The sequence below is a fragment of the Catharus ustulatus genome, chromosome 13 (assembly GCF_009819885.2).
Source record: "Catharus ustulatus isolate bCatUst1 chromosome 13, bCatUst1.pri.v2, whole genome shotgun sequence".
NCBI classification, from domain to species: Eukaryota; Metazoa; Chordata; class Aves; order Passeriformes; family Turdidae; genus Catharus; species Catharus ustulatus.
The window spans coordinates 3158826-3303004 of NC_046233.1; the positions used below are offsets into that span (position 1 = coordinate 3158826).

A 144179-nucleotide genomic window follows, 5' to 3' on the forward strand; every position below is an offset into this window, starting at 1 on the left:
AGACTTTTTCTTCCCCCACCCAGCAGTAACTGAGGTGCTCCTTCCTTGCAGCCTTTGGAACCTCCTGCCAGATCTTCCCTTGGGTAAAATGCGACAAAAAATACTGCACTAGGTAAAATAGCAGATAATGGATGATTTCCCTTCACCTTTTAACACCAGGATCACTGGTTTCTTATTCATTCATCACCACCATGGTCTGTCTTGTGCCATGCCAAGCACACAGGTGCTGGGGGGACAGGGCCCCCTTTAATAGAGCAGATTCTCTGGTGTTGGCTCTACAATTTAACTGCACAACAGGGCTGGGCTCATCCCCTGGCATGGATTTCCTGAGGCTGTCCATTAGGTGTGCTCCTCTGGGGACATTTTCCAGTTTATTTTCACCTGAGAGGAACCAGCAATGGGAGAGTTTTCCACGATGGGAAGTGATGGATCCAGAGGTGATGGGGGATTCAGTGTGGTGAGTGCAGAAGGGAGCTCCTGGCTTACACAGTGGTGCAAACGTGGGATTCAGGTCACCATAGCACTGCACTGCCCTTTTCCACCCCTCTCCCCCTTTTCCATACCTTCTCCTTTCCAATTTAGACATCTCTGTTGGGGCAGCGTCCTTCCTTGACTTGCTGCTGTGGCCACTCACCAAAATATCCCTCTGAGGGATCTGAAGAGCAACCAAGGCTCTTGGGCATGAACTTCTCAAACTTCCACATGAGCACAGCTGGAGAGGACCCCAAAAAATCCCGATTGCCACGGCCTCCTGCAAGCACCCAGTGATTCCTCCCAAAGGCCAAGCCCATTCCCTCTTCTCCTGCCTTCCAAGAGCAGTTTGAGGGAAAAGCCAAGCAGCTGTGCTTACAGGATCTCACAGAGATCCCCAAGAGCTGATAATCAGGTTTGACAGTCATGTCATAATTGTTAACAATGGTACTGGAGACACGCCAGCAACCTCACACTCTGCTGCTGCTTCCCTGGCTGAGAGGAATTGCTCCACGAGTGCGAGGCTGAAAACCAAATTTGACATCAAGGGATGTTTCATTGAGAGGATATATAAATACTGGATTGTATTGTTGCCAGATTACACAGCAGCCTCGAAGGGCAAAGTAATGAAAGAGAAGAGGCTGCAGTGACACCACATTAATATTTGGTATTTCTGCTCTCTGCTCTCACAGTTATCATGTTGTTTAGGCGTTTAGGAACCCATGGAGAGCCTGGTGCAGGTTTGGGAGAGCCAGCAGTGATGGATTCACGTTGGCTGGTGGGACCTCACCCCCAAAAAGCTCTGCTCTTCTCTGCTCCTGATACACAGCACCGAGAAAAGTTTTCCAAAAGTGTGATTTGGAGCTCCTTGTGCTCCTTCCTGCACAGCCATCTGTCCTGGTTAACATGCACCCAATAATGTACCTGCCAGAATAAATCACAGCAAATGATACTTTTCCATGTGGGTGTCACAAATTTCAGAGCTCAGGGTTCTGGGATTGTTTCAGGCCAATGGAGGGGACCGGCTCCTTGTGAAATTTGTTGACCCTCAGACAGCTATAACTCCTAGCAACCTTCACTGTGAAAGGAATCAAAATACAAATCAACACCATAAAAAGTGACACATGAGAACGATGTCCTTTCTGCCTGTGTTTGCAATTCCTTCTCAATGGCTCTATTAGAACTGGGATCAGCAAACCCATGCAGATCTCTGCACGAGCTGTTAATGATTATAGACTGTTGTTTACCTTATCAGGGAATCTGTCAATAGGCCTAGTTAATGAGTTGGGTTTTTTCCTTGTCATGGGCATTTTATTTAACAGTTTATTAACTCCAGATCCAATTCACTGGAGGTCTTGGCAGAATTCTAGAAGATATATTATGCATATGCTCGTGCTTTCTTCTCTATTTAGACAATTTCTGGTCCAGAATTATTACATCAATTTCCCAGCACTGCAGATACAACTCTGACCACTCCAATTATCTGCTCCACACTACAGCAGCCATAACTTCCAGCCATCATAAAGAAGTTTATTAATTTAGCTCCAGCTGAGTGCCAACCATTCCACTGCAGTGCAACAGGAAGGAACCTTGCCCTGTTCATCTCTTGGCTCTTATGAAAGGACTTTATAAAATTTGCAAGGATGAACAGTGGCTCCAGTGCAGAATCTGCAGGGAAGCTTCCCTAAATCCCTGCAAGAACAAAACAAGGGAAGGGAAGGGAAGGGAAGGGAAGGGAAGGGAAGGGAAGGGAAGGGAAGGGAAGGGAAGGGAAGGGAAGGGAAGGGAAGGGAAGGGAAGGGAAGGGAAGGGAAGGGAAGGGAAGGGAAGGGAAGGGAAGGGAAGGGAAGGGAAGGGAAGGGAAGGGAAGGGAAGGGAAGGGAAGGGAAGGGAAGGGAAGGGAAGGGAAGGGAAGGGAAGGGAAGGGAAGGGAAGGGAAGGGAAGGGAAGGGAAGGGAAGGGAAGGGAAGGGAAGGGAAGGGAAGGGAAGGACAGCTCTCGTAGGGCTGTCAGCCAGGCTGTAACTCCTGGCTGGGTGTGACCTCCAGCATGATCCTCACTCTGCATCCTTCACATGACAGGAAAATTCCCAGGGACATCCCCAGCCAGAGGAAATTGGTCTGGGATGCAAAGGGATTGCTTTGCCTGCAGAAAGAATGCTATTTCTCAATGATAGGAATAGATTCTGTACTTCCCAAGGTACTGAAGCAAAACAAAATTCCCTGAGCTCATGGCAAGGCCAGGTGCTGCAGCAAACCCAGCTACTGAAGCTGAGCACGTTTTGCAGGTGAGCTTCTGCTGTCTCTTTGAAAATGTTAGCTGTCATGGGCATGATGGTACAATTCCAGCCATCTCCTGTCTTCTTGAATTGCAGCTGGTCAGATAGCTGTAACCCCAAACTCAGAGCTGTCTCTGAATTACAGAAACCAGCTGCCAGAACTGGCAGCCTAAATGCCATCAGTGCATCAGCCAAGGGTAAATGCCAAGGGAAAGCAGGGCCAGGCAGGAGCACCACACCAGGGCAGAGCTTTGGGGATCTCTGTGCCTCCTGAACACACCCCAGGCAGGGTGCAGAGCCCAGGACAGGGAGCTGGGACTAACTGGGAGCAGCTTTGGTTTCCTTGGCTGCTTTGAGAAGTCACACACGGACCCCTGACAGTGGAACACAGGACCAAAATCTCTGATTAGATGATTAGATTTTCTGCTGAATGGGAGGGGGGAGGAAAAAAAAAAAAAAAAAGAAAGAAAAAAAAAAAAAAAAAAGGCAATTCCTGTGCAGTGCTCCCAGAAGAGCCAGAAGTGACCTTGCAGAGCCTGGCCCCTGCCCAGGGTGGAGGCCACACTCCATTTCACAGGAATATCAAACACGTTTGGCAGCCAGGTCTTTTTCTGGACTGAGAGTGAGCTGCTGCACTTCATGGATGGTTACTAGAGCAGAGGTCTGGGGTTATGAAAGAGCAAAGAGAGATTCCTGATCTTTAGGCAAGGCAAAATGAGAATGGAGGAAAACAGAGCTTTCCTCAGGTGTAATAAGGAACAAATGTGAAGCAACTGTTTGAAAATTGCTTTGAAACCACTTAAGTCAACGAGAGGTTTGATTTCCCACTCATTCCAGTAAGCTTTTAATCAGGCCAATAAAGGGGAGACAGAAACAGACTGGAGGAAATTAGGGAGGTGTAATCAAAACACGTGTATCCATTTGGAAATGGGACATAAAATGGACTTTTCCTTTACACCATGTTTAATGCTCATGCTTCTGAAGATATTTATTTAGAAAAACAATCAGATTCTCGTTGGCAGACAACATAATAATCTAATAAGTTTTGTAGACTTATATGGAATGGCAGCTATAAAAGACACCACCTATAAATTAAGGTTCAAAAGGTGAGACAGAAGCAGAATATTAAATAACAGCACCTTTCCCTAAGTTGAGTTAACTGTTCCAGCAAAATTTATTGCCAATCTGGCTACAACATCTGCAGAACCAAAGGAATTGTTAGAGAAAAATGAAACTTGTCTTTCTGCCAAAGTTTGGAGAGGCTTAAACAGAAATTAATATCCATAAGAAATCCTGGAACATTTTTGAAAAATTATCTGCCTGGCAATTCCTGCTGCTTTTCAGAGAAATAAAAGCGTTTTAAAAGGCATCTTTCACAGCACAAACTTGCTCCACAGAAATGATGGTGCTTTGATACAACTGCTTTCAAATGTCGTCCCTGTGGTAAGGTAAATTTATGCTAATCACTCTTATTTCTATCAACACAAATCTGATGCATTCTCTGCACAAACAGACACCAGGCTCTGGTGTCCTCACAGAAGGTGGCACATGTTGGTGCTGGATGTGAGGGATGTGGATGACAGTGCAGGAGCCCATCTGCACGAGCAGGTTCAAGGTGACACTTGAGGACAGGGCTCTCCTCTGGGTCATAAATCCTCTCTCTGCTGTGTGTGCTGGAGGAGAGCTGCCAGAGCAGCTGAGATGGGCTGCAAAGGCCTGAAAACTAATCAACACTCGCCCATTTTTGCCTATAAAATATCCAGCTGCTTATAGTTAAACATGCTAATGGCCCTTCCTTTCAAATTCTGGAATTCTCCAGTTCCTTTTAATTGCTAGATTGTAAGAGATTAATGGCACCAAGAATTCAGTCACTTGATGACATGCTGCCTCTCTTTTTATCACTGAAATCTGATGCCTACAGCCTCTATTTGTGATAATAGACCATGGAAAAGAAGATGATCTATGCTGTTGAATGTTTAAATCTGAATTCTCTCTCCTCTGAGGGCACCTCTCAGAGAACTGGGCTCTCTGGGCTGTTCCTCATTAGCAGGAGGCACAGGTTGCTGAGGGAGATGCCCAAATTCCTGGCTCTGGGTGCAATGCCAGCACTGCCTGCACTTTTGGAAAATCTGGGTTTAAAATGGCAAGGCCAGAGAAGAGCATCAGTTACAGCAGAGCAGCCTTTGGTACAAACTGAGATCCCAGTGCTGGGCAAGGGCAGGGGCTGAAATGCTGAATTAATCACCTAGAGGAATAAATTTGGGTTAACCAGCAATTGGTGGAGGACCAGAAAGCAGGATTAAATCAGCTCATGGATGGCAAAGGAGCAGAATTTGGATAGCATGAACTTCTCCAACACACAGAGTACTCTTCACTCCTGTCCAACCAAACTGGGAGAAATTCTTTCACAGCACTTAAGGATCGTCAGGACTGCGAACAATGATTTCTGTTCATAATGCTTTGGTTGTTATGACACCTTCTGGCTGTGGATTTCAGATAATTACAGTAATTACTTTATCCACAGCATCTTCAGCTCTGGTAAAGGCACCACCATCCCATTATTCATTATCACTTTGCACAGGTCAAGTTTGAGTTCCCCTGTGCCCACAAGGATCAACACGTTTGGATTTTTCTTCCCAGCAGAGCATCAGGGGTAGATCCAAGGTGCTTCTTGGTTCTGGGATTTCAAACTTGCACGGTCCTCATGTGTAAATAAGTCCCTCATGCATATTTGATTGCTGCCTTGGGTGGCAATATCCCTGCCTTTAATGTATGTGCACATTGTGCAGTTGCTGTGGGAACTGTAACTTTGAGGTTTCACAATTTAAAAAACAAAACAGAAAGAATGTATTTATAGCCTTTATTTATTTGGCTTATGAATCAACATGTTAATATTGATGCAATGGAAGTAGAAAAGAAAACAAACTTCTCAACAGAAAGCACAACATCAAACACTGATCTGTTTGTTTTTCTCTTCTGCAAAGTTCCCATACCAGCAAAATCGCAGCAGAAAGGGGAAGAATTGTAAAGCAATTCAAAAGAGGAGAAAGCAAGCTGCAGAGAGGTGAGCAGATGAATTGAGCTCTTAGAGACGAAGTTTTACCAGCCACAGATGACACCGTGCCTGAAGGTGCTGTGACACAGCCCAGGATTTGTCACCTCCAGTGCCCCCAGCAGCCTGGGAGCTGAGCCAGGTGAGTGCCCCAGGTGCTCAGGGGATCACAGCACTGCTTTCCACAGCCCTCCCTGAGCCCTGCCTGCTCACAGCATGGGGATCCAGGTTTGCCTGTAGGTTTGGGCAGTTCTGAGCTGCCCCAGGAGCTGTCACAGCCCAGCACTGCCCTCGCTGACCAGGGCTGTCCAGTGCTGCTGTGCTGCTCCAGCTGCTCAAATCACACCCATGCTGTGAGGAAATAGAAAAGTGCCCTCCCAGAGCTCTGTGGGGTGGGGCTGTTCTCTCTGTCTGGGACTGGGAGATGCTCCTGTGGTGAAGTCACAAGAATGAAGAACCGTGGTTAATTTACCACACCAGGGAATTTCAGGGCAGGATCCAGCTCTGGATCCCTCTCTATCCAGGTCTCCCTCTCCACTTCAGCACTTCCCTCTCAGATGTCCTTTACCTGCATTCCCACCATGGGAGTTATGGCCACAGAAAATGCCTGATGGCAACAGAAAGTGGAAGGAAAGGAAAATCTTGCACTCTTGTTCACAGAGAGATTGTGCCAGACAGGAGCTGGGCAGAGGAGTGGGGAAGCAGCTCTAGTGTGTGCATGAAGTGGAAGGAATATCTCTGATTGACCCACGTGTAACCCTGGGCACTCTGGCTGATTGTTGTAACCAATTAATGAGTTGGAGTGCACTTAGTGAAGCCCCAACTGCCCCATGCAGCAAAGACTGAACTGGTCTGAACAGCTGCCTGAAGGTCAAAACTTTGATTACCAGGCTCAGGGGTCGAGATGATCGTGGCAAAAGAATTGGTTTTCTTCTCTGAGACACTCCTGTGATACATAAACAACTATTCTGCTTTCCACTGATTCAGCAAAGTCACAAACTAGATTCCTAACTTAGAATATTAAGGGTTTTTTTTTGTCCAGACAAAGGTTCTGCCATAAAGCTAAATATGTTTGAAATGCTCACCAGTTCAAAGCAACAGTCACACCTGAGACACGAATATTCACTTCTACTGTGACAGAGTTCAGCACAGAGAAGTTGGCAGAATTGTGTTGTAACACAAGTCTGTCCTCTGCTTTCCTGTGTGATTACAGCTCATTTGGGCACTGCAGTTTTCTCTGGCAATGAAGCCCTTAATAGCAGCCTGAGATTTCTGAAGGCTGACCTGTGCAATTTGTACCCACCTCATCTCCAGATGCAGGTCCTTATGAATAAAGCCACTTAGAGGGGACATTATAACTTAATTCTGTGATTTATGATTTGGATTCTGCTGGTAAACAAACTCCTTCCACTGCAGGGGGACAATGCTGGAGCCAAAGAAAGGGGCAGGAGTACACAGGAGTACACTGGCCCCTCCATCTGCTGATTATTAAGTTTTCTAGGATGTAATTTTTTTTTTTTCTTCTCTGATCTGTGTGGCCTGGTATCTATTTAATCTGCAGCCTGTAACTGCATTTTCCAAAAGGTGAAAAATGAGGGATCTGATGCATTCCTACAGGCTGGAGGAGGATGTGGAGCTGCCTCCCAGCACAGGCTGCTCCCCCAGCCAGGGCAGACACGAGCATCATCGCCACTGTGCTGAATGGATTTCATATCATGGCACAAATGGGTCAATTAGGATTGCAATTAGCATCCCTGACTAATCCTGCCCCTGCTGGGAAGTGGCAGCATGTGAGTTCCTCACCAAAGGGGATGCTTTTGTTTCTCTGTTGTTCCATTTAATGCCAGTTGACAGCTGCACCAGTGGGGGATAGGACAGAAAATCAAGATTTCTTTTAAATGGGAGGTGAAGAGTTGATTAGAAGGGTTTCAGCAGGTTTTGATTCTCCTGTATTACATGAAATTCTATATTCAAATTCACATTATGCATCAACTCCTACAGGTTTTCTTTAAAATGAATGAAGCTCCAAAGTTGCTCTGAAGTTCATAAAGGACTTTGTCACACAGCTTTGTTCTCATGGTGTCTGACAGCACAGCTCTTAAAAGTCTCATAAAAATGAAATTATTCTTAACTGTGTGTAAACACACCCTCCCCACCATCAGATTCTTCTATGGCAAGGCCTTTTTGTACTCTCTTAACAGTGTAAACAGATTTTTTATTTTAAAAAAATAATATCTGTAAGCAATTCATGTGCTAAGATTTAATGATGAAAATAATAGAGTCTTCAAATGTGACTAAAACATAATTTAAAAAAAAAAAGAAAAAAACAAGGAACTACAAAAAGTTGATTTGGGCACTGTGTTTTGGTACAACATCCAGAAAAAAAAGATTTCTTTCTCTTTTTTCATTATTTTCTTTATGCCAGTAGAGGGCACAACTGTTTAAATCACATTTATTTCATACACAGTGGGCCATAATAGAGGCAATTTAAAAATTCATAGGGAAAAAAACCCCATCTATTTCCAATAATGAAAATTTTGTGGCATTTTCCTGTATTATCCAGGAACTTCTAATAGCAAAAGAATGTTATTTAAATGATTTTGCATTCCACAACTGCAAGAGTGTTGGAGTTTCTGTCGAGTTCACAATCAGAAAGCAAATTTTTGGGCAATGGGATTAAGAGAAGGAAAGATAATGAGATGGAAGTGCATGAATAGAATAAAACCAGTGCTAATTTATACCCAAACCCTCATTAATTTGCTGCTTTTAAATAATAGGAGTTGGAATGTTTGTGACTTTTTTAATCAAATTTTATACAAAAACTTGGTAAACTTTGTGTAGAAATCACCTCTGCAATGGGAAACAAAATCTTGGGGTAATTTTTCATTGTATTATTCCACCTGACATCCACATCAAGGGAATTAGAGAGGCTTGGGATAAACCATGGGAAATGACAAACCAGCAGTTCTACTTTTCATGCACAGCTTAGGATCCTTTCATCCCAGAGTTTATTTCTGGAAAGGCTTTGAAAAATCCTCAAGTCAATAGATTAATAGCTTACCTGGAATTGTAAAGGAAAAATTAATTAACAGAAAGAGCATCCAGTGGGACAAAGTTTAATAAAACACAGAAAAAAAACAGTAACTTGTTTTCTTCCACTTTCTGGCCAACATCTCGAAATTTTTGGAGCCAGCTCTGTACAGGGTTTCAGTGAGTGGAAAACCTGATATTGGATTGATTCTATTGCTGAAATTAGAGATGTTATCTCCCAGCCAACCAGCACTCTGCTGTCAAGGAAAGTTTGACAGAATTATTGAAGAAGGTGGAAAACTGCCAGCCATGGATGGAATTGGTGTTTGGGAGAGAAGGATCAACAGCAGGGACTGGGAAAATAATACATTGTCCATTTGAATTCTCTCAGAATATTCCTTTTATTTTAACATTCTCCAAGTGTTTTAAAGTCTGCTTTCAATGTGTTAAGGTTCACAAGTGCCCTCACGCTGAGCTGCAGGAACATTCTGGCTGGAGGTCACTGACTTGCTGTTTTCCTTATTTTTCCTGCTCAAAGACATTTGCACAGGGTCATTTGTATTCATTACTGATGCAGAGTTTTCCCATCAGGCTATTTATAGATCTCAAAATTATTAATATTTGATTTAGGGAAGTATTCTTAAGCTGGGCAGGAATTAAGGTGTGTGTTTTCATGGAGACAAATGTAAATAGTGGCAGAAATACTTCACTAAATCCAGCTCCTGGGGCTCTTTTTTGCCTTGTTTGTCTCTCAGGTAGGCTGGTTTTCATTTTGTTTCTTTCCAGGTCACTGTTATTTATGCTCCTTGTTTTATCTGGCTGCATCTGATCCTGCTGGCAAAGGATTAAATGCATTTACCTTTTCTTCCCCTCAGACATGTTTGGGATGCCTGAGCTAACTCATGAATGAAACTGCATAATGCTGAAGCCTGAACTTACTTTATTATATTAGCATTTAAAGTGTCAGATGGTTTTTAAAGTTCTACAGAATTACTCCTTGGCTGCATGGAAGGTGCTGAGTAAGAAATGGATGAAGGGATGAAGACAATTCCTGGTGTTTGGCTGCCATGAATTCCTCAGCTAGGAGGGAAAAGACCAAAATCTAAAATATTGTCCCATTACAGAAACCACTTTAAAAATAAGAGTTAAGTAGAATGAAAAATCCCTGTGAGGCTGAGAAGGGAAGGAGGAGGAGCTGCTGTTTCCTCCTCTCCCCCTTGGCATGACAGTGCCAGTGATCACATTTCTGAGCATTTTCAAGATTATTTCTCTGCTAGTCAAATATTTACCAACCATATTTTATTATCAGTGACTACCTATGCTTTGGTTTCTCTTTTCACCCCCTGAACAGCAAATTCTGAGTAGTTTTTTGGATTCATTTATCCTCTGTGGGCTCACCTCCTCAAAAGTCAGTTTGAGCCCAGGAGAAGTAATTTCTCCTCCAGAGTGAGCCTCCTGCCCTGTGAGAGCTCCTCAACACTCCAAACAAAATACCTCATTTCTTTAATAAACTGAGCTTTTGGTGGAATTAAAACCTCTCATTTAGAAAATGTTCCATATTTAGCCAACCTGAATAGTACATCAGGCAATTTGTTGGAACAAAGGATGGCAGGGGTGGTGGGAATAGAATTTTGTGTTTAATTGGATTTGATTAGGAAAGTTACACAGCCCATCACTCAGCTTCCAGGATAGCCATAAAATGTCTTTGCCTTGCACTGAATTGCTGGCCAGGCCTCCAGGCATCAGGCTGCTTCCTGCTGAACACTTCAGCTCAAGGTTGCCAGTTAATGGGTAATGATAAGAACTGATCCCTTGCATTTTAATGGATGTGACAAAATCAGGCAGAAGTACTGCAGAAATAACTTGAAATATAGGGGAGTGATTGTGTTTTAATGCCTGGTAGCTGCAGCTGTTCAAATTACTGTTAATGCTATTAAAATGAGCAGCTATTAATACACAAATATTTCAACGACACACAAAAGCAGAGTCAAAAAAACCAACCCTGAAATAATGACAAAACTTAAATAGCCTGTTGATTGGAATTAGCCTTCAATCACTTCTTTCTGATGGGCAAATGCTGCACATCTGACAGCACCACTCTCCTTGCTCTCCTTCCCAGAGTTCATAGACTGCTTTAATGCCTCCATCTACCTATATGTGAAATCATTTCCTCATTTTAATTTTCCTTCTCTGTGATTTCAAGATATTGTATATCAGTTTGCACTTGACCTGCCTATTATCATTTTCATTCTGTGTGATGCTCTCCAGCACAATTGCAGTAATCCCCTTTCTTTACTGGGTTTTGGAGCAGCCACCTGCTGCAGCTCCTGCCTGCATGAAGGACATTTGCATCCCCAGATCACCACTGGGGTTGTGACAGAGGTGTAAACCCTTAAATGCACACACACTCTGCCAGGGCAAACTGAGGCTTCCAGTGCTGCACTTTCATCCAGCCACAGAATGAATTTCCTTAATACAGACAGGGCTTCTCATTAAGCCTCCCCCTTCTGGCCCTTCCCTCCTGCTGCTCCCAACACCAGTTGCACTCTCCATTTATTAGCACCAGCAGCAGCTCCTGGAGGCAATGAAATGGGAATTTTAAGATGCTTGGTGATTTAATCAGTTGGGTTCAATGCCAAAAGTGTTACCATCAAATTCAGTGAAATTGAACCAGAGCTGTGCTGGCTGCCTCTGAGAACAGAATTATTTTGAGGTAGCATCTCCCAGACGTGTGGAGAGCAGGGTGGGGACAAAATCCAGCTGGCCATGGGCACCAGGAGCATGGCTGATGGTGGGGTCAGTGCTGGTGACCATGGAGCAGGCAGGGCAGTGATCCTGTGGCACCACCACGCCAAGGAATCTCCCCTTGGCTTGTGACACAGATATTCAAAAAACCCAAAAAACCCAGGTTTTACAGCTGACCTTGAAAGAAATGCACAATCTCTGTGCCTGCAGATCAAGGCCTCAGATTAGTTGGTGTCAGTGTCAGCTCAAGGAGGGAAGCATCACTTAAAAATTAGGAAGATTAAATAGACATTAAGCACTTCTCTTTAAATAAGAATCACATAAGTACAACTGGAAAAAGTTGATTTTCTACTCATTTAACTGCATCCAAAGCTTCCTATATTTTGTCCAGGTATTTTTGCCACTGACACTATTATGCTTGAAAGTGTGATTGGAAAAGGTGGGCTGCTCTAACCCTTACACCTAGAAGGACTGAAAGAAAAATGTTCAACAGGTTTTAAATTTATTTTTAATGTTCTGCTTTCTAGTGGCTGTTTCAGTTAATTGATAGTGATTGTCAATGGTAAGACCAGACTAATGAGCCCCATTGGAAAGATCCCACTTTGGCAATGTCCTAGAGATGGTTTACAAACCTAGTTCAGCTTAAGCTTGAGGTGAGTTTCCACTAGCCAGTGGTAAGAGAAACCTTCTAAAGCTAAAGCAGCTGGTAGAAAAGCACTGATTGATTTTTTTTTTTTTTCTGGAGGAATTTATGGTGTATCTGAGTCTGCTTGTTACTGGTGGCAAAATTCCCATCTAAAATTTGAAAAACAAGCAGGACACAAAAGTTAAACGGGCAATCCATGTGGTGAAAACATCAACGTGGAAAAATTGCTTGGAAGTGGACACAGCAACTAAAGCAGAGAACAGTGAGAGGGTGAGGTTTATAGGAACAAGAAATCAGCTGGTAGTTTAGGTCTACACTAGCTGCCATCAGGATGGACAGGGTTAAGCCAGGCCTTCAAAACAAATTATTAATAGGGAAGTTTAAATATGATCTTCATGTACCTGCTTACACCTGTGCAGGGCTTTTTTCTCACTTTGATCCTTAGGAAGCATTAATTAGACAACACCAGAGTGGAAGCATTGCTGTTCTTCACATGTAATTTCAGAGAGCTGTCGACAGTGATGTCTGAATGACAAGTGGGAATGAAAAAAAAAAACATCATTAGCTGGAAGGAGCATGGGGCTGGCAATTCAGTTGTTATCATTGAATGTGAATTTTGCAGTGGGTTCAGAAGCCCCAGGTGGCAGAAGGGCAGCACAAGCTCAGGGGCTGTGTGAAAACCTTCCAGGTAACCTCAGAGATTCAGTGTCTGCAAATTGCTCCCCTTCAGTAAGTGTGTGGTGACACTGCAGCTTTGCTGTGTTTTCTGAAATGAATACAGGGAAAGCACTTACAGACCCACTATTTCTGCATGCCTGGGTTGCTGGAAAATAAGTGAGGGGAAGAGTGGGTTTTGTCCTTTTTAACTTGTCATCTTAAAGATTAGAGTCATCTTTTCAACTTCACAAAGTGCCTCTCTGACAAACTTAAAATAAAAGCATCTTTTATGTGGCCTAACTTGATACCTGTGATAGGAATTTGAAGTCCTTAACTGAAATTGAAAAAATATATTGGTTGGCCAAAGGAGTCCAAAGATGGGGCTGGGCTGGAGGTGACAAAGGTGACAGGCAAGGTAAGCTGCAGGATGCATTTTCCAAATTTGAACAGCCCCTGTGGTTGGTCAAGCATAAAAATACAGACTATCCTTCTCACACTGGCCTTGCAGAGCTAAAGCTGATATTTCCATGTGCAGAGCTGTGCCACAGGTCCCTGACCTTGTCAGCTCTCATAAGACTCATAAGGGTGTTGTGAATATGTGACCAGCAGAGCTCTGAGGAAGCCAAATCTGTTTTTGGGGTTTGATCCTGCCCTGTGCTCAGCCACTGCCCCACAGAGGAGTTCACAGTGCTCTGCCTGAGCTGGAGCTTGCTGGGGAGCTAAGGCTTGAGCCCAGTCCTAGCTAAGGCTTTGTGCAAAAAATAACTGAGAAATTAGTGTTATCTTCCAGGCAAAAGCCCAAAGTGGAGTTTCAGAGATGTGGAGTTATCAGACTGTGCTACATCAGCTCCAAAGAGGCTGAGAGCACCTTCCTGCTCCGTGCCAGGGCTGAGCTGGACCTTGCTGGTACCAATCTCAGTGCCCAGCTCATGGGAACTCATTAAATCCCTGTAATTCTATCATCTCTACGAGTCCTATTTGATCACACTCTGCCAATTAAAAATGCATCTTGTTTTCCTGACATAATTTATTTTTTGACATCCCTTCCTCAGACCAGTGCCACTTTTCATTAAAGAAGTGGCTGTGCTTCTGTGCTGGACATTTCTTAATTATAGACTTGCACATGCATGGAAAAGTAAAAAATCTCTTCAGGTCAGAGCTCCTACACCAAGTCTGGGTCAACAGATGCTGTGTCAAGTCTTTGCTATCTCCAGAGATGTCATTGTTTCTCAGCCTGCACATTTCAATAATTCATGACACTTCTGGACAGAAAGGGAAACGGAGGTGGCAGTGTCTTAAATCTTATTTGCTGAAGAAGCAAATTGTTTTCCTCACGTCCTTCTTCCTTATGCCGTGACAGCAAAGCATCACCACCCTGTCCAGAGCTCCTCTGCACAAAAGGACAGCCAGCAAGTCCTTTCTCCCTTCTGGGAAGGTCCCAGCACAGGAGGGAGCTGGAGCTGCTGCAGAGAGCCCAGAGGAGGCTCCAGGGTGAGCAGAGGATGGAGCAGCTCTGCTGGGAGGAAAGGCTGGCACAGCTGGCATTGTTCACCTGCACAGGAGAAGCTTTGGGCTGAGCTCAGGGTGGCCTGGAAAGGGACACAGGAAAGATGGAGAGAGAGAATTGAGAAGGGATGGAGGGACAGGACACAGGGAATGGCTTCAAACTGACAGAGAGTGGGTTTGGATGGGATTTTGGGCAGGAATTGTTCCTTGGCAGGGTGGGCAGGGCTGTGGCTGCCCCTGGATCCCTGGAATACCCAAGACCAGGTTGGACATTGGGGCTGGAGCACCTGGGACAGTGGGAGGTGTCCCTGCCATGGATGGGTGGCACTGGATGGGCTTTAAGGTCCCTTTTCATCCCAAACCATTCCGTGGTGCTGTGATTGACTCATCACTCCTGGCAAAATTCGACTCCAACTTTGGCACAGGGAGCTAATGCACACTTTATTATTATAACACATTCACTGTGCTTTGGGATGCTGAAAGATTAATACAGGTTTCAGGAAATTTAGTACTACCTGCTACAGGAAAGAAAAGGGGGAAAAAAGGACTTAAAGGAATTCTGCTCAGCCTTAATTACACCACACATCTCTAACGCCGTGATCAGCCGGAGCCAGATCCAATAAAAGCTCCATCCAGCCCCCTACTGAACCTGACTCTTTCCCTGGGCTGTCAGCCCAGCAGAGAGATGGAGTTTTGATTTAAGCCATGGCACTCAACTTTCCGCACACAGCAGCGCATCCACCCCGGGAGCGGGCGGGAGCAGCGCGGCTCTGCGGGAGCGGAGCATCCCCGGCGGGCAGGGCTGGGGGCGAGGGGCTGGGCAGGGCTGGGCAGGGCTGGGAGGGCTGGGAGGGCTGGGCAGGGCTGGGCAGGGCAGGACAGGGCAGGGCAGGGCTGTACCGGGCTGGGCAGGGCTGGGCTGGGCTGGGCTGGGCTGGGAGGGCTGGGCTGGGCTGTACCGGGCTGTACCGAGCTGGGCAGGGCTGGGCAGGGCTGGGCAGGGCTGGGCAGGGCTGGGCAGGGCTGTACCGGGCTGGGCAGGGCTGGGCAGGGCTGGGCAGGGCTGTACCGGGCTGTACCGAGCTGGGCAGGGCTGGGCAGGGCTGTACCGGGCTGGGCAGGGCTGGGCAGGGCTGGGCAGGGCTGGGCAGGGCTGGGCAGGTCTGGACCGGGCTGGGAGGGCTGTACAGCCCCGGAGCTGTGAGGAGCGGTGGGCGGGAGATCGCGCCGAGCCCGCCCCGCCGCCGGGAGCGCGGCCAGCGCCGCTCCAGAAGAGGCGCCGGGAGCCGCAGGATCACAGCGCTGGCTCCGCGGGGATCGGCAGCGCTGCGGCGGCTGGGGAGGCTCGGCTGCAGGTGGGCAACTTCGGGCAACAAAGTTGGGCAGCGGCTGAGAGGAGAGCGCCGAGCCCCCCGCATCCCTCGGGGGATGGAGCGGGGCAGCCGGGCTGGGGAGCGGGGATGCAGAGGATGGAACCGAGCTGGGGAAACACGGAGGATGGAGCCGGGCTGTGGGGACACGGAGGATGGAGCGGGGCTGGGGGGACACGGAGGATGGAGCCGGGCTGTGGGGACACGGAGGATGGAGCCGGGCTGTGGGGACACGGAGGATGGAGCCGGGCTGGGGCAGCGGGAGGGTCCGTGCCGGATTCGGGGATGCAGCGCTGCTCCGTGTCGCTGCCCGCCTGGGTGATGCTCGCTGGTGGCATGTGCCAGGCTCCTCTCCTGCCTGCAGGAGCTGCTGTGCCCCCACTCCCCCTGTCCGGGAGCCCGGGGCTCCCCCGAGCGCTGGGGATGCGGTGCCGGAGCTGCTGCGGTCGGAGCGTTCACACGGGGTTCGGGCTTTTTACCCCCCAGAATTGCTCTGAGTCCGGAGTTGCTCATGTTGCAAAGCTGGGCAGCTCTGGCTTTGATTTTAATGAGCTGCTGATGGTGTGAAATGCGAGAGGGCACGTTCGGAGCTCGCCCCAGCTCCGGTGGCGATCCGGAGTGTTGGTTATTCAACCTCGCCAGCGAACGCTCCTGGAAAAGCTTTTCCCTTCTCCTCTCGAATGAGAATTTGGCTCTTTCCGCACGTCCCCCGGCTTTGCCCGAGTCCTGGCGATCGCGGAACTTTGCCGTGAGCCCGGACAGAGCAGGGCGAGCTGGCCACCAAGTGCCGGCGGTGGCTCGGTGCTCGGCACAGCCCGGCTCGGCACAGCCCGGCTCGGCACAGCCCGACTCGGCACAGCCCTGCTCGGCACAGCCCGGCTCGGCACAGCCCTGCTCGGCACAGCCCGGCTCGGCACAGCCCGGCTCGGTACAGCCCTGCTCGGCACAGCCCGGCTCGGCACAGCCCGGCTCGGCACAGCCCTGCTCGGCACAGCCCGGCTCGGCACGGCCCGGCTCGGCACAGCCCTGCTCCGCTCCCTGCAGCAGCCTCAGCCGCTCTGCTGCTCCTTCTCGAACCCTCCTCTCCCGCAACTTCATGGCTCATACCGTGGGTGCGAGCTGCCGGTGTCCCCAGCACGGGGATTTGCCAATTCAGTGGCTGTGATGAACCCAAATCCATCGTTTTGTCGGGGAGGGAGATCAGCGCGTTCCTCCTGATGGGGATCGTTCAAGCAATAGCCTTGGGTGCGAACGGGGTGCTCAGGATAACCTTAGTGGTGCCATTGACACACGCACAGAATCAATACTGATGTATCAATACTGATAGCTGTCCTCATCCTGCGTGCTTTACACGAGGGGAAAGAATCTCAGTGTTTTTATTGCGAGTGCAAAAATCAAAACCAAGACCTTAAGAAGGACAAGAAACTCTCCAAAGTATTCACTGCTCTGTTTTGCAAGAGAAACTTGAATTCTAGTTTCAGCTGCATGCCAGGCTCACTCAGTGATGCATTTTTTAAATGTTAAATGGGAAATTATGAACAAAATACTGAAATCAGGAGTGGAAATCACTGAACTTGTAAGCACTGAAAGTGTGTTACTACCCCATGTGGAATTGTTCCAGAAAGTTGTTTATTATGCAAGAGACTTCCCATAGTAATCTGGCAGATGTATTTCTGAAAGCGTTTAGGGGAATGATTGGTGGAGGTGTTTAACTCTTGCCAAAATGCTGCTGATTTGGTGTTGGGGCTGCAGCTCAAGGCACAGAGCGCTGAGAGCTCTGTCCTGCCTCACTCTTCCCTGCTCCCTCAGCATCCCTGAGCATCCCTCAGCATCCTTAAGCATCCCTGAGCATCCTTCAACATCCCTGAGCATCCCTGAGCGTCCCTGAGCATCCCTCAGCATCCCTCAGCATCCCTCAGCATCTCTCAGTGTCCCTGAGCATCCCTGAGCAGCCCTCAGGATCCCTCAGCGTCCCTGAGCATCCCTCAGCGTCCCTGAGCATCCCTTAGTGTCCCTCAGCATCCCTCAGCATCCCTGAGCATCCCTGAGCATCCCTAAGCATCCCTGAGCATCCCTGAGCATCCCTTAGTGTCCCTCAGCGTCCCTCAGCATCCCTGAGCATCCCTGAGCATCCCTGAGCATCCCTCAGTTTCCCTCAGCATCCCTCAGCATCCCTGAGCATCCTTCAACATCCCTGAGCATCCCTGAGTGTCCCTGAGCATCCCTCACCGTCCCTGAGCATCCCTGAGCATCCCTCAGTGTCCCTCAGTGTCCCTCAGCATCCCTCAGCATCCCTCAGCTTCCCTCAGTGTCCCTCAGCTTCCCTGAGCATCCCTGAGCATCCCTCACCGTCCCTCAGCGTCCCTCAGCATCCTTCAACATCCCTGAGCAGCCCTGAGCATCCCTCAGCATCCCTCAGCATCCTTCAACATCCCTGAGCATCCCTGAGTGTCCCTGAGCATCCCTCAGCGTCCCTCAGCGTCCCTCAGCATCCCTGAGCATCCCTCAGCATCCCTGGTACTCCTGCATCTCTGCTAGCCTTGCCCTGCACTGCCGGGGAGGGACGAGCTGCAGGTTTGGAGCTGGAAGCAGTGATGTTTTCTGGGAATAAAGCAGTGGGAGGTGCTGCTCAGAGCACAGGATCTGTGAGCTGCCAGTGGCAGTGGCTGTGGGGTTTTTCCAGAGTGGGTTTTGGGGTTGGACCTCAGTGAATAGAACAGGTAGGGGCTGTCTAGCTGATCTGAAGCTTGGTTTTTTTCTGCGTTAAGGAAGTTAAAGCACTGGATTTTTGGGGGGTTTGGAGCTGCTGTGGGGTGGTGACAAGCTCCTGTAGCTCTGTCACTCACTCAGCTCCAGTGCTAAGTTGGGGTCTGGTCCAGAAATCCGAGCGTGCATCCAGCTGCACACCCTGCAGATCCTGGAGCTGGGTGTGATACATGGACCCACCTAAACAACTTGTTCTTTAAATTCCTAAAGATCACGTCACTGTAGCTAAGGAGCAATGCCATATTTCCCTGTCACTATCCTGTAATGCTTCTCTTGGAGTTTCCACCCACAAACAAATGTTTCCAACCACTTGTGCAGGGGCGGTGGTTTTGTTGTTTGTTTTTCCTGAGCTAGCCTCACTGTCTTTGATGTTGTTTATGTTTATGTTCTTGTGGTGTTTCTTGTGGGAATTTTCCCATTGAAATACCACAAGAACATCTTAATGTTGTTGTGATACAGCAATGGGAGATTTCTGCAAATAGATTCAATCTTTTTACTGTTCTTCCTGGAAGAGGCTGAGTCTTACAAGTGACATAAGCCAGTGGTTTTATATGTGTGGAAGTGATTGTCAGGATTTACTCTGATACCAGAAGACACAGATTAACTGCAGTCTGCAAACAGGATTTTTTGTGTATTCACAGTGGTGTGAGCAGTGTCTGAGGAAGCAGCAAGCCTGCAGGGACAGGGAACTTATTAGTGATGAGGAATGACTGGGGCTGCATGTGAGCATCCCTCCTGACTTTGAGCTTGAGAAATAATTACAAGTCTGGTCTTGGTTTGCTAGAAAATCGAGGAAAATGGGAAGTTTTTTCATCTGTAAAGTAATTTTTTATCCTTCTTGGAGCTAGGTCTGTCTTGTGCTGTCAGATCCATAACCTCCCAGTTCATGGTGGGAAACCAGGGGGCAGTGGCTGAGAGTCCCCTGGGATGCATGCACACCCTGAGCACTACTGGAGACACAAGTGGTGAGAAATGACTTTTTCCAGGGACTTGTGTGATGCAAGCATTGCTCTTGTTGTGTATGGGTGATGTCAAGATGGATTAAATGGCAGGATATTCTGAAATTAACTTTTGTCTGAAGGAGCTTAGGAACTTAATGTTTGGTTTTTCAGTACTGAATGTGCCACAACATGGAAATGGACTTGCCTTGGTGCTCTGTTGCTGCTGTCCTTAAAATATATCTGCAGTGACAGCAATTCTTTTTTCAGCTATTTTCATTTGTTTGTTTTGTTTTGCAGCTCTACAGCTGAAATTTCCTTCTCAGCCAAACCAGGGATAGCTCAGTCAGTGATTATCCCATTGAAAAACAACTGGAAAGCAGAAAAAGGAAACTGGAAGAGCTGTAGTTCCCTCCTGTGCCAACATCTCCACCTTTGATTTAGTGAAGCTGTTTAGAATTGTTGCCCAAACTTTCCTGGTTCAGAGCTCAAAAAGCCACACAGTTTTTTTTGCCCACTGAGACAGATGAAAACCAGGTCAGAGTTGCTGTATCCAGGAGAGCACTGCTGGGGTAACAAAAGTGGGAAAAAAACCTTTGAGCTTGGACTACAGTCAGCTGAAATTTACTGTATATAGATTAATTTTTTTTTTAGTGTGTTAATACAAAGAAAAGACTTAATACAGAGTGAGGGGAAGTGGCAGGAGTTCACATATCTTATGGATTCTCAGTCTTCTTGATGGAGTGAAGAGTGAAGGCGATGGGCAGCTGATGAAATAAAGGAGTTGGTATTTTATTAGTGTAAAGTTAAACTCTGTGTGTCGAAATTTGGTCTGAGAAAATGCCAATTAAAGTTCAAGTCATTAGTGTTTATAGCATTGGCTTTATTTTGAAAGAGTTAGTTTTATACCTCTGAAGTTTAACTTTTTAAATGTAATAGACTATAATAATAATAATCCTTAAAATAAGTAAGACTTTGATTTGGCATAGCTGATGTGGGAATTTTTCCCAAATTGCAACATCCAGGTATTTCCTCTTGAAAAATATATCTGTTAATGAATGTAAAGAATAATTAATTAACTGGCAAAGGTGTTGCACTTCCAGCTGGGGGAAGCAGCAGTGGGAGCTACTGAAGTTGTGCTCAGCCCTGGACAATCCCAGCTGCAGCTCATGCTCTTCTGGAGAAGCTCATTTAAGGGAAACAGCCAGGATTTGAAACCTGGACATGTATTTCAGTGTTTTCTTAATCCTGATTGCACACAGGAGGAGCTTTATCTGTGTTTGACTGAATGATGAATTGTTTAAAATCCAGACTGGAGAGCAGCCAGGGTGGGGGGCTCCCAGAAAATGAGATGTGGGCTGTAGGCTTTGGAGTGAGTGGCAATAGGAAGAGAAAAGCAGGGATGACCAGACTTGTCTGGGAGGTTCTTTTTGCTAGACCAGTTCTGGGTTGCTGGAAAATACAAATAATGCATTTCTGAGCTGCAGCTTGAGGGGGAAGCACTGACTGTGATGGCAAGGAGTGAATAGGTGTGAGCAGGAAGGACCTGGAAAGAAATCTTTGTGCAAGTGAAATTTGACTTATCAGACAGTGCCACCAATCTCCCTGAGACCCTGGGGAGCCTTGTGCTCCCTGAAATGCAGAATTTCAGCAGCTGGGGACAGAGCAGGGCTGTGGCAGGAGCTGTCTCTGCTTTCCTGATCCCAGTTTATTTGCAGAACGAGCCCAGAATGGCTGCACTGCTCCTGCTCTTACAGATCAGTCCCTCCACGCTGGGTTTAAATGAAGAAAAGTAAATAAAGCAGTTTTTAAGCCTAGTAATCACTTGTGTAGTGCACAAAGGGAGCTGTGGAGTCCAGAGCTGTTCTGAGTGAGGGGTGATGGACACAGCACTGCAAGGGGCACCAGGTCTGGGCAGGTCTCCCACCTATTCCTATAGATCTATTCCTATAGATCTATTCCTATAGATCTGTTCCTATAGATCTATTCCTGTGTCCTGTTCCTTTGGTGTTGAGATATATGGCTGAGGAAAGACCTGCTTGTACATTCAATTTTAACAAAGAAGTGAGAACTCTTGAATTTCACTGTAGCTCTGAAACAGTGGTTTGAGCCTCTTTAAAAATTCATGGTAATATCCAGATTCCTTTCCCACCAACATTGTAAGGAGTAATGAGCTACCCTGGTATTAACTATTCTAAAAACGTTCCTCTCACTATTCCTCTTTTTTGTGACTGAGTCTAAAAAAAAAAAAAAATCCTACTGCTTTTCTAGCACTGCTGGAATCACAGTGCCATGTTCCTGATGTGGGAAGCATATTTCACTTCAATAGGCCTTGACAATTCTGAAGAGTATTACTGCTCAACACGTTCAGGCCTTTTGTGAAATGTAAAATATAATAAATTACAGCTGTTTGTGGCTGTAAACCTCTCATTGGAGTAAACTGGTGGGGAAAATCAACTGGTTTTGCACAGTCTGGCTTAATGTGAAGCATGTCCAGCATCCCTTCAGCTTGTGCTGAGGTCAGGACAGTAATTTCCAGCGTACTGCAGTGCTTGACTACATAAGGAGCAATTCCTGTCTAATCCAATCCAGGGTGGATCAGTAAATGATAAATTCTGTTTAGCTTGCAAGCATACAGATTTTCATAGTTCATTTGCAGAAGGATCACGCATCTCTGCATTGGAAGACATTCCATTTGTTGAAGTTGGCATCTCAGCATTCCTGGTAGGATGTGCAAGATGAAGAACACTGTTCTAATGACTTATTACTGGAGGGTTTTATAGGGAGAAACCAGCAAATCCTGGCTGATGCAGAAACCACTGTTTATTTCCCTGGATAGTGCAAAATGTTTTGATTTTATCCTGCCTTCTTCAAGCTCAGTGCAGTCACCTGGATGTGTCTGTCCCACCTGTCCATCTGTCCTGCTGCTGGAGGATAGTTGGTTTCTAAACCCATGAAAACAGGCTCTGGTTTTGGGGAGATAACTGCTCCAGCATCTGACAAAAATCAAGTAATAGCCCTTGGTGTGGTCCTGGGTGGTGCAGTTTTCACATCATGACTGAAATATCAGCATTCCTGTGATGGCTTTTTCTTTGTTTAACAGGAAATTTTTGGTGCCTGCTGCTGTGAGTGTGGTGCAGGTTGTTGTGTGGGCAAAGCAGAGTGGGAGGAGAGCTCTCTGCAGCACCCTGGGTTATTTATTTAACATCTCAGCCCAGTGTGTTGGTGGAGGTTGTAAACGACAATAAAAAGAAAAGGCTGTATATGCATGTTTGCTTTGCCTGGGTAATTTATAAAGCAGGGTATAATTGGGAACATTTCTGCCAGGTCACTGCACCACCAGCACCTCTTTACCTCTGAAGTTTGTGTGCTCCAGGAGCAGCTGCTGGACAATTAAATAATAACAGTGACCCTTTTTTTCACTTTTTAAAAAACAAATTCTCTAGAGAAACAGGATGAAGAAGCATTAGCATCTACTCTGACACAGGTGCTTTCTTTTCCACTGTTAAGATCAGTAGAGGACCCCAGGTTTCTGTGGTTTGTAGTCCCTCAACTGCATCAGTTGAACATTTAAATTCATGTTTTTAGCAGTGTGCACCTCCTTTGGATGAAGATTTGTTGATGCTGCAGAGCTGTTCCATTTGTGTGTGTGTCAGTGGTGCATGAAAAGCTGTATCTGTTTGCACATTGAGCTTTCCACCCCACAGAAAATATCTGGTTGTTTCAGACTCAAGATCTCCTCATTGCTCCTAAAAGAAGGAAGATGTACCTCGATTTACCTGCCCTGATGTCTTCCTGCTGAAAGTGCTAGAAGTTGGCTGGCTAAATTGGTGCTGAAAACTTCAGTTTTGTGTGTTGGAGTTGAATTCCAGTTTACCTGGACCTGTCTCAGCCCAGGGCTGCATTCACAGCCCCCAGGAGCTCTGTGCCATCACTGCCTGCCTGCAGGGGAAATGCACTTAAATGGGTTTTCATCCTTCCAGACAAGAGAGGAGCAGCATCTGTTCATGTGTAACCTTTTCCCATTCTTGGGCATGGACTTACTTTTCTACTCTTGACTAAGCAAGAGTTAGTTTTCATGCTAGAAGGAGCTAAATTAATGTAAACCTGAGTTATTTTCCTCTTCCCACCCGTTTTTGAGGGGCTGCATTCTCACACATCACTGTTCCACTGTGCCACATCTTTCCTGGTTTAAGAATCCTGTTGAAATTGCAGTGGAAAAAGCAGTGAAGCCTTGCAGAGGGCTGGCAAACTGTTTGTGGAATCAGATGCAGTTCTTGAAGTGGTTGCATACACATGGTCGTTTTCCTTTGGGTTGTGGAGCCTAATCTGTTTATAGATCTTGCAGTTTTTCAGTTTCTCACTATAATTTTTGTAGCTATTTGATTTTGAATCTCACATTGACTATTTTTGCTGCTGTATTGCTGGAGAAAATAAAGATTGCTATGGCCCTGGCAAAGAGCAGTGTGTCTAATGCTTTAAGAGCTGTACTTTATAGTCTCCTGGAGCATCTCTTTTCCTCACTGAGCTGAAGATGTAAACACAAGAGGTGCTACATCTAACAGTGCTGTTCTTCAGTGACTGTTAAATGAAGAAGTTCCATGCCCTCTTCTCCTGGAATAAGAGATTGTGGATTTTGTTGGCTTTTTTTTTTTTTTTCTGTAGCATGTTCTTCCCTGCCACAGAACTGTGGTTCACACACTAAAATTAGGAAGTTCCAATATTTCATCAGTGCCCTTTGGAGACTGGAAGGTTGTTCTGCAGATCTGTCCTCCTGCAGAACAGCAGAAATAAGTTGGACCCTGATGGGGAAATGCCCCATCCTCTTCAGCAGCACAGCCCTGGGAGCTGCTGTGGTGTTTGCTGAGCCCTGACCTGCAGTGTGACACCACTGCAGGTGCTGGTGATGCCATTTGGTGCCTCTCCAGAAGGCACTGAGGTGAAAGAAAGAACTTCTCCAAGCTTTTTCCACGCTTTCTTCAACAGCTGCCAAGAGGACTGGAGTGTCTCTGTTTGTTATTCATTCAGCTCCTTGGATGGAGTTTAATCAAGCCTGTTCTAAGTCCTTGAGGCTTTGACCTTGTCCCTGTGCTGTCCCATAAATACCCTTGGCAAAGTCCATTGTGGGTTGATAGATTTATTTACAGGTTCATTTCCAGATGAAGAATCTGAACAGCCCCCAGTAGGTGTGTCTGGTGACTGGAGTGGCTGCAGTGTTTATATTCCTTTCTAAAGCTCCTCTGCTTTCAAAAGTACCCCCAGAAAGCAACTTCTTCATAGTCAGGCTCCACTCAGAGATGTGAAATAATCTCTGGCTCACAAGCTGGGCTCACTGTGCCATGCAAGGAGAGCAAACATTAACTCATCTGCTCTACTAAACTGTGACTGACTTTTCCTGGACAGATTTTTTTTTTTTTTTTTTTGGAAAGGGGACTTGGGCTTTTTTGCTTCTTTCCTTGGCCAGAGAGCAGGATGACTCCTGAAGTGTCTGTCCCAAGTGTACCTGAACCTGAGCACTGTTTGCCATCACTTGCTGCATGTTCTCCAGAGTTTAGAAAGTTGCATAAGCTCCTTATCTGGAGCTGAGCAGCTTAAGGAAGGTGCAAAGCTCCAGCACCTCGTGCTTCCTCCTGTTGGGCTCTTTTTTCTCTCCTCCTCCAGCCTCCGGACATCTTGTTATCACAGATTTTGATATTACATCCTGATATCACAGATTTTTTGCATAGTTAACTGCTTGTGCCTCTGTGTCACCATGAAAGAACAGAAAGGTCCCACACCTTGTCATAGCTGTGGATGCAGAATGAAAACACAGCAGTAAAATGTGTGAAACACAGAAAACAGTGCTGAGGTTTGGGATTGAATCTGGAGTTTTCTGCAGTCTGTTCTCCTTGTGAGATGGACTCTTGATTACTTAATGGAGAACAGGCATCAGTTCTGATCTGGGTTATTGAATCCCTTTAATTCCTCACCTGGTACCTGCTGCCTTTTTGAGGACCTTGGGCATTGTCACAGTAGGTGTTTCCAGCCTGAAAATATATATATATATATCTCAAACTTATAAATCCCTAATGACATAGACATACTTACCTTCAGTGGCTGAGGGTGTTCTCTGTCCAGCAGAAAATAGTCCAGAGTGACATTTTTAAGAGAACCAGGCTTGGAATTTTTATTTGGAGCGTACAACAACACCCTGAACATAAAAATGCCATTTTTTGTTCCCTGCAGTCAACCTAGCAAAACAAGCAGAATAAAAAAAAAATCTCCTCTGTCCTGATGCTCCTTTACAATATTGTAACAAAGGCCATCCTCTTCCAGCCCTTGGCTCCCTGCAGCAGGGAGACAGGAATCAGCAGTTCCTCCACATTTGTATTTTCAGAAAAATTTGAAGTGCATTATTCCCCAGAATAAGTGCTGCAGACAGTTAAGTGCCTGTAATTCTAATGCAAATTTCTTTTAATTCTAGATTGGTAAAGATGATCCACATTTTTCTTTTCCAGAAGGCTCAGCAGCTCGTCCAATGAGCCTAATTAAAGGTGGTAATGGACATTCCATTCTCAGATTGATTTATTCCTGTGCAGAGGGATTTGAACTGGTTAAATGGCACCTGTGCAAAGGGGTTGAGATAAGAGCAAGGATGGCAGCACAGAGCTGGTGTGGTTTTCTTACTTTCACAAAAGAAATGTTAATGTTGCACTGATGGAAAACCCATTTACTTTTTCCTTTTGAAAAGTTTAATTCCTAATAAACTTCCAGAGAATCCCAGAATGGTTTGGGCTGGGACCTTAAGGGTCATTTCATCCCTGCCATGGCAGGGACTCCTTCCACCATCCCAGCCCAATGTCCAACCTGGCCCTGGGCACTTCCAGATGCAGCAAAGTGCAGTTCTGAGCACACTTATTTTTTATTTATCTGGTTCCTTGCAAACCTTCCTGAGGGATGCATTATTCTGATAAATTCACCAAGTTCTCTTTGCATTGTGTGGAGGATTTCTAAAAAAACCCCAGCCTTTTGTTTCACTGGGGTGTGTTTTAATACCTGAGACTTTTCTGATTAAAAGGGGTAGAAACAAAATCCCAGCAAGGCTTTATCATCAGCTAGAAAAGCTCTGTCATTGTCTTCTTCCTCTCCACAATGTCCAGTATGTGGAGATCCAATTAATATCATAGGAAAGTGAAACAAGTCTTGAAAATCTCTTAATATTTGGCTTTGAAAAATCCTGCTTCTCTGATTCATTGTGGTCAGGTGAATTTAATGGTCTGCTTAGTCAAAAAGAAATGAAAAAAAACCTAAAGGCTCCAAAAGCCTTTGTAGAATTAAAATTCTTTTTTATGAGTTGAAACACACATTTCAGGCGCAGCTTCAAGTACTCTTGTGCAGGGTTTTTTTTGTAGATGAGTTTATACTTTGTTCTTGCATTAATGGAATCACTCCAAGCCAGGCACAATGTGTTCTTCAAGGCTCTGATTTTCACCTTCACTCTCCTGTACACTGAAGGATGCAGAGGTGTCCCAAATATTTTAGCAGCTGCAGCCTCTTTCAGGCCATGTGAGAAAGATGTGACTGCTCAAATTCTATATTCAGCTTAGAACAATTTTTGAGGAGGATGAGAACCCATCCAATATATTGTGTTGACGTGCACAAATAGCCATTCTTCAGAGAGGATCTTTCCTCCTGATGATGGTAACTCCAGAAAAATGAAATGCAGAACATCTGGAGTTCTCTGGGAACATCTGGGAAGGGTTAAGGGATGCTGCCCCTAGATCTGTGAGGTTTAGGAAGAACTATGAGGTAGGACACAGAAAAATGCAGGTTTAGTGGTGGATTAAATTTCTGTAGCTCATTTCTAATCTGTGTTTTTAAAGCACCTCTGGTGTCTTCTGGCCTCTCCTTCCTTCCATGGCTCAGAACACAGAGCTGCTGTTAAACCAATCAACAGTTCCCACTCTGCTTTAAATCAAGGTGCTAGTGGGTCCTGCTAAAGGGAATAAAGCAGCTTTGTGTGCCTGTAGCCCACTGCAGAAGGGCTGAGCTCTCTGCTTCAGTGGGTTTATTGGTTTTTAAAGAATTATGAATTTAGTTTGAGGTCATTCCTGGCAAAGCACTTTCTCTTGGTCTGCAGTACACGATTCATGGTGAGAGCAACGCCAGGTGCATTCAGACATGAAGTGAACCTTGGAGATCTGGAGTTAAAACCAGCATCTTCTCAGGCCTGGGGCTTGCTGCCTTCCTCTTAGACATGGTGCAAGAGAACTGTCACTCTCTGAAGGAAGGTGATATTTGGTTAGTAAAGCTCCCAGAGTGACTTTGTACCCCAAACTCACTTTGGTGCCATAATTAACCTCACAACAGTATTACCATCTCTATGAAGTGAAGCTCCTGAACCTCAAATGTAAATTTGTGCTTGTCTCTCCATCTCCTCCATGGGCTGTCTCTGCAGATTTATCTTCCTGCCAGGGCATTTTGTATCTTGGTACTTTCAATACTTTACAGACCAATTAACCTCTCTCCCCATCTTCTTTTCCTTCCATGTTTTTCAGACCTTTGTCAGACAGAGATTCCCTAATTTGAATTTAGTTCCTAAGTCAAGAAATTGATTTTTTTAATTCTTTAGGTTCATCACCACTGAATGTTATCTCAGTGTAGTTCTCTGCTCCTTCCAGTTTTGTTTGGGTTTTTGGTGGTTGTTTTTTTTTTTTTGTTTTTTTTTGTTTTTTTTGTTTTTTGCCTAGCTAAAACCAGTGGAGTCTTTATCACATCTAACCTTGTACTGATATTTAAAGAGATCTTGTTAAGCAATTTAAATACTTGGTTGGTTTTTTTTCCTCCCTGAAAGTGAGGCCTCATTACATAGGAAAGATAAAAGAGGTGTTCCACAGTTGTTTGGCTAAACAATGTGGTTCTTTTTTGCTACGTTTGGTGGATCATCCATATTTGTATGCATTAATCTTGGGATGGGCTGTAACATTCATCTTTCAGTGTCAGTGGAAGAAAACTCAGTGGAATTTAAACTCTAATTTCTGCTTTTTCCAAATTATGGTCTTTAGGCTGAGACTCATTTTCCTGAAGACACAAGGACCAAAGATACCCAAATAATAATAACTATAATATCTCACAAAAGTGAGATGAACTTTTCTTTCTATCACAGGGGTCTGGGTACTGGTCTCCTCCAGCAGTGAGTTAATGAAGCAAATGTGTATCTAAACTAATGCTGGGATTAAGTAGATTAATGAAGGGGAGCAGGGATGTGGGCAGCAAAACCCAGAGAAAGTAAGGAGTGGGAGGAGGTGGTGAAGTGTTTGTTAAAATGAAAATAATAGTTGAAAATAATATCTTCCATGTTATCAATAATAACCATAAAATGGGTTGATTCTCTTGCTCCCCTGTCATGTGCACACAAATCAGCCAAACTCATCCCCTGAAGATCTCTAATGATTTTCTCATGGTCTCCTGTGGGTTTTGTTCTGCCTCCTGGTTGGCTGTTTTTTTCTCTCACAATCTCATTTTTTGATTAATATCTGTGCTACTGGTTTGAAATGTGGCTGAAATGCAGTATTCAAGTTCTCAGGCAATGTCTCATAGTTTCCTTTGTGAAAAAGAAAAGAAACTTTTTCAGAAAAAAAATATTTGAGCATTTTATTCCTATTCATAAGAGAGGAAACTCTCTCAGACTGAAGAACTTTTCAAGTGAAACTTCATAGACATCAATGCAGATTAAGCTGCCTTGGTCTCAAGTAAGAAGTAGAAGAGGGAAAAAAAAATTGCTGAAATGGGTTCAGCTCTAAGCATTCAGCTGTGACTTTGAGCTTTTCTTTCCTTTCACATCAGTGCTCTATGCTGCTGGGGATTATTTTCCTGCATGTGACTTGGAGGGAGATAATCACAGACAGGATGGATTAAGGGTACCTGTGGCCATATCTCCCAAAGCTCAGTTCCTTGCTGAAATTGGTGAGTATTTCTATCAAGCTCCTCCATTCCCATATATATATATGTTTGAAAAGAAGAAGAAAAAGCTGGCAAAGCTGTATAATGAATAAAAATGTCACATTTTTTCCTTTATTCCTCTTGTTTGCTTCCCTGCTTGAAGCATCTTTCCCATTTGTCTCTCTTGTTTTATTACTTCTTGGGAATTAATTGTTCTTTTGTGGTTAAACAGAGATAAAACATCTCCTTACCTATTGCATGTTGGGCTGTAAACAAATATGATGCTGGAGCATCAATTTTATGTCAGCTTTGGTCTGGGGGTTTCACTGATGTTGGTCAGGAAGTAATATAATAATAAAACATCAAATTCACACTGTGTGTAAGACCCATTTGGAGGACAATCATCTGCCTTTGTGTCATGCAATACATTTATTTGTTTGAGTTTTTGATGGATCAGACTCTCTAATGTTAAAAAAACCCAAATAAAACCAGCCCAGCCATCAGACATCTGCAGGGCAGTGGGGAAATGCTGTCCTGTCTGCTCCCAGTAAATTGGCCAGAAAAGTCTGCATTGAAATGCATTATTAAAGAGTTTAAAATCTGCAATCTTGGAGGTTTTTTCCATTGAAAAGCCAAATTAAGGCCAGAGCTTTGTGCTGCCCCAGGGCTGTGGTGGCATCTAGGGGGGAGAGGTGCAGGTTCTCATCCTCACATCTCTTAGGAATTCTTTTTAATTTCTGTTGGGACAAAGAAGTATCTGTACTGCTTTTTTTTGGGAAATTCCTGGCTAGTGCAGTGCACAGGTCATGTTTTAAGGTTGGATTGGGTGTTTTAAAGATGTGGTGATGTACAGGGAGTTTCTTCCTGTATTGGGTTGGTCATAAGACAAAAATGCCATTTAAATGGAATAAATTTTCTTACAGACATTTGGGCATTAATGAGACTTGGAAGGAGGAAAGAGAGGGTGAGAAGGAGGAGGTTTTTCTGCCATTCTCTCTTTAGTATACATTATTAGACTGATACATAAATATATCAATATCTCTCTGTAAATACATGTGCACAGGTGTGTAGGCAGCAACACATTTTACTGTTTAACCTAAAAAGTCTCTGGAGTTTTTCAATCCCAGAGTGTCTGACTGTTTAATTTGTCAGCTCTAAAGGCATTCAGCACAGAATGATTTTTCTCATATATTGCAGTTTAAATTGTCAGTGTAAGGGGAGTTTAGTGGGTTGGAAATGTTGTTTGTGTCTGCTCTGATGGAGTTTGAGTCTCTCCTGTAGTGAGGCTGCAGTGCTCATTTTGATGAGGATTTTTGGGACTAAAAGCAACAACAGGGAGCCCTGAAAATCAAAGTAACTTCTTGGGAGAAGTTAAACACAGGGCCCTGCTGATGTAAATTTTGGTGCATTTGGATGTTGGGAGTATTTTTGAGTTGAGTTTTACATCCTTTTAAGTTGCAGAGTAATGTTGTCAGCACTTTTGAAGTGGAGTGTCTATGTCGCTGTTTTGTGGTGTTTAATGGGCTGTCTGTGGTTGGGTTTTGTCATTTCATTTTTAATTTGTTTTAAATCTTTGTGTTGGGAGGGAGTTGGGGACAGGCTTCAGGTTTGTGCTGGATTTTTTGTTCTATTTATTCAAGTGCTTGCTGGCCTGTTGTCACTTTGCTGCTTGGATGCCTCAGTTCAGGATCTGCTTAAATTTCACTTCCTGGGATTTGAAGCCCATCTCAGGCATAGCATCTTGTCCTATCCTGTGATTTTGAGTAGAGATATGAGAGAGAACAGCACATTCTGCTAAAAAAAAATAAATATTTGAGGTAGACGGTTTTACCGCGGGCTGTAGCATCATTGGAAATTCAGCAGGCTCTAAATTTTTGATGAAGAGGGAACTGCTGACAAATTGCTGCAGGTGACCCTTGGAGCCAGGGCAGCCAGCATGGATCAGCATTCCTGGGGATCTGCAGGACAAGGGTGTTAATTCTGGCCAGGACACCACGGATCAACTTTGTTCTGGGCAAGGAATATCAAAGTGGAATTATGTATGCAGTGGGAAGTGATGAGTTTTTATTGGGGCAACCGTGCAGGATGAAAGAGGCTTTTGAAGTTGTGATTTGGAGTGGATGGAGCTGAAGGTGCTTGGAGAGAAATGCTGATAGTTGTGTCTCAGCAGAGACAGCTCTGCCTGTGTTGATAAAGGCTGTGAGGAGTGGATCATAAAAATATCCTGGGCTGGGAAAGGGGGGTTGTGCCCCTCTCAGGTGAGACCCCACCTGCAGAGCTGCCCCAGCCCTGCCCAGCACAGGAGGAGCTGGAGCTGCTGCAGAGAGCCCAGAGGAGGCTCCAGGGTGAGCAGAGGATGGAGCAGCTCTGCTGGGAGGAAAGGCTGGCACAGTTGGCATTGTTCACCTGCACAGGAGAAGCTTTGGGCTGAGCTCAGGGTGGCCTGGAAAGGGACACAGGAAAGATGGAGAGAGAGAATTGAGAAGGGATGGAGGGACAGGACACAGGGAATGGCTTCAGACTGACAGAGAGTGGGTTTGGATGGGATTTTGGGCAGGAATTGTTCCCTGGCAGGGTGGGCAGGGCTGGCACAGGTGCCCAGAGCAGCCCCTGGATCCCTGGAATGCCCCAGGCCAGGTTGGACATTGGGGCTGGAGCATCCCAAGGCTCCCTGTGCTCATGGCAATGAGTCCTGGCAGCCCTGGGGAGTTTGGGACACAAATCCAGACATAGAGTCACTCTTATGGAAATAAAAATCAAGTCTCACCCTTTCCCCCACTGCAGCTACACAAGCCAGAGTTCAGCCAACTTCATATTCTCTTTTTTTTTTTTTTAACTCCAACAACTCTACTTTATTTATCATAATTCACGAGCCCTACATTATTTTGAAGTAATTTGTGACATGCTGTCATGTGGGTTCACAGAATTCCTGACCTCTGGAAACACCTGTCTTGGGATGCCTGGTTGGAGGTGGTGACCCAAAAATGTTATCAAAAGGGTGTCTGGAATTGTAGGTCACAGGGGGAAAGCTTCAGGCATACAAATTGCACCAACAGGGGCCTGAAAATAACAGAGGAAATACATGGTTTGTGACAGGTCACTCTTTGGAGAATAAAAAAGAATTTTTCAAGTTGATTATTGGTTTAAAATATTGTTATTCCAAGAAAGGAAGAATTAATGGGCAGAGCACAGGTCATGTCATCAAGGGTGCATTGCAATTTTAACATTTTTGTTAGTCAGCATGGCTTTAAATGCAAAGTCTGTACTGTGATGGGTTGGGAAGGCATTTAATAATTACTGAAGTATAGAGAAATGTATCTGCACAGAGTAATAAGTGGAAATATTTAAAGTAGCAGCTGAAGCTGGCTTTTGGCAGTGAGTGGTGAATATGAATATCTACTTTTCAATTTTATTAACACTTGTACAGAATCTCAAACACTTCTTTGTGTTAAATATGCAAAATTCTGGGTTACCACAGATAAAGAATTCTTCCCAAGACACTGCAGCCTGAAAATATTTGGTTTTTAACATCCTTTCCACCTGTATGGTTGAGAAGTACAATTTTGGCACTGAGGGAAGGTTTTGCTTGGAGCCTGGGAGTGAGTTTGGTGTTAATCATGGCACACAAAGTCTGTGTGCAGATGAGATAAAGATTTCCACAGAAATTCAGTGTGTGGCCTTTCACTAAGTAATGCAGAAAAGGGCAATATAATTCTAATTTAATTTAATAGCTGCATTTCAAATTTGAAAAATTAATCTGCTCTGTCAGTGTAACACCTTCTCTGCACCAACACCAAAAATAGTTTGCAGGAACCACACATGGCAGGAGATTTGGGTCACTGGGGTGGGAATTTATCTTCAGTGTATGTTGGGTGTTGAGTTGCTGTTGCTTCAGAGTTCCTAATTTCAAATTGTATCTTGTAACTGAGTAAATGGAAGTTTAAAGAGAGTCTGGTAAACATTTCCTGGTGAATTTTGGGAGGAATACAAAGCTGGTTCTTCTGAGAAATGTTCCCATGGTGTCCCAGGATGGATTGAGCAGAGCTGTCTCCACAAGCACTGCAGAATAAAAACCTGGCAGGAAGCAAAGAGCCTCTCAGTGGTTGATGCACGGAGGTGAAGGTCCTAAAACAGAGCAGGATTCCTCAGGAATTCACGATAAATGTCATCCTTGATGACTCTTTGTGCAGCTGAGCTGCTGTGGGTGGGATGGGATCACCCTGTGCTAAAGGCTGAGCTGAGCTGAAGGCTCTGAGTGTTCCAGCTCTGGGGTGGCAGAACTGCAGGCAGGGGGCTCAGAAAGCCCTGCTGGGGTGTGCAGGGGCTGAGCAAGGAGAGAAAAGCAGAGATGTTCTGTGACACTCAGTGAGGATGTGGGCACAGTGGCCATCATCACCACAAATGTGCTTGGCTGCAGAGGGAGAAGGAGGGACTCAGATTGGTTCAGGGGTGTTCTGCAGAGCAGAACCACTGAAACACTCATCTTAAAGAAATTAGGATTTTAGTTAAAAGTAAGAAGAAATTAGGCTTGAGATAGTTACCTGAAAATTAAATAATTGATTGCCTGTAATTTGTGTTTGCTCAGCTCTGCTTGCAATGGGAAAGGATGAAACTGGTGGGCAGGTCCAAAGAACACAAACAATTGCAACCAGAAACTCATTCTTTGCAAAACTGGAGTTGCCCCAAAAGCCATTTGTATTGTCATTGATAGAAAAGGTCAGGGTGAGGAAGACTCACCTTACTTCCTCCTTTAACGACCCCTCCCCACAAAAACGAGCCCAGACTTAATTCAAGAAGGCAACCACGCTGTTAATAGCCACTACAGCTAATTACCATGGGCAGTGGGGGTGGGAGGGGCTGGTATTATGAATATGGATTTGTTTGAACCTTTTGTCAATAAACAGACTCTGTGACCAGCTGTGATTGTGCAGTGTGTGTTAGAGGGTTACCTCACACTGCTGCCCAGCGCTGAATAAACATTCACTTTGGAACTTTAAATTGTTAGAGAGTCTTTTGTCCATCTCAATAATGTATGGGTTTTAGACCAATATTCATATTTTGGTAAATCAGCACCTTTGTGAAATGTGTTCCAGGGAATTCTGATCAGCTGCAGAGGATGGATGGGCTGGGGAGGCAGGGGACCGTGCCTGAGAGTCAATAAATGCAGCCAGACAGGAGAAGTTGTAATAAAACTCTCCACAGAACAGTTGCTGCTTCTTCTGTATTAAGCTGTTGTAAATTAATTTTGTATAAAATGATGCTTTTAACTAGGCCTCTGCTAATGGCACGCTGGAGAGAGCTTTAATCCTGCTCAGTGCTCCGTAATGGAGAAGTTTGTGGAGTTTCTGGCTTGGTTTTTGTGAAGTTTCTGAAGTTTCTGGCTGTTTTTTGTGGAGTTTCTGGCTGGTTTTTGTGGAAGTTTTTGTGGAGTTGCTGGCTGGGTTTTGTGGAGTTTCTGGCTGGTTTGCGTAGCATTGCTGGCTGGCTCGTGTGGAGTTTCTGGCTTGGTTTTTGTGGAAGTTTGTGTGGAGTTTCTGGCTGTTTTTTGTGGAGTTTCTGGCTGTTTTCGTGGAGTTTCTGGCTGTTTTTTGTGGAAGTTTGTGGAGTTTCTGGCTGGTTTTTTGTGGAGTTTCTGGCTGTTTTTGTGGAAGTTTGTGGAGTTTCTGTCTGGGTTCTGTGAAGTTTCTGGCTGGTTTTTGTGTAGTTTCTGGCTGGGTTCTGTGTAGTTTCTGGTTGTTTTTTGTGGCGTTTCTGGCTGGTTTTTGTGGATGTTTGTGAAGTTTCTGGCTGTTTTTGTGACGTTTCTGTCTGTTTTTGTGCCTGCAGTGGTCAATGCTGTCCCTGCCCTGCTGTCAGTGCCCTGCAGGGACAGGGCTGAGGAAGGGCCATGGGCACCTCCCAGGGGCTGCCTGGGCTGCAGCTTCCTAACGAGCCCTGCTGTCCCCAATGAGACCCCAAAGGAGCTGGAGCAATCCCATTTTTCCTTGTAGAACCACACTAACCTTGTCTCAGGAGCAGGGCACAGCATTGCTTAGCAGGCTTTTTACCTCTCTTCTTTGTAACTGGTCAATCCTTTTTTATTTACAGCCTTTCAGGTGTGGTGGATGCATTTGTGTTTCTTCCAGAAGTGTGCTGCCACTGCTGGCTCTGTGCTGGTCAACATTGCCTCTGTGGTTTGTTTTCCAAACCCTTTCCAATCTAAATTACTCTGATATCTTGCTCTCTTCATCTGCCTGGTGGATGATGTCAAATTGAATTAACTCTTTCCTTCAACTGACAGAAATTCCTTCTAAATTCTCAAACTGGCACCAGCTCTGCCTCAGTGCAGCAAATCACAGATCCCAGTTTGATTTTAGTGAATAATGAGTGTTCAGCTGTGGCACTGGACAGTCTGACCTTCCCTGGATATTTGCAGACGTTTTTAGCACCTTTGAGTTGGATTCATCCCAACACAGATCCAAGTGAACTGGGCTGTGTTGGTATCAAAGCAAAATCTGGAGGTTACCTGGAATTAGAGAAAGATTGGTTTGATAAATCAGGTACAAATGGAGAACTACCACAAGAGTTTTCTTTCCTTTGGGTTTGCAAACACCTGTGATTGTAGCATTTTCCTCATTATTTTTAGATTGACCGTGGAGTGGTAAGTGTGGAGTTCCCATGCAAAACTGGAATATTTTCATCATGGCCCTGGTGCCTTCAGTTGCAGTGGGGAGGCAGAGCTGGATTCAGAGAGGAGGGAAATCACCAGCTCAGCTCTTTCCTCACTGAAACCACCTGCATTGGGTCACTTTTCACAATTTTATTGGGCCACTTTTCACAACTGCATGGGGCCACTTCACATCTGCATTGACCACTTTTCACACCTCCATTGGCCACTTTTCACGATTTCATTTGGAAGGGAATCAGAAATGAATATCACTGCCTCCCTGATAAATAAGAAAATTGAGCTGCTTGAGCTTCTTGTGGGGTGTTCAGCACCTCATCCTTTGGTGCTGCCCTGTGGAGATGACTTCATCATTGAGTGTAAATCTCATATTTTATCCAGGTGAGGCTGGCACAGGTGCTCAGAGCAGCTGTGGCTGCCCCTGGATCCCTGGAATGTTCAGTTCCAGATTGGACATTGGAGCTGGAGTACCTGGGACAATGGGAAGTGTCCCTGCCATGGATGGGGTGGCCTCTGGGTGAGCTTTAAGGTCCTTCCCAACCCAAACAATCCCATGGTTTTATGAGATTTTAATAATTCCCTGCCTTAGCAAAGATCTGCTGACCTCTAGTGTCAGGACATCACTTGATTTTCTGTGCTGTGCTTTGTGATCAATACAGAAAAATAAGTTCTGGGTCTCCAGAGCTCTCCTGAGTTCCAGCAATTTCTGATTAATTTAGACTCGATGACTCTACAAATTCCTCCTGCTCAAACTCCAAGTTTAAAATGAACTTGCCAGCCAGCTCTGACAAGTTCCAGTTCTATATATAGGAATAAAAATTCCACCTTCAGGGAACTACTGCTTTTTATGTTTGACTCTGTGTAGTAAAAATTAAGGTCACTGAATAAAATTATTGACTCTTGAACCTTTCCCAAGCTTTTTATTTCTTTCAGACATTCATGTGCATCACTTGCCATATAATATGATCTGAAAATCAAAGGTCTGGAAAGCTAATTTTAAAGGAAAAAAAAAAAAAGAAGCTGAATTTTTTAATATGTGTGTGCTTCCATCCTATTTAATTTGTTTGGCTGGTAGTTTGTTTGGGTTTTTGTTTTGTTTTGTTTTGTTTTCTGGATAACTATTTATTTCCACTAAAAAAATGGTCATAGTGACTCATGAGAATTGACTTTTCTCTGAAAGTTAAAGAAATAAATAATAAAGAAATGTAATCTGTTAATTTTTCCTGGTGTTTTTTGCACCACTTCACAGCTTTGCTTTTTTACTGCCTTGAAATAACTTTGGCTTCTGAAAACAGATCAGTAGTAGGGAAATTTCTGATTTAAAACTACACTTCTATTTTCTTTTGCATATTCTGTGACTATCACTTTGGTTTTTGTGAGCTTTTCCAACCACACCAGGTGCTGTTTGTCTTTATTCTTTCTGGCCTTTATGTACAAAGTGCTGAATTTTGGGGGTAGCTACTTTAAGTCTTTTATTTCCAAACCCCCCCCGAGATGTTGTGGATCTGCCCCTTTGCTTCTGTAAAGGGGGACATGAAATGACTCTTAATATGAAGAATAATTTTATAATAAGTGATATTTTATTAGTAGTGTTTTAATATGGTTATTTTAATATTTCATTGGAATTTAATTTGTAAATGGGACATTCTGAAAACAAAACCCAGAGGCAAGGGCTGGGAGCTGAGGAGCTGTGAAGGTGGCAGGGGTGCTCAGCATTGTTCTTGGATTTTGGACCCCTGCACTGGCAGTGGATTTCTTTGGAAAATAATTAGAATATATATCTTATAAAAACAACTCACTGCAGCCTTTCTAATATAATTTTGGGGGGTTTTAACATCCTAATTTTCGTATCCTCGCTGTAAGAAAGAAAAGGTTGCGGCGAAGCTGAGCTGCTGTGGTGTTCAATATTTGATTTTTTTTTTTTTCTCTTTTTGGAGCAATTTCCAAGGCAGAAGCTCTGCAGTGCCAAGATTGACCAAGGCTCTATAAACAGCCTGATCCTGACTTGGCCAGGGGCAACTCAGCTTTGCAGCCCTTCGTGTAGCTCTGCAGAGAAAAACTACTGTGGGCTCCTTTTCTTTATAGGAAAGCAATGAACTGAGCAGAAACTTCAATAAGTTCATGCTTTGGGTCTGCATCTGGGTTTGCATCTCTGTAAAGAACAGCCATTATTGAGCACAAGGATGCATTTATCTGGCTTAGAGCTGGGAATCTGAGCACTCCTGAGTGTGGTGCTTTTAAAAATGAAGCAGTGGTGTTCAGGAATAGATCCTAGATTAGCAGAACCTCACAGAACACAGGGAAAATGAAGTGTTTAAACTAATTTAAGTCTTGCAATGTTAGCTGGTAGCTACTGTTCTCTCTTTAGATATTAAAATTTATTAAAATATAATGCAGCCAGAGGTTGGAATGTATTTTTATGATTTTATACCCACATACAAAGCTTTCAATTTTTAAATTTTTTTTTTAGCTTCTACCAAAGCAGTTTTTTTCTGGCCTGAAATGAATCTATCATGTTCTGCTTTGCCCAGAGCACTTAGAGAACAAAACCAAATTAATTTAGCTTCTCCATAATTTTTTTTTTCCCTTGCAAGACTGCAAGAAGGCTGACACACAGAGTGACCTACTTTAATATTCCTGCTTCACCTCCTCCCCTGTGCCCTCCCTGCCCTTCTGGCTGCCCCACTGCTCGGGGCAGATGTGGAATTTTGGATTCCAGGGGCTGGGCTGGTGATGCTCCAGCAGGATTTATCTGTGCAGCCCAAGCTGGGCTGTTCTGGGATGCTCCTGTGCTGGATAACATTCCATGGAAAACATTTCCTTGGGAAGGCTTTGCTGGTGCCCCTTGGAAATTCCAGTGAGGAATGGCCAACTCCAAGTTTACAGCTTCAGCAAGAAGCTTTTTTGTCGTTGTTTGGTTTATTTTTTGTTGTTGTTGTTGTTTCAGTTTTCTCTTCTTTTTCGTGCGGTTTTGTTGTGTTTTGATTCTGTTAGTTTGGGATTTTTTGTGGGTTTACTCTGCTAAGAAAAAAAAAAAAAAAGCAAAACCAAAAACCAAGCTAAAAAGGAGAAAAGTGAAGCCTTGGACTGCAGATCTGCCACAGAACAGGTTTCTTTGTGACCTCACTTTTTTTTGGCTCAAAGAAAATTTAGACAGTGCTGTCAGCACAGGGTGTGATGCTCAGGGTGTCCTGAGCAGGGCTAAGAGTTGGATTTATGATTTTTGTGGGATCCTTCCCACTCAGGATATTCTGTGATTCTGGGAAGAATTGCACTCTGCTCTGAGGTTTTTACCATGCAAAAATAACAGAATTTATTGTCCTGCCATCACTCTTTGGAAACCAATACCATTTTTCAGCTCTGTGAGAGCCTGGGTGGGATGTTCCCCTTGTTTGGGGTGCCTGGGAATTGCTCATCCCTGCACTGAGCCTTCCTCTGTGCCAGCTTTGCTGGCAGCAGCTTCCTGCTGAGGGATCAATACCTATTACCTGATAGAGATGTGAGGGCTTGGATTTGCTTATTTTGTGGTTTAGAAGCACGTGGGGAAAATGAGAAAGCAAGGAGTTGAGCACTGGGTGGATGTGACAGTGGGTCCCACAGCAGCAGGGATAGCAGGATGAGTTAGAAATGCTCTCCTTGTGGCAAAGGGATGTGTTCTGGAGGAGAGGAAATTCTAGCTAATCACAGGTTGGGGATGTATCAGGGAGGACCCTCTGAATTCTTTTTCTGGGGAGCTTAGCTAGGAATTCAAACCCTTGTTCTACAGCAGTATTAAACCCTTAATTCTCATGTTAAAAAAACATTTTAAAAGGTAGTTCACATGGAAACATCAAGTTCAGACAGCTGAGATTTGGCTCCTCAGAATTAGTAGTTGCTTTCTTGACCTTTATGTTGCTGTGCAGTGGCTGATTCCAGAAGGAATCATTCAGCCTGGGCTGTGTCCTGCCTGTCTCCCCTTCCTCTCAAGGATGAGGATGCTGTGGGAGTGACATCCAGAAAATACAAAGGGCAGAGTTGTCCTACAAATAAAGAAAAAAATCTTCTTTAGGGAAAAAATACAAATCAAATAATGTCCTGGCCAGGTTGGTAGGCACAGGGTTTATCATCTGGCCAGTGACAAAGTGGCAGTAAATTGGTTCATTGCACCTGGTGCAGAAGCCCAAAGAGAAATTAAAAACTAAAAAAGCCATCAGTGAGCACATCACACTCCAGTACATCAAAAAAAGGATGGGTTGGACATGGCTTTAATTAAATCAGTTGCTGGTTTGTGTTGTTGCCAGCATGGTTTGCACAAGGCGAGTGCAGCACAAGCTGCTCCTCCCAGATGTGTTCAGCTGCTGAACTGGGAATGGTTTCACCTCCTGCACTCCCTTCCTTTAAATCCACTGTATCTCACAAATAAATCAGTGCTGGAGCTTGGTGGGAAGTGGGAGCTGCAAAATCAACTGAGCTCTCAGCTCTGCTCCTGCTGGAGAATAAAACTTCCAGCACCTTTATTACATGAAAAAAGGTGAAATACAAATGCACCCTTCTGTTGGGGGATTAAGTCTTGGAAAAAAAGAGGAACATTAGAGGATCTGTCAACTTTGTATTTATTTAAAAGTGCATTAACAAGGCAGCCAGTTCTTAAGGACCATCAGGGGATTCAGTTTTATGTCTGTTCTTTTAACAGGTTGAACTTTGCCACCTGAAAGACTTAAACACAGCTCCTCTGAGACAAGCAGAATCACTGAATTCAGGAGAGTGAAGATGCTGCTGCTGCTGTTGGAGCAGCTGTTCCTGGTGTCATTTGTTGGCTGCCTTGCAGGTAACAATGATCTCTAACTTCTCTTTTAGAATTGTGCACAAATTGCCAGATTCAAGGTTTCAGCTGCACTTGAGGAGAACCCAGAGGCTTTGAAAATGCAAATTTAGAAACCAAGCATGCAACAGATGTGTTCAATAATGCAAAACATTAAAAGTGAGTGAATTAAAAGAACCTTTGCTACTTAGGAATGTGCTTTCAAAGCAAGCAGAAGACATTTGAGTGCATTAAGGATGCTGTTGGTAGCAGTGCATGGTAGGTGTGCTGCAATGGTTGTCTTTAAGTGGACACTTCAGATTCTTGCTGTGGCTCAGTGCTGCAGCTTTTCTCCAAACTCTACTTTAGAATGGGGTTTATTCCTGAGCTCTCAGAGTCTGGAGCTGGTGCTGCTGCTGCCTCTCCTCTCTGCAGCCACATCAGCTCTGCAGCCACTGCTCTGCCCCTGCTGGGGCTCAGTGCTCACACAGCACAGGGTGTGCTCAGCTCCTTCTGCTCCAGCCTCCCCAGTGGTGCTGAGTGTGCCAGGGGACAGGAGAAGCTCCTGTCCTGTCCTCAGGGCTTGGCTCTGGTGGGTTCTGTGCCCCAGGTCTTTGTCAAGAGCAGGGCAGTGCCCAATTCCCGCTGTGCACCCTCTCAGGATGGTCAGCACAGCCCTGAAAATCCCATGGTTTATCCCCAGCTCTGCTCTGGATGGATGAGTTTGCTTTCCAAAACCCCATGCAGGAGAGATGGAGGGAAATGCTGTGGCAGTGCCCTGGCTGTGATTTCCTCCTGCTCCTGTGCTGTGCCTGCCTCTCCTGCCCTCCCCTCCCTCCTGTGAGCGGTGCTTGTGTCCTGGCTGTGCTCAGGAGGGTTGGAGCCCTGCACACAGCTCCAAGGTCGAATAATTCAGATTTTCATGGAGCCTCAGAGGGTCTGAACTTGTTTTTGGCTCAGTCAAGAGCTTTAAAGAAGGGGAAGTGACGTTGTTAAAGCAGAGTCCATCCTCCCAGCCCTTCTCTGCAGCTGTTTCAGGTCACTCCCTGCAGCTGGGTACTCACCAAACATCAGTTTGGTGGCCATGGGGAGTTGGTAGATTGGAGAACCAGTGGAAAGCTGCTTTTCCTGTTTCCAAAATGCAGCTGGCATGGTGGAGCAGGGCTGCTTGGGATGGACATCCCTGGTTTAGTGTTGGATTGCTGCCTCTGAGGAGGTTCTGTGCAGTCCCAGTGAGCACTTGCAGAGACAAGAGTTGAGCCAGATGCAGTTTGAACTCAGCATTTCCCCCTGCCTGACCCATCTCCCTCCACACTCTGCAGAGGGGCTCAGGCTGACACAAAAATCTGATATTTGGAGCCTGGGTGTGTGTTCAGTGCTAACATCACCTGTTAGCTTCAATTGCATGAATCCCTTCAGTGGACTTTTGGAACAGCTGGCTGCTAAAATCCACTTGGGAATCCTGGAGCTGAATTGATTTCAAAACAGATTTTAGTAAGAGCACGCTCTAAATGTAAAAACAAGTTGTCAGACAGTTTGGAGAATGTTATTTTAACCTGTTATTAAGACAGATCAGCAGGTATTGTGCCTCCCCATAGAAAACCATTTTTCTTTTCCTTTGCCTATAAGCAAAAAGACAGTTCTTGTAAGAGCTGTCTGCAGTTCAGTGTTATGAAATAACATCATAGCTGCAGCAAAGGAGATGATGCTGATCTTGGCTTATAAACCCTGACATTCTCTGTCTTTGCAGATAATGTATTTCAAACTAGGCCCCTTATTGCAGTGTCCTATATTGAATTGCTTTTCCTTTATCTGTTGTGAATCTTCGTGGTTCATCAAAGAGGGGAATGTGAGAGGATCTAATGAAAATAAACAGTGACCCTTGGGTTTTTGTTTGCTGAAGTATGATTACATCTGTATGACTAATGATCCCATGGTCTCTTTGTCCATTTACCTTGGGGAGCAAAAAGGTGATTACTGAGTATTAAAAATATAAATGTATGTGGGGTTTCCAAATGTCTGCCTTGTTAGGAGAGGCATTTCAAAACACACACTTTAGCATTATTATCTTTAAATTACTCTGAAGACCGACTTCAAAGATAAAAATGAGCAAAATATGCAGAACATCACCAACAGTGAAAGTGCCAAACTAAGCTGTGGTGCAGTCCTGAATTAATTCTAGGTGTAACTTTTGCAACTCCTGATTTTTGCTTTCACCCCCCTGAGTGCCCTGATTGCACCTGGTCCTTTGGGGACTGGGGCAGCAATTCCTGTCTGGGATGTGAGAGCCTGAATTTGTTGAGCACTTTGGTGAATTTGTGAATTTTTGTGTAAAAACTTCCCTGCTCCAGCCCTGCAGAGCCCAAGCTCTGATTTCTGTGATTCCTTGTGATGCTCTGCTGCTAAAACCAGCTCTGCACCCTCCTCCTCACAAAGGGATGTTCTTAAAGCTTCTCCTGAGAATTTAGGGGAAAAACAGCTTTTGAAGGGGAAGGAAAGCTGTGAATAAAGAGAGAATTGAAAGAAACAGAACAAGGAGGATTCTGTGTGTAAATGCATAAAATTTTTTCCTTCAGGAGATGAAAGGGCACATTTCAAACACTGTGTCCACTGTTCAAACACTGGAGACGCCTCTTGGGTTGACTTTCTCCCCTAAAATTCTGACTTCTTGCCACCACAAACAGTGTCTTTGCTGCACTTTATTTAAATAGAGAAAAACAAAAATAATTACTAATTTTATTTTTCATCTAGCCATTGGAAGCCTTGGCAAAAAGAAATCCAAAAACACACAAAGCCACACAGAAAAAGCCCAGCCAATGCACTGCTGTAATGTATAGAAACTATTTGGACATTGAAGGCTGGTTCCTGTTCTATCACTTTATACTAAAATTTGCCAGTAAAGAGTTTTTTCTTCTAATTCCTTATTCAGCAGTCCATTAGAGTTTAAAACTAGATCATATTCTATGTATTCCTTTATGTCAATTCAGGTGTTTTTATTGCCTCCATTTTCATTTTTTCATTTTGTTTTCTCAGGCTAATACAGAAATAAACTGTTAAGCCCTCAGGCACAGCAATGTCATGTATCAGATTCACAGTTCTCCTCTTTTTCAGTATCAAGTTTAGGAGACTTATGAAATTGGAGAGCATGATTCTTTATTTTCCAAAGAGCATGAAAACAAACCTTCTATGTTCTTACTGCTCTGATGTTGTGATTAAATCATGCCACAAGGAAAGCAGAAATATCCTCTTCAGATTTACTCTTGGGTGGGGAGTTTCTTTTTGGGTAAAAGCTCATTTGTAAGAAAAAGAAATAAATAGCATCATCTACTACTCTTGTTCAAATTCAGTTTTCATTAAGAGTTACAGCCTTCAGACAGAGCCAGCCTGGCTTTTGATGCATAATGCTTTTGCACATTAATAGTAATCTCCCTTTTGTGCATTATACATGTCCAGCCATCATGTTCAAGTGCAGCTATGCCAGCAGTGACTGTCAGAATTGTTTAGCTGGGATGGCTTGTGCAGCACTGCCAGGATTCACTGCACTGGCAGAAAGTTTGGGTTCAGTTAGTGACAAAATGAGAAATCGCTCTGAACAGTTCTGCTTTTTTCTGCTTTTTCCTGAAGAGTTTGGTGCCCATTTGGGGAGCAAAATGGGGATTACTGAGCATTAAAAAAGATTTTAAAAGTGGTGTGTGTGTGTATATATATATAAATGTACATATATATGTTTATATATGTATTTGTGTGTATATACATATATATTATATATATTATATATGTGTATATGTATTATCTGTATGTATATATATATATGTGGAGTCTCAAAATGTCTGCCTTGTTCAAAATTTCAAAACACACACTTTATTATGTTTTAAGCTACTCTGAAGTGCAACTGCAAAGATAAAAAGGAGCAAAATATGCAGAACAACATCAACAGTGGAAGGGCAAAACTCATCTGTAAGCTGTGGTGAAATGATGAATTAATTCCAAGTATAACTTCTTGCACTTCTGATTCTTGTAGGACCTTCACCTCTTGCTTTTTTTCTAAAGATTTACTCTTTTCCAGGGTAAATCTTACCTTCCTCTGCAGCTCCTTTATTCCTCCTGTGGCAGCCTTGGGCACTCCTGGGTGAGGTGACCACTTTTGATCCATTCACTTGGAATTAGGTGAGGGGGAAAAAGGGTTTCCTTCATGAGGATCTGTGTTTTCTGGTCAGCTAAACATAAACTTGGATATAAATTGAAGTCCCAAGCCCATGAAAAGACCTTTGTTGACTTTCTCCAAGTTCAATTTCCAGGAATTTGGGTTTCCATGCTGGGCGTGCTCTTACCAGTTACAATATTTAACTCCATAAGTGCAGAAAATGTTGTTAGAGTCAAATTCTTTTGGAAGGGGGACCTTTCATAGCTTTTGAAGAGTCTCCTTGGTTTTTGCTTTCTCTTCCAAGCTGAAGAAATTCTTCTCAATCCTCATACTGCAGATCCTGTCTAACCTTAAAGCTGAATCTCACCTTCACACAATTAATGCTTCATTTCAACAAGACAAATGCTGCCTTCATCTTCATTAATTAAGCTTATTGCACATTTGATGACATTGGAGTGCAGGAATTTTGGCTAGTGGCAATTCTGATTTTCACATAAATTACCAAGAAGGAATTTCCAAGTGGTTTATCCTGCAATAAAATTCTGTTACTGCAAATATTACTGAGCATGAAGGCTGCCCATTTGTACTTACACAGTTCTTCTGCCTGCTGCAGTTTAAAGTGCAATACAATAGAGAAAATAATTCCAATAAATTTCATGTAAAATGTTATGGAGCTTGAGCACATTGCATAGTAATCCCTACTGGAATACTTACTCCAATCCACAAGCTGAATATTGATTTAATAGGAATTGTGATAACTGCTAGCAAAGCTTTAGGACTTCTGTTTGCTGGATTTTTTGGTAGATAGATCATTGCTTGGTGTTTTATTTATGGCTGTGTATTTGCTGTGTGATCTCAGCCTTTTTTCCTCAGATACCTTGGAAAAAGTGACTTTTGAAGATTGCCAGCTTTCCCTGATTTCCCCTAGATGAAGCCAGCCTGCCTGGTGACAAGTTCAGGACAGGAGAGGAGCCTCTCCACGGATGATTTTTGGGTTTTAGTGTGGGCCAACACTGCCAAAGTTTCAAAAAAGTGAAATCCTGGAAGTTCTTGGAAGACTTTTGGCTTCCATCCCTTCCAGCCCTTTATTTGGGAAGCTCAGGACATCTTGGAGTTAAAAAAATCAGATTGAAGAGGCTGTGACTGACAACTGAAAAACAGGGGAGGTACACTGGGTTGAAATCTAAAGCTGAATAATTTGGCAGATGTTCAACAAAACAGCAGAATGAAGAATATTTCAGTTTTGTGTTTAAAAAAAGCTCTTCAGTAGAAACTGTTCTGATTTTTCTTGTTGTTCTTAATGATGATGTTCAAAATGAATGCTTTAGGGTTTTAATTTTTTGGTGATTTTAAATATGTGGCTGCCAGTGCCTTGGACAAAAGCTTTATTTGTGCCATAATTAACCTCTCAGTTTTTTGTGTAATAACACATGTGTTAATAGTAGCCTTTAGCTCTTCCAATATAGGATGTGAGATTTCAGGGATCAGTGTTTATCAGGGATTAGAACACAATTTACACACTGTTTTTTCAGTAACAAAATAAAACAACATCGTGAAGTACCAAAGCTTAACCTCAACCATATTTACCAAACGTGCTTGAAAACCTAAGCGAATAAAAACTCATTTATATTCTTGTCTGATTAGCACAATCAGAACTTATTGATGCTAAAACGAGCCAAATTTCCATAACTATAAACAGAATATTAAAATATAGTTGACTAGCAGAGCATGATGTTTTTTCCCCTCCTTGCATGGAACACAGAGTTGTGACTTTCTTGGTGACTTTTTAGAGGCCTTTCAAGAAAATCAAAGACATTTCAAAGCCTGGCCTTTGGGCAGGGAAGCAGAACTTTCTGTAGGCAAGTGTTTTCTGCCTTGGAATAGAAAGCAAATTATGTGTAGGTAAATGTGTTTGTGCTTGGCTGTCCTTTATTTCTGCATTGTTGGGGGTCAGATGTTCAGGAACATTTGAATGTAGAAATCACTTTATTTGAAGCAGCCACTCCAAGGATTTGTAGTATTTTCACTCAGGAAATGGGAGCAGAAAGCCTTGGTGAAGGAGGGGAGGTACAGAGTGACTGTACAGTGATATAAATTAAGGAATTCCATACTGAAGCCACCTGGTTTCCCTGTGGTGTGAAATGAGAGTGACAGAATGGTTTGGGTTGGAAGAGACCTTAAGGATTATTTAATCCCACATGGAATAATAGCACAGTGCAAGGAGTGCTGAGGAAATCTGGCTTTGAGAGTGATGGCTGTGACCCAAGTTTCCATTTAAGTTGCCAGGAAAAAGCCCAATGACCCTTGGGAAGTCTTTGTGTGGTCCCAAAGGTTCAAAGAGTCCCAAAGCTGAGCCTTGCCACATTTATCCTAAATACACATCAGGGTTTGTTCCTGTCTGAAGTGTCATTTTGTTAAAAAGTGCCATGTGAGGAATGAGCATCACTGCACTCAGCAGAGACAGCAGAGTGAAGAGGATCCTGTTTGAAATAATCAGAAAATTCTGCATCTCCTGTGCTGCCTCTCCACCCTCCCAGGCTGTGAGCTGCAGTCACACCTTGCTCTGCAAAATTATTTGGTGCACTGGAAGTGCTCTGCATGCACCAAAAAGCAAAGGGCTGCAAAGCAAAGTGCAGCATTCCCTTGCCTTTGGCAATTGTTGTGCAATGAGAACTGGAAAGTGGTTTAAACCTGAATTAAAAATAGCTTCATTTGCATAGTCAAGAGTAATTAGTGTATGTTTTATCCAGATTCCTCATACAGCTATTTATAACTCTGAAAGCAATGAAGAAAATCCTCAGGTAGTTTGATGTTTGATTCAGTTAAGGATTCTCCTCTAGCTCAGAGGGGGCACATAAAGATCTCACTGTTGGTAAACACCTGAATGGCAAATTTTGATATTGGAGATAGTGGGTATAACTTGGGAGAGATAAGTGCAAATAAAAATTCCTCTTCCAGAGCTGTGCTGCATGTCCAGGAAAAGTTTTTAGCTTGATTATCTCAGATTACTTCCAGCCTTAATATTGCCACAGATTATCCACTGGTGGAGACTTTATGAATTGGGTATTTTAGAGTTTCATCCCATTTCTCATTTTTAAGGTTTGCTGTGTAGGGAGATCATAGACCCCTGGATTTATTGAGTCAGGGCAGCTCTGGGGGTGTGGAATGGAAGGAAGGAGATTTTTCCCTACCCTTTTCAAAATGGGGAGAAACATTTATCCTGTATCAACAACCTGAAAATGGGACAGATTCATTCCTTGCCACGATGTTTTGTGCTGGCTGGGAAGTGATTCCAGCAAGCACTGATAAGAGACAGTGTTTTGTGAGATAAACTGCTGACAGTAATGGTGCCTTGACTTCTTGGGGAGAGGGGGTGTGTGACAGTTCTTTCAGAGTTTGGAAGAATTGCCTTTGATTGCAGCTGTAGAAAAACTCTAAATCTGAATTTGCTTACTAGCCTGTGTAAAACTTTATTGTAGACCATAGGCTGTAGTTAAAAGTAAGTAATTTACATGGCTGAATCTATTTTTATACATAATTTGTGTATGAAATCTGAAGATTCATCTCCAATTTCAAATCTACATCACAGCATTGCTGCAGAGGGGACATATTTCAGCTTTTGCAAGACTTTGCCTAGTGAGTGACAATAGTGAGCAACATATTGGAAAATATTACTTCTAATTCGTTTTTTAAAGTTTTTTTGAATCTGAACACGAAATACTGTATTCTGTAAAGAGAGTCTGATGAGAAAATGAAATTACATAAAAGCATAGAGGAAATGAGGGAGAAAAAGCAGTTGTTTCAGATCATAACCTCCTTGGTTGGGGTGACAGCTTCAATTCCATCTGAGTTCTCTCCAGTTCTCATCCTTTTTATGTTGGATTAAGTAACAGTTTTTGTCTTCTTATTCCCATAGCAACCTTATCTCTCTTTATTTTTTTGATGTAAATCTGCTTGTCTCTTACTATCTTTCAAAGCTTGTGCATGAATAGCTGGTGAAGGAGAGGAGTGTGGCAAGGAGAGAGCAGAGACTTTCTGGCATAGAAAATAAGGGGAGGAATGTTTTGGAGCTAGAAATAGAGAGCTAAAAAATACTTCTTTCCTCCCAAAGCTATTTATTGCATCATTTTCCCCCATGTAGTTTTTTCATGAAGGTTACTTTATTTAGTGCTGGTTTAGGATGTTGCGTGAGCTTAACTCCTCCAAAAAGTTTAGGGCAGCCTACGAGCTCAGCCAGAAATACAGATTGAATGATCTGCAGCATTATGGTTTCTCTTTTTGGGAAAAGTGCCACTCTGAGCAAAGGCAGGGCTTGCCTGGCCATGATTTTGCTGCTCATGGAAGTTGGAATCTCTTGGGAGAAGCTGGAGTTTCGGGCAGGACCCCCAGCTTTGTGTCCAAAACTGTGACAGGGGGTTTTTTGAGTTTGAGATCACTCACTGCACAGTATTTGGTGGGTTTAGAGTTTTTGTTTTCTAGCTTGAGCACCGAAGGAAGAGTCAGAAGTCATTTCCTGAGGTTTCTAAGGTTGTTTGTTTTTTCTTATCTAAGGAATTCTTTCCTTGACCAGCTGAGGTTTGTTTGGCAGGTTGGTCGGAGGCACACTGCCTGCCCTCTGGGCAAGTTTTATTTTTTATGCTATAAACTACCTAAATGATGTTTACAATTGCTTTCCAATATATTACACTTACATTGCACTGTCCAGCTTTGTCTTAATCCAATCCAAAAGTGCCATCCTAACCCAAAAGATGGATGCCATCAAGAAGGGAAAGAAAGACCACATCCAAATTCTTCTATCTTGTCTCTAGACCTTTATTATAAACAATTTTAAAAATTCACTTTTCTACCTTCTAACAATCTAATTCATACTCTACTTATTTTTTGTGACTTGTAATTCTTCATATGGTAATTTTTCCCAGGGACTGAAATCAAACCCACAGGGGTTTTGGGCACTGTGCCAAGGGTTCTGAGTCTCCTGTCCAGGTTTTGAATCGTCCAAAACCTCATCCCAGCTTTTGTTTCTCCCTGTTGGTGCACAGTCCAGAGTGGGAGAATCCTGGTGTTTGAATCCTCAGAATGCCAGGGAAGAGGTCACAGTATTAAACTTGTTCCTACAAAAGGTGCACATCCTCCTGAGGGGCAGCTGCTGCTTGGTTTAGGCAGTAAATGGAGTTCAAAAAGCAGCTGTGGCTTTGTCTCCCCACATCTTTTTCTCTTATTAAATATTTCCCTTGATTGGACTTGCTTGATGAAAGATGTGTCTGAGTGCAAGGGAGACTGTGGACACCAATATGACTTTATATTTTTAGACTTTATGCCTAAATTCTTAAATCTTTTTGACAGGAGCCTTTTGAAATGCTGGCTTCATTTCTGTAAAAAATATTTATAAATAACTAAAAAATTTCAGCATTTCCTGCCCATTTCCTCACCTGGTAAAGCTCTAAATCAAAAATACTTTAATTCTTTTTTGTGTGTATACTTGGTTTCTTTGTTTTAGAAAAGTAGTGACGTTCCTTAGGATTTTTACATTGCAGGACTGTTCTTAAAACTCTGAAATATGGATTATTTGGGAAAACAGAGCTCATATTCACTGAAAAATCAAAGCAAGTCCTTGCTAAGGAAAGTATTTCAGCCCTTGATTTGTTTGTCAGAATTACTCTAATGGGGTCTTGTTAGCCCATTTAACATGCTACTGATAATATAAGATAATATTTAAAAATGTTTACATTGCAGTAATACCCCATTAAGGGCCTGATCTAAAGCCCATTGAAGTTAATAAGAACATTCAGTAGCAATTGAATGCTTTGATCTTTCATGTGCAGTTTTTGCAAGTTAAAAAAAAAAAAAAAAAATTAAAAATCAAACATGAAAATTGTTCCAGTCAACAGGAACATGCCATTGCTGTGTCCTACCCCACCCTTCATGGCCCATAAAGCTATTGGATTTGGAGCCTCCTCAAACTGAAATAAAGGTTTAGAATATCAATTTGGAATGTGTTTTGCAGCAACAAGCTGTGATGTAAAAAAAAGGGTGTTGCTAAAAGGCTTTTGATGAGGATTTGAAATAAGGGAAAGCTTGGCTGGGTGGCTGAGAGAATCTGACTTCATCTTTTGGTAGGTGTAGGGTTTGATTTTATTTTTATTTTTTAGATACAGAGTCCCCTGGCATGGTTTTTGAAAACATTATCTTATTGAAGGTGTTCTTCAAATGATGTAGAGCAGTTGTCCTTTCCTTTGAGGTCACTGGGAAGATGTGTAGGGGATTTGGGGATGTGGCTCAGTGGGACCTGGCAGTGCTGGGGAATTTGAGGATCCTGGAGATCTTTCCCAACCTAAGTGATGCTGTCATTCTGTAACAAGCACAGGTGTCTTGTGATGTACAGAATTACTCTGACATTCAGTGAATTTTTAAGAAATACACAGTAAAGTTTCACTGAATTAACCCCTTGGCTGCTGAATAAATGTGGGCAGATTGCAAATAACAATTTGAGTGCCTTCACTGGGTATCCCCTTACTTTAAATGTACTTTTGCAGAGCTCCAGTTTGCTGCCAACCTGTGTATTTTGCTTTCTAATGTTCGTTGCAAAGCAAAGCAAGCATCTTAAAAGTGAAGCAGTGGAAGTGAGAGCTGCTCCTGTTACAGTGCATTGCTTGTGTCTTTATTCCTGTATTGATTATGTATTTATGTCTTGTTTCTCATCCAGTGTGGCACTGAGTAGTTACAGAGAGCACAGGCTGGGACTTGTGGGGAGTCTCATTTAATAACCAAGGAAATTCTCTGTACTTATGAGAAGAGATGCAGTACCTGATTTTATTTTCCTGTTATTGCCTCTCCCAGCCCTGTGCAGCGAGACATCTTCTCTCTTTTTTTATGAAACTGCATTTTTTCAGCCCATGACTTTTTATTAAATTGCAGTTAACGATATATTTCTGAGGATTACATCACCCTGCAAGGAGCAGTTTGGCTTGGGCTGGGGATCAGTGTGCACATGGAGCATCTGTCACAGAGCAGTTCTGCTCAGATACCAGCAAAAAGATTGGAGGTCCCCCTGTGTTTTTGGGGTTTTCTCCTTATGTACATGTCTCAATGTATTAAACTCTCCTCAGCAGCACTGGGATTGTATTTGTTTCTCTAAATGGAGTAGCAGAACTCAGATATTTCTCAGGAGTTGTTTTTTTTCTCCTCCTGCAGCCTCTGTTGTTGAATGGTCTGATGCTGAATTTATTAATCTATGCCATTGCTTGCTCAGGTGTAATCCCTTGTTCAGCCACATTTATTCACCCACTGAAGGATGTGCACATTGGTCCATCATGGCATATTAAAGGTTTGCCTCCTCCTGCCACAGCTGTCATCTCTTTGACCCCTCAGTAAACTAACAGTCTTCCACATAATTTTGCTTTCATTCAAGTGTAATGCCATTACTGTGGAGGCAGACAGAATGCAATTCTCTGAAGATCTTGTCTCATTCCCTTCTCTTCCAGGGAGGTTAATGTGCTCAGATGATCCCTGCATTTTCTTTTTTGGTCTCTTGCTGCAAGAAGAGCGAAAAAATAGAGTGCTCCTGGATAATCTGTTTGGACTGGCTTTGGGGGGATGGAGCAGGCTGGGAACATGAACTCACCAGCTGGGTAGAAGCTCTCTTTTCTTTACCACTTGTGTTTCAGATGTCTTCATCTGTTCCCTTAGCACTTTTTATTTCTACAACCTTTTACAAAAATGTTATACAGATGTTTTTTTCCTGAAATGGAAATAACCGAGTCAAAACCTCTTTACCCAAAACGAGCTGAGCCAGGTTTAAATATTAATGACATGTGAGAAGCACTGGAGTCTGAAGCTGAAGCAGTGTTTTGCCCACAGCTATTTGTCATTTACAAATTCCAGAAAAGACCCAGCCACTCCCTGAGCTTGTGGGGAGCTCTGCAGGGTCAGGGCTGTGCAGCCTGTGGTCAGGGATTGCTGATTTTGGGGATGGGAGGATGCTCAGAAATGAGCCTGGGGACATCAATTCCAGCCCCAGCAGGAATCCTGTCCCTGAGTGCAGGTTCCCTGGATGAACTTGCTGTCATTGTCACATCTGCTGACTTGGAATCGCATTGATTGCCTCTACTGTAGGCACTGCTGGGTTTTTTACCCACTAATTAAGTTAAAAATCAAACGAGCCAGTGATTTGTTGGGTGTAGGGGCTGGTTCTGCACTGCCACAGCTTCTCATCTGCTGGCTGAACTCTTGTGTGTGATTTGCCAGAGGCTTCCCTGGGTATCAAATGAGTGTGTAATATGATGCTTTTGATTTTTAATAATCTGATATTAACAGTGGTGTTTTGCATTTCCTTATCTGTTGTTAACACTCCTTTGCATTCAGCTGGTTTTGAAGCTCTGATTTCTTACTACATCTCTCTTTCTGATTTTATTTCAGCTTCTTTTCAGAAGAGTTTTTATGCTGCTTTGGTTAGCAAAGTGTACCATTTTTCTCTTTAGTATTTCATAACTTCAGCTCTTAATAACACATGCTGCACTTACTTACTCTTTCATCTATTTTTGTATCTCTTTTTTGCTTCCATTTAATAGTAACTTTAGCATCTCTTTAAGCCAGTTGCACCTTATCCATCCCTTATTTTTCCCCTATCTTTCCTGATGGGGATTCAGTGGAATTACTGTCTTATTTCTTCAAGAAACCTTTTGTTGCCTCATAATAAATCCTTCTTTAGTGGGAAAAAAAAATAAAATAAAAATCAACTTACATTGTGATGGCAGGTCTGAGCTCTGTATTTAAACTTGTGGGACCTTAGCATCCTTCCAGGCTCTGGTATTTGCTGACTGCATGGCAAGGGTAGAATGGGTTTGTCACATCCCAGAGGCTGGGACAGGGCTGCTGTGCTCCCAGGGAAAGCCAGACAGGTGGGCACAGTGAGGTCTGAGTGCCATCAATCTGTCACTGTACAGGGTCACTGAGTAGGGCAAAGTGCTGAGTTCTTACCACAAATGCCTTGTTTAAATAATTTAATTTATTCCAACTCATGCTTGCAAGGTTCTCCTGCTCTTCCTCCAGCCAGTGCAGATCCCAGCTCAGTCTGAGCCAGGCCAAATACAGTTTTGTTATCTGTTCTTTGTTTAATTTTCTAATGATTATCTCCCTGCCTTCATAAAGCAAAACATGGGATTTGTTATCTGCATGAGGATTACAATGATTGGGTTTAAACGTGTCACCATTACATCTGGGTCACAGCAATGATTAATACTGAGAGAGAGGTTTTGTAACCAGGCTGAAGCTCTAGCACATGTCCTGGAAAGGCTGCTGTGATTTTAGGGGGGCTGTGAGGGGCAGAAGTGGATGTGGGGCAGAGCAAGTGGAATTTGGGTTTGGTACAAGCAGGTGAATTTGGGTTTGGTACAAGCAGGTGAAATCTGGGTTTGGTACAAGCAGGTGAATTTGGGTTTGGTTATCAGCAGGTGGAATTTGAGTTTGGTACAAGCAGGTGAAATCTGGGTTTGGTACAAGCAGGTGAATTTGGGTTTGGTTACAAACAAGTGGAATTTGGGTTTGGAACAAGCAGGTGAATTTGGGTTTGGTACAATCAGATGGAATTTGGGTTTGGTTACAAGCAAATGGAATTTGGGTTTGCTTACAAGCAGGTGGAATTTGGGTTTGGTACAAGTTGGTGAATTTGGGTTTGGTATAAGCAGGTGAAATTTGGGTTTGGTACAAGCAGGTGGATTTGGGTTTGGTTACAAGCAGGTGAATTTGGGTTTGGAACAAGCAGGTGAATTTGGGTTTGGTTATCAGCAGGTGGAATTTGGGTTTGGTACAAGCAGGTGAATTTGGGTTTGGTTACAAGCAGGTGAATTTGGGTTTGGTTACAAGCAGGTGAAATTTGAGTTTGGTTACAAGCAGGTGAAATCTGGGTTTGGTACAAGCAGGTGGAATTTGGGTTTGGTACAAGCAGGTGAATTTGTCACTGATCAGCCTGGGCTGGTCACTGGCAGGAGCAGTGCTCTGGTGGGATGAAAGGCAGTGCTTGCAGTGCTTAGCCTGGAGAAAATAAGCTGTGCCAGAGGTTATTCCTGTCTCCCTCTGATGAGAGGAGCTGGGAGATGTCTGTGTTGGCATCACAGCAGAGTTTTACTGCTGACCCTTGTGTTAGCCCTTCCCCACTTTGCAGTGACTGACCTGGGGTGGCATTCTGCCTTGGTTTGTGTGGCTGCAGCCTTTGTGTCCGTCCTGCCCCAGAAAAGCCACCAGGATCAAGTGCTGTGACCTTGTGATGGGCAGCAGGCAGGAGCATCCTGCCAAGAGCTGCTCTGGGCATCTCCTGGAGCTGCTCCCAAATCCCTTCACCCTGCACCAGGGATCCTTTGCTGCCAGCTGGGAGCTGCTGGTGGGAAGTACAAGGGTGGGAAAGTTATTTACACAGCTACAGAGCAGTAGAACAGCCACCACAGGTCCAGCTCTGTGTGTTGGAGCAGCTACAAGTGGCCACAACCTCTCTGATTGCCCCAAACATCCCCCCAGGAGCACAGAGCCAGAGCTCAGTGTAAAGGGTAGAGAATATCTTCACACCTTCCACTGAGCACTCAGGCTCTTGAAAACTAATTAAACACTCAGCAGCACTGAAGAGGTTTCCAGGCAAGACAGGAAAGTGGCTGCTGCAATAGCAGGAGGCTCTGGTGTGAACCACCAGCCATTGGTGCTGGAATCTCCCTGCTGGGGCTTTTGGGTTGTTCCTCTGCCAGTATTTGTGGCCTCAGGAAACCTTAATTCTGGCGTTTTCTACCTCCAAATAACTGAGTTTGCAGCCTCAGTGTGTTCTTTTAATTTTATTAGGGACTAGGGAGTAATATGTTTGTGCAGTACTGGATAGGTTGTGCAGTGGTTTTCTGCTTTTCATTAAATAATTAATTAACAGCCCCTGCTTGTGCACAGGTTGGAGATGTGACTTCACTGGGAAACTTCATCATTTGCCTTTCATCTTCAGCACTGGAGAAATGATTCTGCCTCATGGGCTCCTCCATGGTCTGCCTCATGGAGATAAAATTCTAATTTTCATTTTTGCTTTTTTTATGTGAACCTGGCAAATTATTATTGTTTTGAGCATCTCCTCTGTCCACATCACAGTAACATGGAGTTTCTTTCCATTTTTCTGCCTTATCTGCCACAGAAAATACCAGTTTTGCTTGTCAGCTGCAAATGACATCAGGGTGAGAAATGCCTTTCCCTGCATTCCTGTTCCCTGAATACTGTAAGAAATAACTCCAGACCTGCTTTAGCCACTTTTTGCTACTGTGAAGGAGGTGAACAAAATCTCTTCTGGTTTGCTTTGATGTGCTCCTGAGCATCCATTAAGCTACAACCTCAGTGTTGCTGTATGGTACTGGGATAGAAATAGAAATAGATCATTTTTCTTATCTGTGCTGTCCTTCTGAGCCTGTTAATGCAGTCTAATCCCAGCGAGTAACCCCAGAGATTTATAGTCAGAAATGTTTGCAGCAATTTTCCAGAGCCTGTTTTATGCTGTGGTGACATCTTGGTGCTCACTCAGATCCTGCTGGGGTTGGAGTGGAGCATGTTACACCCCTGATTCAGAAATGGTAGGTTTGAACTTCACAGGAGCAATTAATGTCAGTCCCAAATGCTGCATTCAGGATGCTGAGGCTGAGGCACTTTAATTGTCAAACGTGAAAATTCGCCCACCTCTTCCTTCAGATTGTGATGTGAATTGTTAATACAGTGAAATAACTCTTCTTCCTCTGCATGAGCCAGGCAAATGTGCTCTGAAAATTACTTTTATTTCTGCCTCTTTTTCATCTTCAGTAATAGAATTTAGCTTTAATTTCTCCTAAATTCCTCTGTAAATATTATTTTTGTTACAGTGTGAATCTATCCTTGCACCTTATCCTTTCTACAGCTTACTTCAAGTGGATTATTGAATTCAGTTTTGTAGAAATTGTCACCTGCTCAAGGTTCCCTTGTATTTCTTTTAATAAAGAGTTGAGGTACAGCATACCTGAGGTTGAGAACCAGCAAACTGGAGAATTATTAAAATAAATATGAAAAATTGAAGTATATTAGTGTTTAACATGTCCAGTTAAAAATACTGAGCAGCTGGAACTGGAAATAAAACCCAACTGATTTTGGAGCAGAAAATGGCCTGGGTGATTCTGGCAGGGTCAGTAATGGGTTAAGGTTGGATCTCTTACTCCTGGCACGTTATTTCACTGCTGTAGCTGATGGATGGGGAGATGATTTCTTTCATTGCACATACAACAAAATATTTCACATTATTTTGCTCAGCCCAGGTCAGGCCACCCATTTGGATGTGAACACAGCTTTGGAAGGGCTGGGAACACTGGGTTTTGTGCTAACTCCCAAGTTTTTGGTTTGGAGGTGTGGAGAGCAGCTGGGGTGAGGCACTGTGGGCAGGACACTTGTCCATCTGCTGTTTTATTCTCTGTCACTGTCACATCTCTGCTGGCCCCAGGCAAAGCTGGGCCCTGTGCCAGCTGCTCCACACCTTGAGAGGTGAGGAAATGGCAGATCCTGGCTGCCCAGACCCCAGGAATCCGTTCTGGTGATGAAATATTTTGTAATAAATGGGGCAGAATCTGTCCATTTCTCTGTGGAAAGTGGAATCTCTGGAAGCATAAAAGGACTGAAGTCAGTGGCAGGAAAATAAAACAAATCCCACTGTCATCAGCATGTTCCCAGTGCTTTCAAACTGAGCTGTTGTAGGATGGTTTTCATTGATTTATTTATTGAGGAAAGGCTTTTTGGGAGCACTGCTGCATATTTAATAAATAAACAAACCTTCACATAATTAGAGCTAGATCTGGCAGGGCTTTAGCCATCTGTTTAACTATTGAAATGTGAATAGCCTGGTGTTCTTCAGCACTAAACCTGCTTTGTGGTTACCAGGGCTGGAGCTTAGCAGACAGTCAGGATGTTCTTAGGGCTTGTTTTGGGAAAGTGTTAGGGGGAAAAAAAATGAAAAAAAATCTGTGTTGCATCTGAGAAGTTGACTGTAGGATAATTTCCTTGAGCAAACATCTTTGCCTCCTGAGATGCTTCTCAAATTGCTTGAATTGCTTTGTTCAGTGCTGTGTTTGCCTGGAGTTGAGTGGTAATTCCCAGATAATAAGAATTTGTGAAAGGCATATTTTTGGAAATACCTATTGGAGAACATTTTCCTTTCAAAACATGCATTTCCCTAGTAACGCTGCTAGGGCTTGCTTTGGGTTTTTTCCAGTTCTTTCAGTGCATTTTTGCCAGTGCAAAGCATGTTTAAAAAAAAACACCCCCTACTTATGGGATGTTGACTCAACTTTTATGCTATTAATATTCTTTTACTGCCTTTTTTTTCGTTTTAATCTCTGCTGTCTCTGGTCCCTTCCTTGAGTTCCTCAACACAAACCACCTCATCCATTTCTGTCCATTTTTCCCTCATTATTGAAGCTCTTCTACCTCTTCCCATGCTGGAATCTCCTGTTCACCACACTGATACATCTGTGCCAACTCATTTTTTAGCTTTTCCTATTTTTTTTTGTGCTCATATAACACAGACTTTTGAATTATTCTCATTTAATTGGTGTAAGAGCATTTAATTTTCTCCTGTTTCGTATTTTCCTGCAGCTCAAGTTGATTCAAGTGAAGGGGAAGAGTTGTAAAGATTTGTGAGGTGTTTTTGCTGCTGTTGGCTGGTTGTTCACTGCACCTGGCTCCAGCAGCCTGCTCATCCCAGCAGGGCTCACCTGTGCAATATCCACAATTCCTGGGATGGGAACAACCTGCAGGGTCTGCTGTGCACTGAGGTTTGCTGCATTTTATTGGCAATATTTCTATGGGCTCTGCTGGTGGCACTGATGGGGGCAGAGGTGGGGGCAATATTTCAAACTCTCAGGTTGTCTGAGCAGCATTTTGGGTGCAAAGCGAGCCTTGAAGGGTGGGAGGTTGTTTTGCTCACCCTGTCATGAAGCTTTGAGGGCATAAAATGTGAGTTGAGCCAGGAAGGGATTTTGGAGAGGTTGATGTGGAGTTCTGTGTTTGCACCAGCAGCCTCTGGATCTCTCCTGGAGAGAAAAATCACCCCCAGCCTGCCTGCTTTGAGTAATGCTCACTCCTGCACTGTTCATATTTTTGTTCCTCTCTCTCAGCCCAGCAGAAATTGGTTACAGAGATAATTTTTGGTCTCATCCCTCGCTCCTACCTCTGTGATTTTCCAAGCTCTGGGAAGGCAGCAGCAGGTTTGTCACTGGCTCACTGCAGCCCTGGTGTGTTGGGGTTAACAGGCAGTTTATCCCAAATATCCTGGTGGAAATTATTTATGCAAAGTGTACATCCAGATTTGGGTGCCTGTCTGAAGAAATACAAAATTCATGACCACAGCAATGCCAGTTTTGGGGTGCAGGGTGGTGGGGGAGGTTTGTTCATGCACACAGGTGAGTTAGGGGCTGAAGGCTGTTTGGTTTTGCTGTTTGTGTTCTTTTTTTTCTTTTTAAAGAAACAAATTGGCGTTACTCTGTTTTCTCCAGCAGTTCTCATTACCAACACAGCTATTACAACGTGCTGAGGCTGTTATTTGCCCTCAAGAGCTGGGAGAGTGGAATTTCCGATCCTTTTAATAATGTGACTTTTTCCAGGGCGAGTGGGCTGTGAATTAGTGCTTCATTATGGGCTGACATCAAACAGAGTCCCCACTTCAGAATTACCCACTCAAGAAAACAGCTCAGATTTGGTTGTCTGACTCATTTAGGCACTCGAACATCCTACCAATGCAGACTTGTACCTAAAGTATATTTAACAAGTTCTGCTCCTTTGAATAACAGTGGGTCTGATGTAGCAATACAATAAATATTTTCATGGCTATTAAGGGACAATTATGTTTGTAGAGCTTGAATCCTTGTTCTGCAGTTTTCAAAACGTGGTAGAATCGCTAATAAACATGTGTTTGACAATAAAGAGCAGTTGATACAAGTGTGGTGAGATGCTTGGATGCTGCTGGACTTGGAGCTGGAAATCTAAATTAAAAAAAAAAAAAGTTGAAAAACTGAATCCTGCTCGTCTCACAGTGAATGTGTTCTGTGTATTGTTTAAAACAACAAATAGGATTTGGTGTAAGTTCTAGCAGTGCCTGCAAATCTTGCAAAGCTCCTGTGTACAGAATTGGTGTCAGGGGTGAAATATCCCCCAGGTTTCTCGACAAAATGCAGCATCAGTCAGCACTGCCACAAGGCACAGCTCTGTGTGTGGAGCAGCTCTGGCACCAGAAACGCTCTGAATTCTTCATGGCAGGATGTTGTGTGTCTTCTCTGGTGTTTGATGTGATCCTGCCCCATCCCTTTGATTTAGCAAGATATGAGTATTGCTCTAACACTGATACTCAGATATGACAGACCAAAGCCTCTCTAACAATTTAAAGTTCCAAAGTGAATGTTTATTCAGCGCTGGGCAGCAGTGTGAGGTAACCCTCTAACACCCACTGCAAAATCACAGCTGGTCACAGAGTCTGTTTATTGACAAAAGGTTCAAACAAATCCATATTCATAATACCAGCCCCTCCCATCCCCACTTCCCATGGTAATTAGCTGGAATGGCAATTAAGCAGCGTGGTGGCTTCTTGAATTAAGTCTGGGGTCGTTTTTGTGGGGAGGGGTCTTAAAAGGAGGAAGTAAGGTGAGTCTTCCTCACCCTGACCTGTTCTATCAATGACAATACAAATGGCTTTTGGGGCAGCTCCAGTTTTGCAAAGAATGAGTTTCTGGTTGCAATTGTTTGTGTTCTTTGGACCTGCCACCAGTTTCATCCTTTCCCATTATAAGCAGAGAAGAGCAAACATAAATTGGCAGGCAATCAATTATTGAAGTTTCAGGTGACTATCTCAAGCCTAATTTCTTCTTACTTTTAACTAAAATCCCAATTTCTCTAAGAGTAGTGTTTCACATTCTGGGTGACACGGGATCACAAACCAGAGACATCTGGGAGCTGCTCACAGTGAGTTTGGTCTGTGGGCTCTGCAGATGAGTTCTGATTTATTCTGTTATAAAAATGTCACTGAGTTCAGTTTACCTTACAGAGATGCTCCAGGTCGTGTTTTCCCCTCATGAATCCACAAATCCATGTCTTTTAATTGCCCTGAGTACCACAGGAGTGTTCAAATGCAGCTCTTACAGGTTGGATACTCACATCACTGTCACTCCACTTTTTGGAATCTTTGTCTCAATGCTTAAGACTGAAAACTTGGCTCATTCAACAAAAGGAGAGAACCCAGAGGAATATGCAGTTTTCACATCCTTTCTGTATGGGCAGGAACTCGTTTTGTTGTTCCCACTTTGGGCAGAATCAAAGACTTTTCTGCAAAGCTGAATTGTGTTTTTTTTCTTCACTTTATTGCAATGGCATGTGCATTTCAGTTGATACAACTTTATGGACTTGGTGCTGAAGCAATGAGGCAAATACATGTATTAGCAGGGGAAAGGAGAAGAAAATGCTGTTTCAGGAGTCAGAAAGCCTCAGTTGCTAATTTTAAACTTCCTTCTATGTGGCAAACTCTAAACAGGCAATAAAAGCATTTAATTTGCAAATTACAGTTCTAGCTGTTTTTATATTGGATTTTTTTTCCCCTGTAGTCAGGATTTTTGTAACATTTTTACCAAAATATTTTCAGCAGCACGATTAGAGCCTTTGCCTGGCAGGGTTAAGTAATTAAATTGTTAATTTTTTCCATGAATGGTTGCATTTCAGATGAAAGGAGATTAGAAGTGAGGTGTAATAAATGCAAGGAAGAAGTGAAAAGATTAAGGCAAGAGAAACTAATGAAAACACTTCAGTTTGGTGACCAGGTTGAAGAGTTTCAAAAATCTGCTGATGAGTAAACCAGTCCTTAGTCCAGCAGATAAAATGCAGAAATACTTCATGTGTTTCTGGCCTTTTCTTTGCCTGAACAATGGGATATTGTCATCCCATGGCTGCTGAAAAGTGAGTCCTGTTCTGACTCACCTCTCCTCAAAACAATCTTCTGTCCTGATCCCTGTTCTTTGTTTGCAGTTATATTTTATCTGCTGAGACATTTCAGCAGGGTAAGAACCTCTGATTTCAGGGATACAGCTCAATCTGTAAAAATAAACAAGCTTTGTCATTATTAGTCCACCTTTTAAGGTGTTTTATTTACCCTGAGGACTTCGTGTCCCTTGCCAATGAGTTCCTGCAATAATAAGTTTTGTTAGGAGATGCAGCTCTTCTCCCTGGAGTTATTGTGCTTGGAATAGCAGCTTTATTTAAAAAATCAAACAAAAACCTGACAAAGAAGCTCAAGGATAAACAATCACTCTTGATATACTTCCAAACAGCCTGGGTTTGACCTTCAGCCCTGTGGATGTGCTGCAGAGCTCCTGGACATGGGAGCAGCGTGGTGTTGAGCAGCAGGCAGTGCTCTGCAGGTCAGGGATTGGGGCTGGGCTGTGCAGTGCTAATCAAGAGCCCTGCTCCTGTTCTGCATGCTGCTTCTCATTATGCTCAAAGCTGTGCCAGGCAGTGCAGGAGTTTGTATGGAAATGAAGTGATGGTATTTTGTGGTGACTCTGGTAGCTGAGCTGCTCTGGAAGGTGGGATGGGGAACTTCCTGCTAATTTGTGGGAAATCATTACTTTATTGTAGTATGGCTCATATTCTTCATTTTTGGATGGGTGTGCGTTGCTTCTTGTTTCTCCAACAACTGGTTTTCTGTGGCAACACTCTTCACCTGCAGTCAGTGATAAATAATTCCAATTTTTACAGCACTGCAGCAGCTCAGAGCTGTGGTGGGTCCTGCCTGGTCCCTCTGGGATGATTCCCTTCCCAATCCTTCCCATGTCCCACATCCCCCAAGCTGCTCCCAGCCCAATCCCATCCTGCCCTTATCATCTGTTGGACAACACAAAGACAAGGAAGGTTCTAAAGTTCTGTAATGCAGTAAATAAACACATGGGCTTCAAAACCCATTTCAGTTATGGAAATGGTTTTATTTAAGATTTATGACTTGTGATGTAAGAGGCAAAATGTGGTCTAAATTAATTTTTTATGTAAAATACTAATTCTTTTGGTGTGATTCATCCTGGTACAGATCAGTGTGTGTTCTCTGAGGTGCTGGCAGCTCCTGGTTTTTCCTTCCATGGCTCTGGGGAATGGTGTTGGGGCAGCTGATGAGTGTATAATGTTATGGGGGAAAGAGCAAGATGCTTGAAAGGCCTGAAACAAGAATTTAATGTTCTGTTTTGATCCCTGAGTGAAATCAGTTTGTGACTTCTACATCATATCCAGCAAAAGGATCTGGGTTTGTTCTGAGGATACCTGCGTGGAAATTCCCTTGGGAAGTTGAAAAGAATCCTTCTGAGAAACATTCCTGTGAACTTTATGTGCACTAACAAAGGATTGTACAAACCTCTCTTACTGCAGCATTTTTTAAAGGAGCTGTTGAAATTCTAATCACTCTTATTCAGTGTTCTCACTGTAACAGTTGTTGCTTTGCAGTAATAAAAAACATCATATTTTGGGAAATAGCTGCTGTTGGTCAGCTCACTGCTCCTATTATGCTTGGTTATAAAGACAGCCTTATTTAAAGACTGTGTTAGTTTAGTATCCTGTACAAGGTTCTAAACAATTTTTTTTTTTAAGTTGGCTTCTGTTCTGTTATGGAAAAATATATGGTTTATTTATGGAAAAGTCTGTGAGTGTATTGGTTTGTATTACATGTTGTCTTTAGCTTAGTTCAAGGGTGTAATAAGGTCCAACTTTCTTGGGTCTTGACTCACCAGGCAGAGTGAGTCATAAACATAAAATATAAATTTATTTATATTAAAATTTATTTTATTTAATTTTAAATATTAAACATAAATTTATTATAAAATACTGGCATTTATGGCAACTGAAACATTTGCTTCCCCTCCCCAAGAAGTGCTGGACTACGCCATGTGTGATTTTTGGGGTGTCCTGTGCAAGGCCAGGAGATGCACTCAATAATCCTTGTGGATCCTTTCCACTCAGGGTGTCCTGTGCTCCTAAAATAATCCCAGAGCCCCGAGCAGGGTCAGCACACCGAGGTGCAGAGCTCTGGCTTAGTGATGCTCCAGGGACTCTCCCGCTGGAATGTGGTCCAGGAGGCTCCTTTCTCCTGGAAAAGATCCATATTTGTTTTCTGAATAGCTGTTATTAATATTATTTTACATTGGACAGGGAAGCTTAGTTGGATCTTGATGCTGTGTTCATTTTATCCTTCATTTGCAGAGAAACACTGGCTTAAGGACCTATTTTTAAGTCATTGGCTCCATTTTGGTTGTCAAAGCAGGGTAGCAGAAGCCAGGCAGAAGAACAAAATTAGCCACAGGATCTGCTCAATTATCTCCCTGCAGATGAATTCCCTTCATCCCAAATTCTGTCACCCTCCCTCGTGCCCAGCAGCCTCATCTGCAACTCTGCACTGACCGTGCTGGGCTGCACACAGGGGATGGGAGGTCAGGACTTCAGGGATCTGCTGGATTTCAGGGATCTGCTGGATTTCAGGGGTCTGCTGGATTTCTCCTGCCTGCTGCTGTCTCCTGATGTGCTGCTCTTCTGCTTGCAGATGTGGAGAGCTCCAGGACGAGGATGAGGAGCGCGGTGTCGGTGCGCGAGGGCCAGGGGGTCGTGCTGCTCTGCGGGACCCCGCCCCGGGCAGGAGGTAAGGGGGCACCTGGGGGCTGGGCAGCACCCCTGGAAATGCCAAAAATCACAATCACAGCGAAATAGGGGTTCTGGAGTAAATGCAGGGAGGAGGAAACCAAAATCAAGGGAGGGAAGTGTTTAAGAGGATTTACTTTTATCTGGTTCCTGGTCATTTCTGTGCACTTAATGTGTCTGATTTTTATGGGATTTCCTGTAATTAATGGAGGATCTTCTGGCATTCCATTCTGCCCAATTTCACAATTGGTGAGGCTCAATGAATCCAGTTTTCCCTGTGAGCAGAGAATTGCAGAGATGCTTGTCTTTGACAGTGCCTGTGTTCTTGCAATCAAGACATTCTGTGCTGGGATGCAGTGATGCTGTGTCACTTAAACCACTGCTGCAGTGGGGGTGAGAAAAGTGGGTATATGGATTCTTGGTGGACCAAAAGTTGCAAGTGCCTTTCATCCCTCATTCTGCATCTTCAGTCTTTGACTAATTGCTATTGAGCCCCAAGTAATATCTGAAAGGAACTGGTTTTATTGTTTTTAATTGATACAGAGTGTCATTATTGAAGGGCTGTGATGTTAAACATTACATTTGATTGCAAAGGCAAGGTAATAGAAGCCAGACATTATATTCAATAATATAGGCGTTGTGGCCTCATAAATTTGGCAGAGTCCAAGCAGACACAGCCATAAAGTGGCAATTTTACAACTGTCTGAGCTTGCAGAATTTTTCCCCTCTAAACTGATACATACTCTTAAATCATCTTTATAGCCTTACAGCAGCTTTGTCTTTCAGCAGCTGAGAAAACAGGTCATGTCCCAGCTATCTGTTAGAACCAGAATGATGAAATTCTCCTTCTAGATGCAGTCCCAGGTCTGGAGTGGCCCAGCTGTTGCTGCAGCTGTGTCCTGTGTGTGGGTTTACACCCAGAGGTGATGGCCAAGCTGAGGCAACGCTGCTGGCAGGGTTTGGGTTGAGGTGTGGAGCAGGAGGTGATGCCTGACGTGCTCATGGTGCTGGAACAGTGGCTGGGAGAGGTGAGAATTCCTCCTGCAGTCAGCAGATGGGAGATGATTGACACCCCCACACTAATGGTGCTGTTCATGATAAAAACAGAGCTGAGCAAAAAGGAGTTACCAGATGGGACTGAGAACTGGTACCAGAATTATTTCAAATCCTTGAATCTGGCTGAGAGTTGGAGGATTAACTGAGGTTTTCAGGAGACGTGGAGCAAGGTGGGAAAAAAATCCTCCTCCTTTCTTCACTGAAATAAAGCTGTAGCAGGCTGGCATCAAACACACAGTGTCCCTGCCAGGGTGGGATAAAACATCCAGCCAGGAAGCAGAAATGGTTTGTTAGGAGGAGCAGGGATGGTTTAGGACCATGACCTGGCTTGAGGGATGTTCAGCCCTTTCCAGGTCATTGGTCTGACTTTTTTTTAAATATTTTTGAGTCTGTATTTATTGCACTGAGCTATCGAAGAATTCCAGACCATACTAATTCTAAAAATCTTTTTCACCAGCTTGTTTCCTCTCCCCCTGTAGCCCCCAAAATACCCTGCTTTTGTTTTCTGGTGTGTTGTGCAGTTTCTAAGATCTTGCTAACTTAATTGCACTTATTTCTTGCATTCTCTGTAAAGAGTTTGCAAGAAGAGACTTGATTAAATAGTGATTATTCCTGCATGTACAGCATCCCAGTTACAATAGAAACCAATGTTCATCCCCAGCTCATACTATGCAAAAAGAAAATTGCTTCCCTTCCACAATTTATCACTTTTTTTTCCTTGCTTATCTTAGGCACAGATATTTACATAAGTTGTGTGAATGTCCCTTTTCAATGGGGAGCAAATTATTCCTGCAGTTTGCAGTGGTTTTGTCCTTTTGAGTGTGCAGTTCCAGCTCCACTGGAGTGTGGACATCCAGCATTAAATCAACAATGAAACTCCATTTATGAATCACACACCACTCTAATACTTTTTTAGAGCTGCAACATTTCCCCTTTCTGGAAATTAAATAAAATTCCCTTTTTTAGCAGTCTTGTTTGGGATTTACTGAGTGGAAGATTTGGTAAATTATTTGAGTGTGAAGACTTTTCCCCCCCACCAAATATTTTCCTGATCCAGGCTGGTTTTATGTTAAATACTCAAAGTTGTTTCATAATTGAGCAGTGATGTTTGGATAATTAACATGGTCATCTGTCATTGTTCTGCATGGCCATACTTCTGGATCTTTAAATTCTGTTGCAGGGAACCTGTTAAAATACCCTTTTTTGCCACCAAAAATCAGTAAATCATCTCACCCACATTCTCAAAATATCAAAAATGGATTTGTGTAGCTGTCCTGCTACTTTTCTAGTTGTTAAAACCTTTAAATTGCGCTGGAATCTCTACAGCTATTTTGACATTTTACTGTGTTACTGTTCTGTCTTTAATGGTTTTAAGGGGCTGTCGATCCAACAAACATCTCCATATCCCAAACTTATTGTTGGACACAGTTAATGTGCAGCTGGTTAAAAAACATTCATGTGATGCTAATTTTTGCCCATTCTGCCAAGAATGGGAAAAGCTAGACATATGGAGATCTAAAAATGATTTTTCACTGCTATTGATTTTGGTCCAAAATTGGTATCTAACGAGTGACAAAGCCCTCAGTGAAGCAAATCTGAGTTCCTGTAGGGTTTTACCTCCTGTTACTACTGTACTGAATTGTGATTATTGTGTAGCTTGTCTTCAGCTGGTATTGCTGTTCCTATATACTCTGATTTATATTTGTTTAGTACAGTCAGTTTTCCTCATCTGACATTGATTTTGGATTTATGAGGTATTTCTGCTCTTCAAGAGAGGAGGAGGCAATGAGGCATGGTCCTTTTGTGTTGTCTGGGGTGCTTTGAAGCTGCTTTGTACTCAGAGAAAAAGTTGATTTTTAATGGTAGAACTGAAGATCTGCTTGATGGTTATTTGAACATTTCAACAAATTTTAGTTTGCCTGGAAAAACTCGACATTAGTTTTACATTGGTGTGCTTCCTCTGCATTGTTCCCATGGGGAATGGGACCATCACCCAGGAGAACTTGAATAAATGACAAGAATTTTGTGGAGCTGATGAGCTGCTGCTTGGAAATCCCAAGGAAATTCTTATTTATTCCTAATCAGCCTTGTGTGCTGTGTGTTCCTATTTCCTGCAGTAAATAGGAGGGATGCAGGAATGTTCCTGCATGGATAAAGCAGCAAGGATTTGTCCTTCCTCTTCATATAACTCCCAGATAAATGTAGGTTTAATCCATAAATGAGGCTGGATTTGAAGGGCAGGGATCAATTCAGCTCACAGCATATTGTGTCAGAGTTGTGACATGCTGATAGGAAATAATATTAGATCATGGAAAAATAGATCCCAATTTATTGCTCAGTGTTTGCTGTGACAAATCCTTCACTGAATAATGGCATGTCTGTTCCAAACGAGTGTTTAGACTTGCAGATTTCTGCTCGTGTCTCTTGTATTGTCATTTGGAGACCTGCAAGTTCCAGCAGGGCTCTGCTTCGTGGGCAGAATGGCATGGAAAGAGTCTCAGATGCCAAAAATACTTGGATGCTTTGCTTCTTCTGCAACTCCTGAATAGCAACAAAATTTTTCAGGGAACTATATAAGTTGAATTAATTTGACGTATTTGGCTTTGGAAACATTTTGTACCTTTGAAGCAAAGCAAAGTTAAATAGGTGCAACTGCAGGATATGATTTCTTTCCTGCTGCACATCAGTGTTTTATGGAAAGGTTGGATTGGAAGAGACCTTAAAGCTCTGATTCCACCCCTGCCATGGCAGGGACACCTCCACTGTCCCATTGCTCCAGCCCCAATGTCCAACCTGGGACATTCCAGGGATCCAGGGGCAGCCACAGCTGCTCTGGGCACCCTGTTCCACCCTCCCAGGGAAGAGTTTATCTCTGATATCCCATCCACACTCCCCTTCCACCATCCTAGTTTTGCACATTTGCTTCCTGCTTTCATTGCAGGTTGTGGATGGCACACGTCTGGGCACCAGCAATAAATCACACTTGCAGAGCTTCTTGAACAAAAATATATTTTAAGGGGAGTGGTACCTTGAATATTGTAAGAGCATTCTCCTTAAAAACACCTCCATAATGTTCCTGTGCTGTTTCAATCTGCCAAGGAGAAACAGCATTTTTATTTAAAACATATTTTTCAATAGTCCTGCTGGTGTCGTCATCATCATCATCTGCACAAATTTCAGCTGGCAGTTTGAAATCAGATGGCACCTGAGAGACACCTCTGTTTGTCCATGTGAAGGGAAATAATACACATTCTCAGCTGCATCTTCCAGAGATTTCTGCCTTCCAGGGCATTCTTTTCACCACCAGGACCAAACCAGAGACACTCTGCTGTGCCCTTTGTCAAATGCAGTCTGCTTTTTTCATTTGATAAACCTCTGTCCCAGGCTGAAATTAATATATCTTATTTATATTTTTGTGCACCATCCTCAGTTGCTTTGTAGTGCATGTTTTTAAGGTGATACAGAGGTGGGTGAGTGATCTAAGAAGCTTTGAGCAGTTTCCTACCCCAAAATCTTACAGAATTCTAACCCCATGTTCCATTGGGGGGTATCTCAGAAGAATGGATGGATGGAAAGAAAATGGGAGAAGTAGATTAGGAAGAACCAAACTGCAAGAAAGAAATTCAGGTTGAACCTTTTCACTTACCCAGTCCCAGGTATCTCAGTTGTGCCTTGGGGAAAAGAGGAGGAAACTGGAGACAATAACTGCATTTGGCTCTCCACCAGGTTTATTTTTATCCCTAAATTGTGACTGGGGGGTATTTCTCCTCCAGCTCTTTATTATCTTCTCTATTAAAATATTTGGATTTTTTTCTTTGAAAGAGGATAATTGATTAGGAGGAGGGAGGTGGCTGCAGTCCCAGCTGATCCCAGCACTCAGAACAAGAGTGCTGAAAGGAATTTTTGTTTTTCACAAGGGTTTTATCAAGTACCTTCTCCTAAAAGAGTGCAAGAGTACCAAATGAAAGTGTCACTAATTACTGCTTCCACATATAAATATTGGTGCTTTACTTTGAAAATTGACTCCTGGGTATTTCCATTCGTTTTCCTTGGTTTATGTCCCTAATATTTAACACTCACAAGAAATCAGATTTATTTTAGTTCAGCAATAAACTAAACTATCGCCTTTTTTATCCTCAAAATTATTATAGGCAGGAAGCAATTTAAAATCCTTCCAGCTATTGAAAAAGCACAACAGAGTTCTGGAAATGCTCTCAGCAATTAAATGTAAAGTTGTAGGGAGGTGATTAAAAGAACAATTTGTCACTTGAAATGGATATGGCTAATGGGGATGTATTTACATATTGCTTCCTAAAGCACTTTCTTACTTTTCTGCTGCTTCCAGAGTGGGAGCAGCGTGCTCAGAGCCAGAGCTCCTGGAATGACACAGCGAGTCTGGAGCAATTAGTGCAGAAATGTGATGAAGAGGAACCAATCCATCCCCTGCACAGCTCCAGGGGAAGCAGAATGGGGATTTTTATTTAGCACTGGAAGCCAAGGGCACAGAGCTGTTCTCTCGGGCTCTCATTAACATCTGGGCTGCCCTGGGAGCACCCAGGGATGTGTGACCTGCTGGGGAGGCTTGGCCAGGAAAAGCCGCTCCTGGCTAGTGGTCCCTGGGCTGCTGAGCTCTTTGCTGTGCTCTCTGCAGCTGGACATACAGGAGGGGTTTGGTGCTAATAGAGAAATCAGTCTGGAGCATCTGTGTCCCAAGGATGAGCTGAGAAATGTTGGTGCTTTAGTTCCAGTGGTGAGTGTTGCTTGTGATGCTGCTGTGAGTGATTTAGGAAAGCCCCAGGAATTATTAAATGTGAGGAGCAAGGGGCTTTTAGTGGCTGTGTGGCATCCCTGTGTGACATCCCTGTGTGACAGATCATTGTGTGTGTTACCTCTTGGCCAGTTCTGGGGCTGTGGGATCAGCAGGAAAAAAAATACAAATTAGTCTTTTTGAAGAATTACGTCAAACTAAAGCTCATTCCAAAATCGAAAAAAGACAAGTGGACTCTTACCATGTTTCATTTAAAAATGAAAATCAGGTTTTAGCTTGAAGTAGGAACCTTGCAACTTCAGCTGAAGCATTTCAACATTCTCATTAAATGAGTAGATTGGAATTGCAGGATATTGTGTGTGTGTCTCACTGCTCTCATTGTTCTGGGCTGTTCCATACACACAACTTGCATGCCTGATGACCTGCTCAGCAGGCTGAAAATTGATCTGGTATATTTTAGCTATAAAATAACTCTCCTTTTATGCCAAAACAATTAATGGTATACATTAGTTTCAAATCAGAGTGTTGCCATTATGCTCTGAAATAAAATTACTTTCTGGGGATTCTTCACTTTTTGTGGCTGGATTTGCATTCCCATCACGCAGTTTACGTTTTGTATAAACAAAAATTCAGCCAAAAGAGTTCTTCTGCAGAGTTCAGGTGAAATTTCAGATGTTGGAAATACACTGCACCTGTTTTAAGCAGATCTCACTGTCTCACATCACTCCTGGAGGCCACAATTCAAGCCCTGCTGTAGAGGGTTTGTAATTGTCATTATTTTTATATGGAGAACATGAACAAAAAGTAAATACCAGCCCACTTTGTTCTCTGAAGTGTGACTGGAGCTAAAGACTTTTTCATTATCAGTGATAGAGCTGCTTGAATGCCAACAGCCCAGGATCCCCCTTGGAAATTCAGTCTGAACCTGGGTTTGGTTTGTTTTTCCCAGCTGGACCTACCTGGGACTGTTTTTAATTTCTGGGCATTGAATGTGTACAAGAACATACCCTAAACCCTTGCAGTTATGTACAGTTTATCTCAAATAATAAACTAAATAAACTGCTTTTCCATTGCCAGAATGCTGCCATTCCTGCCAGTGGCACCTCATGACATTTGGAGCTGCAGTTTGCACATATGGGAGCACATAAACACCTTGTCCTACGCCTCCAGAGCTGAAATTTCTATTTGGAAAGCAACCTTTAAGGTTTGCCAGGAGAAATGAGGGAGATGTTGTTGGTTTATGGCACAGAGAAAGCGGCACCAAGAGCAGCTGGGGGCTGGGGGCTTGCTCAAGGTGGTGAGCTAAGCAGGAAAATTGACTCAAGCAAGAAAATAAAAATATTAAGGAGATGTTTGAAGGTAATTTATACTAAATAACATCAGTGATACCCCTGGGAGCACTCACATCCCACAGCAGTGTAACCCAAGGATTTGCCTGCAGGGACAGTTTGCACCCCAGAGCATCCTCTGGGACCTCCATGCACTTTTCTCTCAAGAATTAATTTCCTACTTTCAGGTAATTTGGTGGCATTTTCCAGAGGTCCCTGTGCAGACAGCCAGGGCTGGAAAATGCACATTTTTGTGGGTGATGATCCCACAAAAAGCTGAGTGCTCAGAGCTCCTCCCTCCTGGGTGATGCTGCTCATCCACAAACAGGAGATTTGTTCCCTTTTCTGCCATTTCATCACACTTTGAGCTGAAATTGGGCCAAATGATGAACTAATTGGTTTCTGCCCTAATTAGGGAGTGTGTTATTATCCTCTCAAAATCAGTGTTACTTTTCCATTATTTTTAACCTAAGATAGATCATTCAAAATAGCTGTTTGCTGCAGATTTCCATGGTTTTAATTGCAGTTTCTGACATTGCTAAATTCTGTCTGATTGCTTTCTTAGAAACAGTTTTCCAGGTGCCCTCCTGTGGGATAGGCAGAGACAAAATTCCAGACAGAGACACAATTTGGAGACAAAATTCCAGGATATTTTAGCTTCTCCTTGTGTCTCTGCTACAGGATATTGTAAAATCAGAACTGGAGAAGTGAATGAAATAATTGGGATTTGGGCATCAATGATTGACATGAACCTTCCTTATGTTTTGGTGGTCAGGTTTTTTTTCTGTTTGTTTGGAAATTTTTTGTTTGTTGTTTTTTTTTTTTTTTAACCTTGTATTGTTCACTGTTCTCCATGCTCCCCAAAATCAAGAATTTTCATTTCCTACCAGCCTTTTTTCTGGAAACACCCACTTGGCTAATTCAAATCCAGTCACTTTGGAACATTGTAAATCTGTTTCAGAAGAATATTGTCCACATCACTTGCTTGTGGCTATTTTAGAAGTCTCATTTAGGTGTGAATTATGGGGCTCCAGGTAAATATTAAGCAGGTGTCAGAAGACAAGGAGCAAGAGCTGACATTAATTATGCAAAGAGTGGATAAAATTAACTTTGTGAATTGTTCTTCTCCTTTTGATCATTTGTCTTTGTGCCTTTTTTCCCCCCAAACTTCTGTTTTTCCAACTTCCTGAATTTAATTACAGTTTGGGATTTCCACCACTGCTGCTGTCACTTAAATTCAGTTTCCAAGAAGTAAAATCACCCTGGTTCTCTAAATGATCTCCTAGTGAAGTGTTTCAGTCTCACTTAGAAGAAAGGTGTAATTTCTTTAAATTCTGTATTTCTAAAATTCTTTAAACATAATTCAAAGCCATATTTTCCAAAGGATGTGCATAAACTTAAGGCTTGACTTTGAACATAGTTAAAAACCAATAAATGTGTGGGCTTTACTGCATTATGTTCCTTTAGCAACAGTAATTTAGGGTTTTGTAAGGTTCATAAATAGCAGGAAATGACCCTTGGAGGTAAACCTCAAAGGCCATGGTGATTTAATTGCTGAATTTCATAAAGAATTCAGATTTAAAAATGACAGGTAATTTTATAAGCATTTTTTAATTGAGCACTTAGGTGCACAAAAGGCCTGGAACAGTGTGAACATGCTGAGTGTGTTGGAGACTGCACAGTAAATAATAATCAAATAATGCAAAATAAAGAGAAGCTGCCAACCAAGATGTAGTAAGCAAATAAAAATTGAGTAATAACTGTAATTTCCAATACCTTACCCATGTATGGTCGCCAAAAAAAGGAAAAAATGCATTGGAAAGCAAAGGCTTAGAACTCAGAGGAAGCCCAGGAGAGAAATATTACTTCCATTTATAACAGAAAATCAACTGAAAACTTGTAATTGGCAGAAAGGGAGTGAGTTTGTGTCCCTGGAGGGTGCCCTAAGATCAGCAACAGGCAAATGGTGTAAACATAATAAATCACACCACAAGTTGTTTAATATGATTTTTTTTATTATTATTATTTGGAAAATAAGAATACGATTTTGTAAAGGACAGTAAATATAAAATGAGGTGATGGTGATGGGGCATGGGGATAGAAATACCCCAGAGTTTTTTAAGAGAGTCAGTGAAAATATGAAAAATATGTGTTGAATGGGGAATTAGTTTTCAGGAGTGTTTATTCAGAGGCTGTTGAAGGAGCCAATTAAACTGGAATCCACTTTGCATGGCTGCTGTAATCCCAGAGACTGATTTCAGTGAGTTTGCTCTTGATTTAAACCAAAATCACAGAAATTAAATGAAGCTGCTTCTTTTTCCTGCTGCATCTCCAGATCTCTCCACACCCTCACACTCTTCTGGGCATCTTTTTTCTTTATATTTTCTCTTTTTTTTTCTTTTTTTTTTTTTTTTTAAGCCTGTAATAATATTTTGAGCAATGACACACAAGTGGTTCAATAAATACCAGAACCAGTAAAGCCTGGTGTCACCCTCTGCTGCCTTGTGGGTGTCTGGGTTTGATGTGGAGCTGAAAATGGGTTTTTTGGTCCCTAATTTGGTGTGCAGCCCCTCCCTCAGCCCTGTGATTGCTGTCTCCACTCTTTTCTGCCTTTCCCATTTAGAAAAACCACACATTGGGTGGTCCCCTTCAAACTCCTCAGGTGTACTCTCTTTTTTTCTTTCTTTGAAATAATTTAATGCTTCCAACTGTAATAATTCCCCCCTTGTTTCGTGACAAATCCTTGCTGCCTTCCCTCCCCTAAAAGTGAATTGCACCTCTGGAGTTCTGGAGGAGAGAACTGGGGTGAAAGCCACTGCTGCTCCTGAGAGGATCTTGCAGGTCTTTTTCTCCTTATGGCTCTGGTTTTGGCAATAAATATTTCTAAATATGACAGAAGTTTAACTCCTGTTAATGGTTGGGACATGCCACTGCTGCAAAATTATCCTAATGGAAGAGGTTTAAATATTGATAGAAGAAAATTAAATGCACTTTACTGATCAGCCGTGTCATTTGATGCCATTTTTGTTAGGCAGCCCATAAATACCTTAATAATTTCATTTATTGAGTGGGTTTTATTTCCCACCTGTCTTAACTTGTGTCAAATTGTCCTGTTGGCTTTGGCAGCCTGGGGAGGGGTTGAGGGTTCAGGATGTGCCACCTTTTCCTTTCCTGGTGCACCCAAATTTGTGCACCTTCAAATTAAACCTGTGCAGGAGGGGTTGATCTCCAGTGCTGCAGACACTGCAACACCAAGAGAGGTCAATCAAGCTGTAATCATTGCTAATTAGCACTTCCAGGAGCTGTAATCTTTGCATAAGTGGCACGTGGGTGAAAAATTATTCCTTGCCTGGAACACCATTAAAAATTTATTTTCCTTTGATCCTGTAGGAAGTGGATGAGACAAACACGTGGCCTCGCACAGGAAGGGGTTTTTGCTAATTAAAATTGGCACACAAAGCTCTCAGTGATGCTCAGGAAACAAAACAAATTCATTTTGGATTGGATTGCCAAATCTCTTAGCTTATCTTTTTACATATGGAGTTTTTTTTTTCTTTGCTTTCAGACAATCATAATGAATGGTAGCAAGGGCTACTTTGCCCCATCATACAGAAATTTTTTTAATGGAGTTTTTACAGAGTTTTGTATGAAAAATCAGTTTTGCTGTATGATGAGCCCTACTGGGAATTTAGGCTCCTTCTGACATTCTTATCCTGTCCTGTTTCTACCTGCTAATCATCTGGCTGAGGAGTTAAGCAGCTACTGAATGAATAATCTTTCCATTTTAGCCAAGTTTGCTCTCAATTTTGCTGTCTGCTCCTATTTCTGTGCATATTAAATTTAGGGAGAAAAAAAAAAAAGGAGATTTAAGGAGATTTAAAGAAACCCCTTAACATTCTGGATTTCTTTGGCCTTTTTTTTCTGCTGGAGGAGGAAAAAATCGGGGGTTTTGCTAGTTTTGGTACTTTTTAAAATCTGGTTTTCTCAGTCATTGGCTGTTTGCTAGACAATAAATAATGCAATAAATGTAACTAATGCAATGCTGTCAGATACTGAGAGATGGAGATTCAGACAGCTCTTGAGATGCTGTTTATTGAATAGATGAGGTTCCAGCAGTTGTGGGTCAGGGGTGAGCCCAGAGCTGATGGCTAAGTGCAAACCCTGTGTCCTGAAACTCTGTTCCATCCATGTTACAAAGCATTAAATTTCTTTCTTTGCTGTGCATCTTATTGCATAACAACCAATCAATACCTTTACTGTTACCTAGAGCCTATCCTAACTACTGACATTATCATATTCCTATTACTATTTTCCAATCACAAAAGGTCAGTGTGTTACAGTTTCAGCTAAAAGTTGTTTTTCAGTTTTCTTGCAGTGGAAAATTCTGAGATTTTTTCTTCTACTTGCAACATTGGTTTTCTTGTTTGCCTGTGAAAATCTTTTTGCTTGGTAAAATCATGGGGTTTTTTTGTGGTGGATTTATCCTTTGCTCAGAGTCATAAAAGCCCCTTCCAACTCATTTTATCCTTTGCCTTCTTAGTTACCCACTAAGACTGGCTCAGCAATTCTTTTCCTCTCTATCAAAACTTGCTATCATTTCTATTCCTTCTTCAGATTCTACATTCCAAGATCTTTCTGTTCTTCACATATCTGTGAGCCCTTCCTGTCAAATCCTTCTCCTTCCCACCCAAACACAGTAATAAAGTGACTTTTGAAGGGGAGCAGAAAGTGAGGAAATGTGAACAGCAGAGTCTCTGTCTCAGAGATCACTCACCACACACTAGTTGGGGGTCTCAGAGTTTCTTTTTTTTCCAGCTAGAGCACTGAAGGAAGAGTCAGAAGTCGTTTTCTGAGGTTTCCAAGGTTGTTTATTCTTTGTTATCTAAGGAACTTTTTCCCTGACTTGCAGAGGTCCATCCTGCAGGTCAGTCTGAGGCACACTGCCTGCCCTCGGGGCAGGAGTTATCTTTTATACTATAAATTACACACTTGATGTTTACAATTATCTTCCAATATGTGACACTTACATTGCACTGTCCAGTTTTCTCTCAAACCAATCCCAAAGTGCTGTCCTAACCCAAAAGAGGGATGCCATGAAGAAGGAGAAAGAAAATTCCCAAATCCCTCCATCTTGTGTTCAGACCCTTAATATAAACAATTTTACAAACTCACTTTTCTACCTTCTGATAATCTAATAATCTAACAATCTAATTTATGCTCTACGTATTTTTTGCGACTTGTAACTCTTCATATAAGGATGGTAATTTTTCCCAGGGACTTAAATCGAGCCCACAGGGGTCTTGGGCAGTGTGCCAAGCCATCTGAGCCCCCTCCCCAGGCTCCAGGGGAATGTCCTGGATCCCACAGGGAAATCCCATCCATCACCTTTTGTGCTTTTTCCCCCACCCAGAGCTGTCGTTCGCCTGGATCTTCAACGAGTACCCGTCGTTTGTGCAGGAGGACAGCCGGCGCTTCGTGTCCCAGGAGACAGGCCACCTGTACATAGCCAAGGTGGAGCCCTCGGACGTGGGCAACTACAGCTGTGTGGTGACCAGCAGGGCCAGCAGCAGCCCCGTGCTGGGCTCGCCCACGCCGCTGGTGCTGCGCACGGACGGTACGGCTGCCAAAACTGGGGACATTCCCAGCATCACCCACCCACCCTGTGGGGCTTTGCACCCTGAATTCTCCTGGGTTGGCTGTGTGTTGGTGTACAGCTGAAATTGGGGGTTTTTGGTTTCTAACTCTGTGGTCTCTGTACAGAGTTGTCCTCTGTGTTCTGCCTTTCCCATTTAGAAAGACCACACATTCCTTGCTCCTTGTGTAGTCCCCTTCAAACTCCTCAGGTGTACCCTCTTTCTTCTTTTTTTTTAATAATGTAATGCATAACTAAATTAAAATCCAAAGATAATATTATCTTTCTAAAAAGATAAGCTCTGTTGCGTCCTAACTCTGTCCCTGATCTGACTGTGCCTCCCTTTATAAGCAGAGAAATAAACTTCGTTTTGAATTGCAAAAGAGAGAAAGAAAAGCCTTTAAAAATCACCTTCAAAGTCTGACCTTGTCCATTGTCTCCCACAGGTGTGATGGGGGAGTATGAGCCCAAAATAGAAGTTCAGTTCCCGGAGACACTCGCAGCAGCCAAAGGCTCCACTGTGAAGCTGGAGTGCTTTGCTCTGGGAAAGTAAGTTCTGATCTTCACTGAAAATTGAAGCACCTTAGGGCTCACCTGCACAAGAGGTCTGGAGTTCTGGCAGTTTGTTCTGGTGTTTTCCCAACACCTGATTTTGGTCATCACAGCTCCTGCCTTGAAATAAGAGGGCAAAGACTCCTGGAGTGTATTTTGATTTTGTTTAGAATTAAGATGTGTATATTGGCAGCACAGGAATTTACATTTTATTTCAAATTAACTTGAGTAGATTCAGTGTGGTTTTGCATACAACCTTTTTATTAAGTCTCTTTTCTCTGTGCAAAGAAATAGTGCTGAAGTCTGTGAGAATGTTGTCTGAATTTTCCTCTTAAAATGCACTTGATGCTTTCATAATATTGTTCTTCCTTTATAGCCAGAATAAAGATTGAAATGTGTTTCTCCTCTGAGTGATGCTTCACTCACAGCTGATACCTTTTCTCTTTCACAGATGATCTGAGAATGCATTTGTGTTTCTGTAAATGTATTTACTTACCAGTGTGGGGTTTGCTTGCAGGCAGCTTTGTCAGGTGCCCATATCAGATTGATAACTTGATCACACACTATTGCTTTGGCTCCCCAGTGAGGGGAGGGAAAGTTTGCAAATCAGAATAAAAGGCTGCTGGAGGATGGCAATTCCAAAAGCATTGCCTGGATTCTCCCTCCATGGAAGCCACTGGTAAATCTCAGCTGTCCTCTGGGGAGGCCAGTGCTGATTTACAGGAAATTTTGCAATTACTGGGCATTCACAGAGTTATCCTGACAAATCTGGTACCACAAATGCAGAGCAGGAATCAGCAGTGAATGCAAATCAGGTGCCAGAGTGTCTGCCCATCTGTCATGTACAGTGTGGTTACTGCTTTTAACACAGCCTGCAAGTCACTGCTGAATTTAGTTTGCTTTAAGTATCTCATTATGACAATCAAGGACTTTAAGCAAAACTGTTTAAAATCTCATTACTCTCTCTTTAGCCCTGTGCCTCAGATTAACTGGAGAAGAACTGACGGGCTGCCATTTCCAAGTAAAATAAAGCTGAGGAAATCCAATGGCATGATTGAAATCCCTAATTTCCAGCAGGAGGATGCAGGGCTCTATGAATGCATTACTGAAAACTCCAGAGGCAAAAACATTGCCAGAGGACGTCTCACTTACTATGGTAGGAAACCTCTGTTCTGTCTCTCTCCCACCTTTCTTTACTCATCAAACTGCACTGGGGTACCCTGGAATTTCCAGTTCCTGCAGTTCCATCAGGCATTTAGGCTTAAAAATCCATTTAAGTGGCATTTAAGTGCTCCCAGAAAATGAGAATTTCTGCAGCAGTTTCTTGGTAAGGTCTCTAAGAAATGGTTTAAAAGCTCACAAGGCTTGCTGGGAGTAAAGTGATTGTGCTTGGTATTTTTTTCTGTGACAGAAAGATTTTTTTTCAAAAACATTTCTTGGTCCATTGGTGAAACCTTCAATTTTCAGTCAATTGGATTTATTTGGGGGATCATTTAGGCCTCCCATCTATGGGAAGTACAAATTTTGTCTTGCTTTGTGAAAAGATTACTGATGGATATTCTCAATCCTGTGCTTTCAAAACAGCCAATTTTATTTTAAAATGAGTAAATAAATGGGAGGATATAATCCAGTATAGGAAATGAAATAATATGAAATTTTATAGCTGGAAAAAAGGCAGTCTCTTGTGCATTTAAGGCTATAGAGTGAAATGAGTATCAGCAAAGCACACTGGTGGTGGTGTAAAGCAAGAGTGATTTGCAGCAAAGTGGTAATTGAGAATTTTTGTTAAAGCCAGATCTCAGCAAATATAATTTTCTTTACTTCAATGGCAATTTAAACAGTGCTTCTGACTCTGCCTTGGAATGTTTCCCTCATGGAGGAATATTTGAGCAATGAGATTTTTTTTTTTAGTTGGATAAAGGCACAGAGCACAATTCCTCTGCAATTGGGAGCAAGTTCTTTACTGCCTCTCCACGGGGAGCTGTGCTTGGTACAACATACAGATTCTGGTCCATGAAGATTTTACTTTAAGGCACAATAGATTTGATAAGGAGGAAGGAAAAGAGATTTCTTTCCAACTTCCAGATGAATCTTTATGTTGAATGAACACCCTGTGGTTGGAAATGTTCGAGGTCAGGTTGGACAGGGCGACAAGCAACACAAATTTTCCAGGCACTGATTGTAATTATGACTTTTTGAGAAATCCTGTGATTAACATAGGGCAATAAATCCAAGCTGCTTCACCTGCTGGTGTCCTCTGCCATTCCAAACTTGGCACTGTGCATTGGGTTTTATTGAGTGACCTTTTTGGTGCTTGAAAGTTCCAGAGTTGTGCTTTGTGCATCATTTTGGCTCAACTTTCCTATGGCAGTGTTAAACTGGGACAGTTGTGAGATACATCAGCATAAATTGCATACAAAATAGAGATTTGTTCATCAGTCCTTGCCATTCCAAGTGGCCATTCCTGGGGTACCTGCCCTGCTGCCCAAATTCTTCTTTGCTCATTAGAAGGCCACAGAGCTGAAATGAAGGATGTTGCTGATCCATAAAAGCAACCCAGCTCAGTTCTGTAACACCTGGGTCAGTGTGAATGTGTTCAGAGGGATTTGAGCCCTCAGATGGAGTTCATGTTCCAGTAGGAATGGGTGCCCATGTTAAAGTCATCCCTGATATGGATGTTTATCTTCAAAAGAATAATGAGAGCTGTAATGGCAGTAATGGGACTCCAACTGCTTCATTTCATTTGTTCTGCTTCATGGAACCCATTCTGCAGAATTAAATAGATTTAAGTAATCTTTCTTATTTTGGTACTTGCTTTGTTGTTGCAGTTAGAATTCCAACGAGCCTGGATTCAGGATAAGGGCATTGAACTCTTTTTGATAATTTGAAGTTAGAGATAAGATGCAGAAGATATTCTGATGGATTGCCACCTCTTCTGGTGCCAAAGCCCAGAAATCTGTCTGGTGAAGAAATCTAACCACATCCCACTCAGCCTTCCAATAAAAGATCAATATTTAAGGAAGTTGTTCCAAAAGCAGATGAGAATTTGGGGGAAACTAATGCAATAAACTGAAGACATAAAGAATTACCCATCTGCCAGAGAGTGCCAATGCTGTCAAAAATCCACAGATCTGCTGTTTTTAGGGATGCTGGCTGCTGTTAAAACACTTTACTGGTAGAAGTTTAAGGCGTGTCTGCTTATCAAACATAGAAAAATATAAACATTGCCAAAGTACAAATATCTTTTTATTTCAGTAGTGGCAACATTGATTTTCCTCTTGGCAGAACGAAGCATGTTTCTGCCTGACCCACAAAAAATAATATGAGAAGGATTGGGGTTAATGTCTTTCAAGTTTTCATAGTGGAATAATGTGGAAAAGAAATCTTTGGGAGGAAAAAATGTCGATAAAAATATTTCATGTGCCTGAAAAATAGGTTTTTCTTTCTTTGCCAACTTTGAGGGTTCTTTGTAAATGTAACATAAAGCTGGTCCTAAACAAAAGCTTGAAACATTTATTGCTCTACTCCTATTCTGATTTGGTTTATGAGCTGAAACTGGAAAGTTTGAAGTCTGGAAATTAGGTTTTCCAATGCATAAATAGTTTGGTTAAAAGCCTCCTTTTCACCCAATAATGAATTACAGCCTTGAATCCACAAAGCCCTTGAACACAGGCTCAGCCTTACTCCTGTCCATGGTCAGTTTTTCAGAAATTCCTATAAATCTGTCACATCTGTAACTCTCATCCTGAAAAAACTGAAATGAGTTTGTTTTATTGCAGTTATGGTGTGTTGTAACTATGGCTCTCAACCCCTCGTTGGTGTTAATAATTAAAACAGATATTCTAAACCTGATACTCTGGGTTCATTACAATACTCACAGACTTTTAATCTTCCTTTTTTCTCCTGAAGGATTTTATCACAAAAATCCTGACATCAAATGTTCATTTTTTTGTCCTTTTTACAGTTCCAACATTTGTTAAATGCCAGTTTTCTACTCAGGGGAGTTCAGATTGTTCTAAAAATAGGACAAGATTATCCAACTTTGATTGAGTGTAGAACCTGAATATATAAATAATTTGCTTTCCCTTTATTAGCGTGTTCATTTGTCATTGCTTTTAGCTTCCCATAAAGAGATAACAGGAAAAAAAAAATAAAAAATCTACGGAGATGTTTCATGGCAGAGAAAAATGAGAGGAGATGAAACAATTTCATTTTTGTGTTTTAGGATGCAATTAAACATGAAGCACGGTAAAGATCTGTAAAGCAATTAATTTAAAGTATAATTGAAGAAAATATATTCTTAATTAGCCCATGCTGATATACCAGAAGTCCTGCTTGGCAGCACCAAGGTAAAATGTTTGACAGGGAGAAAGAAATTCTGCTGCTCTTCTCCTTTTGCTCTGCTGGGCTGTGATAATAAAGATGAAATCCCCCAGGAATAAGTAGAATCTACATCATTTTTTTAGTGTATTAAAAAACCACTGGTATATTTTGGGTGTTTTTTTAAAATAATCTATCAGCAAAATTAAACTGAAACTGTTATTTCTGTATGTGGAAGAATATAAAGTTTTTGTCTTGTAGCTTGACTAAGAGATGTCTTCAAAACATCAACAGCAAAGCTACAAACGACTAAATAATAATAATGAGTTGCTGAGTTTGGTCAGCCTAGAGTTTAATTGCTAATTTTGTCTAATAATATAATTTTCTTGCTGCCCAGACAATTGGTTTGTCTTCTTTTACATGCTGAAGCTTTTCCCAGTGATTTGGAATTACCTGTTGCTTGAGGGCGTTTTTATTTTCAAACAGGAGTCATAAAATGGACATTTTCAGGGGGGTGTCACTGCTTCTCCAGGCCCAGCTGTTTTAGTGAACAAAAGTGATTCCTGCTTGGAGTTTGGAGAGGAAATAAGTGTTCATGCCTGCTGCAGGCATCAGTGATGTCAGAGCCTGGCTTGGGTCACACTGCCTGGAAACTGCTGGGTTTTTACCCCCTGTGAAAAACACATTTTACTGTTTTGGTAAAATTTAAAAGATTTAATAAAAAGACAACAGGAGACAAAATAAAGTAAAGGGTTAAAACCATTGGGTGCTTGGCAAGCTGCAAAGAGCACACTGTTGATTTGGAAATGCTTCTTTAAATAAGTTTTACAATACATTAACTTGTATATTTATAGTTTTTTATGCATAGTTTAACTTTTTTTTGAGAACTATTTAGCATGGCCACTCAATGGGTTTGCTTTTTTTAGAGCATGCATGTTTTTTGGCTTGTGGTTTTAATTTTCTTTTTATTACTTTTTGATTTGGGTGGTGGTTTTGGCTTTTTGCAGCTGGTGAGTGTTGATAATTGCTGTGTTAGCTGTAGGATTTTTATTACACATTTATGGGTTGTTATTTCAACTGAGCAGGTAGTTTAAGTATACTATTTTTTAAAAATTTAAGTTTAACTTTTGCTATTAGAAAAAAAAATATATTCATACAGAAAAGCTGTTTTAACATTGCACATATAGAATTCATCTCACTAGTTGTGAAAAGCCAACAATATGTCATGCACTTACAACATCCCCATTTCCTTCATCCTCCATCCTCTCGTGCTCCAGGAGGTTCTTCCTGCTCTGATTTCTTGCTGAGCTCCCCAGAGGTGTTTCAGAGATTTCCAGCCCAGTTTTCATGGTGGGAATGTCAAAGTGCAAGTGTAAGAAGGCAAAATGTTGTGTGAATCCCTGTTTGGCTCCCAGCAGAGCACAGAGCTCCCTGCAAGAGTCATGCCCCTGGAGTTCTGCCTTCCCTTTGCTCTATTCCCCTGGCCTGTAGAATTAAAAACAGATTTTTGTTGGATTCTCTCACTCTGAAGGAAATAATAGATAAAAATAGGTGTTTTCTGTATTGTTAGCCCATAGATAATTTACAAATCCCAGCACAGCCTCTGGGAAGTGTCACTCCTTCAGCTCCTTCCAGGAGCATCACTGCAGGTCCTCCTCCACATCAACCCCAGAATGTCACAAAGGTTTTGTAAAATCTGAAAAAAAATGTTCTTCCTTCCCTTTTGGCCTGGAGTGAAATGAAGCAACAATTGTTTGCTGCAGGCTTAACTGGCTGGAAGAGAAGGGTCATCATCACCACCCAAAAAAGCTGAGAGATCTCTCACTTTTTATGGAGTTACTGGGATGCTTTTTGTGGAGTTACTGGGATGGTTTTTAGGGAGTTACTGGGATGTTTTTTATGGAATTACTGGGATATTTTTGTGGTGTTACTGGGATGTTTTTATGGAATTCCACACTTGTTCTCTCCCTGCCTCTGGGACCATCAGCACTGCAAGGAATATTTTAGGCTAAACCAGCTGAAGCACAATCCAGGCTGGTGCTTTTCCAAGTGACTGGCCATGGAGCTGATGGCTAACCTGCTGTAGAAAATCACTTACCTACAGCATTTCGTCCTGGGGGAGCTCCAGATGAATCTTTCATGAAGATTGCACAGCAAGTTCTGAAGAATCCTTAATGTTATCCCAAAATACAGATTGCTGTCACAGTCTCAAACCCTGTGAACCTCCAGAATTAACTTCCAGCCTCTCAGCTTACAGGACAATATCTGTTTTGTTGGATTTTTTTTAATCTCAGCAAGGATGTGCTGCTTGCTTGCTTTAGGAAGGAATGACTCCTTCCTCTCTCCTCAGGAGGATCCAGGTCTCACAATAACTCTGCAGTAGTTCCAGGAGAAAATGAGGCTTTGTTACCAAGTACAGATGTGGCAGTGATGGTGGAATCAGATATTTTGGGCAGTAAAATTTGCCTGGCAGTGACTAAAACCTGAGAGGAATAAAGCTGTTTATTCCATGTTCTCAAGCAGAGCACAACAAAAAAGGCGGTGCTGAACCTGGGAAGTCCTGCTGTGCTGTAACAGATAAAGACACTTCTTCTTCTTCCTGTAGAATAGCTGAATCTTTATTCACATACCTTATATTTATGTGATTATTAGAACATCCTGTGTTTAAATTTAATTGGTCAGCAATTCATTGAAACTCAGTTCATTGGTTGGTAATGGCTGGTGTACCTATTCATCAAACTTTTCTCTTTCTGGATGTATTTACATTCTTGTCTCTTGGGAAGTAGATATTTCACATGGGTAAAATCTTTCCCTTCACAGGTTGAAACTGTCTTTCCACAAGAATAGATTGTTATTGAATAGATTAGAATAGATTGTTAACTGATTCTCACTGTTACAATTCTTTTTTTAATGGGAACTTACCAGGCTAGCAGTTAGCTTAGCCAAAATAATAAGGCCTGACTTTACAAAGCCTGACTTTACAAGGCCTTATTCTCTAAGGTTTTATCTATTAGTAACACTGCTGCTGTTCTGAGAGGGTGTCAGAGTATCCTGATCCCTGTCCTGTTTCCTGCACTGAAGCACCTTTATCCTGGCCAGGAATCAGAGTATTCCCAGCTGGAATTGTCCCTGTTGAGCTGCCTTTCCAATTTTGAGCTGCTTGGTCAAATTATTCTCTTTTCAAAGATTGAAAATGGTGCTTTTCTTCCTGCTCAACTCCTCCTTCTGTAATGGGAAGAGAAAAAGAGTCTTCCTCCAGGAAATCACTGAAGTCTCCATCAGCACTCCCTGTGGATGGACAAGCAGCAGGAATTTCTCACCCTGTGCCTTGGGAAGCTGTTCTGTGCATTTCTGCTTTATTTTATTGAGTGAGAACTTGGGAAACCCTGCTATGGAGACTGCCTGACACACAGTCCTGAAACAAGATTAGATAGACAATGATTTTTTTATTGGTAGAATTGAATCCAAGATCTTTAGACTTGAAAACAGATTACATTTAACCTACTTCCAGGTGGAGATAGGCAGCAGATGTTAAATATTCCAACATGCCTGGATCCATCAGTAATTCAGGCACTGCTGAATGTTGCATGAATATTTAGGTGTGCAAAGTGCTCATTACATGGAGCCCTGAGCTTTCATTCCCCTGGCACATGTGGGGCAAATCCTCCGAGTGACAATGGGAGAGGCAGCAATGGCTGTCCTGAATGCTGTAACATGAATTTTGAAGCTTTAACCCCAGTTAATACCAGTGAAATTGTTCATCCATGTGACACAAAGATCAGGTCACCCTGTCTTTTGAAGCTGACCTTGATAAAGAGGGTGCAAAAAAAATAAATTATCCCCAAATCAGTGAAAGGTGTTAATCCTCATGGGGATGTAAAAAAAAAAGTGATATTGAGAGGGTTTCACTGTCAGCAAATATTGGTTGAATTCCAGTATTTATTAGTAGTTAAAACCTCAGTGAATGCATTTTAGGAAATTCCTATATAAGAAGTTAACCCTAAATATGAACACATAAATCATAAATAGATCAATAATCACTGTTATAAAAGCCTGGTGCTGTACATGGTCATGATGAGGACTTTTCACTGCATTGAGGAGCCTGGGATTGAGAGGAAATTTCCATGCTAGGAAATAAGGAATCCTTCTGTGCTTCCAACTGTGTTAAATAATGTTCTCCTGCACCACCAGGGACTTGTTTTCTCCTGGATGTTTTCATATGAGATTTTCCTGAATTACTGACTTAAGATGGAGTCTGGAAAATTCTTTGCCCAGAGCTAAGAGTTTGCAGCCAAGTTTCATCCTGCTTTTTCATCTGTTTTCTCCATAGGCAACGTCCAGGATTTATCTTTTCTTGGAGAAATAGTATAGGCTGAGATTATAAACTTTCCAGTAAATTAAATAAATTCAAAGAAAATTCACAAATGACTATAAAACAGTGTTGAACTGATGTGTGAAATAGCACTAAAGGAATAAAAATAAATTGCTGTTGTCTTTCATGCACTGATGTTTATTTTCCAAGTGAGCCTTCTCCTTCCTGTGAAAGCTGTAACAGATGTTTTAAATATCTTCACAGTTTTAACTGTATTTTGGGTAATTCTGAAGGATGTATGGTATTATTGCATCAAATTTTGGCTTTAAAAATTGTGATTTTTATGGACTTTATTCTACTGGTTTGCATTACTCAAATTCTGTGCCAAGACTTCTGCTTTCAGAAACAATCTCATAGATCCATGTTTTCATCCAGTTAAGTGCTGCTTTGCATTAGAAAACAATTTAAATGGTATTTAGCACTAAGGCTGACATACCATTATTTTTTTTTAGGACTTAAAGGATTCTCTTCAGCATTAATTTGATGATTTAGCCACATCACTTATTTAATTTCAGTCTCACCATTAATGTCTTTCTCTTACATTTGCCTCGATTGCAAAATGATGTTGTTTAATCATTAGTGACTTTAATATTGGTTTCACAATAGTCCAGCTTTAGTGATCTGTACTCCCAATTTTCTTCTGGCTTAGTGCTCATAATAAAAATGTATAAGAGGAATAATAAGTTATTTGTTTCATCAGGGGGGCTTGAAGCAGGACCAGTTTGGTACAGATCAGTGTGTGCAGAAAATGGATGAGTTCTGTGCCAGTTCAGCCTTTGATGCTGATCTGGAGCAGTGACGGGAGGGTTCATTGTGTGTTTTGTTTTCAGCAAAGCCTCACTGGCTCCAGACCATCAAGGATGTGGAAGTTGCTGTGGAGGACACTTTATACTGGGACTGCAGAGCAAGTGGGAAGCCCAAACCATCCTACAGGTGGCTGAAGAATGGAGAGCAGCTGGCAATAGAGGTAACATTCTGTTTGGGAAAAGTGCTGCTGTGGAAAATTAACAATATCCATGCAAATGGGAGAACCCAAAAATTCCTGGTGTTAGTCAAGAGAAACTTTTGATACTGGGTTTGTATTTTTTGAGAGCATCCTGATGAAGCCTCAAAAGCTGCAAAGACAAATTATGTTGAACAAAAATATTCCAACCTAAAGCAGATTCAAAAATAATAGAACTACAGAAACAGGCATGTAAGGAATGACTGGAGAAGGAAGTTTAATAATGTTATAAATAAAGAACTGTAAATAAGGGATGGAGAACTTGAATTATTTTACTGTATTTGCAGCTGGCATTTCATTAAAGGTAGTAAGAAAATATTTTCAAACTTCTTGACAAAACTGAGGATTCGTGGATTTACCACTGCTTGTTGCAAAGAATGAAATACAAACAGCAACATAACATAGATATTTGCTTTAATGCAGTTGTCATAGTGAAATAATTGAAAGTAATGCATTTGGTGACACGGAAAAGAGATTGGAGTTAGAAGGTGAAAGGTCAGAGATGCAGAACAGGATCTGATACCCCTTATTTATTGAGGTTCGATGGCATTCTTTGGAAAACAGCCCCGTTCAGGCTATCAGGAATGAGAACTCAGGCACTTTGCAGGAAGGATTTCAGCCTTGGCCACTGCCCTGTGCTCAGCATGGCTTTTGGGGGGAAAGGGACTGCTCAGGTGAATTCATGGATGGTTCTGAAAAATGAGCTCAGCCCTGGAAAGCATTTCTTACATCCGTGCTGGCTAAAAGCAGTGGTGGTGTTTTGTGGTTAAATGAGGGAGCACAGAATCTCCTCTGGGTGATTGAAGAGCATTGTTGCTGTGTCATACAGAGTCACTGAGGTAATGGGCTTTTTTTACCTCAGGAAGTGCAGAAATATCTTGGAGTCATTCATCTCCCCATTTCTCCAGTTTGGAGCGTTGCTGTCCAGCTTTTTGGCAGCAGTGTGAGCTCCTCTGGCAGCAGTGAAGGAACTCTGAGAGGCAGCTCTGAGAGCCCAGAGGAGCTCTCTGTGTGCAGTTATCAGGGGTTTTCTGCTCCTGCCTGCACAAACATCTCCTGGGGCTGTTCACTCAGCTCTCCCCTCTCCAGGAACAAATCATTTCTCAGGGCAGCAGCTTGGGGAGCTACAGAGGAGATGGAGGCTCAGGTTTTTCCTCTTTGGGGCTGAGTTCTGTCTGGATGAGCCCCTTGCACTCAGGACCTGTTGGGGAAGGAGCTGAGCTGTGCTGGGCCAGCTGTGGGTGCTGCCCTTGGCAAGAGGCAGAGATTGCTCTGGGTCCACATCCCAAAAACAGCCCCTAGAAATCACTTTTGGGTGGATGGTTTGGGGTTTAGTCCATTGCTGTGTCTCTGGTTCTCCCCAGAGGTTGTTCCCCAAAGCTGATGCTCCTTTGGTTTTGCCTTTCTCACGGATTCTTTTCTCACCAGTTCTGCCTCTCAGATTAGTCACTTCCTGCTCTAACTGAGCTTTCCAAGAATGAGCAAGGTGAGCAGAGCCAGATCCTCGAGCAGCTGTGCTGTTCCAAGGCACTCCAGTTTGTGTCTTTGCTTTAGTGGCTGGTGGGTTTTTCTGCAGTGTTACAGAGAGCTCGTTAGCAAGGGGAACATGTGAAATCTCTAAATAGTGCAAAATGCCAGTGCCATCTGCACACTTTGGTTACTCTGCTCTGTCTGAGGGGCTGGTAGGATTCTGTCCATATTGCTGGAGAAATAAAAGGGCATTTGAGATTGCCAGACCTCAGTGCAAGTTTGAAGAATTGCTTCATACACTGCATTGATCTTCATATCTGGTCACCATTGCTGTACCACGATGCAGTTGTGTCACTTCTTTCAGAACTGTTTTCATGATTATGCTTTTGCATTTACCCTGTTCATTGTATTTATGCTGTCCTATTTCTATTCCTTACTTGTTTTAAATTTTTCACAGGAAATATATCATCAATAAAGATATTTTTCTTAATATTCAGGGAAGGATCCAAATTGAAAATGGTGCACTTACAATATCAAATCTAAATCTGACAGATTCTGGCAGATACCAGTGCATAGCTGAAAATAAACATGGTGTCATCTCTTCGAGTGCAGAGCTCAGGGTTGTAGGTAAGATGTTCCTTTTTTCACTAAAACACAAACCTCATTATCCCTCTCCACACCCCCTCAGATTTAACTCACTCTGCTGCTGTCACTGAAATAAAACATTTTTGTCAACCTGATGTCTTTATCTGCAGAGCTGAGGAGTTGAGTCATCTACTGCCAGAGGATTTTCAGGCCAATCATTCATTTAAAAGAGAACAGGATAAATTATTCACCAGGGGAAGAGCAGGGATGGGGGTTTGGGGTTGGGCAGGAGGATTAAAACCTCAGGTGTGGTGTGGAGGTGGTGCTGGCTCCATCAGCTGCTCTCAGCTCTGCTGGGGCCACCATGGGGTTAAAAACCTGTGTGTGCAGCCTTGTGGGGCAGGGACAGGGAGGGACATCCACCCCAGCTCCCAGTGACAGCTGGGCACTGGCACACTCACACCTGGGCGTTTCTCTCTCCTCAAACACTGAATTTCCTTTCAGTGTGTTGCCACTGGGAGAGGCCACAAGCCTTTTCCAAACTTCATGAAAACTGCACCCAGAATGAGCTGCACTGGCATTCCCTGCCCTCTGAGCCATGAAACTGGGACCCCTGAGTCCCTGGGGTCCAGTGATGCTCCTGGTGTGATGCAGATGAGGTTGATGGGGTAAATCTCCCTCCAGCTGGGCACTCCCTGAGCTCTGTCCTCTGTGCCTGCCCTGCTGGGTGCTCTCCTGCACAGCTCAGACCCTGGGTGGCAGGATGAGGTACAGAAAAGGAGAAAATGCCTAATTGCCCAATAGCAGATCTGCCTGAGCTAATTAATGGTGTTAATTACGTTTGGAATCCGAGAAGTGTAAGTGCTAAATAGCAGTATCATTAATCTCATTAAAAGTGCTTTATTTCACTACTACTGCCCCTTCTGTTTTAGCTTCTGCTCCAGATTTTTCCAAGAGTCCAATGAAGAAACTGATCCAGGTTCAGATAGGCAGCACAGTTGATTTTGAGTGCAAACCCAAAGCTTTCCCTAAGGCCAAATGTTCCTGGAAGAAGGGAGGTGAGCAGCTACACGAAAATGAAAGGTATCACGTTACATTGGTTTATTTGTTTTAATCTTACAAGAAGCTCTTGTGTGTCTCTTTATGCAGTGGTGTGAGCTGGAGATCCAAACACTTGTAAAGTCTCTCTGAAGTCTGCCTGGCCTGGGGTTCTTTGCTTGTTGTTTTGGTTTTTTTTTTTTTTTTGTTGTTGTGATGGTATGAGAGCACTGAGAGTGCAAGTGTGCTGCTTTCTCTAAGGTCAGGGTCAGATTTTGTTTTCAGTTTAATGTACAGTTGGGTCTGATTTAGAGAGAACCAGGTAGAAAACTGGGATTGCAAAGCCTGTCAAAAGTACTAAAAGGCTTCAATAAAATGCTCTGAAAATGTTGGCAAAGGGGCATTTGAGATGTGTTACAGTCATGGGGATGATATAGCTGAGAAGAGAAAGAAAAGTTAATTGGGAGGTCAAGAATAGCAGATGAAAACATGAAAAGAAAAGGAAAATGCACTTGCAGGTTCTTTTCAAGCAGCCATGATCCTAGCAGGGATAACAGATGTCATCACTGTGTGTTTATTTGTTAGGGTTGGAGTGAGAGTGGATGTGTTTTGGGATTGTAATTCTCAGGGGAGAGTTTGTGATTCACCCATACCCCCAGCTGTTGATTTCCAACAACCTGTAAATGCTTTTTTTCCAGCAATACCCATTAAAGCATAATTGAATTAGTCATAAACTGAAACTGCACAAGTGCAGTGGTTAAATTGTACAAAGAGACAATGCAGGGCTGTGCCTCTCTGCTCTGGAGCTGCCTTTGGGTTTGCCTCTCTCCTCACTGGGCATTGCTGACTTCCCAGCCTTTCTGCTCCACATTTCAGTATTTACACAGGCTGGGAGTTAGACAGTGAGCTGGGGCAGCTCCTTGGAGGAAAGGTGTGATTAAGATAATTACAGGTCTGATTTAGTGTGGGTGAGGTCAGTGTGGCACTCTGAGGATTCTGCTCAGGACAGGCTGTGCACGCTCAGAGGAGCCAGAATTGTTTTTTGGGAGTTCACTCTGGCCCCAGCTCAGCCTTTCTGCTGTGCCACAGGCTGCAGTCCCAGCATCAGCCCTGGAAGGTCACAAAAGAGCCCAGAAGATGTGAGACTGAGCAAACCAAACATTTGGGCTGTGAAGGAGGATTGCCATGGCAGCGTGGTGTGATTTAAGGAACTGGACTCCTCCAGGACTGGGTGTTGATTTGAACCCAGCTTAGCCTGGCATCAGGAGCCTGCTTCTCAATTAGACAGAATTCTTCTGGTCCTGCTCCTGAAAAACACCACGTTGTGCTTTTCTTTTGCAATTTCTAAACACAGAAGTTGCTCCCAGTTGGATGAAACCTGGGGAGACTGCAGGGACACCTTTATTTGTTCCATCACAGGCTGGAGCTGTCTCCCTGTACCCAGAAGCTTTGGGCACTGTCATCTTTGCCCTGGCTCTTTGTTCACAGGGCCCACAAGAGTTTTCCTGTGCTCTGGTGTTAAGTGTTGTCAAATGTGACAATTTGGCAGAAGTTGGGGCATCTGTTGTTGCAGAGCTGGCCGTGGTGCCACAGCCTCCCTGGCTGCCTGCCTGCGAGCAGGCGAGCAAAATCCCTTCCAAAACAGCTCTGCTTGCTTATTGAATACTTCTAGCCTTTAATTAAACAATATTAATGCATTAAATTAAACGATGGCCTCTAAAATTGATGTGAAACTTGTTGCCTTTTGATGGATCTCAGTCGGTTTTATTTTTATGGCTGCTTTTGTAAAATGCAAAAAACGCACGGCACCTGATTTTTGTCCATTTAGGAAAATTCCAACTTTGTCCAGTTCCATTTCCATTAAAAGTAGAATGGTACCAGTTTCATCTGGGGTGATAGTACCAGGCTGAATAAATGCACACTCAGTTTCCAAAAATGAATTGAATATGATGCTGCCTGCTTAGGTTTATGAACATAAATTACAGCTGTTACTTCTGCCAAGTGCAGGTAATTCCAAAATATGACCCAGAGCGTTTATTTTTGACAACACACTGTAAATGGCTTCCAGAGGAAGCACAATAACGAGGCAGTAATCCTGAATTAATCTAAATGAAGTAAACTGGCCTTTGGAGAAGAGCAGAGTGTGGTTCTCTGCAGAAAACCCTGGAGTTCATTACTGTCTGCTGTGAATAATTGCAATTCATGAATTTCACGCGGTTCCACAAATTCCTGCGATTCAGGAAAGGGTTTCAAATTAGCAGTACATTTTTCAGCCATTAACTCCCATTTCCAGTGGAGAAGTCTGGTGGGGAGGGTTTGCTCTTTTTTCAATTGCAGCAAACAGGAGGAATGAGTTCCTCCCACGAGGTGGGTCCAGCATGGACAGCACCTGGGAGAGGTGGGGAGGCAGAAGGAGCTGAATTTTAATTACATTTACAGCAGCATGGCTAGAATTGATATGTCTTAAGGAAACTCCTATTTGAGTAATAAAGATAAAGCACAAATACACTTGAATTTCTTGTCACAGAGAACTTGGGTTTCACTGAGGTACTGACCACAATGCTTTAGTAAAGCCTGAGAGAGTTTCATTTTGGTGGCACTGTTGCTCGTATTCTTAATTTATTTTTAAATGGTGCTGCTTTTTCTGTATGTAGAAGATTTGGATAATGACTCAGTAAATTTTAATTAAATGAGCTGAATATAGTGTGTCTTGTGGAGGGGAGAAAATATAATTCAAAATGGATTCATGAGCTCTGGGCTGAGAAATCGCTCAGCATTGAAGAAAGCAATCTTGTTTCTTGTTAATTTTGCAAAGTATGTAATATTTTTTTTTTCAAGAATATCTTTAATAAAGAGAGCTAAACATTAAAGAGCAGTGGAGCACAGAGAGAAGTGAAAGCACAGGATAACATGCAGAAGGAAAGACAGAAAATGGGAATTAAATTTATCAGGTGCCTGAGACACCTCCACCTCCAGATGGAAAAATTTTTGTTATCTTTTTATCCTCCAGAAAAAGAGGATTAGATGTTTAACCAAGGTTAACTCACTAAAAAACAGAATAAATTCTAAAATAGCTGCAACCCAGACATAACCCCTTCCAAGATTTCCTTAATGTTTTATGGATGTACATGACTTTTAATTTCCAGCTTGTACCTGACAGTCACTGCCTGTGGGCTGCGGTGCCTCCTGAACTCCTGGCTCAAATACCTGACTGGAAAAGGGTTAAAACCAGGATTTTGTGAAAATGCAGAGCAGCATTTCACCTTTAAACAAACTCACCTTTATTCCTAGATGTTTCTAAATTTACTAAGACTAGAAAAAGATGAGGAGATGCTGCAAAAACTTCTCTAAAAGACTTCCCAGTGCAATTCCCTTAGGAAAACTCCAGTTTTAGCAGCTGTCATTGTGGCTGAGTGATGGAAAATTAAGGGAGGAAAGAAATGATTCCTGATAAAAATTGGTGATACTTAGAGGTTGATGGTTGAATTAAATATTTTTATTCATTTTGTGTTAGAGTTTGAAATGCTGTGATGTGAAAAGTAATGCATTTATTTAGCAGTACTCGCACAGGATTTTTTTTTTTTTCTGACTTGCCTGTTAATTAATCTGCTTTAATTTAGTTGGACTTTGATTGATACATTAAAAGACAGTTGTGACCCACTTTTCCACTGTTCCTTTGCACTGAAGTGTTGCAGACTGGAAAGGATTGTGTTTGTGTTTATTACCATACCAATAATATCTGGAATAGTTGTGCTTTTGTCATTCCTGAGTTGGGTGATGTCTGATAGCTTGGGAAGATGAACAGGTTTCAGTCATTAACCCTTGCAATAATGACACCAAATTCCAGTGGATCCCGAGGCACTTTCTGTCTTCTCTCTCTAAATATCAATATATAAAGAGGTGCCATTTTTTAATAGTTCTATAAAAATTGGGAAGCCCAAAGTCCTGAAGTTGTTCAGTCCTCCCCATCCTGGTGACCTCAGTGTCAGGGTGTGGGTGGGAGTTAAGGGAGTTTTATTTGAGAAAAAGAATCTCCCCAAACATCAATTTCCCCCAATTTTGCTCAGGAATTAGTGGGAGATGCTGAGTTTGTCAGTGATGCTTTGATCTGATGACCAAACAGCTCCTAAATCCCTCTCCAGCTGGAGCTGAGGTGGATTTGGGACCATCACTCCCCCATGGTTTGTGCCATTCTCCAAGGTATCAGGAGATTGTGGAAAATGGAATTTCCATGGAAAATTGCTGGCCTTGAGCAAAATGTTCTGGAAAAACACCTGCAGGGGCAGGGAACTCCAAAGGCTGGGTTGGTGGTTTTGTGTGTCACAGGTCTGGGGCTCTCCCTGGCAGAGTTCCAGCACCCTGTGTGAATATTGAATAATTCTGAGTAATCTAAAAGCTGTGCTTTGTCTCACATTTCAGAGCAGTTTCTGGGTTCAGGGTTTCCATAGGCTCTGAGCTGTGTTTAATGTTCTGTAATTGTAACTTTTTCTAATTTACCGGTAAAGATTTTATTTCGATTATAATATTTTTCTCAAATTGATTTTTTTTGGTATATTGTTTGCTTTTTGGTTTTAATTCTAGAAAAAAAAATTATTCTTAATTATATCTGGGTTTTAATAAGCTTTCTGTTTAATTATTTTAGGCAAGCTAGGCTTGCAGGTAGCTTAGAGCACTCTGAAAGTGATTCATTTTAATTAAACAATAGACATTTTCAGGTTTATTCCCTGATCCTGCTTTTTCCTTTGTTTGATCTTAGGCTTTTTCAGCACTTGGGGTTTCTTTAGTTTTGTATTTTTTCTGTTGGAAATTGCATCAAAGTAGATGAAGCCTCAGCTATAAAGTGCAACAGCACTTGCTTGTAACCATAATTGATATATTTTAACACCTTTTTTTGATGTCATTCTAATTACCTATAAAATGTATCGCTCGTGTCTTTAACACATTTAAAATACCTATAAACCATATGGCACGGTTTAATTAATTTTAAATGTTCCATCTCACATGAAGTGCAGCCAAATATGACTTAGGAATTTTCCCAAACAAGTTAATGAAGCTCGGGGAAGTCACTGGCGAGGCACATCCTGCCTTGAAAAACCACCTCAAACGCCACCTCATCAGCTGAGCTACCTCAGGATGCTTTGTGGTTATAAATGGATTAAAGTGCCTATTTATAGCTCTCTTTCTCACCCCAATAAGGTGCTTTTCTGTTGTTCTAACAGGGTGACTTGTTATCTGCTGTAATTTGCAGCTGCTAATTTCATTATTGCGTTGCCTTTGCCCAGAGGAGGAGCTCAGCTGCTGAAACACCTTCTTTAAGGAAATGCAAAATGCAATTTGGGCTAATTAAGGGAAAAGTGTTTGGAAGTTGTGTGTATTTCTGTATTGTAATTCCAAAAATCATTGTCTGGAGCAGTGTGGCAGGAGCCCAGATTGCTGATTGCAGAGGTGAAACAGCCTCTGGATTTGAGGATGAATTTGCAGTTGGGGCAGTGGAATTCAGAGCCCTGCTGGGCTCCCACTGCTGTGGGTCGCATCTGGGGAATGTGGGTTTGGGTCAGGGTGAGATCACTGAACCCTTGATGACCCTTTAATGGAGAAATTTTCTCCAAAATGCAATCTGAGCCTCCCTGGCCATTCCTCTGCTCCTTGTCACTGGGGGAAGAGACTGAGCCACCCCCCACTGCAGCCTTGGGAAAGTTTGTCCCAAGTTTATCCCAACAGCAGGATTTAACCCCAGAACTCAGCTGGGACAGTGACAGGGATCTGCTGACACCACTGTACCTCAGCAGTGCTGAAAATACAGAGAGCAGCAGAGGTGTGCAGTGAATTCATTCCCCTTGTACTGAGAAAGCAGCAGGGTAATGAGTGAGCAGGCAGAGCCCTCCCAGCTCTGCTGAGGGAGGGCAGCAGGGTGGCAGTGCTGACTTTGGTGACATTTTCTGCCTTTTCAGCTGGCACTTGCCCTGAAAACCGAGCAAGACTCCAGCTAATGCAGGCAGAGCTCTGCCTGGAGAGGTTTTGTTTGCTGCTCAGCTCAGGGCATTTCCAAATCAGCATCAGCCAGGGGCTGTGCTCCAGTTTGGTGCCTCCCACCTGGGGTGATGGGATGGAGAGAAAAGCTCTGAAGCTCGTTTGACTTGGGCATATCAGGAAAATGTGTGCCTTTTGTAAATCACTGTGGGCATGTTTATAGAGATGCAGTTATTTTGCTGCTGCAGGTTGTCTTAGTGGATAGAACAGATGGGAGGAGAAGAAATAGGGAGAGAGGGATTCAAATCAGCCTTCCCTGTGCATGCACCCAGTGCTGCTGTCTGGGATGTCACCTGTGCTGTGGGGACATTGCTGCTCCTCTGTCCCTGCCAGGGCTGGGGGTTTTTGTGGCTGGTGGTGCCTGAGCCCACCCCCTGTGCTGTTTTAGAGTCTCTGTGTCCCAGCCCCAGCACCAGAGAGAGTCAGGAGACTCTTCTGTTGTTTCCAGAGGTGTTTATTTTATCTCATCTCAAAGTTCTTTCCCTGCCCAGCCCAGGTCTGTTCAGCAGCTCAGCCCCAGGCACTGCCCACCCTGGGCTGGGATTATCTTTTTATACTATAAACTACCAAAACATTATTTACAGTTATCTTCCAATACCTATCACTTACATTGTACAGTCTGGTTCTGCTCTAAACCAATCTAAAAGTGCCAACATCACCCAAAAGATGGATGCAGGAAGAAGGAGAAAGAAGGACAGAACACGCCCAGGTTCCTCCATCCTGACGCCAGACCCTTATTATAAACAATCTTAAAAACCTACTTTTTCACCTTGTAATAATCTAACTTACACTCTACTTATTTTTTGTGACTTGTAACTCTTCATGTAAGGGTGGTAATTTTTCCCATGGGTTGAAATCCAAGGCACAGGGGTTCTGGGCTCTGTGCCCAGGCTCCTGAGCCCCTGCCTGGGTCTGGAACCTTCCAGGGTATCCAGAGGGATGTCCTGGGATCCCACAGGTTTTTTTCTGTGCACATCTTTTATAAACACCTTCCTGCTTTTCCATGCTCTCACTGTGGGAGGTGGTGTGGGGTGAAGGGAATTTTCTGTCCTGCAAGTCCTTCCACAAAGGAAGTTCATGAACAATCCCATGGAGTTGTCATGGTAATCACAGTTATTTCTAAGTTGCTGTGCAAGATTGCTTGAGGTAAACAACACAAGGGCTAAAAATTATTCCTGTTTCAATTGGTGCAGCTGAAAAAGGTGGAGCTCATGTGGGATTTCTCTCTTAGACACATGTACATGAACCCACATCTCTTAAAAAATTGGTTCCACTGGTGTCCAAAATGATATTTCTAAAGTGATACGTGGTTGGTTCAGATTTGTTGTGTGTTGTCAGTGGATGGTCACAACATTTTCAAAGCCCAGGCTGGCAATTGTCCTGGCTTCAGCTGGCATGGAGCTCATTTTCTTCTTAATAGTTGACACAGTTTAATATGTCAGAGGTAACACCAAGTATGAAAGAGTTTTGTCTGCAGAAGCTGCGCCTTTTAAAATGTTCTGGTGATTTTGTAGGGTCACCCTGTTAAAGGATGGAGGACTGAGGATTGCCAACGTGACCAAGGGCGATGCTGGCAGCTACACCTGCCTGGCCACCAACCAGTTTGGAGCAGCCAGGGGCTCCACCAGCCTCAGAGTCACAGGTGGGTGAGCTGGGACAGCGTGAGGAGTGTGAGAAGTTATTTATTTAATGTATAAAGATAAAAGGATAGCTGTAACAGCTCTTTTATTAGCTGAAAAGGCACTGAGGGATTTTTCAGGGATTATCTCTTTGACAGAGATACTTCTGAGATGTGAGGGAGTTCTGAACACTTCCCTCCCTCCTCTCACTTCTCTAAACACTAAATAGTGCAATTATGCTTTTAAGTTCGTGGGGGTTTTTAATTTGTTATGAAAAAAACATGTCAATCAAAAAAAAAAAAATCTTGGAGGTAATTTTATATTCCAGTCGAATATCTGTTTTGCCCAGAAGAGGTTTAAATGCTGTTTGCTTATGGAAAAAGATCTGGTGGAAACTCCAGCTGCAGGGGAGCATTCAGGGGCTCCACAGGCAGGAGAAAAAAGTCTTTCAAAAGCAAATTTTACACAGAATTGTTGTTCAGAGGGATCCTTCTTCCAAGTCGTCCTTTCCTGGCTGCTGCTTGAGATACTGGATGAAAAGAGCCAGGAGTTTGTGAAGTTTATCTAAAAATGTCGTGTCTCATAATGTTCTTTTTCAAAGATTTTAATACCTGAAAGATTTCCCAAACTCAGAATGATCTACTATCCCACTGCATTACATATCCTGTATATCTCATAGGTCCAAACAGAATTATTTTGTTCAGTGAATTAACAGCTTCATGTTTTCAGCCTGTGTTCCTAAATGATTCATGTCCCTTTATATACAAATAATAGAATTATACACAAAGAATTCCTAGAATTAAATTTTATTTTTACAGTATTTACAGTAGCTGAAATTATTCTCCATTAATGTGATTCTGGAATAACAAACAGCTGTTCTTAATGACACTATTTATGTTCTGTGTGATGTATGGACCCAAATATCCAGTGTGTTCTTCCTTAAGTGGATTTCCTCCAGTTTCTGGGTTTATTAGGTTCTTCCCTCACTCCCACCTCTCCATCTGCCCAGGGGCTGCTGCTGCTTCAGAGCACAGTGGGATTGCTGAGAGCAGGCAGCTGTGGGGTGGCAATTCCTGCCTGTGGATTCAGCTTGCTTGGCTGCACCCAGCAGGCTCCAATTCACCTTTCCAGCAGCTCCTGCTGGGCAATGCAAGGACACAAAGCTCCAGGCAGCATCCCCAGCCCAGCTGTGCTTTGGAAGTGGCTGTCAGTGATCCCATCTCAGGGGGGAGAGCAGGCAGGCACAGCTCAGCAGTGAGGAAAAACCCAATAACCAATATCTGTGCTCCCTGCAGAGCCAACCAGGATCACCTTGGCACCCTCCAACATGGATGTGACCGTGGGGGAGAGCGTGGTGCTGCCCTGCCAGGTGCAGCACGATCCCCTGCTGGACATCAGCTTCACCTGGTACTTCAATGGGACCCTCACAGAGCTGCAGAGGGACGCCTCTCACTTCGAGAAGGTTGGAGGGGTGAGCTGAAAATATTCTCCTTCTCTTCTCTTCTCTTCTCTTCTCTTCTCTTCTCTTCTCTTCTCTTCTCTTCTCTTCTCTTCTCTTCTCTTCTCTTCTCTTCTCTTCTCTTCTCTTCTCTTCTCTTCTCTTCTCTTCTCTTCTCTTCTCTTCTCTTCTCTTCTCTTCTCTTCTCTTCTCTTCTCTTCTCTTCTCTTCTCTTCTCTTCTCTTCTCTTCTCTTCTCTTCCCTTCCCTTCCCTTCCCTTCCCTTCCCTTCCCTTCCCTTCCCTTCCCTTCCCTTCCCTTCCCTTCCCTTCCCTTCCCTTCCCTTCCCTTCCCTTCCCTTCCCTTCCCTTCCCTTCCCCCAGCACAAACTTCTTCTTTTCCTCATACCAAAAATTAAGATGTTTATTTCTTGAGAATCCTCTTCTGTCAAAGAGGAAATGGTCCCTTGGCCCAGCTCACTGCCCATCACTCAGTGTTCCTGTGCCCTGTGTTTAAGTTTTTAAATTCTTACCTCCTTTTCTACCTGGTTTTCCTCAAGATCACATGAAAAACAACAATGACAGACAAAGGAGCCAAAGACACAAAGCAATTCGTCATGAGGGATTTTACAGACTGTAGACATTCAGGGGTTTTGGTTATTTAAGCTGTTGTTTGTGTAAAGAGGAATTTGATCTCGTTTGTAGAACACTTGACAGGTTACCAAGAGATCCATGAAAATATTTTATGGGTTTTGTATCACATTAAGGTCAGTGGAATAATTCAGTCTAGAGTTACATGCAGGTCATGATGAGTAAATAATCCTAAATATGTTCTAAGCCTTCAGTAGGTACAGTGTGTATTTATTAAATGAAAATATCATTGCAAAAATAACTTCAGCCTTCTTGGCTGGGAAATATTTATTTTTTGATGGATAGATTTCCATGTACTCATGTCTGGGGGGACTGAGTCTCTGACATCCTGTAGTTATTGGGATGTTCTGGGATCATCTCCTGATCTTCCAGATAGTTGGAAATCTGTGGGATGTGAGGCTGTCTTGCTGCTTTTTTTGGAGTTTTTTTTTCTCATCCAGGTGATTTATTAAAGAGCATGGCAGACCAACCAGATGCCCAAATTTTGAGCAGTTTTGCCCCAAACCTGAGTGTCACTGGTGATGCTGGGGTTGTTCTGCAGCCAGAGCAGGCCTGAGGAATTCCAGCAGCATGGGGCACTCTGTGTTTGTGTTCCAGGCAGCTGGGGGAGGGCTGGAGGAGATTTCACCCTCACCTGGGCTTGTCCACCCTGCCAAAGCTGGTGTCACCAGGCAGGAATGGGACACCCCATGGAAAAAAGTGGTCCCTGCTGCAGGGGAGCCTCCTGCTGCTTCCCCAGCCCCTTGAGACTTCCCAAATCCCACAAAAAACTTAAATGTCATGCTAGCATTCTGCTGGGGCTATTTTGAGTAAAACTGTTCTATTTGAAGCTCCCCTCCCCTTTGTGGAGATGTCTCAAATTGAGTTTGCTGAGCTCAGTTTGTGCAGGACGTGATTTGCTTGCATTCACTGCTGGTGTTGGGCATTCCCTGAATATCCACTCCCAATCAAGGAGATGGATTTTAGATTGCTTTTGACTCAACTTCTAATTTATTGTAAGCAATCAGCACTGAATTGTCCTGCAAACAACTTCCATCTGTGCTTTCACAGAAGACCAGGCACACACATGGAAGGGAATCAGGCAGAATTGGCTTCAGCTTGTGTTGAGTAAAGAATTGAGACATTGGAATGCTGAAACAAAGAAAAATAACCAAATGTTTTGAAAGGTTCATGGTTTTTTTTCCAAGAATAAAATAAGCTTCAAAATGGTGTCTTTGCCTTTCTCCCAAACTGCTGTTTGCCAATGGATCAGTGGCCAAAGTAGCTGAAAATACCCACAAATTAGGGTTCTGCCCTTGAAGAAAGTGCTGCCTCTCCAGAAAATGAAAATTTAAGAATTAAAATCTGACTGAGGTGTTTTTCACCTGGAAAATTCAACTGGAACTGAGTTAAGGCAGTAATTCAGCTGACACAAAGAGGAGTTGTTTTTTTTTTTTAAGGGACATTGTCTAGCAAAGGTTTAATATCAGGTTCTCTGTTCAGTGGTGTGGAAAACAAACAGTGCACAAAGAGCCCTAAAGTGAAAGGGAGTTACAGTTCCATTCAAGTTTTATTTCTGTTCCTCATAATCCAGGAAAAAAACAAATGCTGTGATCTGAGAGAGAACAATGGGAAAAAAGACTAAAGATTAAATATTCAGTGAATAGCAAAGAGTAGAACTTGGGTTTGTAAAATGGGAAATTTAGCCTAGAACAACCTTTAAATCAAAGTTCTCACAATAACCTGGAGAATGGACTGAATTCAACTTTGTCTTTTAGTCTTAAAAATCTCTCATGGCTTGACTTACAAGTTCTAGATCAAAACTCCATTAATTTTGTCTAGACATTAAGTTGATAATGGTCACAGAAAACACATTTCTCTCTTTTTAGGGTTTTGGGACAAATGGTCACAGGGCACTGAGGTTACTGGGGGTTCTAAGCAGGAGATGCTTCCCAGTATGAGCTCCTCATGTTGGAGCTCATTCCTCTCAAAAAAAGGACGTTACCTCCTGTTTTTTTGGGAAACTGCTCCCAGACAACAGTCATGGAGCTGCTGATGAGCAGTAATTTGCTGTCCTGCAGAGCAGCTTTTGAACAACTTCACGTTTTTGCTGGATTTTTTTTCCCTTTGCAGAGAAAACACCGGACTGCACAGAGGTGTATTTGCATTAATGACTGTTCTGTATTCCCCAGAGTGCCTCAGGGGATCTGATGATCAGGAACATCCAGCTGAAGCACAGTGGGAAGTATGTGTGCATGGTGAAGACAGAGGTGGACAGTGTGGCCTCTGCTGCAGAGCTCATTGTCAGAGGTGAGGACACATCCCAGCCCTGCTCCTTTCCCACCTTATTTTGTGTTAATAACTCCAGAAACAGCCGATCTTGGAGGGTAAAGAACCAATCCATGGCTTGAATGGGGTGATGAATGGCTGTGAGTTGAATTGTGTCATTCTGACTTGCAGCTAGGGAGAATTACAGGTAAAGCCTGATTTTTCTCAGAAAAATGAGGAGCTGGAGGTTATAACAGTGACTTCACATCTCTTTTCACTGCCAGTCCTTCAGGTCAGTGCCAAGAGGAGCTCACTGAGGTGCTTGGAGTTGCTGCCTCTGCAGACTGAAGTGCTGGGGACTCCAGAATCCTTGCTGTGAAATGGGCAATTCTGCCAGAGCCCAGGAGAGGCTTTGTCCTAGGGTTTAAAGCTTATAATGCAGAATTATTGCTTTTCATTCCGAGCTGGAATGCTCACAGTTCAGCCAGAACTGGAGCTTTCTTTGCTGATGTTACAGCTACATTTATTGCAAGGTAAAAGCTTTGATCTAGAAAAGCACATTACATAATGAGCACTTACTCAGTATATTTTAAAATATTTCAGATATCTTCTCATTGTTAATGCACTGTTACCCATTTCTACCCCATTTCCTGGTGCAGGTGACACAAAACCCAGCATTTTGGCCAGGAAATGCCCAGAATGAGGATTTTCCAGAAGGCAGCAGGAATTTTCTCTGACTGTATTCCTGCTGAAAAATTGTTCCAGTGCCTTTTACAGTAAAGAAGTTATAGGTAAAAGATTTCCAGACTACAGAGATGTATCTGTAGATTGAAGAGGACATTTAGGACTAAAGGAAAAGACATTGGCAAGACAGAGGGATGTGCTGAGCAAAGGTTCTTGGTGAAAAAAACCAAAATCCAGTCATCTGTTCTGCCCTTGAGAGTATTCCAGGCTGAAATTATCAGTTAAGTGTAGTGGGTGCAAAACCATAATTATAAGTGTTCTTATTTCAGTTTGAATTGTTTTCCTCATCCCTGAGGAAGGAAAAAAAACAGGAAAAAAAGAAGGAAGGAAAAAAAAAAATCCATGCTGCTGGAAGTGATTCCCAGGCTACTGCAGGAAAAAAAAATAAAAAATAATAAAAATATCTGTTTGGCATCCCTTGCAGGCTCTCCTGGGCCCCCTGGGCAGGTGAGGGTGGACGAGGTCACGGACACCACAGCCCAGATCTCCTGGCAGGAGGGCACAGACAACCACAGCCCCGTCACCACCTACAGCATCCAGACCAGGACTCCCTTCTCGGTGGGCTGGCAGAGAGCCACCACAGGTGAGCACAGCTCCCAGCTCAGCCCTGTGGCAGTGCCTCTGGCATCATTCCTGAGCTGCATTTTCCTTTTCTCTTCCCTAGTTCCGGATGTGATCGACGGGAAAACCTTCACCAGCACAGTAGTGGATTTAAATCCTTGGGTTGAATATGAATTTCGTGTAGTTGCCAGTAACAAAATAGGAGGTGGAGAGCCTAGTTTGCCCTCAGAAAAAGTAAGAACTGAAGAGGCAGGTTAGTGGGTCCTTCTATTTGTTTTTAATTCAAGAATCTTGAATATTGACAAAGAAAAGGAGTGTTCATGTCTTTGGCTCTTTGCAAACAAGCCTGGAATTGCCATTTGATACAAAAGCCTGTAACAAGTTTGTTCATATTTTTCCATTGAGCTGTGGGACAGTTTGTGTTGCTTTACTGAACATCACAGAAGCATAACATCTAAATCTATTTAAACTGCATTTACTGTGCCAAAATCTGCCAGTTCAGGCAGCGCTGCAGAGTCTGAAGGTATTAATGGATGGAAAGAGGTTAATTTTGACAGGGACTTGTCATTCCTGGTGTTTGATCAGTGAAACCTTCCATGTAACAAGCATGTGGCTCAGAAGAACCCATCAATTATAACCCCAGCTCACTTGGAATGAGGCCATTTCCCAATTTATCTGCATAACACCCCTTGAAGTGTTCAAGGGCATGGAATTCTGAGCAACTGCTTTACTGGAAAGTGCCTGGAGCAAGATGATCTTTGGGTTCTCTGCCTACCCAGGCCATTCCCTGAGTTCACTCTAGACAAATGAAGCTTGTCTCCAGTTTTTCCAAGTCCCTAAACACAGCAGACCTGGTGGAATCTGAGCTGCTGAGGCTCTCCAGGTGCTCAGGGGAAACCCAGCCTGGCCCAGGGAAGGATAAAAGTGGCTCAGGGCTGGGGAACTGCCCCTGCTACCCCAGAAACATTCCCCTGATTGCAGAAGGAGTGTGAATATGGGTTGAACTCATGCATGGGGGGATGTGGTGTGTTCTCCTGTCTCCACTCCCTGCAGACATCTCTGCATTTCCTCTCCACAGTTCCCGAAATTCCCCCGTCCGAGGTCAGTGGGGGAGGAGGCAGCAGATCTGAGCTGGTCATAACGTGGGATGTAAGTCTGCTGGGGAGAAGTTTGCTTCACAGAACTTCTTTCTTTTCTTTCTGCTCTCTCTGAATGTCCCTGGCTGCAGCAGCTTCTCCTCTGTCCATGTGTGATGAGAGCCCTGGACATTGCCCTTGGTTCTGTCACTGTCCTGTGCTGGATGGAAATCCCCAGGGAGTTCAGTTTGGCTGGATTGCTTCTGTTCTCCAGCAAATGTTAATGCTAAAAAGTAGGCAGGAGGGCAGGGCAAGAGGGAAGGGGGGTGGTTTAGCCAAAGAATTGCAGATCAGATCTGCAGTTCTTGCTTTCCCACCATTAAATCTGGATGCACAGGCTAACCAATACAGTTTATATTATGTATCCCTTTTTTAATGATTTAAAGAACTGTTAATATGCTGTTGCTATCATTGACTACTCTGTGTGGTTATCTAATCATAATCACATCAGAAAAAGGTTTAAGCCACTGTGTGAAGGTGGTATTGGATTCTCTAATAGCTGACCAAGCAATTATTTATTTTTTATGAACTGTGGGTTGATGAAAGAAAAGTTGTATTTACTGAAGAGTGTTGAAGCAGAATATTTAGAGAAAAACAGATTATACCTGAAAGTTGTTGTCTTCTTGAAATGCAGACTTTAAAATAGGTTGAAGGGAGCACATTTTGCTGTGCTGTATTGATGCCTGGAGAGGCTGCCAGGAGCAGAGGCTGGGCAGAGTTAAAGGAATAAAGCAGGGATTTATTAAAACCCTTCACAGGATTGACCTTGGGCAGTGCCAGAGCCTGGCCATGGCTGCACCCAGGATGGACCCTGAGTCAGGAGTTTCACACTTTTATCAGTTCTGTTCCATTCCCATTTTGGGTTCATTGTCCCATCCCAGCTCCAGGCTCTGCAGTCCCACCCTCCCAGATTCTCTCCTCCATTCCCTGGTTGCACTTTCTGGGGCTGGAGCTGCAGCGTGTCCTTGGTTCTGGGGCTGGAAAAGGATTGTTGTGTGACCCTGGAACACTTTGTGTGGAGTTCAGAGTCACCAATGCAGTGCAGAATGTGGAAAACATGAAAGCTTTGTAAGGCATCAGTATCAGAGTGAATTGGCTGAGGGTTTGATGCCAGGGCAGTGCCAGCACCTGCCCCAGCCCATGATTTCCCCCGTGCCTTTGTCCCAGCCCGTCCCTGAGGAGCTGCAGAACGGGGAAGGCTTTGGCTACGTGGTCGCCTTCCGGCCCCTGGGCACCACGACGTGGATCCAGACCGTGGTGACCTCCCCTGACACCCCCAGATACGTCTTCAGGAACGAGAGCATCCTGCCCTTCTCGCCCTACGAGGTCAAAGTCGGGGTCTACAACAACAAAGGAGAGGGGCCCTTCAGCGCTGTCACCACGGTGTTCTCAGCTGAGGAAGGTACAGCCAGACCCTTCCAGTGCTGCATGCCATCAAAGAAAAGCCTTATAAAATATGGTTTGGGCCCTGCTGTTCTAGCTAAGTTGGCAGCTAGCTTATAAATCCTCCTATAAAACAATGAGAGGAATCAGTTTGTATAGCAATCTATTCTTAGGTTGCACCTGCAATGACAAAAGATCTGTCCCATGAGAATCTGTGAAGAAAATCCACACTAAGCAGAAATAGAGAGATTTGATGGACATACACACAGGCCATTTACCAACAAGTAAACTGAGTTTCAGTGTATTGCTAGCCAGTTAGATTTGCCACGGTGCCTTCTGATATTTTCTATAAATATGAACTTTGTGAATAAAGAATTGGCTTTTCTGCATGAAGAAACTGAGTCCCCCCTGTTTGTATTGAAACCCTTCCATGAGCTGTCCCAGCAGGAGCCCAGGAGCAGCAGCAGCAGCTCAGGGAGCAGAGGTGTGTTGGGATGAGGACAGGTTTGATCCCATAGTCACCTCTCCCTGCTTGATTTCCAACAGAGCCCAGCACAGCCCCCTCGGGGGTGTCTGCCACCAGCCTGTCCTCCTCGGCCATCCAGGTGTCCTGGACAGCCATCCCCTGGAAGATGAGCAATGGAAGGCTGCTGGGCTATGAGGTGAGTCTGTGCAAATTAAAATATTTCAATGAATCACCCCTGTTTGTTAAACAAAACCCACTCCTCTTTGCCAAGAGGGCCAGAAGGGCTGTGCAGGCTGCAGCACAACCACACACATTCACCCCAGATCTTGCTCTTCCTGCCCCACCTGCAGCCAGAAGGATAAATTTTTCTATCTTTGTTTTAAAAAACCCCACAGAATATTGTGTTTTGCTTCTTGTGCTGATAGATAGTCATGTATCTGACATAACTCCAAACTTTTTTTCAGAATTACATTTACTTTCAAAGAAACTTCTTTATAAGGCACATTTTCCTGAGCTTGTCTCCTTCTTAATGAAGTGATGTTTTTCCTCTTGTCATTCTTTAATTCAAGCAAGATCTAATATTTCAATTGCCTTTTTCCTGCAGTCACACTGAAAAGAGCAGCAAGTGTGAGAAGCAGATGGATGAGAATATTTTATTTTTGCCCAGTAAACATATTTCTGAAACTTGAATGTATTTCTACCTTTTCCAGCTGAAGGAAAAAAGGAATGCACTTAAAAGAGTCGAGTTCCACACAAGCCTTAAATGGTTTTGGTTTTCATCTCCTAGGTTAGGTACTGGAATAATGGCCAAAAAGAAGAATCTTCAAACAGAGTGAAAGCAGCAGGGAATGAAACATCAATCAAAATTACGGGGTTGAGGAGCAACTTGGCTTATTTCACAGCAGTGCGTGCCTACAACAGTGCTGGGGCAGGGCCCTTCAGTGCCACCGTCAATGCCACCACCAAAAAGCCACGTGAGTACCAGCCTGAGAACTGGGGAGAGCCACAAATGGGGTGGCAGCACTTGGAGGAGGGGGCATTGCTGGGAATCACGATATGAGTGACCCAAATTTCTGCACAGAGCTGCAGCAGGGTGAGTAAAACCCAATCCTGCCAAGGAAGAGCTGGGATTTCTGCACAGAACCTTTATTATGCTGCTAATGACTGGGAGAAATTGAAAAGAAAAATCTCTGTTATTTAGAAGGGGGTTAAAAAAAAGAGACTTGTTGAATTTTTCAGTGTTCTATAACATATTTATAAGTTCTCTGGGGCATGGCTTTTGAAATGCAATGAACCTCATGGAGTTCATGCAAAACAATCCTTCATGTCCACTGCTTCCCCTTGAACAAATTGCACAGGAGGCCACTCTGCTGCTGCAAAGGCAAAATTAAGCTGGAGAACAGATTGTCAAAGGCTGCACTAATTTTTCTACAAGTGGAAATATTTTTAGTGTGCTCTTCCATTGTAATACAGCTCAGAATCAGGGTCATCAGTCTTGAAGTGTTTCTGTCAGAGGCACAAGAACACACAATTAAATCTGTCTGAAGGGTCAAACTCCCTGCAACAGTCATTAACATCCCCCGAGCAGACGGAGTTGTAGCATTAATATTATGGAATTAGCTAGTTTATCAGAAATTATTGTAGGCAAAAATGAGTGTCAGTCTGTCACTGAGGACTAAACCAGCTCAGATTTGCCAGAGTTTAAATATATTTTGTGCACAATTACCATGAACTGGCTGAAGTGACTGACTGCCTGCAGCCTGGACAGGGCATGGGAAAAGGAATTTTTTTCTAATTAAATCATCTTGGTGGCTGCTCGCTGGAGGTGGTGCCAGGCAGGTCAGCTCAGGGATTTTCAGTTCTTTTTTAGTGTTCCCCCCACTTTTGGGGTGTGTGACTGAGAGCTGGACAAGCCCCTGATGTGACCTGGATCTGGATCAGGCTCTTGGGCAGTCACTGCTATTTGGAATAATTAAAAATTAAAATTAATTGCATTATGTCCATGGATCTTTCTGGTGAATAAGGAGAGCAAGACCATGTAATGTCAGTCTGAAGATTTTGATGAATTAGTTGAATTGCTAAGAGAAATAATTCTCCATGCTACTGCAGTAGAAACTGATTTTTCATTCAAATGTGTGATCTGTAATCAATCCCAATTTGTAATTTAATTTGAATATTTGTGATTGGTGTGGTTTTCACTGTGAAGGATTTGCATCCCCCAGGTACATCTCAGAAACTCTTGCCATGTCAAGAAATACAAATAGTTCAGTTCTACTGGCAGTGTATTTCAAAACTGAAATTGAGCCTTTGACAATTAAAATATCTTTGCTTTTAAATTTGAAATATTCATATTTACAGCCTGGAATAACAAGTGGAGATTTAAATATTGCTGTGTGAAATGCCAAGTGACAATTATTTCACATTTAAAATAAACCAGGGTTGTGTCCATCAGCTAATTGTGAGAAATGCTCCTGGCTGGGAGCTTTCAGCACCTGAGCAGCTCAGAAATCCCTGCAGCTCCCTGGACATTCCTGACGTGTCCTGATGATCAGGACCTGCCACAAACGAGGTTCTGAACATGATGATTGCTGGGGATTTTGGTGTCTGCAGCAAATGGAGTTCTGAATCCCACAGACAGAGGCTTGCAGCTCTTACAGATAATTACTCTTCATTTTTTCCCACATGTCATCTTAATATTTTGTTGTGGATTTCAAGGATGACTCATTTCCTTTGAAATTCAGCTGTAATATCTCAGTGTGAAAACGATTCATACATGCTGTAACACTTCATTCTCAGGAGTGAAACAATCTCCTCTTACATTTACAACAAGTGGTTATTATTAGAATATCAGGTTAAATCTTCCTCAGTACATAGAACAAGACAAATAATGAAAAAAAAAATAGCTGTGGGTGGTTGGTTGACTTTGGAATAATATTTTTTTAAGCCTCACAGGGTTTTTATCTTTTTTTTTTTTAGTATAATCTTTTTTTGTTCAGGTGAGGTTTGATCTGGCTGCTTATGGAAAGAAGGCAGGGAACTTCCTGTGTGAAAGAATTGAAAAGAGGAGAGGGGAAAAAGAGGAAAAAATCCATAAGCAAATGGATGCAAGTGTTCCAAACCATTCTGAGTGCTAGAGCTGGAACCTCCAGTCTCAAAGCACAGCTCAGTCCACCTAAGCAGCAATTGCCTCCACTAGGTGACAGCAACAGTAAATTGTTTTCCTTAACACATTTAGAAAAGATTTTAATCATTGATTTGTGTCACTGCAGGACCCATTTTCTGGGAAACCAACCTGAGGTGTTTGAAGAGGTTTGCAGTTCCCTGAAAGCTTGGCAGCTCCAAGGTGCAGGAAGGGGCAGAGCCCCGAGCATGCAGCTGCTTTGGAAATAACAGGCTTGGGTTGCTAATGAACAAAAAATCCCAGCAGGTTTCCTTGGCCAAAGCCCATTTTTGGCACAGGCTCAGTTCAGAACCACAACTCGAGTTGGAAGAACCAACAGACAAAAAAACCTTCAAATATTTTACGTAATATCTTACAGTAAATCAACATAGTGGGTAAATTTGAATATTCACTGAGACTAAATTTGTCTAACAATCTATGGTGAAGAATTTTTTCTTGGCACTGTACTAAAACTGGAAATTGTCTGTTACCATCATTAGAGTTTGTTCTAATTAATCACCTGTGTCCTAAGGCACATGCTTCTGTCTGGCTGTATTGAAGGAAGGACCAGCAACAGATATTTCAGCTTCAGAAACAACATTTCTGTGCCATTCTGGCTTTTTCCTTCCTTCTGTTTTTGGAATTTATCCTCTGAACCATAAAGTGCACAGAGAGGAGCCTGCACTGGAGCTGCTGCATCCCAAATGTAATGACAGCCAGCTACCTGAGCTGGAGGATCAATCACCAGTGCCAATTAAATTAAAGTCCTGCTTTTGTTGTGTGTTTGAAGCACCCAGCCAACCCCCAGGAAACGTGGTGTGGAATGTCACAGACTCCAGAGTCATCCTGAGCTGGGAGGAGGTCAGAGCCATGGACAACGAGTCCGAGGTCACGGGCTACAAGGTCAGTGGGGACAGAGCTGGGGACAGAGCTGGGGGCAGGGCTGGGGACAGAGCTGGGGACAGAGCTGGGGGCAGTGTCTCACCATTAATGTCCCCTAATCCCTTTCCCTCCCCTTGCTGCCACTGCCCAGCTCTTGGATCCCACCCACACCTGGATCTTAGAACATTTAAACCCTTCCCATAGCACTTTTTAAATGTGTAACACTTACCCAAATAGATAAAACTTTGAAAGAAACCTGAAAGATTTTACCTGATAGATGTAGCTTCCATTGCTGCCCAGGTATATTTATTATATTTATTATATTTATTATAATTATTATATTTATTATATTTAATATATGTTATCACATATATTAAACTGGCACTGCCCAGCTCTTGGATCCGACCCACACCTGGATCTTAGAACATTTAAACCCTTCCCATAACACTTTTTAAATGTGTAACACTTACCCAAATGGATGAAACTTTGAAAGAAACAGAAAGGTTTTACCTGATGGATGTAGCTTCCATTGCTGCCCAGGTATATTTATTATATTTATTATATTTATTATATTTATTATTATAATTATTATATTTATTATATATTATCACATATATTAAACTGATATTTTTAAACCCTTTCACCTCTTACCTGCTGTGGGCCCTGCTCATTTCCCTGACAGAAATCAAACTGTTGCATCTGCTCTAAATCTGATCAGCTCACTAATGTAGAAGTGTTTAAATATGTCATCTAAGTGTGTGTTAAAGAACAGCAGAGATGTTCCTGATAAGCTCTTTACAGCTGGATCCCACATGATATATTCCTGAATTACAGATTTAGGCTGAAGATCTGATTACCCACCGAGTTGTACTGGCAAGAAGAACATGTACAGCTTGTTCCAGTGTCCCACCACCCATTCTTTCATATTATTGTAATAAAAATAATGTATGATAGGTATTATCATTATTTTAAATTAAATCTGGAATAAAAGGCTATGAGTGATGTTCCCTTATTCCTTTAAATGGAATATTAACCAAACCCCAGCTGTTTTCTTTCATCCCATCTCCTTTAAGAGCTGCAGTGGTGTTTGTTGGAGGTGGCAGGGCAGTGCTGACTGTGCTGTGTTGCAGGTTCTGTACAGGACCAGCAGCCAGAGCAGGGTGGAGGTGCTGAGCACGGCCAGGACCACGGCTGAGCTCTGGCTGCAGCTCAAGGATGATTATCTCATCGAGGTCAGAGCCACCACAGAGGGGGGAGATGGCAGCAGCAGCGAGCAGATCCTCATCCCCAGGCTAGCCAGTAGGTTCAGCCACTTTGTCTTTGCTTCCTTTGTTGATGGGGGGGAAAAAATAAAAAAAAATAAAGTTAATGTGAAGATGTTGTATGGTAATAAGGTAGTCAAAAGGAAAGCAGTTAAATTCTTCATGCCCTTATGCATGGCAAACTCCATTCTGCTGAACTGGTAAATTAACATGTAAATTGGTATTAAAAATGTTAAGTTTTTTACTTTTTCTCCTTTTTGAAAATAAAAAAAAACCCCAACCTATTACCTTGAAAGTAGGCTCACAGAATCATTAAGTTTGGAAAAGATCTCCAAGATCATGGAGTCCAACCTTTGACCAAACAGCACCTTGTCAGCTAAACCAGAACACTAATGCTATTCATGATCCCAGCATTTTGCAAGATACCTCTGTAATTTTAAAATATTTACTGTATTTTTGTAGATATCTAGTGCTTTCAAGAAAAAAAAAATTACAGTAATTTTTGCTTAGCATCTAGGAAGAGTAATAATGTGGCACAGCACATACTTATGCTTTCATTTAATCCTCAATTCATTTTTTCCTTTGTCACAGGTATGGATGCAAGAGGCTCTGCTCCATCAGTCTTGAGTATCTTCTGTGTCTCCAGCTTCTTAGCAACAATATTTTCCTTGACCCTTAATTCCATGTTGTGCTGATATATTTGCATTTGCTGGGGAGAAAAAAAATTGGTTACTAAAGTGCTTTTTTAAAAAAAAAACTGCAGTGGTTAATGCATGGTTTTTTCTTCTATCCTGACGTGTTTTTAGATTCTTTATATTTCACTGTAAGTTGAAGTAAAAATACCATGTAAAGTTTAGCAGATCCTTTAAAAGGGAATCTAAAATGCCTTAATACTTGAACCAAAGGAGTTTACATGCTACATACTTCAGATACAGTGTGAGAGAAGGGGAGGGATGGCACTGCCAGGTCAGGGCTAGGAGGGACAGTGAAAAACTCCATTTTTGCAGCAACCCTGAATTGTTCTGCACTGTTGAAATAACATTTGGCATGGAAAAGATGAAATCAGAGGTGTGGCTGGTACCAGTGGGAGGGTGACACAGCTCCCAAGGCAGTGCAGGAGTTTGGATCATTTTCCTGTGGGGGTTGCTCTAGATGGAAAGAAATCCCCAAAGAAATCCCAGCTGGAGCAGGGCAGAGGCAGGGCCTCCACTGCTGCTCCTGAGAAATGATCCCAGCTGTGTTTTGAGGATGTTTGCACCTTCATCCACCCACCCTTCACCAGTAAATTCTGAAATGCATTTCCTCATCTCCCTCCCCACCTTTGCTAACCAGGCTCTTCATTCATACTCAAGTTCCCCCATCAAGGATGATGTTCCTGCCCTCCTGGCAGTGTTTCAGTCTGGGAAGTTCATGGCAATATTAGATATTTTAAAAAAATAGTACAACTCTTCAGACTTGCTGTTGTAAAGAAATCAGAGTTTTCTTTCATGACAGTAGATTAAAAATACATTAAGCCTGATTTATTTGACTTGTAGAGTTGTGGCTTCAGTGAAATCAGCCTTTTAGACACCTTTCAGAGAGGTCACAGCATCCCTGCTCCAGGTGACATAAAGCATCTCCTCCTAAAGACTGGTTTGTTTTTATCATTTCACAATACTGTTACAACACACAGAACTACAAAGGGAGAACCAGGATTAATCAAATGTTGGTAGCACTGTAGAAGAAACACCTTGATGTGCACTCAGCTGGCAGATGAGCTCCAGATGAGACAAAGTGCTGCTGAGGAAAGCAAGAGCTGTATATACTGTACATAGAGAGCTATAAATGAATTAAAAATTAGTTGTTTCTCCATGTGGCTGACCAGTGTTGTTTTCAGACACTTGCAAACAGGGGGGTGGGTGGGACATGGAAATCCAGGTGTTCCTAGTGAGTAAATAGTTCTATTTCATGCAACAAAGGGTGACTCTTGTTTCACAAAATTCTAGTCCAGGTTCCTGTACTGCCCATTTTTCATGCGCTTACATTGTACTCTCACTTGATTTCTAGTTCTATATCTCCATGAGATATGTACCCAGTACCTTGTTTCATATTGAAAAGGTTGAAATTTATCCTTGAACTTCCAGTTGTGTGTGTATCCTATGGTTATCTGTATGCATTCTTTTCTATGGCTCTAATAAAATATTTATTACATTGAGGGATAAGAGAACATCTCAAGGTGTTATTGCTTGTTCCTGTTACACATTTGCACACGTTTGGGGTTTAAAACATCTGAAAATGGTTGTGCCCAAGCTTCTGCCTACAGCTTAGCAGCAGGATGGGCAAAAATCCACCTGGCTTCACTTCCCATCTATCCAATCAGGCTGTTTCCTCTTCCCTAAAGTGGAAAAAAGACCCCAATATAATTATACTGAAGAAGAGTCGTTTTTTTTAATAATAATTTATTCAGTGTATCACTATTTAGCACTAAATTCAGGTCCTGTTTCCTGCTGCAGTTGCCTGTTCCTTACACACTGCAGCTTCCCATAAAACCTGACATTTTCCAGCTCTGAAACCTTTTCCTTAGGAGCACAGGCACAGCACAACTATTTATTTTAAGTTTTTAAAGTTTTACCTGCATAATAAGGAGCTGACCCAGATGCTGCAATAAGGGTTAATCATGATCCCAACAAATCACAAGTGTGGACACAAGACTGAAGTAATTTTTCTTGAGTAAATCAGATTTTTTTTTCCTTTCACATGGTTGTAGGTGGACACTCCTGCCTTACTCTGCTTCCCCTATGTCCAGTTTTCCTTTAAACTAATTCTCCCTCATATCATGTTAATGCAGCTCAGTTATTTGCATTAATAGAAGTGCCTTGGTTCTCAGTGAGTTGATAAAAAACAAGCTGGCATTAGGAAAGTGCAGGAGGAAAAGGTGGAGGGGCAGTAAGGGATAATCCTACCTCCTGCAGGCATTTCCAGAGCAGCTCCTGTGACCATCCCAAATTAGCAACACAGTCCTGGGGTGGGTGAAAAAAAAATGAAAAAAAAATGAAAATATGAATAGAAGAATAGAATTACTTATACAAAAAGAACTGGAGATGGGGGGGAAGGTGGTTCTGCCATTCCATTGGATTTGTGCTTCCCCAAAATAACCAGCACTTTGTAACAACTAATATTTGAAATCTCATAAGGAAGAATGGTAGGCTTCAGCTGCAGTTTTAGAAATTGCATTCTTTTCGATTCCCCATCCAAAACCAGAGCTGTATTCTAAAGCCTGAATTTCTCAGAGGTACTTGAAGTAAGAAATTTTTTTAAAAAACCCAACTTTTCCTTTGAGCAGTTTACTGTGGGATATGTTACAAACATGCAGGATCCTCGATGAATACAAAATGAGTTAAAAACTAATATCACTTCGGGCCAAAGAAATATTGGAGATCTCCATTTTCAACTTAATTTGCCTTTCAGTGGTGGCAGGCAGACGTGGGCAGAGCCTGCCAGGTTCTATCTGTTATGTCTTAATAACAGGCAATAAAGCAAGCTGTCCAGCGTGAGGGAGTGCATTCATCTGACAGCTCTGTCTGAAATAAATAACAATGGAATATTGTGAAAATAAAACGAGTTTGTAAACAGGCCCTGGCTCTCTTAGGGGAAACAACGCCTGGATTGTTTTATGTTAATGCTGTGAAGTGCTGAGAAGCAATAAAAGGGATGGCTTTAGCAGAGACAGACCTGAGTGCACCTTGCAGCTGCTTTATCAGGGCTGATGGATAAAAAGAGGCACTTGGAATGGGGGAGCTGCCAGGGATGGGGATGTGGAGCTCTGGGGAGCAGCCCTGTCCTCTGAGAAAAGTCTTGTCCTTCTCCTCAGAGCAAAGCCTTGTCCTTGTCCTCTGAGGCTGAACTCCTACTCAGCAGCCCCAGCAAGCTCTGGTGCAGCTCTTAAAGCCTCACCTTTGGCTTGTTGGTGTTTCCCCAGCTGGCTGAGGTGTGGACACCTCCCTGGCATCCCCTCCAGGACAGTCCTGTGCCAGCTCTGCCACTCTGTGCTGCTGCCAGGGGTGCCAGAGCAAGGGCACTGTCCCTGGGGGAGGCACAGTGTGTCTGTGCACGAGTACTTTGCCAAAATACAGCCCACAGTCACTCCCAAATAACCCAGGCACCAATCTGGGATCCATTTCCCTGTTTTCCTGGCTGTGACTGCCAGCCCTCTGTCCTGCCTGCCACCCCAGAAGTTTGGGGTTTCCACAATCACCTTTCCCTCTGCTCCTCCTGCAGAGCCCGAGCTGCCACGCTGCAGTGTCTGCACTGCCCTCGTTGGAATTCATACCCTGCTCTCGGTTTGCTTTGGGTTTGAACTCTGTTTTCAGACTTCACAGTTTGTGCATGAGAGTGTTTTAGTATTAGAATTTCACAGGACCTTCATGTGCATCCTTCCTTTGCTTTTTCCATCCTTAAGGGTCAAGAAAACTTGGTAAACTCGCTTGGAATTAAATTTCTTTTCTTGAACTCCTTACTGATCTTTTTGAGGTCAAGAAGTGTCTTTGAAACTCTCTCTTTTTTTTTTTCAAATGCACAAAATAGGAGACATGCCTGTAACCCCATGCAGCATTACTGAGACACTTTTCTTCCCAATGCACCCAAGATTATTTTCTTACCCTTTAAGAGCATAATTAGTCCTGTGAGGTCTGAACCATGCCTGCTCTTTGTGCTGTGCTCTTCATTCCTTCCCAGCCATTTATTCCCTTTGGGGAGGAGAACATCAAGGCACTGGCAGAGGCTGAAAAAGGAAGAACCAAAAGAACCCCCATTAGGAGCCTGTGAAAGGATGCAACTTCAGGATGCTCATTAACTCAGCCCATGATAATTTAAACTCAGAACAGCTCAGTGGGGCAGCCAGAGTTGTCCATCAGGAAAGGGAAGGTTCTGGGGGAGTCCAGCTCCTTGCTGGGTGCCCCAATCTCCCCAAATCCTGCAGTCCTGGGGGTGCAGAGCTGCAGGAGGAGGGACAGGGATTTGCTTCCTCACTCCATGAAGAGCCAAGGCTGCAGGGCTGGACTCAGGGAGGGTTTGAGTGCCCTTGGTCAGAGGTGGGACCTAAACCCAGCTGCCAAAGCAGTGGCCAGCGATGAAAATGCACAATAAAAGTGATTCCTCTGAACAAAAGCCATGGGCTGCTCCAGAGGGACTCCTTGCTTCCTCAGCATCCTCCTGCTCAGGGACAGGGGCCTTGGGAGTCTCCTGATCCTGCAAGGTGAGGCAGGGACTTCCAGGACACTGGGGACAAACCCTGAACCTGCAGGTGGATTTTGTCACCTCCAGGGAAGGTGCTGTGGATGTTCCCCTGAGACTGGAGCACCTAAACACTCTCCCTGAGCCAATTCCCTCTAAAGATGGGATCTGGAAGGGCAGGAAAGGTGTCCATTGGGACTGCTGTCCCTGGGGGATTTCTCTTTTGTGTTGGAACACAAGCAGTGATCTGTTGCATCAGCTAAAAACACAAAAAGAGTCAGAGAAAACACGGGGAAGCCCTGTCGTTCCTCCCCCTGGTGATACAAAGAATAAATAAATCATTTTCCCAGGACCTGTAAAGGAGTCAGAACAGGACATGTGTTTAACAAGAATTTCCCTCATTAGCAATCCAAGGAGGGCCATGCTTAAGGCAGACAAATAATTTAATTTTTGTCACACTTCCTAACATTGCCACCAAACTGAGGCACTTACAGTCACCCTTGTCACAACACTAATTATCTATTTGAATAGCAGAGCTCTCTGCTGATTGAATGAGTTCTGCAGTGAGAGCAGATCATTTCAGCATCTGATCATCATCACTTTTTGGATATAGGATGTAGATAGACTATAATGACAAAAAATATGGCTTTGGTACCTTTGCAGCAGCCTCAGAGATGGGGGGAGCTTCTGCAGCAGCCAAAAGCATCAGTTCATGGTCTGGAAAACAATGTCTTGGGGGTTTGTGTTGCCTTGGAAACGTGGAAAATAAAGCACCATTAATTACCTGTTTTGAAGCAAGCAGTGTATCCAGTGCTGAGGGCCTGATCCCAGGCTAATGAATCCCTCACCCCAATTTCAGCAGCCTTGGGCTGATCAATCAGCCCTGCTGAAGCAGGGCAGGGCTGAGGCACAGCAAAGCTCTGCCAAGTCCTGCTGCTGCCTGTGATTGCAGAGTCACCAGGAGGCTCCAGGCAGGCACTCCCAGGGCACTGGTTCCTCCTGCCTTCACGTCCATGACCTCAATAACATCTTCAGCTGGTTGGTTTTCTAATAAATGCACTTTTGCTTCAAGCAGGTACAAGCAGCAGACCTGATAAATGTCCAGGAAAACATATATGCAAGCCCTGTATAAATCCCACATATATTTTTTTTCTTTTTTTTTTTTTCTCCAGGTAGAAACCATTCTGGTAGTCCTGGCCACTGGCACAGAACCAGGAGTTCGGCCAGACCTTCTGCTGTCATTCTACCCAAAATACTGCCAAAATCTTTACTGTTATATCTTCTGTGCAATAACTTCTAAGTGTAATTAAACATTTTTATCTACAGACTGCACTTGCTGTTTTTCCTCCCTCTAATACTGGTGCTTTGGTGCTAATTTTATAATTAGGAAATATAACTCTATAGGATAACTCTGAAAGAGCTCTAATAATAAATAACTCTGTGAAATCAGTCTCTTCTTGTAGGAGTTTGAAGTTGTCACAAAAGTTTCTTTTGGGAATGCTACACCCCCTGCAAACACAATCAGGGAAAACTTTGAGCACAAAAAGTGTGGAAGGATAAAAATAACTCAGTAATTCTGAGATCTTGCCCACAGCCCAAGTCTGGGCAGAGCCACTCCCAGGCTGCTGGAAAAGCACCACTTCCATCTTGTATCACACTAAGCAAATGCTATTTTTATATTTGTCCCAGCTATTTTAAGTAAAAATTTGTTTAAAAAGGGCACTGAAAGACAACCCTTCCCTTTGGTGAGCATCCATTTCTAAATGAGCTGTTTACAGCAGTAATTTGGAGTTTTCTTTTCTCTCTCCAGTTTTCCTCAGGACTGATGCCAGTGGCAATCTCTGTGAATCTCCTGACTCTTTCTGGAGGTTAAACTGGCTACAAGAAAGCTGGATCAAAGGGAAAGAAAAACTTTGTTTGGGAAGCACAAAAATATTTACATAACACAAGATAAGCCAGAACTCCTCATTTCTACCATGTAGACACGCTTGTAAAAAGCATGTTAAAAATTGGCCATTTTTAGTTCAGCTGGGGAGGAGAGAAGGGATTTTATAACTCATCCAAGAGAAGAGAGACAAGTCTGGAAATCAGATTTTGATGCAGCTTATTGAAAAGATCCAGAGTTTCCAGGCTTTCCTGCCTGGAGGAGAAGAAACTTTTGGAGCCATTTTGATGCACAAGAGGAAAAAGAGAATAAAGTTTCCCACCACAGACAATTGACTGGGAAAGGGCAGCCAGGAACAATTGGATTGGAGCAGGCAGACCTTGGAAAGAAAGACAAGAACTTTATTTCAACCTCCTCTGAGCTCCTCAGCTGCAACCACCAATTTTGGCAGCAGATTATTAATAGAACTTGTGAGAGATGACACAGATTGAATTGGGGCTGGCCACTGCAGTAAAAAATTAGAGACATTTTTTTCACAAGGTATTTCTCCTCTTTCTGGCCAGCTCTGGCAAACTCAGACAAAATGAGGAGTTCAAAACATTTATTGATATTTATTCTACTGAGTTCATCATCTCTCCTCACTGATGTGCTGGAACCAAACCAAACCATAAATGTTTTGATATCAAACACCCACTCGTGCCTGCCCTGGGAGGAGCAGAGCTGTCCCTCCTGCAATTAATTAGCTATCCTCTGGGAAGAAATGAGAGAGGCCATGCTCTAAATGAGACCCATTTGGGGAAGGTTTTCTTCAAAAGATGAGAGCTCAGTGATGCTTTGGAGCTGTCAGAGGCCATCTGTCCTGGGTGGGTGCTGCCAGAACTCAGGAGTGCTCTGTAATGATTGTTTGGATGGAGAAGGTGATGGGGGTCAGAGTGCTGCCATCTGAAGGGGATGGAGCCTGAGGAAAGCCCAGGTGAGAGCCAGGCACTGCTCCCAGCACCTCCCCTTCCTGCAAAGGAGTCACTCCTGCTGCTGGGAGATTGCTCCTGTTCCTCAGGAAAAGAGATTCTGCTTGGGGAGCCTTCCCTGCTAAACTGGAGTTGGTGCTAGAAAGTGTGGGACAGGGCCAGGCCCTCCTCAGGGGGTTAAAATCCAACATCTCTTGGAGCCTCATGGATCAGAATTCCCTTGCACTGGGGAGCATGAACACCCAGCTGCATGTTTGGGATGAAAGCTCAGATTTTAGAGACCATGGTTTGATTTTTAGCCTGGATCTTCTGCTAACGGGCTCCATCACATACAGCCACAACTGCAAGACTGAATTGACAAAAATCAGGTTTAAATCTCATTTTTCCCCCCAGCTTCAATTAATTTCCAATATTCCACAGCCCTTTTCTCAGGTCCCATCCCAGCTGAGGTGCAGCCACAACTTTGCCATTCCCAAACTGCTCCTATTGGGGCAGCACAGGGCTGGGACCCCCAGGCTCCCAAGGAGAGGAATTGCTGATGGAATTCATGCTGTGGCCAAAATAACCATACAAGCTTATAAATATAAGCAGAGACTATGAGGGGCAATTTGCTTAAAATGTTGGATTATATTTTAGTGGCATAGAACGGGAAAAAATTGAAATTAGAAGAGAGTAACAAAGAGCATTAGAGAAACATAAAACATTTTATCTATTTCACCTGCCAACAAAGCCTCATGTGCTGCTTTAAGGATTCAAAAAAGGTTCAAGGAAGATATTTGAAGTGCCAAGGAAACATTATTTGTTGGTGAGTCCCACCTGCCCAGCAGCTGCTGCACATGGGCTTGCAGGGCATTTTTCACTGGTGATAAGGAAAAAAGCATTTGAACAGAGAACCACAGAATCATTCAGGGTAGAAAAGACTTTTAAGATCATCAAGTCCAACCATTAACCCAGCCCTGGCAAGGTCAGCACTAAACCACATCCCCAAGCAGCACATCTACACCTCCTTCAAATCCCTCTGGGGCTGCTGACCCCACCACTGCCCTGGGCAGCCTGTTCCAGGCCTTAACAACCCTTTCAGGGAAGAAATTCTTCCTAATATCCAATCTAAACCTCCCCTGGCACAACTTGAGGCCATTTTCCCTCTCTTATGGCTCGTTACCTGGGACAAGAGACATCCATTTCCCTCTCTGTGCAGAGCACTGAATTTTGTGAGCACAGGAACTCAAAACAGAGATGCTTGGATGAACACACCAAAGAGCACTGGAGCATCACTGCTCCAGAGGGAAAACTTCCCCTGTACACTTGTGGCAGGACAGGGCTCCTGGCTCACAGATTCAGCCCTCCTTCACTTAAACATGAGGACAAATATATAAAATATACACCCAGAAACCTGAGGGAGTGAGGGGCTGGTTTCTCCCCACGCCAGCAGCAGAGATGCTGCTGATTGCCAGGCTGCAGACGGACACTGCATTCAGAAATTAAACCATAAGTGAATGGTTGTTGGGCTTTTTTACAGCATCAGTCGGATTTTGTGTCTGTGGGAAACTTTTCCTCAGAGAGGCTCTTTTCACAGACACAGCAGAGATGGAGGTAACAGCGTGAAATGAGAGAGCTTGAAAAGCTGTGCCGTGCTGCAGGAAGCCCAGCATTTGCATGTTAAGCTACATCTATTCCCTGAATGCTCAGACACATGAAAGCAAGCCTGGATTTTTGGTTAGCAGCAGATCTGCTCGCTGCAGCCTGAATTTAAAGGTCAGGGGTGTTTAGAGCTGGGTTTTTTGGGTTTTTTTTTTTTTTTTGCACTGAGCTGGAGCAGAGTTCCACGGCTCTCCTTGGAGGAGGCACCGTGCTGGGACAGCAGGTCACAGTCCTGTGTCCTGACACCAGCCCCTGTCTCCCAGTGCCACCAGCCCTGAGTCACTGGGATGTTGTAGGAGAGACACTTCTCTGATACCAGTGACCTTAACAAGAGCTTTTCAGCTCTTGTCAGGCTGTGACAGCTGAATCCTTTCAGGCACGTCAATGCCGCGTGAGCGGAGAGCGGCCGAACAAAACCTTCCCAAAAACACAGCCCTGAGGGGAAGAACGAGACATTCAAACTCAATCCAAACCTGCCTCATCTACAGAAATTAAACTGGCTTTTGACCAGGCTGAAGGTTTCCTACCTGCCATGGCAATTCTGCCCTTTGGCTGGCAGGGCTGGCAGCATCATCTCCCTCCCAGGCAAGGATGCTCAGCTCTGCCTCCCGCTGCTCCTCATCCTCCTGTGACACCCTGATGAGCTGCCAGGCATGGCAGGGCTGTCATCCACACCCCTGAGCTCCCCAGGATGCTGTTTCCTGCCTTGCTTTGGCAATCAGGAGCAGGTGAAGCGGGAGATAAAGAATAAAATGATGACCCTTGTCATCGCCTTCCAAACGAGCAGCACTGATGTGACTGCGTGTTTGAATAGTCAGGGCAGGGGCAGGCACACAGGCTGGATTTACTGAGATAAATGTTGGTCTCAGCTGTTGAATTCCTGGTGCTGATGAAGGCTGCAGAAAAATTGTGTGTATGCAGAGTGGATAAGAGATGAGGGCTTGCTGTTGCCTGCCAATAGATAAAGGACTGGAGTGACTGCTGCTTTGTTTGGGTTTGTGATTAGATTGATATGGCTCACGGAATACTGCTGGTGTAGGTGAGCAATTAAACAGCAACATGAGCCAGGATCCTTGGATTCATCTGAAATGCCCTGGGGAGCTGGCAGGGAAGGGCCCCTGGAGGGACTGATCTGACCCCAGAAACCCTGCAGAGGGTTTTTGTTTCAGCTCTTCTGGACTGGCCATTCCCCTCATGCTGGCAAGGTGGCACATGGTTCCATCTCCTCTGGAGAGTGACAGGCAGCACAAGGCCCTTGTCTTATTCTTGGAGTCAATTTTTTCTTAATTTCTGCCTGTAAACCTCCCACCCGAGGGCAGCACCTTCCATTGCTGCAGTCCCTGGGGCATCTCTTGGACAATGAATACTGCACCCTGTGAAATCCTGGGGATTTTCTCTGCCACCAGCCCCAAAACCTTGGGAAATTCCATGTGTCTGCCTCCCAGAGTCCACTGCAGCAGGAATAAATGTGCACATCTGCCATGCAGCAAAGCAGCAACACCTCTGTAAGGAAGAACTGATCCTCAGAGGGGATGAGATCATTTGTAGCTCTCAATGATCACCTGAAATTGGGTTTTATGAAATTGCAGGTAGTACCAAAATTTTTAAAATATAGAAAAAAAATCTGACATACCTATGAATGAAAATATTGCCAGTTATGTTTAAATTATTCCATGAAAAATGTGGTCATACTCCATTTAAATGTGTGACATTCTCTGGATTTAGTGCATCTGCTGAAAATTGTCATCACAAAGATTAAAAAAAATTAAAGGCTTTTAATCAGAGTTGCTCACCTGAAGGCTGTGCTCAGGATCTCAGGCACCAGCAGCTCCATATCCTCCAACACCTGAACATGAAGTCAGGGAAGGTTTCCTTTGGGAAGAGTTGAGAGAAACAAGCTGAATCACAGGCTGAGTGAGGAACTCTAATGTCTGCTTGATTTTGGGCACGTTTGTAATTCATGTTTAGAATTCCACTATTTACATAATTGACAGAAACATAAAAGCAAATAAGACAACAGAGTGAAAATATTTGTGGTTTCTTATGACAGTAAAAGACAACTTCAAAAATGAAGGTCGGCATTATTTCCAGATTTAGAGCTTTTAATGGTCTCAAAACCACACACACAACTGAATCAATGACAAACAAATGTTGGAGGTACAACACATAACATTGTGGACTAACAGACATGCAGGAGCACGGTCTGCACTGGGAATTCTTGTCCTGACACCACGTTGCCTTTGGGTGGCCACAAGGAAGGCAGAAATGTGTCTGAGTCCTTTCCCAAAATCTGCCACAGCTAATGGAGATCCCAGCCCAGAAATGGCCCTTCAGATCCACGTTATCCTTGTCTTGAAGACATGGAGCAGCAAATGAGACAGAATTATGTGTGCTCTGTTCCATGGCACCTCAGCCCTCCCACCACGCATGCTCTGGTGAGAGGAGGAGCACGTGGGGCTGAAAATTACCAGGCAGGTGTTTAAAAGACATCTGTAAGCAGTTCTGCTATAGTCTAATTAGTGCTCTAATACAGATTACAGTGCACAGTCATCATTATTTCCTCTTCATTAGCTGCTGAAATATAATGCATCTTAAAAAAAAATAAAAATCCCAACCCTTTTTCCTTCTTTTTTTAATTAAACCCCTCCCAAGAGCCTGTTTCTGCCATTACCATAACAAAGGCAATAGGAATATGATTAATGCATCCATCCAAGCTATGTGCACTGTACATTAAACACCAAGGCACCATCTCAGCCCAACGTGAGCTCCCACAATCTAAAACACAATTGCTAATATTCACACTTTCACCAAAGGAAATGTTTGGAAAGGAAAGAACAGAGGAACAAGTCTTTCCTCTTAGCAAATGCAGAATTATTCTTTGCAAAGAGAGAGGCCACAAGTCCGACAGAATGCACCCAAATTATTCCAGGTATAGTCTGAGAGTGACAGATCTCTGTGCTGCAGTCACTCCTGAGAGGGTGATCAGTGCCAGCCCTGCCCAGTTTGGAATGATTCTGGCTGCTGATGGCTGATTCTGGCTGCTGATGGCTCTCCCTGCCTGAGCAGGCAGCTGCAGGATGCAGAAATTGCTGAAACGTGGCCACTGCTCCCAGCTCCTCAGAGGGACTCTGCAGGATTGCAGGATCCTGGCCAGTCCCACACACCACAGACACAGCTCAGGAGTCCTCAAGAACATCTCCTGCCTTTGGGCATTCCTGCTGCACATCCCCCTGGGATCACCTGTGCCAAGGAAAAGGAAAGGAAAAGGTCTGCTCCAAGCCTGTGGGCCAGGATTTCTTTAGTGGTGCAGTAGATTTGATTGTGATGCAGCACATTCCCTGCAGATTTGGGATTATTTGGGGATTGGGTGGTGGGTCAGAGATCAGCTCCTTTCCTTCATTCCTGTGCACACTGGACACCCTCACAGTCACCACAGCACCCCTGAGACAGGACATCCCCTTTCCCACCTCCAAATTTAATTCTCCATCCAAGGCTGGAAGTTAGGATGAGCTCACCAGAGGGCACAGCAGCTGAGGAAGGAACATTTTTCTGCCTGCTTGGCCTCTGCCAGCAGCCCTTCATTTACAGCACATGGCAAGGTCCCTGATCATGCCCAATCCCCCAAACTCAACTTAAAGCTTCTCTGCAGCTCCACTCCCCACCTTCTGTGACAGAGCAATGACAGATGTTCCCAAACTGATCCCTGATGGAACATAACACCACGTCTATAATGAGGCTTTACTGCAGCAACAGATTTTACTCTTCCTCTAGAGATCTAAAGAAATCTGGCCAATTTTTAGACTAATTCCAGCTCTGGGGAGCAAGAAAACCCCAAAGTAGATGCTGCTCATGAAGCTGGTGAAGCAGCAGAAGCATCAGGGCTATGGGGCAGTGCCTGTGCCAGCAGCCAGCCAGGAGGGGATTTACACCTTGCACAAAAAGGAGTGAATTCACTCCCAGCTGAGGCTCAGGGATGTCTCACTGACAGCCTGGTCCCTCCCAACACCATCAACCATCTGGAAACACCCCTGGGATTTTCTAGGGATGTTCCTGGACCAGAAATCCCCTTCCAGAAGCCCCCAAAACAAAAACCAACCCCTCAGTGATGAATACCAGGACAGGGACAGTTTCATGTGCCTTCAATTGAGAGACAGGGGAGCAGCAGCAAATAGGTTAAACAATTTAGGCCAGGTTGTTCAATAAGTGCTTTGCAGAGCCTGGGCTGGGATCTGGAGATCTTGTCTCCTGCTATCGACTTGGTTTAACATTGCTGGAAACACCTTAATTATTTTGTTTTGTTGTTCCAAAGAGCTGAGCATAGGAAATAGTCTAAAGCCCTGTGCAGTGCTGAAAAGAAAGCTTGATGAGATTTTGTTTCTTTTGCTGAGAATACAAAGAGCAAAAGGTTGAAAGTAGATGGGCCACTGAGTTCTCCTGGTTTGCTTTTACAGGTTGTTTTTCCTTATTTTCATTATTCATCAAGACCACTCTGAAGTTCCCTAAGGAAAAGGGTAATGGTGTCAAGAATATTTAACATGTGCTCCAGATGAATTCAATGCAGCTCTATTACCTGTAGGTCAGCTTGTTTTTTCTTTTAGAGACAAGTTTACATCTCAGCTTAGGGAAACTATTGAACCACTCACAACAGGAGCTCTGTGCTGCTCTCAAGCCACGTTGCAGGGGCTGAGGAGCACAGGAGTTTGATAATGTTTTAATGCAGCACGGACAGAGCATTTGATTTCATGTATTGATCACTCTGTACACAATTAGTGCAGTAAGTGCAAGTTTACAGCTGCTGCAGCTCCCTGCTCTTGTTTTTGGAGTGAATAAAACTGACTGAAGCTGAAGTGAGGGGAAGCAATCACGTTCCCTGACCTCAGCAGTGACATCCAGCAGCAGTCATCAAGCACAAAGGTTTTTTAAAATCATGCAGAAGCTCAGTCCCTTGGAGTTATGCTGACTGTTCTCTCGCCAGTGATTTAAATTTTTTTTAAATAGATGCTTAAAGAAACATGATTTTAAAATATTTTTTAATTGATGTTAACCTCCAGCTTTAAAAACCCAGAGGAAGAGGACTACTTGCTGAATTTCAGTTCCAGGCACTTTTATATTTGACAGGTAAAAATTGCAAAAAATATTTAATGCATTTAAAGGCTTTTCTTCCTCTTGTTCAGAGGAAAGGGTTCAGATATTTATGTTGTGTTCTAATTGCTGATTACTCAACAGACAGAGGTAAATGTCTTTCACCCCTGAGACTTTTGAAGATGTTATTTTGACACATCCACACAGACCAACACCCACTCAGCACATCAGGATGTAACTGCAAAATCAATTAATTCAACAGCTATTTCTGCAGCCTGAAGTGTAATTACCCATGAAATGTTGATGGGTTTCAGGATAGCAGAAATTCATCATTTATGCTTAACCTGGGTTGTTTTCCCCTCCCTCCATCCCAGAAGCAGCGTTCAGGGAGGAGTGATGGATGCAGGTGAGTTGGGTCTCACTCACCTGGACCAATTCAAGCCATTTTACCCCTCAGGAAGGTGAGGGGCAGCTCTTCAAAACCCCACCTAAACCAACACCCAGTTCTTCAAACCTCACCTAAACCAACACCCAGCTCTTCAAACCCCATCTGAACCCACAACCAGCTCCTCTAAACCTACCTCAGCCAACCCCCAGCTCTTCCAAACCCCACCTGAACCAACACCAGCTCTTCAAACCCCACCTGAGCCAACACCCAGCTGCTCCAATCCCACCTGAACCAACACCAGCTCTTCCAAACCCCATCTAAACCAACACCCAGCTCTTCCAAATCCCATCTGAACCAACACCCAGCTCTTCCAAATCCCACCTGAGCCAACCTCCAGCTCTTCAAACTCACCTCAACCAACACCCAGCTCCTCCAAACTCACTTCAGCCAACACCCAGCTCTTCCAAACCCAGCTAAACCAACACCCAGCTCTTCAAACCCCACCTAAACCAACCCCCAGCTCTTCAAACCCCACCTGAGCCAACACCCAGCTCCTCCAATCCCACCTGAACCAACACCAGCTCTTCCAAACCCCATCTAAACCAACACCAGCTCTTCAAACCACCTGAACCAACACCAGCTCTTCCAAACCCCATCTAAACCAACACCAGCTCTTCCAAACCCCATCTAAACCAACACCAGCTCTTCAACCCCCACCTGAGCCAACACCCAGCTCCTCCAATAAAGCTCCCTGCCATAAAACTCCTTGGCAAAGCCTCCTCCTTTCCCCTCTCCCACCCTTCCTCTGCTCCTGCTGGAGGCTGTGCCCATGCATGAGGAGTTTCCTGCAGCTCTGCAGGAGCCCTCTCCTCCCTCCATGAACACCTGCTTGCCCAGCAGCAGCCCCACCACAGCCCCTTCCCACCTGCAGCGCTTGAAGGGCACGCCCTGGTGTGAGGCTGTCAAACCTCTCCACACCTCCTGCACCAAGGAGCTGGCTCCAGTTATGGATGCTGGATATTAACAACAACCCTAAACACAATAATTAATTCATTTATCTCCAACTTACAGTAGCCTTTGTGTAAAAAAAAAAGTGTTTTACGGCTGAATAATTTTAATTTTTTTAGCTCTATGTAAAACAGGCATCATCAGTATAATCCTTAGAATCTAATAATGATTCCATCAGTGTAAAATCATTATCCTTAGGCAAGAAGGAAACCAATTCAATTATGATGTTGGTTGAAAAATCGAGGGTGAAAAGTTGTAGTACATATTAAACTTGAGGCTGGAAAAGTTGTAGTACATATTAAAATGGTTACTACAAAATTTGTGCATCCAGGCTAACAAATGCTAATATGTTCTTTTGTTACTTTCTAATTTATATGATTCATGTAAGCCCGCAGCAAGAGAAACTTGTTTTAAAATTCATCTACATTAAAAAATAGCAATGCAATGAATTGTAAAGTTATTAGCATTCATGTCTAGTTGTGTTATTAAGCTGTACACATCAAATCGGGTACTACAAGTACAGAAATGTCATAATGAAGTAGAACAGCATTTAATCAGAAGAATTTCTAAAGGTCATCAGAGCATCATATAAATTCATCCATGCATGACAGCAATATGAAATAAATAACTGCAAGAACACTGTAAGAATAAACTTCATTCTGGGAGCTTTGTTTCCAATAGTAGAAGAATTAGCTGAATTTCATGCTGAGAGAACAGCTAACAGAAAATTCCGAATTCTGGAGCTTTAATTAATGAAAGACTAATAAGAGGCAGATAAGGAGTTTTCCACAAGGGAGCTAACGAGGTGTGCTCCCTGGTAGTTTCCTACCACAGCTGATCTCAGACATTTCCCTACAACTCCGAGCTCCCTTTTTTCTTCCTCATTAGCCAGATGAGCCCTAAATGATTCCCTTTAAATAGCCAACGATTTGTTAATATTTCTGCACTCACAACAGCTCTTTCACTGCTTTAGGATGTGTGTCATGGGCCTGACAGCTGGCAGCTCCAAGCTCTGGAGCTGTTTTGATGTTTCATGGCGTTGCAGTGGCTGGGATGCTCCAGCATGGTCAGAGCAGATGCTGTGGTCACCCAGAGCCAGGCTCAGGTACCTGGAATCATGTCCAGGTGCCCCCTGACCTGCACAAAACCCACCTGGTTTCACTGGGAAACAAAGCTCAGCTCTCAGGGATGGATGAAAGGCACTGGGCTCTGGTTTGGAAGGTTCATTCCACACTCCAGGGAGGGGATTCCACACAAGGGTGATGAGACAGGATAAATAACTAATTCATCAAAGCCTGCTTCTGAGGCCCTGCATGCATCAGTGGCTTTCCCCATGTTAGGTGTCCTGGCAGAAAAATGAATTCTGTATTTCCAGCTGCTCCCCAGCCCTGTGTTCCACTGGTGCTGAGGGATGTGGGGGATGAGGAACTTCCCTTCTTGGAGGACCAGGAGCCTGCACAGGGGACCCCATCCTTTATTCTGTTTGAACAGGATCCTGGAGAGTTTTAAAGATAAGGACTGGGTGTTTTGTAATTTGAGTCCTGTTAGGATCCAAGCAAACCCTGTTGTTCCTGCTGCAGTGTCTGTGCTGCCAAGGACAGAAAGCACATAAACCACTTTCCTACTTCCATGGATTTCAGCTGGACAAAGCCCCAAGCACTGAGCAGCCCTTGAAATGGATGTCTCAGCTTTCCCACCTAACTGCAAATGGGAATTTCTCACAAAGCAGCCACTCCTCTCCTGCTGCTCCTCCAAGTTCTTGTGTTTGTCTGAATCTGTGTTGGCCCTTTCCCTCTGAGAGCAGCACTGCAGCCCTGGATGGCTCCTGGAATTTGGCATTGGAGGAGAGAAAAAAATACAGATAATATATACTTGTACAGTGGCAAACCACCTGGATTATCTGTGTGACTTTTGTGCAGCAGCAACAGGGAAAAAAGAACATGCTTTTGTACGTGACAGACTAATTTGGAGAATCTGCCAGTGTCCCTGCAGAGGAGTGCTTGTTTGTTCCTCAGATTACACAGAAAGAGCCTGCTCAGCACTCCCTCCTCTCCTCCCTCCTCCCCAGTGCTGGTGTCCCTGCACAGGGCAGGGGTGGCTGAACTGCAGCCTCACACTGGAATTCCCTTCAGCAGAGCAGTTCCTCCTCTGGGGATCAATGCCAAAATCTGCCACGCTGGGTCAGAACCTGCTGAGGCAGGACATGCCTCACTGACACACACAGAGGACATCACTTTACCACTTTCCATCTCCTTATTCCATGTGCCCCATCAAGAGAACAATTTCTTTTCTCTTTTTTTTTTTTTTTTTTTTAATTCTAGCCAGTTACTGCAAAAAGCAACAGACAGCTCCAGAGGGTGAGTGCAGGCTCATGCATCATTTTCATATCTTTTTTTAATTCATTAATGTCTGCACTGAATGAAAGAATTTATAACCACACTCAGGTTTCCCAAGAAATCATCCTAGCAGCATGTTTACTGAATCAGCAGGAAAAACGAATAAACAAAATGAAATCAGAAAAGAAAAGCAGCATCTAAATGAAAGCCAGAGGAGCTGAAAAGAACCATGAGATTATAATCTTAAATTAAAACCGCAGTGAGGGCAATATAAAAGATATTCTAATCACTACATCCAATTAAATGAAGTAAATCACTAAAGCATGTTAAGTGCCTTAACTATTATAATAATTAAGAATCAAACAGAAATCAAGCATCTCTGGAAGACTGATGATGCACATTAGTGCACAGGGAAGCTGTTTCCCATTTGAATGCAGAGGCAGAGCAGCAAACACATTTCCTGGTGCCTCAGGAGGGTGAGGGTGGGGTCCAGCTGGGAATTCCCAGTGGGAGAGGGGATGTCCCACAGGAGCAGGGTCCTTCCTACTCCCCCAGGAATCTGATGAGAGTTTCCCCAAAAACCATGATCCTGAGACCTCGAGGCTGTGGGCAAACAGAGCTTGGTGAATCAGAATCAGAGAATCTAAGGATGGTTTGGGTTGGGAAGGAGCTGTAATGATCAGTTAGTCCAATTCCATGGGCAGGGACAGCTTCAAGCAGGTCAGGCTGCCCTGTCCAACCTCATCATCCTCCACTGTTCCAGTGCCTCATTGCAGAACAATTCTTCCTTACACCCAGTTTAAACCTAGCCTCTTCTAATTTGAATTTAAACCATTAAATCATAAACCCATTTAATTTAAAACCATTGTCCTGTTGTCGTTGGTGCCTCCAGTGTAGAACAACCCCCTGTGACATTTCCAAACCCTTCCATGAAAATGTGGATTATTGTCCAAATGCACCCAGCACAAATTTCACATCCTGAACACAGGGAAAAATTACAGCACAGGCAAGAACCTGAGGATCATGTACAGCTCCTCATTAAATTACAGACAGTGATGCTCCTCTTTTAAATCCGTCTGAGGCCGTGCCTGGGTGATAGATATTTTAATTAGCAAAATTAGCAACCAAGAAGTACAATTTAGACACAAGATTTATCTGCAAGTGGTAATTCCCCAACTTTCCTGCAGTAGCTGGGGCTAAGCCTTCTGAATACAAAATGGAAACAGTGAACACACACAAACCTCATTGATGACTTCTCTACTTCCAGAAATGTTTCATAAATCTTTTATTTTTCTTTTTTTTACCCTCAGTTCAGATCATTCCTGGTCTAACAAGAGCCATTTTAACTAAATCACAAATAGCTGGGATTTCCCACCCTTCAGAAAGAACATGCTTAATATTGCAGGATAGCTGAAATGAGGTGAACTCTAAAATCAGAGTCAAAAGTGAGTTTGTCTAGACAAAATGTACTCATACTGGGGGAGAATAGCTAAAGACAGAATCCAGGCAGGAAAACTGGTCCTGCTGGAGCTCTGTGCTGCACCAAGAGGCCCTGAGGGGCAGCAGGAGGTGATCAGGAGATGCAGTGAGCACACCTAGCAGGGATCATTTGCACTCTGTTTTATCCTTTTTTCCTAATAATCTGGAGAGTTAATTCATCCCCTTTGCCCTGCACTTCAGGAGGAGGAAGAGCATTTGAAGGATCAAGAGATGCTGAATTTTGTAAGTAGGATTTCACTTTGCACCCCCCTTTTGCTTGGTGAGAGCACTAAGAAAATACAAAACTGAACAACTGAAACATCTTTTTTTTTTTTTACATTCTCCTTCATATTTGTTTCCTCTGTAAGAAAAACACATTGAGGAGCTCAGTGAGGGATTTCATGCCTGTCTCAGGGGAGAAATCCCTCCCACACACATTGTATGGAAGGGAAGAGAATCCAGCAGCAGTGGAGGGCTGCTCGTTCCAGTATTGCTGGCAAGGAAATAACAACTGCACATTGAGCACAACAACCCGTGCTAAAACTAGAAAATACCTGCAGTACATCTTAGTCTGTTTGAGAAAGAAAAGGGAAACTCGTTAGGAAGGGTTCCAGGCTCTTCTGGCAGCAGGGAAGGGTTTGGAGAGGAACATGAGCAGCCTGCAAAGACCAGGGCACCACTTAGCCAGGGAAAAGTTTAATTAACAGGGTGTAACACTCCCAACCCTCCAATTCCATTTGCAATATCACTTTTAAGGAGCTCATCTTCACCAAGTCCAGCTCATAATCACTTTTGTTTCTTCAACCATAGAACTATTAAAATTTCACAGTGTTGGACCAAGTGTGGGTAATTTCATTGTCAAAACTGATCCTTGAATCCTTCCTGTACTGCACTCCCAAAGCATAACCAGGTCCAATGCTGGTGCTGAGACATCCTGGCAGCTTTCAGCTCTCTCAGAAATCAGAAAATTCCCCCCTAACTGCTGGCACTGTCCCTCACCACCCCCCCAAAATCCATCTCTCCCAGCCCAGCCAGTGATGGGAGCCCTGTCCCACCAGCAGCCTCTTGGTCCCTGCACAAACACCGGGCTGAAAATGCTGTTGGACACATCCAACACAGCCAGGTGGGCACTGAACCCCCCAGATGGCAGGAGAATCCAGCACTGGGCTGTCCCTCAGACATGAATGGGCAGGGGTTTAATAAAGGATTGCCAGCAGGAATCTGCTTCTCTCTTTTCCAGGGGAGATGGAATATTGAACCTCACCAAACGTGTGCTCTGAGCTGGAGCTTCCAGAGCAGGCTGGAGCCCCACTGAGAGGATTTACAGGATGATGCTGCATTAAAAAACCTGCAAGTCAAAGACAAAAAGCAACAACAAAAAAGTGCCAACATTAATCCAAACTGGCTTAGGAGAGGAATCCCTTCAAAACAGATACCCACAATCCAACTCAGACCTTCTCAGTTCTAACACAAAAATTTGCAAACTACAATGGAGAGAAAAATCCCAGAGCCCCTGGAGTGAGCCTTGGCCACACCACGAGCAAACTCCATTGGGTTCTAGGTTATTCCTGGGGTTATTATTCTATAACTGAGTACTGCTGCTCCTCCAGTTGGCCAGAGATGCTGCAGTCCCTGCTGCATTTCCAGACCCCCTGACCACTGTGGCAGGTGAGTTCAGGCCCCCTCCCACCCCTCCTCCTGCATTATCTGCATCATGTAAGTCTTCAAACGCTCATCCCCGAGGATTTCTCCAGCTCCCAGGCCTTTCAAACACTTCCTCTCTCAAGAGCCTCCACTTGTCTGTGAGAATATTTTACCTCTCACCACATAAAGCTTAGATTTTTCTATGTTTGAACTTCAGTCTGCTTTACTTTATCTTTTAATATATCTCGGTGTCTTTCCCAGTTCCTGGTTATATTATTATGCGTTTGAGCAGGTCTCCCCTAAGGAATGACCTTATCTATGGGTATTAAAGCCTGACAGCTTTCAGCTGTTCTTTTACTGCTGGATTTGTTCTTTGGGCTGGGGAAGGGCAGGTTCAGTGGAAAACCAGTAAATGTCTGCTGAGATCTCCCTGCCCAGATTTAACCCCTTGCACAGGCTCTGACTACAAAGCCTTGGATAATTTCTCTGTCTTTTCTTTCCCTAAATTAGCCCAAGAAAGAAAAAAACCTGCATCTCCAGCAATATTTTAGAATCCTGGCATTTCAGAAATGAGGACTGCTTGCCCAAAAGCAGAACAGGAGGATTTGGTCATGTGTGATTACTGCCCTGGCTCAGACACCCCAACCAACACTTCAAATACAGATGCCAGCAGCAATAAGGCAGTACCCAGCCCCTAAATGTGTTTCCATTTAAATTACAAAATGTTATTTTACATTTAGCATTCCAACTCGTCAGAAATATATCCCTATTAATGGGATTCCAGGCACCCTCATTGCATATTCTGCTTTTTAAGCCCTGTAAATTGCGATCCTGAACGCTGCCTAGTGACGGGGAGTTCTTTAGGGTTCCTGTATACAGCACTGCTCTTCCCATTAAATTTCCAATAAAGCATTTCCATTTTTATATCTGAAACCCCAGAAACAGCACTGGAGAAACCCAGCATTTAACTCTTAAATTTAATACAAACTATTTCGCTCGGTGTGAAAGCATTTTAAAATTACTCCAGTGCAGATTGTGGTTCAGTGTTGTACTTGGTGAGCTTAATATGTCCATGGCAACTGATGAATATTCCTGCTGCTCCTGATATAAATAACAAACCTATTTGGCAAAGCCTGAGATGTAAATATTAAATCCTGCACAATGGCAATTTTCTGTTCCTTCTTTTGCTCCCTTCTGAGTTAGGAGCAGGTTATTTCCAAGTAGATCACAACATTGCAGAAACCACCCATTTTGATTGACATTGCTTTCAACAGCAATCACACTTTTGGGGCTGGGGTGATGCTGTGTAGGGCTGGGCTGGCTCCAGAAGCATTCCCAAAACATTTGGGGTCAGGGATGCTGTGTAAGGTCGAGAAGGCTGCAGCAGCATTCCCACAATATTTGGGGTCAGGGGGGTGCTGTGTAAGGCTGGGCTGGCTCCAGAAGCATTCCCAGAACATTTGGGGTCAGGAGATGCTGTGTAATGTTGAGATGGCTGCAGAAGCACTCCCAGAACATTTGGGGTGATGCTGTGTAGGGCTGAGCTGGCTGCAGCAGCATTCCCAGAACATTTGGGGTGATGCTATGTAGGGCTGAGCTGGCTCCAGAAGCATTCCCAAAACATTTGAGGTCAGAGATGCTGTGTAAGGCTAGGCTGGCTCCAGAAGCACTCCCAGAATATTTGGGGTCAGGGGATGCTGTGTAAGGTTGAGATGGCTGCAGCAGCATTCCCAGAACTTTGGGGTGATGCTGTGTAGGGCTGGGCTGGCTCCAGAAGCATTCCCAGAACCAGGAATGAGTGCTCCTGAGTCCCAGCACTGAGGTGGCACAATCAGAGCACAGTTTTTGGGGAGCCTCTGTAGTCTATTATTGTAACTTTAGTGTTTTCCCAGGCAGAAAGACAAAACACATTCCAAGACCCCTACAGTATCTTCTTCTCCTTAGAAACTAAGGCTGAGACCAGCTCTTGGAGACAGATTTTTTTCTAAACAAAGTTTAGTCCTCATTGAGGGGGGAGGATCTAGAAGGTGCTGGATGGAACTGGGGGTGAATTCACCAGGTGTGTTTATAACTGGGGGCTCTTGTCAGATGAGTCTATAAAATCTGTACACATGTTATGTGTGCATCTTTGGCGTTTTCCACCTGACCAATTGTGCCCCTGAGGATCCTCATATAAAGATAACCCCTTTTTATCACCCTAACCATGTCTGGCTGGTGATTCCAGGACAGAGAAAAAGGATCATCCCCACTAACCCACTCTCCACTGCACTTCAAATGGGATCAGAGTGTTGTGTCCCACCCAGATGTCACCAAGACACCACCAATTAATTCCCTGGGACCCTGCAGCCCCTCAGCTCTGCCCCACTCCAGACTCCATGCCAAGACACCAGATACAGCTGCTGCTACAATGGGAGGAATTAAATTGCTTGAGAATAATGTACTTACATAAAGCCATTTTGAAATATCCTTTGGCACAGCATCAGTAAAATCAGGACTGAAACTGCCTGATTTAGGAGAAAAACAGCAGCACCAGCACAGCCCTCCCCTCCACCCAGGAATTTGGGTCTAGTCACATTATCCAAATCTCATGTTGTAGGCACTGGGTGCAGCTGTGGGTAAATGAGGTAAACATGAGAGTGGGAGAAATAAATGGCAAAGCTGGAGAATTGCTGCTCAGAGGCAGCGCTGAACCCTCCAGCTCTGAGTGCTGCAATCCTTGGTCACAAACACATCAATTACAGCGTTTCTGTCAAAGCCCTCAATAGATTATACCATTAATATCAACCTGACAGCTGCCATGCAGCTCATACAGCAATGTCACCACTCCAGAGCCTGCCACGAAAATATGGGCTTGGATTCTGCAACACTCAGCTTTGTGCCCAGGAAAACCATTGATTACAGATGAGGAAACTCCTCAGCTACATAAATAAAGATCTCAGAGCCAGTGCCAAAACCAGGCTTGTAGCACAATTTTAGGACATCATTCTGAAGAAACTTAACTAATTCTTAACATCAAAATAACAAGTAATTAAGCTGTAAAGCAACTGTAGATTTCTGGCTGCAGGTAGTGTAAGATTTACAGCACAGAATTGCTGAGAACTTCACTGGACCCATCCATAACCAGGATTCCATGGATTAATAAAAAAAAAAAAAAAAAAGTCTTTTTTCTACAAAGGTAATTGGATGGACAGGGAAAACACCAACTTCTCTCAATGCCTCTGTGAACCACCCCAGTGGAAAGGATGAAAAAGTTCAGGAATTCAGACTCTGTTCTGCATGACTGAGGCTTGCAAGGTCTGGGATCTGCTTGGGCAGCTGGCCCTGGGAACCAAACACAACTGCAGATATTGGGGTGGGGAAGAGGAGAAAGCTTTCATCCTATAAAAGGGAACTAAAGACCATCAAGAAAAATATATGCATGAAAAATACTTGATTTTGCACATTTGGTTGGTAGTCTCTTCCCTGCACAGCCTAAACAAGGATAAAAAAAAGCAATAATAATTCATCCACTTTTAACACCAACTTAATTTCATACAGAATCTTTTACTAGAATAATTTATTTTCATTTAAGAACAGCATGTGGGAACCTATTGACTACCAAAAGCTGAAAAAAGCTGATCTTCAGCTGCTTCTCCAGGGTAAATCCTTGCAGTAATGAAGCATTCTGAGAAAATAAAGCTCTGAGCTGAAATTTCCCTCAGGAAAAGCTCCTGCAGGGCTGCTCTCACCAACAGGGGCTGTGCTGAAGGAGAGGAAATGCTGAACAATAAATGGATTATTTCCATATTGCAGACTCTCTGCCTCTGAGAGCAGAAGACTGGAGGTGTTCTACAGCACAGCCAAGGAAAACATGAGCTCTGCTCATTCATTTAATGACAATTACAGGTAATTAATCGAAGAGAACTCTCTCCCTGCACCCAGCAGGCAGCTGCAGGCTCAAGGTGAGGATGAGCTTCCTAAATTCTGCTGCACTAAACAAAGCTGCAACACTTAAATCCTCCTCTGAATCTTGCCCTGGGCCATCTTAAATGTACCAACAGATGCAGAATGAGCCTTTCCATGGTGGAAACTCCTCTCAAGAGCATATCCACCTTCCAAACAGTTCTGCATTTTGTTTACTGAGTTTTATTGTCCCTGCTTCCCAAGTGCCTGCTTGGGAAATCTCTGCTGCTTCCCCTACTGTTGATGATTTCACCTGTTTGGGCTATTTTAAGTTTCTTTGCACCAGCAACTGTCTTTGAATTCTCTATTAATGGCAAAATGTTCACATCATTACCCCACAGGTGTTCCCAAATCAGGCATTTCCATTCTGCCACATCCCCCTTCCCTCCTGGCCCCACCAGGACCCATTCCCATCTGCTGGGGCTGGGGGAGCAGCTCAAACTCTGCTGAGGAGTTTCTCTGAGAGTGTAAGAAAGTCTTCCAGAGAAAAGAGATTTTACTGCAACAGTCACAAAGGAAAAAACCAATTTATCCTTGTTCTTATCTACAACCTTACCTGCAAGAAAATACCAGTCCAATATTTCAATATACTGCTGCCAGTTCTCATTGCCTGGATTAAACAGTCCCATTTTCCCCTAAATTGCCAGAATGCAAATATTTTATCATTCATGTTGTTTAAAAAAGGAGGAATCATTGCTTTATCAACTGAGCCAAGACAAGACAGGGAAATTCCCACTGTCCAGGACACCTGCAGCAGAGACCTCATCCCCCAAAAACCAAACTCAAATCATCCCCATCAACTTATAATCGATTTTTCCCCCTAAATTACCAGGCCAGATTCCAGAAAGGAATCTGAAAAGGCAAGAGCTGCTGCTGGCACCTCTAATTACTGCAGCTCAGTTTTGTTTACCTGGTATTTCCATAGATGTGATTAAGCATTTGAACCCAATTAAAGGGCATCATCCACTGGAAAATTCACAGCCACTGACCAGACTGCTCCACTTGGAGCACCTGGGAAAGAGATTTAGATCAGATTTTAGGAAGAAATTTTTGTTGTGAGGGTGGGCAGGGCTGGCACAGGGTGCACAGAGAAGCTGAGGCTGCCCCTGGATCCCTGGAATGTCCAAGGCCAGGCTGGACAGGGCTTGGAGCAGTGGGACAGTGGGAAGTGTCCCTGCCATGGAAATGGGGTGAACTCTATGGTCCTTCCCTTCCCAACCCAACCCAACCCATTCTGTGCTGATTTCACGACTGTTTCTTTGCCACAACAATTCTGCTTTCAGCTGGGGAAGGGACTGACAGCACAGCACCTCTCCCAGCACAAACCTCACCCATTGCTTCGCATTTCCAGATGCACAATGTTTTCTGATCCCTGCACTGACAGTTCTGAAACTGTTTCACACCCCATAAATTCCATGGTGTGCCCAAGCAAAGCTCTACAAACCCTCGTTATTCAGGACAACATACATTGAATTTCATGCAGTTAAGCTGCCAGCCCTTTTTCCAGTGCTTTTCCTAGAAAACATTTCGGTGTCATTGGAGCAGTGTGACTCCTGCCTGCAGCTTCCCCCCAGCACGGGGCTGGAGCTGGGCTGAGATCTGAGCCCAGGAAAGCACAATCTGTGCCAAGGCAGAGGAGCTGCAGCTGCTCACGCTGGGCAGGAGCAGCAGGGCAGGGCTGCATCCCTGCAGGCTGCCCTGTGCCACAAAGCAAAGGCAGGAAGGTCTCAGGCAAGGGGCCATGGCAGAATTTTTTGTCTGAATGAATGGTTGTGCTGACAGCTCACGGTGCAGCCCCGGCTGTCAGGACAAGGTGAAAAACTTGGGTACAAGAGATGTTCAGAGCTTTCATCCTCACAGCCTAAAGGTGCTCTCACTCCCCACTTCCCTGGATGCCTTGTGAGCATTTCCAGCTGCTGTCCTGACCCTCAGTGGCCTCTGCAGAGTGAGCACTGCAGGTTTCTCCTCCTGCAAACCCTGTGCCCTGTGCCAGGACATGGCACATTGGGGCTGCAGGAGAGCCAGACACCCTCCAGCCCTGGGCACTCAAAAGACCCTGAAAGCTTCCCACATCCAGGATTTAACACAGGCAGCAGACCCTCTGTCTGGACCTTTTCCAGCCCCAGGCTTGCCCCACAAACAGCACACAGGCAGCAGGAAGGGCTGCAGGAGGTGCAAGCACAAGGGAAGCTCCTGGTCCAGGCAGGAGTGGCTCAGAGCTGGGGCTGCCAGGCCAGGAGCAAACGCTGCTATTCATGTGAGCCAGGGAAAAATAACAAGTCCAGACCCTCATGGATGCATGCACAACAAAACAAAGCCCCAAATCCACATCCTCATGCTCTGCTCCTCCTTCTCCAGCACAGCCATTTCATGCACTTCCCCTCTGACAAACCCCTCCTCCCAGAACACTTTTATACCTTCCAGGCCTGACTTGCAGTCAAATTTATTTCCATAAATCCACTGAACTGTAGATTTCTTTGCAGTTAAACGTTTCCTTTGCTAGCAGACATCTCCCATGTGTTTGAGCATTTAAAGCCACTTCCAAGCAGGCTTTGCTATCTCTCCTTAGCACGTGCAGCCAAATCCCAGCATGGGGTTTGTGGTGGGGAAGAGTCTAGCATGGAATGAGGCTGAACAGAGAAATGCTGTCACAAAGAGAGAAAAAGAAAAAAAAAAAAAAAAGGAAAAAAATAAGAGAAAAGCTGACAAGAAGAAAAACTGACACTGGACAAATGCCAGCCCAGGACAGTCAATCTTCAGGCTGGCAGCAGAAATGTGATTAAGGGCAAAGGGAAGAGGGTCTCTGACAACAGATGTATGCACAGGCTTGCACAGGGTTGATTAAAAAATAAATAACAATAAAAAAGTCAGATTTCTCTCTACTTGGTGGTGGTAACAACTTACTGCAATTCACAGGCACAAGTTAGCAGAAGTTTACAGCCTGCAGTCAGAGAGGGCCAGCCCTTCACCTGCCCCACAGATCAGAAAAGATGTAAAATTACCCACCTGGGTTTTTCTATTTGAGCTTTTTCCCCTCTCAGGGGAGAATCCTTCTCTTGGCACCAAACTCAGACACCTTTCTGCAGGAGCAGGTCCCACCTGGGCAGGGTCAGGGCTGCTCCAGCACAAGCATCCCATGGGGTGCATCCCATGTTCCCATGGCAGCCCTCCAGGATGGAGTCCTAAGGGAATTCAAACTTGAATTCCATTCCAATAAATTCAAATTTAAGGTCTTTTCACGGTGATTAGAATCACAGAATCACCAGGTTGGAGGAGACCTCCAAGATCATTGAGTCCCACCCAGCCCTAACACCTGAACTAGACCATGGCACTGAGTACCACATCCTGTCTTTTTTAAACACATCCAGGGTGGTGACTCCAGCACCTCCCAGGTAGATAATTCCAGTACTTTATCACTCTGTCCATAAAAAACTTTTTCCTGATATCCAACCTGCATTTCCCCTGGCACAGCTTGAGGCTGTGTCCTGTGGTTCTGCCAGTGCTGCCTGGAGAAGAGATCAACCCCACCTGACCACAACCACCCTTCAGGGAGTTGTGGGGAATTACAAGGCTATTTAACCTTTTGGAAAAAACACCTGTCTGAAATAAGATCTTATGTAGACTCATTAAATCATTTCAAACAAATGGGACTTGAAAATTAAGCCTTTAAATGCTAGATATATAGAAGAATTTAAAACTTTAAGGATGCAGATAGTCACCTAGTAGGGTTTTTATCCTGAGTGCTTCTGCCAGTATTTAAATATCCATGAAAACTGGCTCACTGACTCATTTTAGGAATAAGAATATGCAGCAAGGTCTTTAAATGAACTCAGATACTCAACTCTCATACATTTTGCCCACAGCTCCTAAATCATTGTGTGGCTGTGCAAAGTTTATCTTCCAGCTAAACAGTGTCAGCTGTCTGAAAACCATCAGTGCAACAGCAACCTGCCATGGCAAATTACCCTGTGACTGAGTTCCAGGGATTAACAAGCACCTCCATTCCACTAAGCTGGCTGTACCAACCCTTATCCCCATGCAAACGAAGAAAAATGTGTTCCCAGGAGTGCATTTCAGGGGTGTGAGCTGTGTTTGTCACAGGCAGGGGACACAGGCCATCACTGCAGAGCCACAGCACTCCCTGCCTTGGCTTGGGAGCTCCAGCACTGGGATCCAGAAACCAGAGAGTGGCAAAATTCTGTCAAGTGAGCACAGAAAAGTCATCACAGGTGCCTGATGCCAGGCTCTGCAAAAGGCAGAGAGATGGGTGATGCTCTCCCCATCTGGCAGCTCCTCCCAGCATGTCCACGGGGGAGGAGGAGTTGATATCACACATTAAATAATCCAAAGCAGCCCAGGAATAACGGGCTAAAAATAACTGAGTAAGCACATTGCCTATACAACTCCAAACTGCCTGCCAAGCTCACAGGACACGCTCTCCTCCCCCTTGCCAGGCATCTAAATAGATATTGCAGAGGCTTGGGAAAAAGCCCAAGTGAATAGGTGATACATAAATTTCCATGTAGGGGGAGAAAATTATAAATATTTCCCCTGGTTTTGTCATAAGTCACTGCTGCTGACCACTGGAAGGGAAGGAAAGTCTCACCTGGCATTGCAATGGGTTTGTTCCTGAAAATTTGGCAATATTCTGCCTTTGATTCATTTATTGCATGTGGTTTTATACCAACCCCTGACCTGAGCAGTGCAGGATGGCTGCTTTATTCGCACCCTGTTTTCTGCACAGACATTTATAAATGAGGGACAGAGGTTTTTCTGCACACAATTCCTTCTCTTGCTTTGTTTTCTTCCTCATCTAAGATAAAAGACATTCTTGATAAAGTGTATTTGTAGAGGTTTTGTCAACAGAGAGCCATAGTTAGAGCTGGCTGGTGACAAAAAACCCTCTCCAAAACACAATCAAATTTTAATGGCTGTGATTCTCCTCTGGGAAAGGACCTGGGGGTGCTGGTCAACAACCAGCTCAACACTTTCCTCTCACCCACAACCTTCCTAAAAAATTACTGTAATCCTTACAGTTTGAATCCTGACCCTCCCTTTTTCCTCCTCTGCTCCCTACAAGTTTTATCCAAGCGTTTCAGAGCAGCTGGGGCTGCAAAAGTGATCCCAAAACACAAAGAAATTGTCAACTCAATGAACTGCTGGAAGAGCTGACAGCACACATCCCAAGGGGGAAGGGAGTCTCATCCCAAGTTTTCCAAGTGGTGCAGGGGCAAAGCCAAAATTTTTATGTCAATCCTCAGCTTGGCAGTAAGTCCAAGTACAATTCAGGCAACACAGAATTAAAGAGAAAACATTAAATTAATTAAAAAAAAACCAGAAGGAAGATTAGGTTTTGGGAAAGAGAGGGATCTTAAACCAAGAGGCAGTTTGTTAGTTATGTCCATTCTGGAAACATCTCAAACCTGCCCAGAGGCAAAACAAACCAACCCAAATCTTTGCTGGCATTTGGGACACTTGAATGCTACTTGCCCTGGGTACTTAATTTACATAAAACAAATCACCCTGGAGCAACAAACAGAAAATTTGCTAGTAAACAAGACAGCTCTAATTATTTAACAGTGGAATTCAGAATAATTAAGCCACGGTATTCAGAGCAGTTAAAAGCTAATTATATAATCAAGTATCCAAAATATTTCAGCTCTCCTTTGAAAAAAAACAGAAAAACCAGGTTATTTCATTTCAAGACTAGCCAGCATCTCCAAGGACAAGGCTTCAAGGTGATGCATCCCAGTGGCTGCCTGGGACTTGGCTCCTTCCCTGGAGGCGCTGGCTGCCCACTGGAGCAGCTGCTCTCCCTCCAGGCACATTGCTGCCAGCTGGGGGGACTCTGCTCCCAATTCCCTGCCCTGACTTTTCCCTGGGATGCTGCCAGCTCTGCTGCCAGCTCTGCCTCCCCAGGGCAGCGATTCACCCCCCTGCCCAAGCACCTGCTGGTGTGGGGTCCAGGTGCAGGCACAGAGGGATCAGAGCTCTCCCTGCACAGGGTTTAGGAGCCTACAGCTGTTTGGAGTGGAGGGGATGGGATGGAGGAGCTGGCAGTGATGGCTTTTTGTGGCTACCTACCTAGACAGAATCAAGGGAATAAAAAGCTGTTCTATTTATTGAAAGCCTTCGGGTACATTTAGCAGACAAAGACCCCCAGGGGCTACATCCAAAATGGACCCCAAGTTTTCACACTTTTATAAGTTTGGTCCATTTGCATTTTGGGGGTTAATCCAATGAAGT

At 43.4% G+C, this 144179-nt stretch overlaps 1 protein-coding gene across 2 annotated transcripts; it reads left to right on the plus strand.

The window, feature by feature from the left end:
- The first annotated feature begins 15625 nt into the window (after window positions 1–15625).
- On the plus strand, window positions 15626–114560 carry LOC117002490 (contactin-3-like). 2 transcript variants are annotated; one of them, XM_033071656.1, is made up of 22 exons: window positions 15626–15740; window positions 29285–29404; window positions 40717–40851; window positions 64554–64649; window positions 77211–77414; window positions 77879–77981; window positions 78956–79140; window positions 87507–87643; window positions 89647–89776; window positions 90667–90817; window positions 98317–98444; window positions 99717–99892; window positions 102680–102797; window positions 103924–104082; window positions 104164–104313; window positions 105139–105209; window positions 106364–106598; window positions 107126–107241; window positions 107833–108019; window positions 110996–111108; window positions 112218–112386; window positions 112941–114560. In XM_033071656.1, exons 3-22 carry the CDS (start codon window positions 40794–40796, stop codon window positions 113042–113044), a joined length of 2790 nt encoding a protein of 929 aa, XP_032927547.1. In that variant the 5' UTR covers window positions 15626–15740; window positions 29285–29404; window positions 40717–40793; the 3' UTR covers window positions 113045–114560. The 2 variants fall into 2 exon arrangements, with proteins under 2 accessions (XP_032927547.1, XP_032927548.1); XM_033071657.1 differs by lacking the exon at window positions 29285–29404.
- Window positions 114561–144179: the final 29619 nt, after the last annotated feature.

Excerpts from the sequence above, each read along its gene's own strand:
- LOC117002490 (XM_033071656.1), top strand. The coding sequence starts at position 40,794 with ATGCTGCTGCTGCTGTTGGAGCAGCTGTTCCTGGTGTCATTTGTTGGC. Across the intron at positions 40,852-64,553 it reads ATTTGTTGGCTGCCTTGCAG|ATGTGGAGAGCTCCAGGACG; the intron begins GTAACAATGATC and ends TTCTGCTTGCAG. Across the intron at positions 77,415-77,878 it reads GCTGGTGCTGCGCACGGACG|GTGTGATGGGGGAGTATGAG; the intron begins GTACGGCTGCCA and ends TGTCTCCCACAG.